A 142,519-nucleotide genomic window follows, 5' to 3' on the forward strand; every position below is an offset into this window, starting at 1 on the left:
TGTAAACAGCTATGACTGCAGTGGCTTGGATTCACCATTTTGAGACTATCATTTAATGTAGAATATGGATCCATGGAAAATCTTTACACCAACATTTCTCTGTAATCAAAACACTGAGTTCTTTCACTGATAGGATTTTGGGAACAAACTATAGATGTAAACCCTTTAACCTACAATTAAACCATCAATACATACATTTAAGCAGTATTCCTAATACATCTTATTTGTTTCAAAATACTCATTAGCACTTTAAATATTTTACCTTAAGGTCTTTGTTTTGGTGCCTCTTTGCAGAATAAATAATGTCTTTTTAGAAGCATTACTCTTCAGGTTATGTAACTAGATCTATTAGCTCGTCACACTTCATAATGTCTGTGGATTCATCAATCATTTGATTTAATTATCTTCTAGATTAGTGCTATTTTTATGGCACCTCACATGCCATAAATGCATCTACTTATGGTGCTCTTCAAAAATGACATCTTTTCCTTGCCTTTGCCTTGCTGGTCCCAAACATAGACAACTTTCACAGAGGTTGTTAAACTGAACGATTCTGCAATGGTGCGTGTGTGACTTGGCTTTAGCTATGAAATTGAGCTTATTTTCATAAAGGTATAACTATTTTCATAAAAGAATTTCATTTTTTATTTTGAGCTTGCCGACGCTTTAAGAAGTTTAAATCTTTCTCTCTTCAAGGTCTAAGTTGTGTGGAGTGGAGCTGGCCTGATTCGTTAGGCACTATTGCTTCACTTGATAACTTTTCCATGACAGCAACAACCAAAAAACTGGCTGAGGAGGAAAAGAATTAATGAAGAAGGTAAATGCTAATTGGAGAAAATCCTCCTTATTCTGCATGAAAGTGACTTAAACGTCCTGATTCCTTGGCTTTCTTGTTTAGCCACTTCTGCAGTATTTTTCCCAAGCTTTATTGAGATATAATTGACATATGACATTGTGTAAGTTTAAAGTGTACACTATGATGACTTGATACATGTAGCTATTATAAAATGATTACCACAGTAAGGTTAGTTGATATATCCTTCACCTCATATAGTTAACATTTTGTTGTTGTTGTTGTTATGATGAGACTATTAAAGCTCCATTCTTATAGCAACTTTCAAGTATACAATACAGTATTGTTAACTATAATCACCAGGCTATACTTTACATCCCTGGAATTTATTAATCTTATAATTGAAAGCTTATACCTTTTGATCAACATCTTCCCATTTTCCTAGACCCTTCAGCCCCTGGCAACATCATTCTATTCTGTTTCTATGAGTTCGATGCTTTTAGGTTCCACGTATAAAGTGAAATTATATTGCATTTGTCTTTCTCTGTCTGACTTATTTCACTGAGCATAATGTCCTCAAAGTCCATCCATGTTGGCATAAATGGCAGGAGTCCCTTCTTTTTATGGCTGAATAATCTTCCATTGTACATAGATACACATTTTCTTTATCCATTCATCTGTCAGTGGACATAAGTTGTTTTCACTTCATAGTTATTGTGAATTATGCTCTGCAGTATTGTTTTGAAAGTCATCTCTGAAATATCAGCCTAGAACCTGTTTCTCCAGCCTTTGCAACAATGCTATAAATCTCTAATTCCCTGCTAACTAGAATAGATTTTGTTGTCTGCAATGGGACTTCAAATGACACAGTAATTGAAACTAGAAGTGATTATTGATCTTAGAAGTTCAAAGATGTAAATCTGGGACTGGCTATTTGACCTGATTGAATTTGAAAACTGAATATTTGCTTACTTTGAGAGGATGGCTTATTGGGAGTCACTTGTGGTCTCCTAAAAAGAAGTACCTATTGAAGAGTTCTGACAGAATAAGTGACTACTGCCATAGCACAGTGTGGTGGACAGAAGGGTTACAAGGGATGTGGGGAGGGTGAACTACTTCTAATTATATTTAGTAGTTCTGAGACAGAAAATGACAGTTTTAAGATCCCAGTAGAAGCCATGGCTAGAGAATCAGAGAGTGCCTATGCCTGCCCCACAATGATATCTTATTTGTTATAACCATGGTCTGGATCTGTAGATATCTGGTTTATAATGTGTGCTGAATTCAGAGCTTCACCAGGCTTCTGAGAAGGCCTAGAAGGAATGACCAACCTAGTAGCAATGAGCAACACTAGTGTTTAGATTATGGTCTCTAAATTTCATTTTCCACTGTAATGAACCAGGTCCAAAAATATTTCCAAATTATATATATGATAAATGACCTGATCCAGAATGTATAGCAAATTCTTGCAACTCAGTAATAAGACAAACAGCCCAATTAAAAGTAGGAAAAATATTTGAACAGATGCTTCACAAAAGAAAATGCAGAAATGGTTAACAAGTACAGAGAACCAGCTCATCATGATTAGTCATGAAGGAAATGCAAATTAAAGCCAGAAGGAGATAGCACTACATACCCAATAGGAAGACTAAAATTAAAAGGCCTGACAATATCAAGTGTTGTAGGGCATATAAAGCAACTGGATGTCTGACTCATTGCTGATGGGAATGCAAATATAGTATAGTTCCTTTGGAAAACAGTTTGGCAAGTTCTCATAACATCAAACACACACATGGCATAAGATCCAGAAATTACACTCTTGGGTATTTTCCCAAAGAAGGAGAAACATATGTTCACACAAAAACCTGTGTATAACTGTTTAGAGCAGATTTATTTATAACAGTCCAAAACTGCAAAGAACCCAAATGTCCATCAACCAGTGAATGGATGTTGTACATCCATGGAGTGCAACACTACTCAGCCATAGAGAGAAGAGACAAATTACAAAGATTACCTGGGTCATCCTGGAGAAGATGGACTGAAGCCAGGAGAAAGTTAAAGGATGGGAGACGTGTCAGAAGGCTTGTTTGATGAAATCAAGCAAAGGATGGTGACACTCTGTACCCAGGCTATGGGAATGGAAAAGTGAGAATAAATTCAAGAGACTTTTAAGGGAATCCAAATAACTGCATACGAGGGAGAATAAGTCTAGAATGACTGTCAGACTTCATGCTTGGGTATCTAGGTGGGTGATGGTACCCCCTGATAAACAGAAAAATGTTTATATTGGGAAAATAATGAATTTAGGTGGTGAACACCTGTGGACATCCAGGTGGAGCTTTCCATAAAAAGAAGGATACATGATATAAAATATAGGTAACCAACAAGGACCTACTGTACAGCACAGGGAATTATACTCAATATTTTGTAATAACCTATAAGGGAAAAGAATCTGAAAAACAATACATATGTACATATATGTATATATGTATGTGTATATATATATATATATATATATGAATCTCTTCGCTGTACACCTGAAACTAACACAACATTGTAAATCAGCTATACTTCAATTTTAAAAAAAGAAGGCTATATGAGCCTATAGCACAGTACTGGAGTCTGGTGGGGAGCTATATATATGGCATTTGAAGTCACAAAAATAAGTAAAATCACCCTGAAAAAGCTATAACAAGAGAACCAGGGACAGATCCTTGGGAAATATCAACATTTCAGGCTGTACAGAAAGGACCTTAAATAATGCTTATGAAACTAGGAGGATCAAGGAAACCCAGGAAGGTGTTTCAAGTATGAGGTATCATCAAGAGTGTTATTTGCAGCAGCGATGTCAAAAAAGATGGAGTCTAAGTAACAGACAGTGGATTTGGGTAGTTTTAGTGGTAGGACCAAACCAGATCACTATGGCTTGAAGAGTGAATGTAGGTTAAAAATGTGGAAGTATCAAATGCAAGCTACTTTGGGGGAAATTCATGGCCAAGAAGAGAAAGAGAAAAACAGAATGATAGCTAGAAGGAGCTACAGGTTCAAAGGAGGCTTTTTGTTTTTTGTATGAGGCAAATGAGAGACTTCACAGTATTCATATACTGAAGGGAAGAGAGAGAGAGGCTGAAGATAACAGGAGTGTATTATTCAAGGTCCAATCAGGAGAAGGAAATCACATGTTATTTGACCATACAAAATCTAATATAAAGAACTGTTAAATATGTATAAAGCTGTTTATCAGGTAATTGAAAAGGTAAGAAGAGGACATGAAGGGATAGGAAAGAAGCAAGTGTAAGAAGCATCTAACACTCTCAGGACTGGGAGGCCAACGGAGACAGGTAGCAGATGGAGTTCAAAAAGCCTGAGGGGAATTCAGAAGAGGGAGAGATTTTTTTGCTAAGACCATCAAAGAGTATTTTATGAAGATGGCATTGGAGCTGGGCTTCATTATGCAGAAATGAAAGAATATTCCAGAAGTTGTGCAAGTTGCCCATGACCTGGCAAATGGTGGATGCTTAATAAATATTTGTTGAATAGATGAAATGATGAAGGAATAGAGTGAGCAAAAATCTAAAGGAGAAAAGCATGGAAAAATTTGGGGGAACAGTAAGTTTGGCTGGGGCTTGTGTTTGGGACAGGGGCGGGCTGCACAGACAGAACTGCGTGGGGGGCAGATGGCTTTGAAGAACAGGCTAACGAGCTTAGACTTGACTTTAGGAAGCCGCTCAAGTCTGAGTAGGGGAGTGACATGACTAGGGCAATAATTTCCCGAAGGTTGATCTGTGGTACCAAGAAAGCACTGGAAAGAGAAACCGAAACCATCACTTAGAAGGCAAAAAATGATGACTTAGACTGGGGTGACAGTAAAGATTTAAGAGAGGGAATAGACAGGGGACAAAAAGTGGAAGGCGGATTGCTTGAAGTGCTGATTGGAGTTGGGGGAGGAGGGGGAAGGGAAACTGAAGTTCTAGGCTATTGGGAGAAATGGCAGAAAGAGGAAACAGGTGTAAGAGGAGGAGGTTCTGAAGGGACATGATACGTTCTGTGGGGACAGACTGGACAACCTCGTGAATGGAAAGTTAGCAATGCAGGTCGGCAGCTCGGCGGAGTCCAGGCAGAAGGTGGCGATTTGGAAGTCACCTCACAGAGACTCTGGCCGAGGCCTGTCGCTGGGAGAACGCATCCGCACCTCAGAGTATGTGAATCCATAGCCAGTCCTCTAGCCAGCTACTGAGGCGGCCCTGCCTCCCGATTTACACTTGTCTCTAGGGCTGGCCCTCAACAACTGGAAGGAGAGGATTCCCAGTGTTTATACTGCCCCGAAGCCCGGTACTTAGGTACAGAGGGCCCACACGGTCTCCTCGGGTACTTACCTCTACTCGCGAAGGGGAAAGGAGCGCCTCGGGAAGCCGAGCGCGCGCTTCCACTGACGCGGCGCACGCGGGCGCGGATTGCGCAGGCGCGGCACGCTGTCGCCTAGCAACCAGGCACAACAGTGGACTAGAGTCGCGAGCTGGCTGCAGCCGGTGCAGTTGGCCAGGTCTGAGAAGCCGCTGCCCGGCGGGATCTACCTGCAGGTAAAGGCGGGAGGGCGGCTGCACCGCTACCCCTGCGGTTTGAAGAGAGGCCCAGGGTAGAGGCCCCAGCAGCCTTTGGGGAAGGAGACAGTGCCCCGCGTGTGGGGGGCATCTGGGGAAACTGAGGGAACACCTCGTAAGGACCGCTGGGTCCCTGCCTTACGCCCGCAGTGTTAGACTGTGGTCCCCGTGGATTTCATAAGCGTGCCGGCCGCCTCCTATTTAACAAAGAGGTGACAAAACTGAGGCCCAGAGTGAGGATCTGAGGGTCTAAGATTCCGTTACTTGACTCTGAGCAACTCAAAAAGTGGGCCCCCAATTGTTCTAGCCCTTCTCAAAATAAATCTCGTTAGAAAATGTTTAAGATCGCATAGGCTGAAAGTTCACAAAGAAGATCAATAAATTCGTGAAAAAATGTGACTCCTTTCCAATAACCAAGAAGATGCATATTCAAAGCAGATTTGTTTTCATGTCCAATGCCGTGAAGTTCATACCTTTTCACCTAGTAGTTATTTTACTACTAGGGATTTCTCCTAAAGAAACAGTTGCAGATGTGGATGAAAATTTTATTGTCTAAGGATGTTCATTTGCAGCCTTGTCCATAATTCCAGAAAATTGGAAACAAATGCTCAACAACAGGGGACTGGCTAGATGGTGGATTTTAAAATATTATTTTAAATGACATGCTGATCCACTAATGATGATTGAAGCAATAAATGGAGAATGAGATTTCATGAACTTGTCCATTAGTTTAAGAATTTAGTAAGAAAATGGTCCCAGGAAGGGAAGTTGAGAATAGCAGATAGAAATCCAGGTAAGATGGTAAAATCACTATAGAAAATACACAAAAAATGAGCTATATCCAAATAGTGCTGATCTCCCTGAACTTATTTCTGAGTGATTTTTTTAAAATTCCATATTCCCTTCCTTGTTTTCCAAATTCTCTGTAATGAAATGTTCTACCTTTATAAGTTAACAGTAGACACAGAATTATACACTTAAAAATAGTTAAAATGGTAAATTTTATGTGATGTATATTTTAGCACAATAAAAAAAATCAATGGGCAGGTGGTAAAACAGTCAAGGAAAACAGGTTTAGTTTGCTTCAAAAAGTCACAGATTTATTTTCTTAATTTGACGTCTCTGTAGCCTTAAAGGGAAATGAGTCTTTAAAGAATAAAATAAGGTAATTTAGTTGTATCACGTTGATTACAAATTATAAAAAAACCTTAGGGTCATCTCTGGGGTACACTGCCCCTGGACTATGTCAGCTGTGTATTTTCTCCCCTGTTAACTGTTATATCCAATATGGTAAAAAACAAAAAACAAAAAACAAAACCAGGGGCTTCCCTGGTGGTGCAGTGGTTGAGAGTCCGCCTGCCGATGCAAGGGACACGGGTTCGTGCACCGGTCCGGGAAGATCCCACATGCCACGGAGCGGCTGGGCCCGTGAGCCATGGCTGCTGAGCCTGCGCGTCCGGAGCCTGTGCTCCACAACGGGAGAGGCCACGACAGTGAGAGGCCCGCGTACCGCAAAAAAAACCCCAAAACCCCCCAAAACCCGAAATGCTTCCTACTTCACCATATTGCCGAGGGCCAGTTCTCTGTAATCCTGTATGTTTAGGCTACTCCAGCCTCTGTATTTTTCAGTGTGCAATTACTCTAAACCACTATCCTGAAATGGGAAAAATAAGTTCCTGAGTGAAAATCAGATGACTTCAAGTAACTTTCTATGAGTGTAATTTACTTGCTTCTTGAATGTTATTCATAAGGAATTCTTTTGTAAAGCAAAGGCTGCTATATCTTGGAATTGGTTATAAAGAGCTGTGAAATCTCTTTTTCCTAGAGAAATCATAGGTCAGATTTTCATCTGTCCAGAATAGTCTGTGTGTCTGCCTGAAACATTATAGGCACAAAGTCTGGGATCTGTGTGCTTTTCAAGTAACTGTGAAAGAAAGATATTTGGGGTCTGAAAAAAAGCATTTGGTCTAAAATATGAAAAGAAAATTCAAAAATATTAAGTGTTTTATTAATATTAAAATTACATTTGAAAACAATTTTCTTATTTTGCAAGAATTTCCAGGTGTACAAACTGATGAGTCATTTCAAAGGCAAAATTTCAAATCTTTTTTATGATGAAAATTATATTTAACAGGGGATGTGGGTGTATTTTAATGTTTTAACATATTAGGTATAGCATGAGGTAGTGCACAGCATAAGCTTGCCCAGGCCCTCAAGGATCTTGAAATTTATATGACTTCAAGTTAGGGACCTGGAATAGATGTCTTTCAGAAGTCACCATGAGTTTCTATGAACATGTGGCTTTTTAACTTATGTGATCAATTCTTGGAGTTGCTGTTGTCCCTTGGCAAGCCATCTGAACTAACCCCGACATTGTAGATTCTCTCCAAAGATTTCCTACTTTCCAAAATTTTCTTGAGACTATTGTAATTACCTTGAGACTAGAATATACCATCTGAGATTGCCCTAATACCAAACATAACCCCACAAACTCTCATTGGAGAAAACATGAAAGATTTCTAGGGTTATTTATTTATTTTTTGCGGTACGCGGGCCTCTCACTGTTGTGGCCTCTCCCGTTGTGGAGCACAGGCTCCGGATGCGCAGGCTCAGCGGCCATGGCTCACGGGCCTAGCTGCTCCACGGCATGTGGGATCTTCCCGGACCAGGGCACGAACACGTGTCCCCTGCATCGGCAGGCAGACTCTCAACCACTGCGCCACCAGGGAAGCCCTAGGGTTATTTTAACAGTCACCATCTTGGAAAGTTCTCTGTAGCCAGGTGGAGTTAGTAACCCCAATTTCCCTAGAATACATCTTTTGAGATTCTCAATTACTTTTTTATTGAGCTATGGAATACATTAGAGAAAACATTTTTTTATATGGGAAAATGACACAAATGTTCACTTGGTCTTGGTAGATCTTGGATATCATTCAGAAAACAATTATCCCCAGGAACAACAGAGTTAATAATTTTTATAAATGTCAAATGCCCAGTATGTACCAGACCCTGTTCTAGATGCTTGGGATAGATCAGTGCAAGAAAGCAGACAAAAATCCCTCCTTTTGTGGCAGAACATTCCTGCAGATCTCAAAAGTAATTTAGATTTAGTCTCCCAAGCCCTACACAAGTGAGCTATAAGCATGGCAAACCATTACCTGTTATGTAAGTAATATTTATGTCATTTATGTCATTAATGTATTCTCCTTCTTTCCAAACTGGAAGCCAGGACAAATGCCCAACAATCTTATCAATAAGTTCCTTTAAAATTGTGAAGTCTGGGATGTAGGTAACATATTTGTATATGTATTACACATATTTGTATATGTGCAATAATTTCTACATGTATTGCCTAGTTTCTTTTTAGGTAAAATTTAGAGGACGAAGTACATCTCCTCCTAGGAATGCAGGTAACTGAGAGATTTGTACATATACAATGTACAAATGACATTTTAACTATTTGTGGCATCTTTTTCCAGAATGGGTAAAAAGATAAAGAAGGAATCAGAGCCCCCTCCCAAGGATGTGGTAAGTTTCTGATTTGAATACTAGCAGCATGTTAACAACCAGTTTTAAAAATAAACTGTTGAAACAGTTTGGCATGTACCAGTATATACATGAGTGCACGGTGGCAGAAGTCCAAAGTCTGACTAATGATAAGATTAGTCAGAGAAATCTAACATTATGTAAACAAACATTTACAACATTGTCATTACTTGATTAGCACAATTAGAGAGTAATTATTAGCTTTTCCAGTATGTGGATGGCATGTTTATAAGCCTAGTTAATGAACAAATAGTTTTGGTTTGTTCTTTCAAATACTTTAAATTTACATTTGCCAGTCTCTCATTAATGTTAATTATCCAAATGAATTTTTAAAAATGACTGGAAGTTATGCTATAGCTATTAGGTATGTATGTGAGGTTGTCTTAAGATGACTATTTGGACATTAGAAGTCCTGTATTTTCCAATTCTATGGAGAGAAAAATCTGTGTTCATCACCTTTTTCTCTTTCCAGTGCTTGAATAATGCATTCCCCACAACACAAAACCTTGTCTCTCCCTTTTAAAAGCAGGGTTCAACAATGTCCAATAGGTTGGTCATTTGGGACAAGGTGATCTTAGAAGCTGTAAAATAATTTAAAGTGATCATGGTAAATAAGCATGGATCATACAAAAATTATTTCCATAGCAGTAGTGATTATAGAAGTAACAAAAATGTTTTATAATAAAAACTTAGTTAAATAAATTATTCCATTTTGATAAAATGATGTCACTGAATATTTGATAGCATGGGAATATGATCACAATATTTGAATTAAAAAGCTATGATATAAAGAGGAAAGAAATTGAGTTATTTGTAGTGAGGTGGATGGACCTAGAGTCTGTCATACAGAGTGAGGTAAGTCAGAAAGAGAATAACAAATACCGTATGCTAACGCATATATATGGACTCTAAAAAAATGGCACTGATGAACCTGGGGGTAGGGCAGGAATAAAGACGCAGACGTAGAGAATGCACTTGAGGACACGGGGTGGGGGAAGGGGAAGCTGGGATGAAGTGAGAGAGTAGCGCTGACATATATACACTACCAGATGTAAAATAGATAGCTAATGGGAAGCAGCCGCATAGCACAGGGAGATCAGCTCGGTGCTTTGTGACCACCTAGAGGGGTGGGATAGGGAAGGTGGGAGGGCGATGCAAGAGGGAGGGGATATGGGGATATATGTATACATATAGCTGATTCACCTTTTTGTACAGCAGAAACTAACACAACATTGTAAAGCAATTATACTCCAATAAAGATGTAGAAAAAGAACCCATCTGAAAAAAATGGAAACTCACCAATTTTTGGTTTCTGCTATGCTTACTGGGATACTGAGTTAATCAATTTATAAGAAACTACTATTTTTGAACTGTAGTTCTACAGAAAGTGGAGATACAGAATCTATTCTAATTACAAAAAAAAAAGCTATGATAAAAAATTAAAGCAGGGTTTTATTGTCTCTCTTTAAAGTTTATGAACTACTGATTATGTTAAAAATAGAAAATGTCCTCAATTTTCAATTTAAAAACTTATTTTGAAACAGACATTTGATGTGGTTGTCTTCAAATAAAATGAGAATGGGAAAAAATTGTGTATAGTCAAAAGACTCGCAGGATTTTACTGTTTGACAGAATCTGAAGTTAGTGCAGGAATCTTCCTAACAACACGGGAACATTGTGGTTACAAATGTGACCTCTGTCCCAGCTCTGCCTCTCATAAACTGTTATTTTGGTGAAGTTGCCAAATTTGGCCAAGTTATTTCAGCTTTTTTTTTAATCTCTTAAATGAGAATTGTCATGTCCAAGTCATTTTGGTTGTTCTATCGATTACAATGAGAGTATATGAAGTTCACAGTGCCTGGCACATAGAAAACACTCAATAAATAAGATCTGTTGCCTTTCGAATTCTTTAGATTCTGCTACACACACACACACACACACACACACACACACACACACACACACCTATATAACTTCTGTATGATCCTTCAGTGCAGCTGGAAACAGAGGCTACAGAAGACCTGTCTGCCCAGGTCTAGGAAAGCTTTGCAGAGAAGGTCACTGTGGTCTCCTGATATAGATCATCAGTCTGGCTGCTCTCCTTTGGACATACCCCTAAAATGTTCTAAATTCTCTTAATTTTTCACTGCATCTTATTTGCATTACCCTTCTTTTTGCTGCAAAATAGCATTATTGACATCCTATTACTACCAGAAAGTGGAGTCATGAACACAGTACTTGACGACAAACACTTTCTGATTAAAATTAGAATTAAGGAACTATTAAACAATAGATATATTTGTCTAATACACTCTCCATAATTTTATAATGCCTTGCTGGTGTTGTCCTCTGTACTCCAGTCCTTGAGGAGCACAATCAAGGACTGAGAAACAATTCCGATCCTCAAGTTAACAAAAATCTAGCTTTTGCTTCCTTGGGTCACAGCAGTCTTGAGGGCAGCCAAAGGCATGTGTAACAGTGACCGTTGCTCTCTGACAATCCCAAGGATCCTTCCATCCTTCCCCTACTCTGATTTTATGTTAATAAAGCTGATAGAGTAGTATTAAAGTATCTAACTGCTGTTCTGTCTTATAAATTCTAATACCTCAAAACACTATAGCACAGTTTAAACTATCTGAACTTGGAATTTGTTCCGAGGTATACCTCTTCAAAGTCTGTGAAAGGTTTGTTGTACAAATTAGAAATAAAAACCAGATTTAAAAGAGGGATATATAAGTGCTTGAAAAAATAAACTTTTCTGTGTCAAGTCATGGCAATTTGCTTCTTATATATCTCCTAAAACATTGTTTCCAAAGATTTTTATTTTTATTAGTCTTTCATCTACTGGTTAAAATGGGTAACGGGGACAGAAAAAAAAGAGTTTGGTGATAAGGTTAAAACAAAATGCTCCCTTTGCTTTTGTTAGTATTCTCATTGTCAAAGCATACACTAATGTGTGCATTTATGGTTTATTATTCTCTGTTTCTTCTCATAAAGGAGAACACTAGCTAAGAAGATGCCTAAATGGGGGGAAGCTATGGCTTGAATAACCAACACAACTATACTATGCTTTCCCAAATCATTTCCCAGTCTGGCTGAAAGGCTGTTTGTGATGCTTTAACAAAAGGCAGACTTTTTCTGTGGACTGATTGCACGAAAGAATTATTAACAGAAACAACGTTAGTAGGCAATGTTTGGTATAAGGCATGATATTCGGTAACTGAGTATGGGCTCCAGGGTTATACTGTCAGAGTCTGAATCCTCACCTCATCATCCACCATCTGTGATCTGGAGCAAATCTCCTAACCTTGGTATTCCCCAATGAGGATGTAATCATGTCCACTGCATACCCACTCACAGCAGTGGGGCAAGGTTAGAGAAGTAAAAGATGCTTAGAACAGTGCCAGGCATTAGATAAGAACTTGGTAAATGTAATTATTAATGATGTAGTTGAGGGTGCTGTCCATCATTGTACAAAACTGTTGAAGTTTGCGTGAACTGTCCAAGGAGGCAGGGGTATCAGCTGTGAAAGCCCATCCGGCCACTGAAGTTCCCAGAGGCCTAGAGCACAGCCATCACAATTCATGGCCAGGTCTTCGAGTTTAAGAGCACGGAAATTTTATTCTCTTATGTTTCAGAGGCAGTTGAACTTTAGTGGGTAAATCCACAGTATTTAAACTCACAAGAGACTATGATTTGGCCTTGGAATCTTAGTGGTTAAGTATCAAGTCAACTGAACGTTTATGTTAATGGGTCAACGCCTTCCTGCTAGGTGCATACAGGGAACCAGCATGGTGGCTGTTGAATCAGAGGAACGAGCAATAGTGGAAACTGCTCCCTCACCTGGGCAACCAAACCCAGTTCCCTGGAAGAGTGGGATGTCCCCAGGGTCTTGTTTTTCTGGACCCTTTTCATCAGCCTCAGAACTCAACCTTTAACTCTGTCATAGACTGCCAAAACTGCCATAGACTTTTTTTCTAGAAATGAAGCCTCTTAGGGACTTTATTTTCCTATCTTTCTCCCTCATCACAGATGTATGTATAAATAACGTACATATACAAAACTGTATGAATAAATATCGGCTTGCTCACCTTGCTCTAAAGATTTGCTATTTTGATTCAGGTTGTAAAGCAAATGAAAGGCCATTTTAGCGGTTTTCATTTTAACCTTTACCCTTTTGCAGATTTTAAGTGATGTCTAGAGAGTCTGTACTAAAAGTCCATGCTCGAGTGGTGCAGTCTACTTCTGTTTATCTGTCTCCCTTTTCCTGTGCAATTGGCTTCTCGTGATCGGAGACCACTGACTTGGTAAACACATTCCAACAGAAATCAAAAAGCCTTTTATTTGCACTTACCGGCAGCATAAAAATCACAACTCATGATTCATCTCTTTTCACTGAGTTCAGCTTTATAATTGTATGTTCCTTTAGACTTGTGCTGTCTATGTATACAGTAGCCACTGGCCACATGTGGTTATTTACATTTAAAATAACTAAAATTGTATTAATTAAAATCGACAATAAAAAATAAAAGGAAAAATTCAGTTCCTCAGTCTCATCAGTTACACTCCGAGTGCTCAGGAGCCACATGGGGCCTGTGCCTGCCGCACTGGACAACGCAGGATCGGAACATTTCATCGCAGTTCTGTTGGGCAGCCTTATCCTAAATAGTCTTATTTCCTTAACAGAGGTAGAAAAGCATCTCTACAAGTCTATGGCTTCTCTAATTGACTGGGTTTAAAACTCAAAGCTTAGCCAAAACGCTTCCCCTTTCTTTCATTCTCTTTGTAAATCATTTTAGTTCATCATTTATTCAGTACAGAGCACGAAATTATAATTTCACAACCAGCTTGTTGGTGACTGACTATGAGTTCTTCATGGGAAAGCAGATGGAATCTGTAATTATAGCACAGGATTATATATTTAGTCATGGGGCATTCTGTTATAGCTATCATTTTATTCTCGGCGCCCTTTTCAATAAAAAATTACTATAATGCCGCAGGCTCTGTAGGAGAAACACATGTCATGCCAAGTTTCTCCACTGTCTGCCAAACACTGGTATTTCTCCTCCTTTGACAGCCCTTACAGTGGTAACTCTCACGGTCTCAAAGTTCCTCTTAAGCTTCTTGTAACCCCCATCACCTTTTTCTTAAGGATGACCAGAAGATATGGCAAAATACTGAAGCGTTTTCTGAACCACTGAAGGAGCATTAAAAGATATTTAAATGTATTTCTACCTACCCTGCTCCTTTGAGAATTGTAGCCATTCTATGAAGATCACGAGAAATCTATGCTTCAACATAGTTTTTTCATTCACGTGCTAGTAAAATCAGCTTTAAAAATACTGAAATATCAGACGTCTCTGAAGTGGAAGTTCTAAAATGGAAGGAAAGGTAACCAGCCAGGATGCTAGGGAAACTGACTTAAGTGGAAAAGGTGATCTAAGGCTTTGATTCTCAAGGGTTTGGTGGTGGGTTGGGGGCCTTACAAGGGTAGAATGGTGACTGTGGACTCTCTCCCTGTAGAATGCACACCAAAAGTTCTGCACATAATTTCAGAGAGACAAGCTGTCCCTGGAGCCCACTCATGGCTCCGTGAACCTCAGATTTGGAATCTTCTTTTCTGGCATCAACAGACAGTACAACAGTTAAGGCACTTCAAGGCCACAAATATAAAAAAAGAAGTTTCCAGAGGCACTTTAATATATTTCTTTGTAGACATTTATTGAGGATTTCCATATATTGGGTATTGTTCTAGGTAGTGGAGATAGAGAAATAACATAATCTTTTGTCTGAAGAAAGTCATTCATTTACTGGACAAATATTGAGTACATACCATATGCCAAGTATTCCTTTACATCCTGGGCATACAGATCAGGCCTCAAGGCAACTTACATTCTAGTGGTGGAAACAGTCAATTAACAAATAATGTAATTCAGGTAATGATAAGATCAATGAAATTTTACCTGAGTTTTGTTGAAAAAATCTAGAATTTTAATTCCAAATCATTATTAACTTTTTTTCCTTATTATGTCGTCATTACTTCAGAAATCCCTTCTTAAGAATTACACTGTGATTCAGACCATCATTATCATCCAGTTTAAATATCAATTTATCAATTTATTGATCCACCACTACTGTGTTTATATTTTGTCCTCCCCAATCTTGGCTTAAGTATTTGCCAAGTAATTTGTTTACGTGTACAGTTGATATACTTGTTGAGTTTGTGAATGCCTGAACATGTCTTTTTCACGTATGAATGATAACTTAGCAAGGTATAAATTTCTAGAGTCACAATCCTTTCCTCTGAACTCTGTTGATTATCCTCAATAGAGGGCTGGTGAAGGGAAGGTCTAGGTCACTTGCTGAGGCCTCATCTTTCCTTATTTTTCAGTAATATTCTGCTTCCTATTACATATTTTCTATTCAGTCAAACTCCTATTTTATCCACCATAAATGCAGCATTCATTCCCATTTTAAACCTTCCTGGTGTCATTTTTCCCATTTGAATATCCTTCCTCCTTATCTCAGCCTACCCCATTGTATCCATTCTTCAAATCACATCTAAAATTCTACCACCACCGCAGACCTTTCTCCATTTATCCCAGTTCAAATTAATTCCCCCTTCCGCATCACAACATTTATTGTCTCTGCCATATGTTTTTGTACTTCATAGTATCCTAGAATTTTACATCTAGAAGAGATCTGAGAGATATAATCCAACTCCCTAATTTTTCAGATTAAAAAAGATGCGGTTAGTGAGCTAGTGATGACTCCAAGTGCTCTGGCATTCTGGGGCTACCCTTTAATGCCTATCTAAGATGTTTCTCAAGCCTCAATCACCGGGTACTTTTAATAGTTCTTCCTTAAAATTTCTCTGGATTTCCAGGCCCTTATGCTCTCCTGGTCAGCATTGCAGACAGCATCCTAGCCATTGCTCTAGGCTCTTCTAGAGGCCATTTTTTCTCACTGGTTCATGTCACTGGAACCCGTAAGTGCAGCAAGCCTGGTGCATATGGCAGACTTTTACTGATGATTTGTCTCCCAAAGAGTCTAAGAGGCTTGAGGCTTTGATAACTCTTTCAGCTTCTAGTACAGAGCTAGACATGCACAAACAACAGCTTCAATTTGGATGTTAGATAATGCTGTCCTAAAATCCAACAGCCATTTTCCCTCTAAGAGGTATTTTTATCCCAGCCACGTCCTTTCGGGTCATTGCTTACTGCCATCTTCTCTATCTTTACTCTTTTAACCTCACACAGTTATATCTCCTTATTCAGAATAATCTATCTCTCCATCCTCTACCCAAAACTGAACATCAATTTTTGCTATGTCTCAAAACACATTAAGATGTCCATTTAGAAAGGGCCAACACAAAGAACCAGGTAAAGCTTTGAAATTCAATTTTTTTTTCCTTTAACATAAGCAGAACCTCCTCCTCCATGGTCTCTGGAAATGGAAGAAAAATAGTGTAATAATTTGTTTTCTCCTTGACCAAACAAAACCCACGGGGGTCATGCATTTGTTATTGTTCATTTCAGCTCCACATGAATTCTCAAGATCTCACAGCAAGATACAGGACTTCTTAAGAGTCCTATACTTTTTCTTTATACTATATTACCTTTTCCCCTGTTCCAGATTTTATCCAGTTTTACATTTTGTGATATGCTGTTATCTTTTGCTTTTTAGTTATTTCACATATGTAATTCCTGCTTTTCAAGAGAGAGTGTAGTGGTTAGAAAGCAAGTACTGATCACTGAGACTGTCAGGGCATCGAATACATACAGGTTCTCAAGGATTCTTGTGTATTGGCTAAGAACTATACTAATATATGTTATTTAATGAGCATCTATTATGTGCCAGACAATGTGCTAAGTGCTTTACATACATGATCCCTAATCCGCTCCTTAATCCTTTGCAATAGGTATTATTATACGCGTTATTCAGAGAAGGAAACTGAAATTCTAACAGCTTAAGTAACTAGTTTGGTTCCCCATGGCTAAAATGAGAGACTACACCTGCCGGATTCCAAAATACTTTGCTCTTCCCTCCATACTCCAGGAATTCCAAAGCCGCCAATGTTGACAACTGTGATAGTTTTTAAATAAAAATTTTACAGTGCACTTTGTGGGCAGTGACCACATCCTTTTTGTAAGACTATGCTCTCTTTAAGTTTCAACACACCACTCATGTTTTATGTGCTTTTAAAGCTTGTATGTGGCTCTGATATTTTTCTCTTTGAATTTCAGTTTGATCCCTTAACAATTGAAAGCAAAAAAGCAGCAACCGTGGTGTTAATGCTTAATTCTCCAGAAGAAGAAATTTTGGCTAAAGCATGTGAAGCCATTTATAGATTTGCTTTAAAAGGTTTGGATGTTTTTCAGTTTATCTTTCTATTTCATTAGTTTCTTAAAAATACTTGCTACATAATGGGCACTTTTCTCCCCAGTCTTACTTCCTGTCTGATGAATTCTTTCAGACAATCAGAATATCATTTAATGCATCACCTGAAAGTAATATATCTCCCTACGTGCCTAACCCAGTCTTAAGGAGCAATTTAGTCAATGGGTAGAAGAGTCATTTTGAAGGCTTTATTGCAGTTTAAAAAACTGTAAATGTCACAGGAGCTGAAAGAGCTCCTAAGGATCAAGGCTGGAATAATTTGAGCAACAAAATAAACAAAGTATTGGATTTATAGCCCTATAATTTATATTAAAGAAGAAAATAAATATCCATAAGTCTATACAGACAAATAAATGATTGAATAAGTAAATAAATGGGAGAGAAAAGACAAATCTCCAATGCAGAAGGATCCCAATTTATGCAGATACTCTGCCCTTGAGGAGGTGGGATGCAACTTCTATTCTTTAGGGGCTGTGCATAGTGACATTTTTCCAAAGAGTGCAAGATGGACACAGGGGAAAAGAGTAAGTTTGTAGCAGAGAAACCTGACAAACACTTCCTCTGTCAGGTGATCGAAATCAACATCAACAGAGATAAGTCATTTGATAATAAATGCCCTTGACATGACATAATGAAAATGGCACTTCTATGTTATTTTCCCCAAAACCTATAGCCCCAGTCTAAATATGATTTTTTTAAAAAATAAAACAAATTCCAATTCAGGGACATACTCCAATTACCTAACCAGTACTCTCAAAACTGTCATAGCTATCAAAAACAAGGAAAGTCTGAGAAACTCTCACAGCCAACAGGAGCTAAGGACACACAGTGACTAAATGTCATGGGGGATCCTGGATAGGATGCTGGAACAGAAAAAGAAAAACTAACAGTAAGGAAATCTGAATAAACTGTGGAATTTCATTAGTAATAACATATCATTATTGGTTCATTAACTGCATCAAATGTCCCTACTAATGTAAAATAACAGGGGAAACTGGGTGTGGGACACATGAGAAGTATCTGTATTATCTTTGAAATTTTTCTGTAAAACTAAAACTGTTGTAAAATATAAAGTTTACTAAAATGTTGTAAATGTTACAAATTAGATTCTGTTGAAAACTTGTTCATAGAGGATTTACAAACATAAGAGATAGTTACATTTTAGTTCATTCCAAGTGGTGATAAAATCAGACTTTTATTATACTGTGTAACATTGAAATTGGAAATATTTGAAGAGTTTAGTGTAGCTTGGTATTTTTAACAAAACCTTTTAAAACTAAAATGGGAGCAATTTGATTTTAAAGAAATGGTACTTTAAAACATTGTTTGGACCGCCTGGAGGGGTGGGATAGGGAGGGTGGGAGGGAGGGAGACACAAGAGGGAAGAGATATGGGAACATATGTATATGTATAACTGATTCACTTTGTTATAAAGCAGAAACTAACACACCATTGTAAAGCAATTATACCCCAATAAAGATGTTAAAAAAAAAAAAACATTGTTTGGGGGACTTACATGAGAGAACAACAAATCATTCAATTAGCAAATGGTAAAATACTCACCTGGCTAGTCATCACCATCACCTCACTCTAGTCATCTTGGGAATTCTGACAAAAACCAGAGTGGTTCTGGAAGGTATGGTTCATAAGTAGATTGTGTAGAATACTGGGTCAAATTTCAGGGAGATATTGGATCATGCATCTATAGCACAGAGTCATCGCATGTCATCTCTTTTTATATTGTAAGTCTGATGTTCAGTACTAGCAGTATTTTCTGAAATATTTTCTTAAGTTAAATGATGGGACTTTGCCTTCTTGCCAAGATGAAGTAAGGGGCCAGATTTAACCTCCTTACCAGAACAAGTAAGAAAACAGAAAAATATATGAAATAAGAGTTGGCAACACACTGAATATCAGGCCATTGAGAAACAGGAAACAAAGGAAATTAGCCCTCTGATTGCCCCAGCCTATTGATTTCAGAGAGTTTCCAGGCCATAGCCCAGGAAGGGGTAACCTGTGCAGAGCCTGGTGGACTCTCTGAGTTGAGACGATAGACCTGAAAATCCAGGAAGATGAAGGCAGCAAGTTTTCAGGACAGAGTAACAGAGAGGAAAGAGTTGCACAGAGAGAGAACTCAGGAGGTCTGTAAAGGCTCCCACTCAAGTGTTCAGCTTGATCCACATGTGTATGTGTGGGGACTACTTGAAGTCAGACAAAGCACCCAACAGGATCAGAGGTAACAGTGCCTAGTGCTCACACAGGGTCAGAAGTAGTGCCTGTTCGCATCAGCCAGACTGCAAAACCTCAAGATTCATGGAGAACTGTGCAAGTACACAGAAGGGTCTTGCCTCAATAGTTAGAAACAATTAGGCCTAGATTGAGCCCTGTTCTAGTACTATCAAATAAATATTTTAAAAGCAAACCTGAAAGGATCAAACTTTCTCCAGATAACTGTGTCCCAGAACAAACTTCAAGGTAACAACAATATCCATTGCCCAACTAGGTAAAATTCACTATGTCTGGCACCCAGTAAAAAATTACCACGTGTAAAGCAATTATACCCCAATAAAGATGTTTAAAAAAAAAAAAAAAAAAAAATTACCACGTGTGACAAAAAGCAGGAAAATGCAATGCATAATGAGGATATAATTCAATTTGTAAATCAAAACTGACCCAATGTATGTGTAACTTGAGTCTCTGAATAAAGGAGTGAGGAACAGAATAAGTATTTCAGAAAATAATGGTTAAAATTTCCCCCAATTTGATGAAAACTCGAAGCCCCCAGATCCAAGAAGCTTAACGAAACTGAAGCACAATGAATATGAAGAGAACTACAAGGCACATTATAATCAAATTTCTTGAAAAGACTGATAAAGAGAAAATCTTAAAAGCATCCAGAGGAAAAAAATGTTACATTCAGGGTGACAAAAATAAGGATGACAACAGATTTATTATCACAAATGATGCAAGCAAGAAGTCAGTGGAGCAATATCTTTAAACTGAATCACTTTTCTGTGCACCTGAAACTAACACAACATTGTAAATCAACTATATTACAGTAAAAGTTAAAGAAAAAAAAAGTACCGGAAAAAACCCCAAAACTTTCAACCTAGATTTCTACACCCTTCAAAAATATCTTTCAAAAACATAAGTGAAATAAAGTCTTTTTCAAACATTCAAAAACTGAAATAGTTCGTTGCAAGCAGACCCACAGTACTAATTATATTAAGTAGGTCCTTTAGGCAGAAAGAAAATGGCACCAGATGGAAATATGGATCTACACAAAAGAATAAATATAGAACACTATAAATGGTAACATATAAGGGTTTTTTTGCTTATTATTTAAATCACTTAAAAAGCAAATTGGTTATTTTAAACAAAACTAATAATCATATATTGTGTAGTCTGAAACATGTAAAAGTAAGATATATGACAACAGAACCAAGGTAGAAAGGTGAAAAATGGAAGTATACTATTGTAAGTGTACTATATGTGAAGTAGTATACTACCACTTGAAAGAAGACTGTGCTAAGACATACACTACAGACCCTAATGCAACCACAAAAATAACAAAGCAATGATATCAAATAAGCCAACAAAGGAACAAAATGGAATCATAAAAAATTCAATTCATACAAAGAAGGCAGAAATGAAGAAAAGAAAAACAACAATGAAACACATAAGAAATAAGTAACAAGATGGTATATTTAAACCTAACCACATCAATAATCAAATTAAATGTAAATGGTCTGGATACATCAATTAACAGGGAGAGAGTGTTTTATTAGAAAAAAAGCAAGACCAAACTGCATGATGCCTTCAAGAAATGCACTTAGAATATAATGACACAAATAACTTGAAAGTAAAAGGATGAAAAAGGATATCCTATGCTAGCACTAATCAAAAGAAAGCTGAAGTAGCTATATTAATATCACAAAAATAGACAAAAAAAGGAGTGGTACCAGAGATAAACATGGCCATCTTATAATAATAATAAAGGGGTCAATTAATCAAGGTGCTATGAAAAATCCTAAACAATTAGTGTACTTAATATCAGACTTTCAGATTACATGAAGCTAGAAATGCAAGGAGAAATAGACATCTACAATTATAGCTGAGGATTTTGATACTCTTCTCTCAATAAGTGAAAGAACCAGTAGACAGTAAATCTGTAAGGATATAGAAGATTTGAACAGCAATATAAATTAATTTAACCTAATTTATATTTATAGAACACTCCAAGAACAGCAGCACTTTTCAAGTGCATACATTTATCAAAATGGATTATATTCTGGGCCATAAAACAAGCTTTAATAAATTTAAAAGAATTCCAGTCATACAAAATATATGCTATTCCACATTAGAATTAAATTAAAAATCAATAACACAAAGAACTCTGGGCAATCACTAAATAGTCGGAAAGCAAATAACACACTTCTAAATAACCTGCGAGTCGGGGCTTCCGTGGTGGCGCAGTGGTTGAGAATCCGCCTGCCAATGCAGGGTACATGAGTTCGATCCCTGGTCCGGGAAGATCCCACATGCTGTGGAGCAACTAAGCCTGAGCGCCACAACTACTGAGCCTGTGCTCTAGAGCCCGTGAGCCACAACTACTGAGCCTGCATGCCACAACTACTAAAGCCCGCATGCCTAGAGCCCGTGCTCCACAACGAGAGAAGCCACCGCAATGAGAAGCCCGTGCGCTGCAATGAAGAGTAAACCGCGCTCACTGCGACTAGAGAAAGCCCGCGTGCAGCAACGAAGACCCAACACAGCCAAAAATAAATAAATTTTTAAAAATAATAATAATTAATAAATAACCTGTGAGTGAAAGTAGAAATCAGAAGGAAAATCCAAATTAAAAATGAAAACACAGCATATAAAAACTTGTAGGATGCTACTAAAAGAGTATTTGAGAGAAATTTATTGCACCAAGTGCCTGTTAGAAAACAAGAACATCTCTCAAGTCAATGACCTGAGCTTCCACTTTAAGAAAATAGAAAAACAAGAGCTAATTAAACCCAGGCATCAGTAATAAGGATATAATATATACCTGAGCAAAAATCAATGAAACAGAAAACAGAAAAACAGTGGACAAAAGCAGTGAAATGAAAATGTCTAGCCAGATTGATAAGTAAAAAGAGAGAAGACAAATTATTGATATGAGGAATAAGAGCATCACTATAGCTCCTATAGATATTAAAAGGATAATCTAAATGTTATGAACAATTTAATGCCAATAAATTCTACAACTTAGATGAATTGGGCAAATTCATTTTAAGACACAAACTCTCAAAGCTCATTAAAGAAAAATAGATAGCCTGAATAGCCCCTTATCTATTACAAAAATGGAAATTTGTAATTTAAAAATCTCACAAAGAATATTTTAGGTCCAGATGTTGTCACTGCTGAACTCTGCCATACTATTATGGAAGAAATAATACCAATTATACACAAACTCTTTTAGAAAATTGAAAAAGATGGAATATTTCTCTATTGATTCTATGAAGCCACCATTTATTTAAGTATCCTAAAATTTATCCTTAAATTAAAATTTATTTGGGACTTCCCTGGCGGTCCAGTGGTTAAGACTCCGTTCTTCCAATGTAGGGGGCGAGGGTTCCATCCCTGATCAGGGAACTAAGATCCCACATGCTGCGTGGCGCAGCAAAAAAAAAAAAAAAATTTATTTGACAAAATATTTTCATCTAAGAAATTCACTTTTAGAACCCCAATAAAATGCAAACATTATGGAAGGTTTGAGAAGGACGTTTGTAATAGTCAATAATGCATATTTCAGCATATTCTTATCAAGTGACAGATTTAATCATTTAGATACAGGGCAGTTCCACAGGCTATAGGAAGGTACAAGTCTGTGTTCAGAGAACTGAGTTATCAGAATGAACCTATAACTTCAAGTATAAAATATTTTAATTTTATAAGAAAACTGAGGCAAAAATGTTTAAAAGACTTTATTTTATTCAAATTAATTTTGAAAATGAAATATGCATTTTCATAGCTGGTGAAATTGAAAAGCTGAAGTTAATCAGGACCTAAATATTATTCCAGACTTTGCAGAATGATATCCCACTTATTGGGGTAGGGATAAACTGCTTTTACAGTTAGGCCAGATGCTGGCCTTCACTGACCTTCTGGTTCTGGGGCTTCTTGCCACAGCTAAGGAATCCCAGTAACCCCGGTGGCTCCGCTTTGTGTGTGTGCCTCCATGCTGGCTGCAAGCAAACCCACTGGGTGAAAAATGAGCACCCTAAACTCCACCACACTTGAATTTGAAGAGGGGACTCTGTGTGTTAATTTTTATAATTAATTATGCAAGTAAGTATTATTGAGTTTCCATTACATGCCTGGCACTGTGTTAGGCACGATGTTATAAGAGAACAGAAAGGGTAGCTGTCTTCATGGAAAGTTAAGTAACAGGGGTGTAAGCGAACAATGCACGGAGATCGTTGAGTGGTATGAAGGAAATAAAGCAGCATAAAGAGATATCAGAAAGACTGGGATGTAGTGATGACATTAGGTAGGGTGATCAGAAGAGACCCCTCAGGAGGTTTAGTGTGAGCTAAGAACCAAACGAGGAAGCCAGCTTTGTAAACATCCAGGGAAGGGAGAGTAGCAAGTCCAGGATACCTGAGCTCTAAGGTTTATTCTGAGAGAAATACGGGTGGAAGCAGAGGAATGTGAAAGACAAATAAGATATTGGAATGACACAAAGAACTTTGATGAGATTGCTATCCATGTCTGATTTTATTTTACCTGTGATGTCAGGTGAAGAAAATAAAGCAACCCTCCTTGAACTTGGAGCTGTGGAACCGTTAACTAAGCTGCTCAACCACGAAGACAAAATTGTGAGAAGAAACGCTACTATGATATTTGGAATTCTGGCTTCTAATAGTAAGTATCTGCTTTTAAAACTAATCAAATAATCTCACATGATGCATTATACTTTTAAATTTAACCTTAAGGGACTCGTTTTAATTTTATTTAAGCTGACTTTAATGTCAACAAGAAAGTTAAATAAGTGTAATGTGCAACAAATGTATGATTTCATATTTTAAGTGATATTTTTAAATATAAAAATATGTGCACATATATCCATGGAAAAACTCTCAGAGTTGGTGATGTAGTATATTCCAGTCTTACAAGTTAGAACAATCATTGTCTCTTAAAATTAAAATAGTTTTTTTCTTGAGTTAGGATAATGTAATTTGAATGTCTGCCTGTGTAAGTTACACTTCATGTGTATTTCATTGTAACAAGCCCAGAGTAAAAAGTTTTGATACACTTATTTTTTGAAGCTGCAAGCTATATTTTGCCAAACATAAATTTAGATATGTATTTACTCCTTAAATCAGACCTATTACTTGCTTTACTATTTTCACATATTTAATATGGTGGAATAACAGTATTACTTAAAATATGCTGTCACTTCTATTAGAATATCAGTTTGACTAAAACCATGCAATGCAGGCAGTCCCTGACTAGTGAACAGGACGTGTTTTCCGTTTGTAAGTCATTTTCATGTTATGGTGGTAGATTTTCGAGTTGGACAACAAAACCTTGTTATTTATAATAAAAAATGACTTTCTTGGTGGAGACTGAATTCTGTCATGAAACTTGGGCTCATAGGAATAAACATGTCTCTATCATGGCACGTGGCTAAAATCATCCTACCTTCTCCTTTTTACCATGGTCTCAGCAAACACACAAGCACAGATTCCTCCTTCAGCTTCCTGCACTGTCCCAGCTCACATACCCTGGACCCTCTGTGATGCAATGGGGGCCCCTCATTCCATGGTGTCCAGCAGGGACTGTGGCCTTGGTGTCTTCAGAGACAGTTATGAGTGGAGGAAGGGGGAAGGGAGGGGAAGGAGAGCCTTCTCTGGCATCTGTCCCATCACAGCCTCAGCTGCGGAGACCACGTGAACAGTACCTGCAGTGTTATGGGGTTGGCGGGGGCACTTTGCAGTTAGTGGAAGGGTTTCTGGTGGAAACTCCAGGGGCTCTAGCAGTGGCTATGCTACAAAGCAGGGGCTCTGGGAGTATTTGCGGGAACGACAGCAGGATGAGGACAGTCAGTGGGCAGTGGATATTCCACCAATGTAGATTACGATAACATTAGTCAACACTTACAAAGTACTTACAATGTGCCAGGCACTGTCGTACATAGTATTTATATATTAAATCACTTAATGAGGTTGGTGCTATTATTTCCTTTACATATGAGGTGACTGAGGCACAGAGAAGTTAAAATGAAGTAGTAATCATTCGTATTGTGGAGCCTTCATAAATCTGTCTCTGGGGTTGTCTGTAGACTAATTCTGCCATATTGAATGTGCCATATAGAATTATTTATAACCAAAACAGGGAAAATATTTAAATTTGTTCCGTTTTATTCTGCATGCATACCACAGAGTTTGAAAACCAAAGGTGCTTTGTAACACCCCATGTGCAACTCCTTATTTTATTTATTTTAATTAATTAATTTATTTTTGGCTGTGTTGGGTCTTCGTTGCTGCACGCAGGCTTTCTCTAGTTGTGGCGAGCGTGGGCTATTCTTTGTTGCGGTGCACGTGCTTCTCATTGCGGTGGCTTCTCTTGTTGCAGAGCACGGGCTCTAGGTGCATGGGCTTCAGTAGCTGTGGCATGCGGACTCAGTAGTTGTGGCTCGCAGGCTCTGGAGCGCAGGCTCAGTAGTGGTGGCGCACGGGCTTGGTTGCTCTGCGGCATGTGGGATCTTCCCAGACCAGGGCTCGAACCCGTGTCCCCAGCATGGGCAGGTGGATTCTTAACCACTGCACCACCAGAGAAGTCAAACTCTTTTTTTTTTTTTTTTTTTTTTTTGCGGTACGCGGGCCTCTCACTGTTGTGGCCTCTCCCATTGTAGAGCACAGGCTCCGGACGTGCAGGCTCAGCGGCCATGGCTCACGGGCACAGCAGCTCCGCAGCATGTGGGATCTTCCCGGACCGGGGCACGAACCCGTGTCCCCTGCATCGGCAGGCGGACTCTCAACCACTGTGCCACCAGAGAAGCCCCAACTCCTTAAACATAAGAAAGATCCCTCGAAGGATTGGGTTCCTTGCCCAAAGTAATGCAGGTGGCTAGTAGCAGAACTGAGATGAGAGCTAAATTACAACTTTACTCTCTGACTCATAGTTCAGTAGACGTACTGTTCACTAAATCTTTTACAATCCTTAACACTAGTGTCCATGCTAAGTCAGATTCTCCTTCTAAATGATTTAGAAAGGAGAGTTATAATTTCCTGTTTACATTTGTATTTTCAATTTAATATCTAGGTCTCTGTGGTTTTTTCCCTTTTTATGTTAATTTCTGTTATTCATTTTATTTTGTATTTTCATCTTCTAATATATACGAGTTTATCATCTGTGAAACCCTACAATTTGTTTGCAAATTTTTCTAAGTAGGTTTTTAAGTTGAATTTCATGAGTTTCTAAAGGAGTCTGTGGCCCCCAAATGTAAAGAATACTGTTACATTTGGGTGCTAAGTGAGATGGCTCCCTTAGACCTGTCAAACCACAGTCTGTAAGCTGGCTGGCTGGGCTGTAACCAGCTCTAGAACCAGTGCAGTCTGTAACTGCAAAGCTTAACCATGGAAAGAGCTTTGCTGTCTTCAAGGTCTCCCTTGAGTGCCTGGGTCTCAAGTATACTGCATGAACTTATAAGGACCTTCTTTTGATTCTGTGAAGTGGGTGAAAAAAGTCAAACCATTATTGGGATTAACTTACCTGATTTTCTACTTGAACTATCTGATGACATGGATAAAACACATGGCATCCTCAACTGCTTGCAGAGCTCCTTTTTTGGTAAGAGAGCCAATACAATAGCTAGTGCTTCACTTTTTATACATGTCCGAGGAAACTTGGAATAAAAAATAAGCAACAAGTCTTTTGACCTAAATGCAAAGTCATGTTTCCAGACTAGTATGTAAATAAATGCACCTCTGAACCTGCATGGTTAAATCATCATATTTGGACAGTCTTAAAATAACTGATGCTTCTTCAGAAATTTGTATTTTCATACGGTTTTCCACCACTATGCTCATAGTGGATGAACCAACAGAATGTTCCAACATTCCAGGTGCTAAAGGACTGCTATGAGAACCATCATTTCCCTTTTGCAGTTGCAAATAAATTTTTTTTTTTTCTAGAGTGATTGAGCTATGTGTTTGTGCCATGCCTGGGTCATTCAAGATAGGAATTTAAATTACTTTGTTAAACCTTTTTATCAAACAGGAGCTGCTGGGGCTTCCCTGGTGGCGCAGTGGTTGAGAGTCCGCCTGCCGATGCAGGGGACACGGGTTCGTGTCCCAGTCCGGGAGGATCCCACATGCCGTGGAGCGGCTGGGCTCTCTCAACAGTGAGAGGCCCGTGTACCACACACACACAAAAAAAAACAGAAGCTGCTATCTTCTTTCACCTTCCAGTTTGTATTTAGTTCAATGAGGCCATACAACAGAGACTCATTTAATGAAGAGGGTTCAGCTAAAGAGAGAGTTCATTAGGATCCTCGTGAGGAGAAGTAGCCTTGGAAGCCCAGACATTACATTACTTAAGGCAGCAGTCCCCAACCTTTTGGCACCAGGGACCAGTTTCGTGGAAGACAGTCTTTCCACAGACCGGGTTGGGGGGCTGGCGGGGCGGTCAGGCGATGGTTTGGGGATGATTCAAGTGCATTACATTTACTGTGCACTTTATTTCTATTATTATTACATTGTAATAGATAATGAAATAATCATACAACTCACCATAATGCTGTCAGGAGGCAGAGCTCAGGCGGTAATGTGAATGATGGGAGCGGCCGTAAATACAGATGAAGCTTCGCTCACCCTCCTCTCACCTCCTGCTGTGCAGCCCAGTTCCTAACAGGCCACGGATCAGTACCGTTCTGTGGCCCGGGGATTGGAAACGCCTGATTAAGGCAATCTGAAGAGCTTGCCATCTTAGGAAAAGGTTGATGTAAAAGAGTATACAAGGGCTTCCCTGGTGGCGCAGTGGTTGAGAGTTCGCCTGCCGATGCAGGGGACGTGGGTTCGTGCCCAGGTCCGGGAAGATCCCACATGCCGCGGAGCGGCTGGGCCCGTGAGCCATGGCTGCTGAGCCTGAGCGTCCGGAGCCTGTGCTCTGTAACGGGAGAGGCCACAACAGTGAGAGGCCCGTATACCGCAAAAAAAAAAAAAAAAAAAAAAGAGTATACAAGATCAAGAGTAAATTAGGTGGTCAATATTATGCAACAAAAAAATTGTAAATAAGAATTAATCCAAGAGCATGGGATATCTTTCCTTTTTTTTTTTTTTTTTTTTGCGGTACACGGGCCTCTCACCGCTGTGGCCTCTCCCATTGTGGAGCACAGGCTCCGGACATGCAGGCTCAGCAGCCATGGCTCACAGGCCCTGCCGCTCCACAGTATGTGGGATCTTCCTGGACTGGGGCACGAACCCGCGTCCCCTGCATCGGCAGGCGGACCCTCAACCACTGCACCACCAGGGAAGCCCCATTTCTTTTTTTAAAATTTATTTATTTTATTTATTTTGGGGGTTATCGTTGCTGCACGCAGCCTTTCTCTCTAGTTGCGGCAAGCAGGGGCTACTCTTCGTTGTGCGCAGGCTTTTCTCGTTGCAGTGGCTTCTCTTGTTGTGAAGCATGGGCTCTAGGAGCATGGGCATCAGTAGTTGTGGCATGCAGGCTCAACAGTTGTGGCACACGGGCTTAGTTGCTCCACGGCATGTGGGATCTTCCCGGAGCAGGGATCGAACCCGTGTCCCCTGCATTGGCAGGAGGATTCTTAACCACTGAGCGACCAGGAAAGTCTCTCCATTTCTTTGAATCATCTTCAGTTTCTTTTATTAGTGTTTTATAGTTCTCAGCATATAAGTCTTTCACCTCCTTGGTCAAGTTTATTCCTAAGTACTTTATTTTTTGGATGCGATTTTAAAATGGATTTTTTTTTTACATTCCCTTTCTAATATTTCATTCTTCATGTAAAGAAATGCAACAATTTCTGTATGTTAATCTTGTATCCTGCTACCTTGCTGAATTCACTTATCGCTTAATTCTAGTAGTTTTTTGTGTGGAGTCTTAGAGATTATCATACTAAGGGAAGTAATTCAGAAAGAGAAAGACAAATATCATATGACTCCACTTACATGAGGAATCTAAAATATGACACAAATGAACTTATCTATGAAACAGAAACACACTCCCAGACATAGAGAACAGTCTTGTGGGGACGGGAGTGGGAGAGGGATGGACTGAGAGTTTGGGATTAGCAGACGCAGACTATTATGTATAGAATGGCTAAACAACAAGGTCCAACTGTATAGCACAGGGAACTGTATTCAATATCTTGTAATAAACCATAAACCATAATGGAAAAAAATACGTATGTGTAACTGAATCACTTTGCTGTGCAGCAGAAACAAACATAACGTTGTAAGTCAACTATACTTCAATAAAATAACTTTTTTAAAAAAGGAATGCATTTAAAACAGATGGCATGGGAACTACAATCCTGAAGCTGTGGAACAAAAACCACATTCACAGAAAGATAGACAAGATGAAAAGGCAGAGGGCTATGTACCAGATGAAGGAACAAGATAAAACCCCAGAAAAACATCTAAATGAAGTGGAGATAGGCAACCTTCCAGAAAAAGAATTCAGAATAATGATAGTGAACATGATCCAGGACCTCGGAAAAAGAATGGAGGAAAAGATCGAGAAGATGCAAGAAATGTTTAACACAGACCTAGAGGAATTAAAGAACAAACAGAGATGAACAATACAATAATTGAAATGAAAACTACACTAGAAGGAATCAATAGCAGAATAACTGAGGCAGAAGAACAGATAAGTGACCCGGAAGACAGAATGGTGGAATTCACTGATGCGGAACACAATAAAGAAAAAAGAATGAAAAGAGATGAAGACAGCCTAAAAGACCTCTGGGACAACATTAAATGCAACAACATTCCCATTGTAGGGGTCCCAGAAGGAGAAGAGAGAGAGAAAGGACCCAAGAAAATATTGGAAGAGATTATAGTCGAAAACTTCCCTAACAGGGGAAGGGAAATAGCCACCCAAGTCCAGGAAGCTCAGCGAGTCCCAGACAGGATGAACCCAAGGAGAAACATGCCGAGACATGAATCAAATTGGCAAAAATTAAAGACAAAGTAAAATTATTGAAAGCAGCAAGAGAAAAATGACAACTAACATACAAGGGAACTCCCATCAGGTTAACAGCTGATTTCTCAGCAGAAACTCTACAAGCCAGAAGGGAGTGGCATGATATACTTAAAGTGATGAAAGGGAAGAACCTACAACCAAGATTACTCTACCTGGCAAGGATCTCATTCAGATTCGACGGAGAAATCAAAAGCCTTACAGACAAGCAAAAGCTAAGAGAATTCAGCACCACCAAACCATCTCTACAACAAATGCTAAAAGAACTTCTCTAAGTGGGAAACACAAGAGAAGAAAAGGACCTACAAAAACAAACCCAAAACGATTAAGAAAATGGTCATAGGAACATACATATCCATAACTACCTTAAACGTGAATGGATTAAATGCTCCAACCAAAAGACACAGGCTTGCTGAATGGATACAAAAACAAGACCCATATATATGCTGTCTACAAGAGACCCACTTCAGACCTAGAGACACATACAGACTGAAAGTGAGGGGAAGGAAAAAGATATTCCATGCAAATGGAAATCAAAAGAAAGCTGGAGTAGCAATACTCATATCAGATAAAATAGACTCTAAAATAAAGAATGTTACAAGAGACAAGGAAGGACACTACATAATGATTAAGGGATCAATCCAAGAAGAAGATATAGCAATTATAAATACATATGCACCCAACACAGGAGCACCTCAATACATAAGGCAATGCTAACAGCTATAAAAGAGGAAATCGACAGTAACACAATAATAGTGGGGGACTTTAACAACTCACACGAATGGACAGATCATCCAGACAGAAAATTAATAAGGAAACAGAAGCCTTAAATGACACAATAGACCAGATAGATTTAATTGATATTTATAGGACATTGCATCCAAAAACAGCAGATTACACTTTCTTCTCAAGTGTGTACAGAACATTCTCCAGGATAGATCACATCTTGGGTCACATATCAAGCCTCAGTTAATTTAAGAAAATTGAAATCATATCAAGCATCTTTTCTGACCACAATGCTATGAAAATGAATTACAGGGAAAAAAACATAAAAAACACAAACACATGGAGGCTAAACAATACGTCACTAAATAATCAAGAGATCACTGAAGAAATCAAAGAGGAAATCAAAAAATACCTACAGACAAATGACAATGAAAACACGATGATCCAAAACCTATGGGATGCAGCAAAAGCAGTTCTAAGAGGGAAGTTTATAGCAATACAAGCCAACCTCAAGAAACAAGAAAAATCTAAAATAAACAATCTAAAATTACACCTAAAGGAACTAGAGAAAGAAGAACAAACAAAACCCAAAGTTAGCAGAAAGAAAGGAATCATAAAGATCAGAGCAGAAATAAATAAAATAGAAACAATGAAAACAGTAGCAAAGATCAATAAAACTAAAAGCTGGTTCTTTGAGAAGATAAATAAAATTGATAAACCATTAGCCACACTCATCAAGAAAAAGAGGGAGAGGACTCAAATCAATAAAATTAGAAAAGAAAAAGGAGAAGTTACAACAGACACTGCAGAAATACAAAGCATCCTAAGAGACTACTACAGGCAACTCTATGCCAATAAAATGGACAACCTGGAAGAAATGGACAAATTCTTAAAATGTATAACCTTCCAAGACTGAACCAGGAAGAAATAGAAAATATGAGCAGACCAATCACAAGTAATGAAATTGAAACTATGATCAAAAATCTTCCAACAAACAAAAGTCCAGGACCAGCTGGCTTCACAGGTGAATTCTATCAAACATTTAGAGAAGAGCTAGCACCCACCCTTCTCAAACTCTTCCAAAAAATTGCAGAGGAAGGAACACTCCCAAACTCATTCTATGAGGCCACCATCACCCTGATACCAAAACCAGACAAAGATACTACAAAAAAAAAAAAATCTTAAAATTTTTATGGGACACCAAAGACCCCGAATAGCCAAACAAGTCTTGAGGGAAAAAAACAGAGCTGGAGGAACCAGACTCCCTGACTTCAGACTATACTACAAAGCTACAGTGATCAAGTCAATATGGTACTGGCACAAAAACAGAAATATAGATCAATGGAACAAGATAGAAAGCCCAGAGATAAACCCACACACCTATGGTCAACTAATCTATGACAAAGGAGGCAAGGATATACAATGGAGAAAAGACAGTCTCTTCAATAAGTGGTGCTGGCAAAACTGGACAGCTACATGTAAAAGAATGAAATTAGAACACTGCCTAACACCATACACAAAAATAAACGCAAAATAGATTGGAGACCTAAATGTAAGACCAGACACTATAAAACTCTTAGAGGAAAACATAGGAAGAACACTCTTTGACATAAATCACAGCAAGATCTTTTTTTTTTTTTTGTGGTACGCGGGCCTCTCACTGTTGTGGCCTCTCCCATTGTGGAGCACAGCCTCTGGACGCGCAGGCTCAGCGGCCATGGCTCATGGGCCCAGCCGCTCCGCGGCATGTGGGATCTTCCCGGACTGGGGCACGAACCCGTGTCCCCTGCATCGGCAGGCGGACTCTCAACCACTGCGCCACCAGGGAAGCCCAGCAATATCTTTTTTGATCCACCTCCTAGAGTCATGGAAATAAAAACAAAAATAAACAAAAGGGACCTAATGAAACTTCAAAGCTTTTGCATAGCAAAGGGAACCATAAACAAGACGAAAAGACAACCCTCAGAATGGGAGAAAATATTTGCAAACAAATCAACGGACAAAGGATTAATTTCAAAAATATATTAACAGCTCATGCAGCTCAATATTAAAAATACAAACAACCCAATCCAAAAATGGGCAGAAGATCTAAATAGACATTTCTCCAAAGAAGACCTACAGATGGCCAAGAAGCACATGAAAAGCTGCTCAACATCACTAATTATTAGAGAAATGCAAATCGAAACTACAATGAGGTATCACCTCACACCAATTAGAATGGGAATTATCAGAAAATCTACAAACAACAAATGCTGGAGAGGGTGTGGAGAAAAGGGAACCCTCTTGCACTGTTGGTGGGAATGTAAATTGATACAGCCACTATGGAGAACAGTATGGAGGTTCCTTAAAAAACTAAAAATTGAATTACCATATGATCCAGCAATCTCACTACTGGTCATATACCCAGAGAAAACCATAATCCAAAAAGACACATGCACCCCAATGTTCATTGCAGCACTATTTACAATAGCCAGGTCATGGAAGCAACCTAAATGCCCATCGACAGACAAATGGATAAAGAAGATGTGGTACATATATACAATGGAATATTACTCAGCCATAAAAAGGAATGAAATTGGGTCATTTGTTGAGACGTGGATGGATCTAGATACTGTCATACAGATTGAAGTTAAGTCAGAAAGAGAAAAACAATTATCATATATTAATGCATATATGTGGAACCTAGAAAAATGGTACAGATGAACCGGTTTGCAGGGCAGAAGTTGAGACACAGATGTAGAGAACAAACGTATGGTCACCAAGGGGGGAAAGCGGTGGGTCGGTGGGGATGGTCGTGTGATGAATTGGGCGATTTGGATTGACATGTATACACTGATGTGTATAAAACTGATGACTGAAAAAAAAAAAAAAACCCAGATGGCATGAAGATACTCTGGGAAGGAAGGTGCTGGCAGTTCTGAACCAAGCTAGAATTGTAGGTGTCCCACTGCTTGCCTAGAACGTGTTCATGTGGCCCAACCACAAGTCCAAGTTGCCATATCTGAGAGTATTCTCTGCTGAGAAAGAAGGGGACAGAGATCAATATTATATTTAATGTGACAGAAGTAGCAGCTTACCCATTATTTCTGCTGATTTAACCTCAAGAACAGAAGGACTATTTGAACAATCTGGTGTCAGAAAGTTGAATAACAAGTTAATCAGCTATGCCACCAATTTACAAGAGCTGCCATTGAATCTGAATGATCCATTGAGCCTTAAGAAAGTGGTGTAGTGGATAAACCTCCTAGATCTGTTGTTGAACAGACTTGGGCTAAATTCATATGTAGAAAGGAATTTCGTGGCCCAGAGAATCCTCTGATGAAAACTTTTAACTTGTTTGGGCACAGCAAGGGGGTGGTGGCACATACAGATGCAGCAAGGGGCCCTCTCCCTGTGGGAGCAGATGCTTCCTGCAGGGAAACACAAGGAGCAGAGAGTACACAGGGCCAGAATCTTCCTGACCTCATGGTCAGTGTTGTAGCAGAAACTTTGAAGTAGATGGAAGATTATTTTGTATACTAAGTGGAGAATGTACTTGGAGATCTAAAAGCCCAGAAATGCTTTTCTTCTAGCATGTAAAAATAGGGAACTTTGGTACAACCTTCCAAAAAATCATTGCAAACAACACAGACTGGACTCATAAGAGTGAGAAGAGAATGACAGCATGCTTTTCCAGAGGGGGCACCTCTGCCTAGTTTACCAGGACACTTGGAAGGATCTGACTATTATGCCATGGGTATTATTTCTAGACCTGTGGAGGTAATGCGTTTTTCAGAGGAGTTTCGACTGTAAAATATGAAGTCCTACACTTCCCCAAAACTCAATTATTCTTTTGTGCTGAAAGCCTATCCATGTGCATATACAGCTAGCTGCAAGTTCGCTAGCCCTCTTTGAGCCATTCTGAACAGAACAGAGAGAAAGAAGTTTTGACAGGTTGAGGAACAGCCACATCCCTGAATCACACAGGAAAAGGTGTCCAAGAAAAAGCAAACGTATCCAGTGGTTAATTCCCGAGACCATCTGCTTCAGCTGCTGCAAAGTGAATTTTTCCAAACTTCTGGTAACACTAATTTTGGCTTACAGAAGAGATAATCGACCAAGAAGAGAAATTGCAAAACTGAAGTAGCAGCTATGCCTTATTTCTCAGAAAAAGGGCGTTAAGGATGGCAAGAAAGAAGCAGGGGCATAATTGTCTAGATTTAATTAGGCTCCTGTAAATAATACAAAAGTGAACTTTAAACAATTAATATACTTATCTTTAAGCATCTTTGGCATTTCTGATAAGCAAATGGAACATATACAAGATGTATTTATGGGAAAAGGCTGAGGATAATTCTTATTTGCATTTTATACTAGTTTTATTAAAATCTAAATTTAAAAATATCCTCCCAACAAAACAAAACAAAAAGAATTATTCTTATATCATAAGCAAGTGTAGGGCACAGTAACTCAACTTTACTGATGGTGTTCTAGGCACTTTCGTGCATTTATGGTTATCTTTTCTAGTGTTTTGGAAGGTCGTACAGCTGAGCAATCAAGCAACATGGGCTATAGTCTGTCTGGGGTCAGACAGACCTGGGTGTGAAACCCGTCCCCACCTCTTACTTGCTGTGTGATTGTGAACCTCAATTTCCTTATCTGTAAAATTAGGTAATAATAGAACCTATCTCATAAGGAACTATTCCACAGACATTGCCATTATTATTATAATTAATAAACATTCATATTCTGTTTCTTCTTTTGTAGATGATGTCAAAAAATTGTTAAGGGAGTTAGATGTCATGAATTCTGTGATTGCTCAGCTGGCCGCAGAAGGTAACTCTGCATCCTCCATCTATCAATATTTCAAAAATGGGGAATGATTTATTTTTCACATCTGATTAAAGTACCGATTGAAAGTAGTTTATGAAACACCAATTCTGTATTGTCATTAAACTCTCTCAAACTAAGATGGGCTCCAACCAAGGTAAGATCTGTGGAGCTTTGGTTTTCACAGCGTGGTTTAACATAATGGTTGAATAAGCCTTTACATACTTGTGTTATTTGTTTTTGATACACAGAGGAAGTAGTTATCCATGAGTTTGCTAGTCTTTGCCTAGCAAACATGTCTGCAGAGTATACCAGCAAAGTGCAAATATTTGAACAAGGTGGATTAGAGCCTCTCATCAGACTACTGAGCAGCCCAGACCCGGACGTGAAGAAGAATTCTATCGAGTGCATTTACAACTTGGCCCAGGTGACATTAATTTTTAACCATGAGTTTTGACAAAAGCTGGTTATAGAATTTATTTTCCCATTAAAAAAGGACAAAGCTTTAAAAAAAGGTCCAGTTTTAATTAAAATCACTCCTTCTCAGTACTATTTAGTAGTTATCATTCAGAGGAAAAATAATGGAAGTTTAGAGTCGATACCGTTCAGTTTTCACGTTTTGTAAGTAACTGTCCCCCATAAAAGGGCACTTTAAAAGAATAGAATGGGCTTGCAAATTAAGGCAGGATTATACTAGGTAAGTACTATTTCTTCCAAAATAGGAAATCTAATATTAGTGTTGAACTAGTTTTGACCTAGGCAGTAAACTGTTGATCTAATCTTGGTGATCCAATTGGTTGGTATCATCTGCCTTACGCAATGTACCAAGATTTTGGATTCAGCTTATTTGTTGGTGAAAAGTTGAGTTTTGCTGAACAGAACTCATCATTCACAGTTGCAAGATGCTACCTCGCTGTGATGCTTTCCTTCATAATGGAAGAAACACCCTACCCACCCTCCGCCCACAACCTGTCCTGTCCTCTGGCCCCTCCCCTCCAATCCCCAACCCAGCACACACACCCTCACACCCCCAGCAGGTCAGCTTGCTGCCACTTTGGACAGCCTTCTCTGCTTCTTTTCCTGTTCAGGTTCCTGAACAATTCCCACACACGTTTGATAAGCTTTAGATCAACTGGAAGTACAAGACACCATTTTAAATAGCCGTCAAGAGAATGTGAAAGAAGAGATATGGAAGCAAAGGTGAAGGAGGTTTCATTGAGAAGCAAAGTATCTAGACAAAATATATAGAAAAAGAGGACAAAGGCACTCATGCCAAAAGGCACCCAAAGCATGCAACCCTGGCCCTGGCATGTCCTTGCCACGTAGCTGGGCACCCACTGGTGTTACCTTTCCTCTTCCTGAAGAGCAAGTACAGCCATACCCCTTCTCTGGTGACTTTACTTCATCCTATAGGCCTAAATAATCCTGCAAACGTGTCTGTGTGTTTCATGCCAAGATTCCTCATTAAGTCTATTTCTCTATATTTTTTATCAAGTGGAAATGAAAAGACTTACCTCCACTATTCTTCATAACAGAAGGACTAGCTAATAACAGTGTATTCATTTCCTAAGGCTGCTGTAACAAAGTACAACAAACTGGCTAAAACAACAGGAACCTATTCCCTCACGGTTCTGGAGGCTGGACTTCTGACATCAAGGTGTCATCAGGGCCATGCTCCGTCTGGGACTCTGGGTAGAATCCTCCCTTACCTCTTCCCAGCTTCTGGTGGTGGCTGTGAATCCTTGGTGGTCCCTGGTTTGCAGCCTCATCACTGCAATCTCTCCCTCTGTCAGCTCTCTCGCCTCCTGTTATAAAGACACCAATCTTATATGGACACCAATAATTACCCACCCTACTCCCCCATGACCTTAGCTTAACTAATTACATCTGCAACGATCCCATTTCCAAATAAGGTCACATTTTGAGGTACTGAGGAGTAGGACTTCAAGATATTTTGGGGGGGGTACAATTCAACCCATAGCAAGCAGCAACCTACAGTTTTTATGTCTGAAGGAAGCTGACTATGAGAGGCCAGTTGAAGGATAGACAGAGGGAAGATAAGCTGGAAGTGGGGTCTTTTCTGTCTTTAATTCTATTTTAAGTTTACCCTGTTTTGATTTAAAATGTCATGACTTAGTAGTCAGAGTTTGGGAGCTTTTCATGACTTTTTTGCTTTGTTTTCTCTGTCGCTCACCCCAACAACCCTCCCTCCACCACTCACCCAGGATTACAGGCACACCATGCAGTCCAGACTTATCTGGACTCTAATGACCCCTTGCTCTTGTAAATGTCTTAAATTAAGGTTATGTGTCAGATGTAAATTTGCCTGCACAGGTCCTGCCAACAGCACTGCATGCAGATTAGCATTTTATAAACCATCCATCTGAATGACAATAATAAGGAATTGATACCGTCATTTCATTTTATCGACTACTATTTGAAACAGGGTATAGCGTGTGAAAAGAATTTCATTATGCATAGATTTTATTGTGATGCTGTTTGTAGTAAGAGGAATTTGCTGTATAATAAAAAAACAGTAGCTGCTGAGAAGTCATAGATCATGCCTATTTCCTATTATTGACAAGGTCTGTATAGTTAAAATGAATATTTTGGTGTTGTCAATCCAGGGTTTGCTTATATTTGTTTGTGAGTTATTTTGGAAGCAAATCCAGAATAAAAGATGGGAACATTATAACTTATAATGTTCTTTGTTAGAAAATAGAATCTCTCCATTCTTAAGACTGTATTTTGCTTTAAAAACCACTTATTTGAACATTTATATTTCCTGGCAGGATTTTCAGTGCCAAGCGACACTTCAAGAACTAAATGCAATCCCTCCTATATTAGATCTCTTGAAGTCAGAATATCCAATTATTCAGTTGTTGGCTCTCAAAACCTTAGATGTTATTACAAATGATAAGGAGTGCCGGGCAATGCTAAGAGACAGTCAAGGAGTGGACCACCTTATTAAGATCCTAGAAACTAAGGTACCTGTAACATTCATTCAACTCTCTATGAGGAGATGTATCTCTCCTAAGTGTTGTTATAAAATACAAACTATAGAATATTTTTTAAATGAAATTTTATTATATTTAAGCATGCTGCTAAGTAGAATGGACTAATTTGCTTATTGCTACATAGTTTACCAGCACAATTAAAGCAGACAATTGGTAGAGGGCATTCTAAAATAATTTCATTTTTTAAAATCTTCTGATTTAAGATTTTTAAATTTTTGTTAGTGATCTTATGTTTTCTTGAAACACCTAGAATTAGTCTTTTAACCTTTGTCTGCCCCAGTTTTCTCTAGGGTAATGCAAGAAGAGTCATTTACCACACATGATGGAGGGTAACCTGCTTTACTCAGTCTACTGATTTAAATATTAATTTCACCTAAAAAATGCCTTCACAGAAACATCTAGAATAATGTTTAACTAAATATCTGGATACTGTGGGCTAGCCAAGTTAAAACATAAATATTAACCATCACTAGTCAATCTGGCATATGTACACAGCTCCTAAATCATTAATCTCCAAATAAAGACAAAAACAAGATCATACTTCCACTTAACATGGTCCAGCTGTCCTGTGTACAACAAAACACACTGTCCCCTTCCCCACAGGAGGATGCAAAGTCCTTGGATGATGTTTCCTCTTCTCCTTGACATCCCATAATAAGATGTAAAATTAACCGTACTTAAATACCATATTGTAAAGGCAGTACATCTCATGTTGCCTGAGGGGATAAGAGAGAGAAGAAAAGGATATTTCATACACACACACACGCACACACACACACACACACACGCACATTCCTAACAAAATAAGGAAGCAATACTCATGAAAATTATAGTCCTCTTTTCTGTAACTGATCACATGGTTGTAGTTGGTATTTATAACTACCTTCTTCAGATACCCATTCCATATTCTGCTTGCCCTCAGCAAGCACCTCAGGTCATCTCGATTCTTTTTTTCTTGCGGTATGCGGGCCTCTCACTGTTGTGGCCTCTCCTGTTGCGGAGCACAGGCTCCGGACGCACAGGAGCCCGGCATGTGGGATCTTCCCAGACCGGGGCACGAACCCGTGTCCCCTGCATCGGCAGGTGGACTCTCAACCACTGCGCCACCAGGGAAGCCCCATCTTGATTCTTTACTCGATGTGGTGACCCAAACCTTCATTCCTGAAGAGCCTGGACCATTAGTAGTGGTACCCAGATTGGGTCATTATAGTTTTCCATCAACCTTAATCACAGGGTATGGTATTACTAAGAAATGCCATAAGGGACCCCCTGTATTCCAGGCATAGTCTTCCTCACCTCTGTTGTGGAGTAGCAGTCCAATTTCCCTTGGATAGGTGAGCTCAATCACCCCAATCAGCACGGTAACTCTCTTCTTTGCCTGTTGATTCAGAACCATGAGGCTCCCAAAGAGGCCAGGTGGCAGTCTTAGCTTTTAGTTCTGTGGACTCATTGTTGTGTCTCCTGGTGGAAGTATCGATCCCTTTGGATCTAAGATTTCTAGATCAGCAGAGCATAAGGTTACAGGTACAGGAAACAAAATTTTTGCTACTGAATTGCCATGGGTAATAGTGAGCGGTGCCACTCCCATATCCATTCCTTGGTTCCTGGGAGTAACAGCAACATATATTGGATGCTGTTCCAGAGAATATATAGCCCTGCAAGTTATTGCCACTTAGCTAGCACTGTCACTGTGTCTTGCATAGGCCATTCTATCAAGCCAGCTGCTGCAGGATGGTAGGGAACATGGGACGGCCAGTGATTTCTGTGACCATCTGCCCACTGCTGCATTTCTTTTGCTGTGAAGTGAGTTTCTTGATCAGAACCACTGCTGTGTAGAATACCACGGCAGTGGAGCATCTTTACTGTGATTTCTACCTTAAATTTCTAACTGTTCAGAAAAGGCTTCAGTTTTCCACTGCTATGGGGATTCTGGAGATTCCTCAGGCAAGAAAGCCACACACTCACAATACCTCCCTCTACCAATCGGAGATTTTAAGGAATATACTTTCTTTCAGCTTCTGCTTTTTCAAAAAATATTTTCTTTAGATTTTAAACTTGTCGGTAGAAGGCTGTTTGAGCAGCATCACTTGGATACCATTACTTGATGTTTCCAGCAACTATTTTTTATCTGTAAAACATTTTGGAGTAGGGGAAATGAGAAGAGATGGGACTAATGGTCAGGGAGAGAGATGTCACATTAATAAACAGAACTGTTTCCTTGGGCCTCTGTCACAACAAAATTAATTACATTATGTTCTGACTGATCTGAGTCCCTCTTGTAATAAAATTGGGAAAGTGTGGATTGCTTCTATTACAATTTTCTAAAGTTGTGTTTGCTTTTATTATTAGGAATTGAGTGACCTTCATATAGAAGCGCTTTCCGTGTTGGCCAATTGCCTTGAAGATATGGATACCATGGTGATGATTCAGCAGACAGGGGGTCTTAAGAAGCTCCTATCATTTGCAGAAAACTCTACAATTCCTGATATTCAAAAGAATGCAGCAAGAGCAATTACTAAAGCCGCTTATGATCGTATGTCTCATTTTGTATAAACTAAGCATACCTATTTCCTCCTGTAGTCTTGATTTCAATTAGTACTAACAAATGGTACAGCATTTGTCTGCTTTTAGATGGTCATTTGAGGATAGTGCTATACTTACTATTTAAGATCAAAATTCATCTCAATGCTAGTAAGTAAAAGTAGAAATTGCTTTGTCCAGGATTTAATAAACTCAATATGATTTAATTATAACCTATTTTTAAACAGTTAATTCCTAAATTAAGTTTTAAGCTTTTATTTCTCCTGATTTTGAAATTTTACAGAATGTATGCACTCTCTATAATCCCGAAAACATCATTTCAATAAATCCACATTTGGAATGATATCTATACAGTAATTTCGAGTTGCAGCTGGAGTCTAGCTGTTCCATGTTATATAGCTGTGAAAAATAATATGCTCATACTATACACAAAATACAATTTTCATTTCACTGGCAAGCTATGTTGACATAAATCTGTAAAATATGGGAGATTAATTACATCATGAGCACTGAAGATAAAATTATAGTTTCAATTTATGTATATTTGGAGTATTTTATTTAATAAAAGATGTGATTTTATTTTCCCCCCTCCACATCACCCCTCTTATAAATGATGACAGCTTTGACTACTTTAAGTGATTTATATTCTAAACATATTACTCACATCTGTATATATGTCTATATTATGGGAAACATTTCCTTTTCAACCCATACTGGATTTCTTCAAAGTTTTAATGCAGTATGCCAAATTTCACCTCCCAGTACTAAGTCAATAGAGAGGGGCCTCGTGAGTTACCTCATACAGGCCAAATCTAAAGACAGCCTGTAAAATTAATTTTGACAAAATTGCTTAATTCAGAATTCTCCCAAAAGGAACTTAGGCGTTGTCATTACCTGGTCAGTTCTGTTCTCCATCTATCCCAGGCCTTCTTAGTTATTTGAGACCAGATGAGAGGGCAATGGAAAGACATGAGCAATGTCAAACCTAAAATTTTTACGTATCTCAACTTCTCTTTGGGTTTCGGCCCCTCTTGTGATACAAGTTTTGTGAGTTTATTACCCATCACGCGATACAGTAGTGAAAAGAGCACGGGATGGAGAGCTCTTGCACTCTAGTTCTACTACTAATTACGCTACTGGCACTGCAGTGACCTAGGGTTGTGTCTGTGAGTGAGCTACAGCCTATCTGGATCTGTTTATGAATTCATTTATTAATGTTTATTAAGCCCCCAGTTTGTATGAACAAACCCAGGGCAGGCAAGTAAGCAGGCAGTCGCGATGCCGTGTTAAACGTGCCTGATGATGGGGGAACAGGATCCCCCAGGAGGTTCCACCTAACGCAGACTCGGGTCAGACAAGCCTTCCCGGAACAGGTGATTTACAGGCTCGGACCTAGAGGAGATGAGGGAAACTGGCTAGGCAAAGAAGGTCCTGGTGGGTCGGCGGGGCTCAGCAGTGCTCTGAGGAGAAGGGACAGTGTGTAGTGGCCAGAGAGGGGCAGAGCGTGGTGAGTTCCAGAGCTGAAAGTTTCCAGAATGGCCAGTGAATAGAGTGCAGCAGAAAACAGAGTCCAGGCCGGAGAAGTCGTGAGGCGCCACGTGCTAATGGGCATCACGGGCCAAGTTTAGGGGCTTTGGACTTTATTTTCATGGCAACAAAGCACCCCTCAAGTGACTTAGGGAGGGGAGGGAACCCTACAGATGTTCACTTTTTAGAGAAAGAGCACTCTTGCTGCAAAGTGGAGAAGAGATTAGACATGCACAGGACCAGCTGCAGGAAGACCGGGAAGGGGACTGCTGCGGTGATCGAGGTGAGAGGGGGGTCGTGAAGCAGAGCCGAGGTGGTCGTGATGGACTCAGAGGCGTCTGCAAGGAGACCCAGCAGCACGGTGCTTGAGGGTCCATATGGGTTTGTTGAATGACTCTGTGGGTTGGGGAAAGAAGAAGGTAATGCCAAGGACAAGGCCTTCTGGCTTGGACAGCCGGACGTAGGATGGTGCCACTCACAGAAATGGGGAACTCAAGAAGAAGGGCAGGTTTTGACTGAAGGAAAGGAGATGAGGTCTGTTCTTTTTTGAAAAATTGTAAAATACACATAGTATAAAATTCACCGACTTCACCATTTCTAAGCGTACAGTTCAGTGGTATTAAATACATTCATGTTGTGCTACCATCACCACCATCCAGCTGCAGGCCTCTTCGTCTCACAAGCCTAACCTCCTGTACCCATGAATAAATAACTCCCCCCTTCTCCCTCCCTGCAGTCCTTGGAAACCATTCTTTCTGTCTGTGTGAGTTTGACTACAAGTACTTATATAAGTGGAATCATACAATATTTGTCCTTTTGTGATTGGCTTATTTCACTGAACATAATGTCCTCAAGGTTCATTCATGTTGTAGCATGTGTCAGGATGTCCTTCCTTTTCGACTCTGAAAAATATGCCATTGTATAATTATATCACATTTGTTGATCCTTTCATCTGCTAATAGACACCTGGATTGCTTCCACCTTTTGGGTACAGTGAATAATGCTGCTATGAACACAGATGTACAAATATCTCTTTGGGCCCCCGCTTCCAATTCTTTTTTTGTGTGTGTGCTGTACGCGGGCCTCTCACTGCTGTGGCCTCTCCCGTTGTGGAGCACAGGCTCCGGACGCGCAGGCTCAGCAGCCACGGCTCACGGGCCCAGCCGCTCCGCGGCATGTGGGATCTTCCTGGACCGGGGCACGAACCCGTGTCCCCTGCACTGGCAGGCAGACTCCCAACCACTGCGCCACCAGGGAAGCCCCCACTTCCAATTCTTTAGGGTATACATCCAGAATTGGAATTGCTGAATCATACGGTAATTCTACGTTTACTAATTTGAGGAACTGCCATACTGTTTTCCATAGCAGCTACACCATTTTACATTCCCGTCAACAGGGCACAAGGGTTCCAATTTCTCCACATTCTTGCCAACACTTGGTATATTCTGTCTTTTTCTCTTTTTTTTTAATAGTAGCCATCCTAATGGGTGTGAAGTGGTATCTCTTTGTGTTTTGATTTGCATTTCCTTCATGGTTAGTGATGTTGAGCATCTTTTTCATGTGCTAAATAGCCATTTAAAAAATCTTCTTTGGAGAAATGCCTATTCAAATCCTTTGCCCATTTTTAAACTGGGTTTAAAATTTTTTTGTTATTGAATTGTAGGAGTTTTTATATTTTCTAGATATTCACTCCTTATCCGATATATGACTTGCAAATATTTTCTCCCATTCTGTGGGTTGCCTTTTTAACTCTATTGATTGTGTCTTTTGATGCACAGACATTTTAAACTTTGATGTAGTCCAGTTTATATTTTCTTAACTCCATTCATAAGTAGGTTTTAACAAATGTTGCTCCTTATACTGTTCCATATTCATTTATAACATTCTCTTTCTACTTTCCATCATCATAAAAGTTTTTTGTAGGCTAGGATTAGGGTTAGCATTGTCATTGCATGTCAAAAACACAGTTTTTGTGTTTTTGACATGCAATGAAAACACAATATTTGTCCTTTTGTGATTGGCTTATTTCACTGAACATCATGTCCTCAAGGTTCATTCATGTTGTAGCATGTGTCAGGATGTCCTTCCTTTTCGACTCTGAAAAATATGCCATTGTATAATTATATCACATTTGTTGATCCTTTCATCTGCTAATAGACACCTGGATTGCTTCCACCTTTTGTTTGAAACAAAACCACATAATATACACTCTTTAAGTTTTGTTTGCTGAGTAAAGTTTTAATATGCACCCCTAAATTAGTATGCCTTTGACCTGGCACCAGGAGGAGGAAGGTGTTAACTACCATATTGCCATGAGGTTTATGAACTGCATTAACATCTCAGCAGGAGCACAGGTGGCCCACTAGCAACTTCTGAGAATGGGTAAAGAAAAGCATCACTACATACAGATTTATTTTCAGATACAAAACCTCATGCTTTTAAATTTAGTGATACTGAACAAATGTTATTTTTAAAGGACATTATTCTATTAGCAGCATAATTACCTTGCCATCTTTACTTTCTGTGTAATTAACATGTAAATACTTCTCAGTGTAGCAATTCAATGAAGGTACTTGGTTAATATGTTAATTCATCTTTTAAATCCATTATAGCCATGCTGCAGTCAGCACTTTTGAGGTTTGGTGAACACAGCTGGATTTTGAGAACACTCCCAGCAGGGTTGAGAAACTAATTGCCCACAGTATTTAAATTAGTTTTTAAAAATTGTTCCAATAATTGTGTATACACTGTTTATTGTAACCATCACATACTCCAAAGTTAGTCTTTTCAAATTAATTCTTTTGGTCGATTTTCTTGATAGAATCCACTCAGAGTGTTCTGTTTAGTGAAGTTGATTGAGCATCATCTCGGAAGTCTTTTTTTTTTTTTTTTTTTGCGGTACGCAGGCCTCTCACTGTTGTGGCCTCTCCCGTTGCGAAGCACAGGCTCCGGATGCGCAGGCTCAGCGGCCATGGCCCACGGGCCCAGCCGCTCTGCGGCATGTGGGATCTTCCCGGACCGGGGCACGAACCCGTGTCCCCTGCACCGGCAGGCGCACTCTCAACCACTGCGCCACCAGGGAAGCCCATCTTGGAAGTCTTAATTATAAATCTGAGGATTTTAAGTCAGAGATTCTGGAAAAGTTTGAGATCTTGTTTATTCAGGGAAAACTAATAAGGACTACATATATTTTAAAACATTTTAGGGGCCATATACTTGAGATTTAAGTATTAATCGCAGCTTGTTAATGAAACAGTTATGGCCTGACTGAATTCCAGTTTTAAGTGAAACGAGCAGGGATTAAAATGATAGGATTATAGGACATGGTTCATGATTGCTTTAAGACGAATGAACAGAAGTGTTAGTGACTTAGCTTGTGCCAGTGATGGCCAGATTGCTCCGGCATACATCTGTGTATCAGAGGAACAAAGGCCAAAACAGTATTTGCAAAGGTGGTGACATCTGACCGTGATACCGCTTCTGTGAAAAAGGTAATTTTTAAAAATCATTGTTGAAAGAAGACAAAAATCAATAAAAGTGGAAACCTAGTTGCTATAATTTCTGAAGATATCTCTGGGAAAAAAAGTTAATTAAAATATGTACAAGTAGTGAATTATTTCCACATGTTGATGTAATCTAAGGTAGTATAAGCATTTTTTGCAGAGATCTTTATTCTAACAAAATATTCTTCTCTTGTATATCAACATCCTAAGAGCACATATCACATATTCTTCCATTTTAATCATTAACATTGACTTTATAAAGGTTAATTAATGAGAACCAAACCTATGACAAAATTTTCTTAGGAACTGTAAATAAATTAGCAAGGAATTATCTGTAAGCTGCTTCTTTTCCAACTTGTCTCTGGTTCTGTTATAGCATTAAAACTGAGTTCGGTTTAATATATATTTTTTCTAGTACATGCTTTTAATAAATAGTAATTTATTTAGAATTAACTGTAGAACACAAAACAAAAATTGTTTACTGTTCTAATTTAATTCAATGCAGTATTTGCTTTTGTATAGTGATGAGATTGTCATTTATTAAAAAATCAAACTGAATAGAGGAACATCGGGAACAAAAAGAACATTAAAAATACTTTGGTTTTGGTTTTAATTTAGTGTTTTATAGTGGGGTTAATATCATGGTATGTACTCAGAGTCATAACTTTGTTTTCAAACGGAACTGTGCTATGTTTATGTTATGTTTATGGCAACTTAGCAATTAAGTAATTATTATAGTTTTTGCTATGTCAGCATGTATTGTAACAAGATAAAAGATGATCATAAATTCCTTAAGACTTGGGATCATATCAATACTTTATTACTCATTTTGACTTTCTCCTCCTCTTTGCTCTGCTCTTGAGCATCCAGCTCACAGGTTTGTGCGTCTTAGGCATTCTTCAAATATAGGGCTTTGTATTTAAAACAAACAGGTTTTTGTATTCAGTGAGAAGACAGCGCATGTGAACACAGCACCATAACAGGCACATGACTGATGTTAAATAAGTTCCTGCTAAGTCTGAAGCTTGCCTCTTTCTTATTACAGAATTTTCTCTGCCATAGTATTGATATCATGAGGGAATATGAAAAAAATGCAATGCCCATAATTCATTTTGCATAATCACTGTGTTCCAAAGGATAAATAGGTATATATTTTAGACTGACTAAAGCTAACAAATAGTTTGAATTCCTATCATATTTTGGATGCGGAAGTCTTTACACTTGCACAGTTTTTGCAGCAAAATTCTGACTTTTTTTTTTTCTCCCTTTTGGTTTATGACAGCTGAAAACAGAAAACTTTTTCACGAACAAGAAGTTGAAAAATGCCTTGTAACCCTTTTGGGTTCTGAAAACGATGGAACTAAAATTGCCGCTTCCCAAGCTATTTCGGCAATGTGTGAGAATTCGGGCAGCAAAGAATTTTTCAATAATCAGGGTAAGCAAACTGGAAAAGGCCACTTTGAACATTTTTAGGTTGCCATATTCTAGTTCACATGGATGTCTGTAAAGTCACATTTTACCTTTCTTTTTCTGTAGGGATCCCACAGTTAATTCAGTTACTAAAAAGTGACAATGAAGAGGTAAGGGAAGCTTCGGCCTTTGCCCTGGCGAATCTGACCACTTGTAATCCCGCTAATGCAAAGTAAGTAAAAAAGACTCATTCAACGGGGACTTGTTTATGGGATATTTAACAGTCCAAGATGTGCTCATCGTAATCTCCTGGCTTTCAAGGCAGTTTACATATTCTTTCAGGTGCTTCTATGTTGAGTTATTTATTCCTCAGGAACGCTTATGAAAATAAGAGTCAGCAGATAAGCCTGTTTTCCAAAGACATCACAAAATCTTGAGGGTTTCTGGTCTTGCTGGGAAAATGTGCAGGCCATTCGATGCAGGTAACAGGCTAAATCTTGTAGAAGGTTCCAGAACAGAGAAAACTGGCTAATGTTGGAAATATTAAAGCCAGTCTACAAATATTGGTAAATCAAGAAAAAAATTTTAAAGAACCAATTTTAAAAGGACATAAACATTAGATAAATCGAGAAACATTTTAAAAGTCCATTGAAAACAACATATATGGGTATATACTTATGGAGAAGGGTTGAAAAGGAATGTCCTCCGTATTCCAAACACTGTGAAATGTAATTTATATTCATTTAAAAGTTTAATTGTCTAGATACTCCATCTACTAATGAGGAAACTGAAGCTCTGCAAGTTTCCCTAATTTTCCTGGGTACACATATTCATTCAACTAGATGAGCTAGAAATTAAAGCCAGATCTGTTAGACCCCAAAGCCTTACTATTTCCTCTACAGAAGATACAGTTGCCTTATAAAACAGAATTTTCAGAAGGCAACTTTCATAAATAAAATGATTATTGCCATTTGCGATAACATGGATGGGCCCTGAAGATATACTGAGTGAAGTAAGTCAGATGAAGAAAGACAAATATTCTATGATTTCACTCTTATGTGGAATATAAAAAACAAACCAACAAAATAAACGAACAAGCCCAATCAAACAAAAACAAATGTATCAATACAAAGAACAGAGTAGTGATTACCACAGGGGAAGGGGTGGGGTGGTGGGGCGTGGGAGTGGGAAATGGGTAAAGGGGATCAACTGTATGGTAACGGATGGAAACTAAATTTTTGGTGGTGAGCACACCATAGTGTATACAGAAGTAGAAATATAATGTACATATGAACTTACATAATGTTATAGGCCAATGTAAGCTCAATAAAAAGTAAATCTAAATAAATAAAGAAGAGTAAAAAAAATTTTATTTACCTTCCCTAAATATGGTATGAGTATTAGTCAGGGTTCTCTAGAGAAACACAACCAATAGGAGATATATATATGAGATTTATTATAGGGATTGGCTCATGAGCTTATGAAGGCTGAGAAGTCCCACGATCTGCTGTCTGTGACGTGGAGAACAAGGTTGTAAAGGTCAGTCCCAGTGTGAGAACCTGGGGCACTGATGTCCAAGGAAAGGAGAAGATGGCTGTCCCGTCTCAAGCAGAGAGCAAATTTACCCTTCCTCCTCTGTTCTGTACAGTTCCTCAGTGGATTGGATGATGCCCACCCACGTTGATAAGAGGGATCTTTATTCAGTCTGCGGATTCAAATGCTGACCTCTTCCAGAAACACCCTCACAGACACACTCGTAAATAATGTTTCATCATTATTGACTGGGCATCCCTTAGCCCAGTCAAGGTGACACATAAAATTAACCATCTCAGTACGTTAGTTTTTAACACTCATTTATTATTGTTTTGTAGCATTGTGCCTAAAATTACCCCTTTCTTACTTGAAATAAATCCTCCTCCATCCCCATCATATAGTTCATCTGTCTCTTACCCTTTCTTTTTCTATACTCCCACACAAATATTTTATAAGACCTTAATGGAATGACTAAAAATCTAACAATGTCCAATAAAAACGCAGCTGAAATGCATAAGCATCAAAACAAAATTATGTTCCTTTAACAGCTACAACCTTTGACATGATAATTTCCTAAATTCAGGGCCATCATCATCTGTATGAAAGCACACACATTTCTAGAATATTGGGTCACAGTAAGTAGCAATTTGAAAACAACATATTCAGTGATTTTTACAGTGTAGTCATGCCAGTGAAAAAATCTTATGACACAAAAACACTTCTATCTCCAGTGCATTTAGATTTATATATTACCTAACACACTCTAAAAGGCCTCCAGTGTACACAGCCCTCTTGATTTGATGTGAGTTTGCCTGGCTTATGTCGTTTTATATAAAATCATAGAAAATTAGGATGGCAAGTAGTTCTAAAAGAAGCTGCCTTCAGATCTTTTCTCTCAATTACCTATTTATGAGATTTTTGTCTTCTGCCAGTATAGTTCCATTTTGTCAACACAGGGAGGCCAATTAGGGCTAAATGTTGCCTGACTTTTCCTCTATGACAATCAACCTTATTTTTGTAATTCAATTTTTTATAAATTTTAATTGCTGTTATTTCTTTAACCTATTATGTACCCGTACATTGTGATTTCTTTTTTCCAACTTACGTTTGGTGAGGGAAGTGGGACATGAATAAAAGTGTTCTATGGATTTTTTTTGAGGTCTGTATAGCTTTTACTTTGGAATTTTTGAGCTAAAAGATACTGAAAATTAATGGTTTTGAGAAGGAAATGGAGTCAGATTTGACCTGTTTGTGCCAAATGCTGAAAACTGGGGTTGAAAAAGATTTTATAGTCAATCAAAAGGAATGAACACAAACAAGCCCCATTGTCGATCCTTCTAGGGTGGTACTTACTGAAGCCAACCACAGCAGAAGAGACAACAAAGATGACTGGTTATTTGTAGTAAAAAAATGTTTCCTACTCAGATCATTTTTAAAAGATTATCTTAAACTCGGCACTGGTGAGTGTTTCCAGCATCGATTTTTAGAAGCAGTCCATTTCATCAGCTTTCCTAGCAAAGTGCTAGCTGTAGGAGCAAGGCTGAGTCCCTGCCTCTGCTGCTGGGGGGCTGGAGCTGAGGGTTAGAAATAGTTAGAAAGTTGCTTTTCCACCACACCTAAGTAGTAAGAGAAGAAGGCAAAAACCCAGAGCTATTGTCTTCCAGGTGCATTTGGTAGCTGTTTGGATACCTGATAACTGCTAGCCTTTTTCTTTTTTTTTTTTTTATTAATGCAGTTAAGCCCTGAGAATTCTAATTTTGTTTGTTCAAATGTAACCCCTTCCCCTATACTTCTATCTCAAGTGCCTAAAATGGATTTCTAATTCTTACACTCAGGGTACCTTCTGGAGCTGGAGACTCATTTCATGAACTGAGTAATAACTGGCATGTTATGACAACATATAATGCTGGTATAATTTCCTTTGTGTAACTGAGTTTTGCTTGGAAAGTTGTGGGTAAATCAGGATATTCTGAAGTAAAGAAAGTAATCAACCAGAGGAAAGAGGAACATACTTTGCTGTGACTCTCTTTGCAAAACTGGCAAATGCTTTTTTAAGTCAAAGTATTTTTATAATCTAAAAACAGAATTTTATAATATACATAAAATAATTTATAATCTAAAATACATGGATTCAGATTTGCACTCTTGCAAGAGAAAACACACCCAAATGTAATAAAATAGAATGATGAGAAATTTGGTAGCAATGATAAATAAATAACCAGGTCATCCATACCCCTTTGTGGAAGATTTTCAACTTGAATTATGAGTATCTCTTTAATTGGTACCAAAAGATCTTGCCTAATTGTTATTTTCTGCGAATGAGGCTTCCTAGATAAAGTCTTCTAGACACTTGAAAATTTACTTCTATAATCAACAAAGCTTTTAAAAATTTGTAATGAGTTTGAATCAAAACTTTGGGGGGGTGGGGTATGGTTATCATTTTGAGTAAGTGGCTATCGTACGCTCCACAGTGGCGTCGTCAGGGCCCCTTAGGGAAGGTGGGTGCTTGCCTCCTCTCTGAGGATAGCCTCTAGGTGGGGTGCCTTTGGGGTTGGTGCATTTTATTGACTCCTACTGGCGGGCTGTCAGTGTTAATATTCACTGCTGTCTGTAGATCTGATTGGCAGGCACAACCCTGCCGAGGCTCTCTTCGGATCCCTTCCTTTCAGTCAGTGAACAGCTTGGATACCAGGTAACCAAGCTTTATCAAAGTTTACATAAAAGCAGTAAGGGAGGACCCGAGGCCACTGCTCTAAGGGGTGTTTTGGTCTTCACAGGCCATTTCTTTCTTCCTTTCTTTTTTTTCTGATAGTTCTCACGTGTGTTCTGGATATGTGAAGTCTCCAGGTATTGAGTTATGGATAAGTGAAATTGTAGTTTAAAAAATAATTTAACAAACACAAATCCCTTTACTTACAAACAAGCCAATGTCAGAGAGTAAAATGACGAAGCGTAAAATAGATATATTCTGAGTGTACATTCACCTCCCAGAAGTGTTTTGCTTTAGGCCTTTTGTATGACCATCCTCTCTGCGTGGAATGTTCTTCTACTCCAGGATGCCCACCGCTCAGTCCCTCACCCCCTCAGGTCTGCCCAAATGTGGTGACCACCGTGGTTACAACTGTACCACCCACACACATACTCCATCCTCCTTTCCTACTGCCCTTTTCTCATAACTCTTATCATTTTCTTACATACCATACAGCTCACTCATTATGTTCTCTGACCAGCACCCAACACCTTTGTCTGTTTAATTCACTGACACACACCAAGCATCTAGAATTGTGCCCATCCCATAGCAGGCTTTCGGGGGGAAATACAACCAAAAGGAAAAGGACAGTGAAAAACAGAAGGTCTATCTGACAATGCCCATAACTTGAAACAGAAAGTGATCATCTGTATTGTGGTGTTTGTTTGTTTTCACATAATTTGGATCACAAAGTGGAGAGCAACTTAGCTCTAAGAGTCTTCTAGCCATACTTTTCGTTCTTTATTATCTGCAGAAAAACGTTACTCAAAGTGGACAAAAGGCAATGAATAAGAATAAAAATAACTATTTGAGGGTATAGGAAAAGAGGACAAGAATAGCCAGATTCACTTATTTAAAGTGACTGGGAGAAAACAAGTAATATCATTTTTAAGTGAATAAGTAAAAAGTGAGGTTAAAACAACCCCCATAGAAAGAGATAAAAAAGGAAACCAAGAAGCAATAATGAATCTTAAATAAAAATGTACTCCACTTAGTTAATTTGGACACCATTATCTTTTTTGGTTCACTGTTAATCTTTCTGACAGTTCTCAATTTATAATACTTTTTGGAAAGGAGAAAGTTGTTCGCTTTTGAAAGAAGTACTATTTCAGCTAAATTTCATGTTATATTTACTTTGTACTCTTTTATCCAAGTAGTCATATCAAAGTTTTATATTATTTATGCAAGTACTGAGAGAATTTATTCTTGGTTCACATTTTCTGAGGGGCAGAGTCTACATATTATAAGAATATTTTACACTATTAATTTATAACATCACTGCCATCTGTTGGATCTGATCAGAATTAGAGTTTTTAAGTTATTCCAAGAATGAAAAGAGTTCAATGCTTTTCATTTCCCAATGTGAACACTAAATTTTGGCTATTGGTAAACAATGAAAAGATTAGAAAATAGTACGATTGTTGACTAGGTATTTTTCAAAACATACAATTATTTTAAGAAATAAAACACAGTGAATAAAATTAAATTATAAAAAGTAATAACTACAATTGATATGTATACACTACTATATATAAAATAGATAACTAATGAGAACCTACTGTATAGCACAGAGAACTCTACTCAATGCTTTGTGGTGACCTAAATGGGAAGGAAATCCAAAAAAGAGTGGATATCTGTATACGTATAACTGATTCACTTTGCTGAACAACAGAAACTAACACAACATTGTAAAGCAACTATACACCAATAAAAATTAATAAAGAAAAAAGAAGTGGTATATATATATATAATGGAATACTACTCAGCCATAAAAAAGAATGAAATTTTGCCATTTGCAGCAACATGCATGGACTTGGAGGGCATTATGCTAAGTGAAATAAGTCAGAGAGAGAAAGACAAATACTGTATGAGATCACTCATATGTGGAATCTAAAAAATACAACAGGCTAGTGAATAAAACAGAAAAGAAGCAGAGTTAAGCAGATTGAGGGAGGAACCAAGATGGCGGAGTAGAAGGACGTGCTCTCACCCCCTCTTGTGAGAACACCAGAATCACAACTAGCTGCTGGACAATCATCAACAGGAAGACACTGGAACTCACCACAAAAGATACCCCACATCCAAAGACAAAGGAGAAGCCGCAATGAGATGGTAGGAGGGGCACAATCACAGTAAAATCAAATCCCGTAACTGCTGGATGGTTAACTCACAAACTGGAGAATACTTATACAACAAAAGTCCACCCACTGGAGTGAAGGTTCTGAGCCCCATGTCAGGCTTCCCAACCTGGGGGTCCAGCAACGGGAGAAGAATTACTAGAGAATCAGAGTTTGAAGCCTAGTAGGATTTGACTGCAGGACTTCGACAGGACCTGGAAAAACAGAGACTCCACACTTGGAGGGCACACACAAAGTAGTATGCGTATCGGGACCCAGGGGAAGGAGCAGTGACCCCAAAGGAGACTGAACCAGACCTACCTGCTAGTGTTGGAGGGACTCCTGCAGAGGCAGGGGGTGGCTGTGGCTCACAGTGGGGACAAGGACACTGGCAGCAGAAGTTCTGGTAAGTACTCCTTGCCATGAGCCCTCCCAGAGTCTGTCATTAGCTCCACCAAAGTGTCCAGGTAGGCTCCAGTGTTGGGTCGCCTCAGGCCAAACAACCAACAGGGAGGGAACCCAGGCCCACCCATCAGGAGACAAGTGGATTATAGTTTTATTGAGCTCTTCCCACCAGAGCAACAGTCAGCTCTACCCACCACCAGGCCCTCCCATCAGGAAACTTACACAAGCCTCTTAGGTAGCCTCATCCACCAGAAGGCAGACAGCAGAAGCACGAAGAACTACAATCCTGCAGCCTGTGGAACAAAAACCACATTCACAGAAAGACAGACAAGATGAAAAGGAACAGAGCTATGTACCAGATGAAGGAACAAGATAAAACCCCAAAAAAACAACTAAATGAAGTGGAGATAGGCAGCCTTCCAGAAAAAGAATTCAGAATAATGATAGTGAAAATGATCCAGGACCTCGGAAAAAGAATGGAGGCAAAGATTGAGAAGATGCAAGAAATGTTTAACAAAGACCTAGAAGAATAAAAGGACAAACAAACAGAGATGAACAATATAATAACTGAAATGAAAACTACACTAGAAGGAATCAATAGCAGAATAACTGAGGCAGAAGAACTGATAAGTGACCTGGAAGACAGAATGGTGGAATTCACTGCTGTGGAAAAGAATAAAGAAAAAAGAATGCAAAGAAATGAATACAGCCTAAGAGACCTCTGGGACAACATTAAACGCAACAACATTCACATTGTAGGGGTCCCAGAAGGAGAAGAGAGAGAGAAAGGACCCGAGAAAATATTTGAAGAGATTACAGTCGAATATTTCCCTAACATGGGAAAGGAAATAGCCACCCAAGTCCAGGAAGCGCAGCGAGTCCCATACAGGATACACCCAAGGAGAAACACACCAAGACACATAGTAAACAAATTGGCAAAAATTAAAGACACACAAAAATTATTGAAAGCAGCAAGGGAAAAATGACAAATAACATACAAGGGAACTCCCATCAGGTTAACAGCTGATTTCTCAGCAGAAACTCTACAAGCCAGAAGGGAGTGGCATGATATACTTAAAGTGATGAAAGGGAAGAACCTACAACCAAGATTACTCTACCTGGCAAGGATCTCATTCAGATTTGACGGAGAAATCAAAAGCCTTACAGACAAGCAAAAGCTAAGAGAATTCAGCACCACCAAACCATCTCTACAACAAATGCTAAAGGAACTTCTCTAAGTGGGAAACACAAGAGAAGAAAAGGACCTACAAAAACAAACCCAAAACGATTAAGAATATGGTCATAGGAACATACATATCTATAATTACCTTAAACGTGAATGGATTAAATGCTCCAACCAAAAGACACAGGCTTGCTGAATGGATACAAAAACAAGTCCCATATATATGCTGTCTACAAGAGACCCACTTCAGACCTAGAGACACATACAGACTGAAAGTGAGAGGATGGAAAAAGATATTCCATGCAAATGGAAATCAAAAGAAACCTGGAGCAGCAATACTCATATCAGATAAAATAGACTTGAAAATAAAGAATGTTACAAGAGGGCCTCCCTGGTGGCGCAGTGGTTGAGAGTCCGCCTGCCGATGCAGGGCACGTGGGTTCGTGCCCCGATCTGGGAGGATCGCACATGCCGCGGAGGGGCTGGGCCCGTGAGCCATAGCCGCTGAACCTGCGCGTCCGGAGCCTGTGCTCTGCAACGGTAGAGGCCACAACACTGAGAGGACCACGTACCGCAAAAAAAAAAAAAAAAAAAAAATGTTACAAGAGACAAGGAAGGACACTACATAATGATTAAGGGATCAATCCAAGAAGAAGATATGGCAATTATAAATACATATGCACCCAACACAGGAGCACCTCAATACATAAGGCAATGCTAACAGCTATAAAAGAGGAAATCGACAGTAACACAATAATAGTGGGGGACTTCAACACCTCACTTACACCAACAGACAGATCATCCAAAATGAAAAAAAATAAGGAAACAGAAGCTTTAAATGACACAATAGACCAGATAGATTTAATTGATATTTATAGGACATTGCATCCAAAAACAGCAGATTACACTTTCTTCTCAAGTGTGTACAGAACATTCTCCAGGATAGATCACATCTTGGGTCACATATCAAGCCTCAGTAAATTTAAGAAAAGTGAAATCATATCAAGCATCTTTTCTGACCGCAACACTATGAGATGAGAAATGAATTACAGGGAAAAAAACATAAAATACACAAACACATGGAGGCTAAACAATACGTTACTAAATAACCAAGAGATCACTGAAGAAATCAAAGAGGAAATCAAAAAATACCTAGAGACAAATGACAATGAAAACACGATGATCCAAAACCTATGGGATGCAGCAAAAGCAGTTCTAAGAGGGAAGTTTATAGCTATACAAGCCTACCTCAAGAAACAAGAAATATCTCAAATAAACAATCTAACCTTACACCTGAAGGACCTAGAGAAAGAAGAATAAACAAACCCCAAAGTTAGCAGAAGGAAAGGAATCATAAAGATCAGAGCAGAAATAAATAAAATAGAAACAAAGAAAACAATAGCAAAGATCAATAAAACTAAAAGCTGGTTCTTTGAGAAGATAAATAAAATTGATAAACCATTAGCCAGACTCATCAAGAAAAAGAGGGAGAGGACTCAAATCAATAAAATTAGAAAAGAAAAAGGAGAAGTTACAACAGACACTGCAGAAATACAAAGCATCCTAAGAGACTACTACAAGCAACTCTATGCCAATAAAATGGACAACCTGGAAGAAATGGACAAAATCTTAGAAAGGTATAACCTTCCAAGACTGAACCAGGAAGAAATAGAAAATATGAACAGACCAATCACAAGCACTGAAATTGAAACTGTGATTAAAAATCTTCCAACAGGGCTTCCCTGGTGGCGCAGTGGTTGAGAGTCCGCCGCCGATGCAGGGGACACTGGTTCATGCCCCGGTCCAGGAATATCCCACATGCCGCAGCGCGGCTGGGGGCCCGTGAGCCATGGCTGCTGAGCCTGTGTGTCCAGAGCCTGTGCTCCTCAACGGGAGAGGCCACAACAGTGAGAGGCCTGCATACCGCAAAAAAAAAAAAAGAAAAAGAAAAACTCTTCCAACAAACAAAAGCCCAGGACCAGATGGCTTCACAGGTGAATTCTATCAAACTTTTAGAGAAGAATGAACACCCATCCTTCTCAAAGTCTTCCAAAAAATTGCAGAAGAAGGAACACTCCCAAACTCATTCTATGAGGCCACCATCACCCTGATACCAAAACCAGACAAAGATACAACAAAAAAAGAAAATTACAGACAAATATCACTGATGAATATAGATGCAAAAATCCTCAACAAAATACTAGCAAACAGAACCAACGACACATTAAAAGGATCATACACCATGATCAAGTAGGATTTATCCCAGGGATGCAAGGATTCTTCAATTTACGCAAAGTAATCAATGTGATACACCATATTAACAAACTGAAGAATAATAACCATATGATCATCTCAATAGATGCAGGAAAAGCTTTTGACAAAATTCAACACCCATTTATGATAAAAACTCTCCAGAAAGTGGGCACAGGGGGAACCTACCTCAACATAATAAAGGCCATATATGACAAACCCACCGCAAACATTATTCTCAATAGTGAATAAATGAAAGCATTTCCTCTACGATCAGGAACAAGACAAGGATGTCCACTCTCACCACTATTATTCAACATAGCTTTGGAAGTCCTAGCCATGGCAATCAGAGAAGAAAAAGAAATAAAAGGAATACAAATTGGAAAAGAAGAAGTAAAACTGTCACTGTTTGCAGATGACATGATATTATACATAGAGAATCCTAAAAATGCCACCAGAAAACAGAGTTAATCAATGAACTTGGTAAAGTTGCAGGATATGAAATTAATGCACAGAAATCTCTTGCATTCCTATATACTAATGATGAAAAATCTGAAAGAGAAATTAAGAAAACACTCCCATTTACCATTGCAACAAAAAGAATAAAATACCTAGGAATAAACCTACTTAAGGAGACAAAAGACCTGTATGCAGAAGACCATAAGACACTGATGAAAGAAGTTAAAGATGATACCAACAGATGGAGAGATATACCATGTTCTTGGATTGGAAGAATCAATATTGTGAAAATGACTATACTACCCAAAGCAATCTACAGATTCAATGCAATCCCTATCAAATAACTAATGGCATTTTTTACGGAACTAGAACAAATAATCTTAAAATTTTATGGAGACACAAAAGACCCTGAATAGCAAAAGCAGTCTTGAGGGAAAAAAACGGAGCTGGAGGAATCAGACTCCCTGACTTCAAACTACACTACAAAGCTACAGTAATCAAGACAATATGGTACTGGCATAAAAACAGAAACATAGATCAATGGAACAAGACAGAAAGCCCAGAGATAAACCCACGTACCTATGGTCAACTAATCTATGACAAAGGAGGCAAGGATATACAATGGAGAAAAGACAGTGTCTTCAATATGTGGTGCTGGCAAAACTGGACAGCTACATGTAAAAGAATGAAATTAGAACACTCCCTAACACCATATACAAAAATAAACTCAAAATGGACTTGAGACCTAAATGTAAGACTGGATACTATAAAACTCTTAGAGGAAAACATAGCGAGAACACCCTTTGACATAAATCACAGCAAGATCTTTTTTGATAAACCTCCTAGAGTAATGGAAATAAAAACAAAAATAAACAAATGGAACCTAATGAAACTTCAAAGCTTTTGCACAGCAAAGGAAACCATAAACAAGACGAAAAGACAACCCTCAGAATGGGAGAAAATATTTGCAAACGAATCAATGGAGAAAGGATTAATCTCTAAAATATATAAACAGCTCATGCAGCTCAATATTAAAGAAACAAACAACCCAATCCAAAAATGGGCAGAAGACGTAAATAGACATTTCTCCAAAGAAGACATACAGATGGCCAAGAAGCACATGAAAAGCTGCTCACATCACTAATTATTAGAGGAATGCAAATCAAAACTACAATGAGGTATCACCTCACACCAGTTAAAATGGGCATCATCAGAAAATCTACAAACAACAAATGCTGGAGAGGGTGTGGATAAAAGGGAACCCTCTTGCACTGTTGGTGGGAATGTAAATTGATACAGCCACTATGGAGAACAGTATGGAGGTTCCTTAAAAAACTAAAAATAGAATTACCATATGATCCAGCAATCCCACTACTGGTCATATACCCAGAGAAAACCATAATTCAGAAAGACACATGCACCCCAATGCTCATTGCAGCAGTACTTACAATAGCCAGGTCATGGAAGCAACCTCAATGCCCATCAACAGACAAATGGATAAAGAAGATGTGGCACATATATACAATGGAATATTAGCCATAAAAAGGAACGAAATTGAGTCATTCATTGAGATGTGGATGAATCTAGAGACTGTCATACAGAGTGAAGTAAATCAGAAAAACAAATATCGTATATTAACGCATGTATGTGGAACCTAGAAAAATGGTACAGATGAACCGGTTTGCAGGGCAGAAGTTGAGACACAGATGTGGAGAACAAACGTATGGACACCAAGGGAGGAAAGCCGCAGCGGGGTGGGGATGGTGGTGTGCTGAACTGGGCGACTGGGATTGACATGTATCCACTGATGTGTATAAAATTGATGACTAATAAGAACCTGCTGTATAAAAAAATAAATAAAATTTAAAAATTTTTTTAAATACAAAAAATATTAAGAAAAAAAAGCAGACTCACAGATAAAAAGAACAAACTAGTGGTTACCACTTGTGGGCGTGGGCAATATAGGGGTGGAGAAAAAAGGGTTATCATGGGTTTATATGAAGTCACGTGTGTGAAACTTTGGGAAATTGTAAAGCACTATATAAAGTTTTTTAAATCTTTCATTCAATAAATAATTATTTACAATACAATTATTTTAATACCTTTAGAGAAGTCAAAACTGTGATTTTGATATAGAAAGTAATCAGGTCTCTGTTGTCTACACATGGATCATACTAACTAACTCTGATTCTTCATACTTACTTCATGTTCTCTCCATAAAGAACTGGGCAATTTCCTTAAATCTGAGAGACCTTGTTATCTCCTCTTTCTTATTTTTTTTGCGGTACTCGGGCCTCTCACTGTTGCGGCCTCTCCCGCTGCGGAGCACAGGCTCTGGACGCGCAGGCTCAGCGGCCATGGCTCACAGGCCCAGCCGCTCCGCGGCATGTCGGATCCTCCCGGACCGGGGCACGAACCCGTGTCCCCTGCATCGGCAGGCGGACTCCCAACCACTGCGCCACCAGGGAAGCCCTTACTTTTTGTTTTTAATACCCCTTCTTGACTTCCCACAACAGCAGTGACTCAAGGAAGTTTTAAATGGCAGCACATATAGTGGTTACTTAAAAAAAAATTTTTTTTTGATTGATTGCTGGGCCACCGCTTGCTTCCACAATACCAGAGACAAAGAACTCTTCCCTGGGGACCATCCTGCCATCATGTAACCTACAGTCAGGACCACAATAAAGGAAATGAGGGAGATGAGTAAGGATTATGCCCCAAGGGGACTCCAGAAAGAGACAGAATGCTGCTAAATTATATGGATGTGCATTTTGAGTGCTTTGGGAACTTTTCAGCGTCCTCATTCTACATGGATGACGTGTCATTTTGTATTATCAGTATTAATATTTCTCTTCACTAACATAGAAATAAAGCAATTAGTGAATAATTTTAATACCTAGTAGAATTATTCATGGGGTACTATGCCTAAGAAAGCCATGTAATGTGTAGAGAAAATTTTTGAAAGATATTCCACATACAGAACTTCAAGAAAAGACAGCACTTCATTTATTCACAGTGACCCAACTCCCTATCCATTCAGTATTGTTAGGGAAGGGCCTGACCTTGAGTGACTTCTTGGAATGTTAAATCTCTCTAGTGTGCATACAAAGCACTTTTCAAAGCTTTTTTAAATTCCCACCCCATTAAATAGAGTTAGTGGAAGTTAGTATACATGTATATTTATTTTTACAAATATTTTAATTCCTTTTATTCTGTAGACTTAAGTATAGACTAGTGCTGTTCCTTAAAATTGCCTATATTTTCTTGTGTACTTGAGGCTGTAGTGCAGTGAATGATGATGGTCATTTTGAAGGAGGGAAAAAACCACCTCTCAAAGCTGGCAAAACATCACAAGATTCACTTCCACATCTCCATTCCTCTACAGGAAGAGATGGGATACATACCTCCCAGATGGCTAGAGATGTGTACCATCACCATTTGAGAATAAACTTTAACATCCGTTCTAGATCATACTTCTTGGCCAATATGCACAGATTCACTTAGAATAAGTGATCTTGTCGCTTACAGTACTTTAGTTTTATCAAAGAAACATTGACCATAGAAATAATCCACTGTGATTTACAACATTAAAATGCAGTCTCGGGAAAAATGAAAACTCATGTTACAGACGTGGTGTATGGGTTGGACTTGATAATGCTAAAGTTCTGCGGTTATTGTCTTTGTTAGGGTTTTTCACAGGGAAAATGTTTTCAGAGTTCCATATTCCTTCTAACAGTGGAGGAACTGTGTCTTCATACTGACCCCTAGTGGCAGTTTAGGAAGAAGTTGGGGGAGGGGCAAAAAAGGTAATAGAAGGTTTGTTCTGTATTTTAGTGAAAAGGCACACTAATTTAATTTGAAATACTCTTCAATGTGTCTAAAATAATATTTTAAAATATTACTGAAAGATTGTGATCTGGAAAGCATACCATTGTGGTGCTTTTAAAGAGATAGTATTCTACTGCTAACTGTGTGTTAATAGATGCTTGTCTTCGTCTCTTTTTAAGGTGAAGTCATTTCAGAATATTTTGACACACTAATTGTCCTGGTGACTGAATATCGACTGTGCTATGTAACCATATAGGATAAATATAATACACTTAACCGACATAAATTAATCTTGTTGTTAGGTACTTACTCTAGAGTTGAATTTTTGCTCTTGACTTTATATAACAGAAAAGATTATTTTGTTTTAAAATTCTGACATATCACTTTGTTGTCAGATGCTACCTCCTTTGAATTAGAATGCTCACAATATGAGAATTCTGCAAGAAAACTTGAGTTAGTTTCCTTTTAGAAAGTTCAGTTTTGTAGTAAGGATGTTTCAAACTTTTGTATTCAGTATGATACCTCAAAGAACTTTATTTAAAGTGTTCTTCACTATTTTAAAAGCCTTCTGAGTTAATAGATAAAATAGATGGGAAGCATCTTCATGGTAAATTTAAGTATTATTCTTGCCTTATTTCCATCCAGGTTTACTGAGTGGATACTTTCCATTTCTACCCCACTTCAGTGCCTAGATTCTTCTCTGCTGTGTGTTGATAGATGCCTCTGATTTGAAGGAATATACAGAATGAAAAGCTGGATTTTGCAATAAAAACAAGTTGATTCCATACCCCCATTTTGTGTCAGCCTAGTCGACCTTCACAAACAGTATGAATTTTGTCGGCTACAAGTTTTGTAAGGCTAGGTGAATCCCATGAAATGTTCATTTAGAAACTTATCTATGCTGCTTTTATTACCTAGAGAGCAGAGACTAACATTTGCATAAACTTATTTTAAATTTGCTGCTACATCCTTCAGGTTTAATTTCCACTGTTACTGATTTTAAGAGGAAATTATCAAACAGTTTGGATACCTTTATATTGTGTGATTTTTCTCTTAAAATTTGAAGCAGTGCTTAAAACCTACATAAATTCCACTTTTACTCGTCTTTGACTTTTCAATATTAATCCTTTTCCTTGATTTTTCTTCCCTCTGAAAATGGCCTTTATTACTCATTTGTTGCCTAAACAAAGAGACTTGGGTGGGATGCTTGAGGAAACTGCTTCTGCTCTAGCCCTGCAGGGGTTGGAGATTTGACCGTCTAGCTGAAGAGTTGTCTGAAAATGAAAATTTCATACACACATGCAAATTTGGATATAGGATCCTATTTTCCCATGATCCAAGAAATGGGAGACAGGATATAGGAAAATCTCTGCCCCTGTGGCTCACTGAGTATGCGTGGATGATGGTGATGATGATGTTGATAGTGATGGTGAAGGTGATGATGATGACAGTGATGATGATGGTGATGATACCTGGCCTGTGTGGCCAGGCGTTGGGCTAAGTACTCCAAACGGAATGTATCACTAAATCCTTGAAGCAGTCCTGTGAGGTAGGGAATATTATCATCACATCCATTCTGCAGATGAGGAAATATAGGCACTGTCTTTGCTCAAGTTCACAGAGGTGGGATGCACACTTCACACCGAGGCAGTCAGCTATGTATATCCAGAGGGAGCTCGTGACTCTTCTCTCTCTCTGCCTCTTGCTCACTATCTCTGCGACTTTGAACTTCTCCAAATCTTCCAACCAAATGTTTCCCTTTGCCTTCCTGGTCTTTTTGGATTCTTCCAGACTGCAGGCACCTTTGGAGAATTGAATTTCGATCCCCTCCTTTCCTTCCTTCCTCCTTTCTTCCAGGTTCCTTTCCCTGTTTTCCCTTCTCTTCCTCCTCTTCCTTATATTCTCTTTATAAGAGAATGAGAAAGAGGAAAAAATGTATCCAATGGTTAGTAAGAATTTCCCACTATGCTATACATCAAAATGGTCTCCCTTATTTCTCATTCCCTGAGGAATGATGAAGTGAACCAAATAGATTCTGGTTCTTTTTTTTCTAGAAAATACAGTACTTTTTAAAGCTTAAGAGACTGATAATTGTAAAAAAGATAGTCAGATCATCATGGTTTAATTCTGTGTCTGTTGACTGACTTGCTTCCTGAGCAAGTCTTACTCTCACTAAATATTATCTTTCTTAACTCTAAAAATAGTGAATCTGGATTATCTATTATATTTTGTGTGTCTAAGCGATTACCCTTGACCCAGGATCACAGGGAGCCTGGAACATACCTTTCACTAGGAACTAGATGGGGTCACTCTTTACCACTTTTGTCATTTTATCCCAGAGGCTAAGGAAGTTATTATCTGTGAATTTCGGTTTCTTTTGTAACTATTTCACAGTTACTTGGGTGTTCTTTATGTGCCAGGTACTGCTCTAGGCTGTAGGGATCATGACAATGGTTCCATGAAACTGCTTTCATGAAGTCTACAGTTTGGACAGGGAGACAGACAACACATGAGTAATTTTAAGGTAATTTCAGAAGTGATAACAGTATAGATGAAATAAAACAGCACGAAGTCATAGAGAGGGACATGCATGACACCAGCGTTGTGAAAGGGGTCACAGGAATGACACAGCTCGTCAATGACTGTCTCTCTGACATTAGAGCTGATGAGATGAGGGTAGTCCTGGCAAGGGCCAGGGGGTTTTATGTGCCATCACACTAGAGATTTCAGCGTCCTTATTTTTTTCAGTTAAGAAAATCAACAACGTGGTATCTCTAATTACTTTGGGATTGTGGCCCTTGTCATATCCAGTTATGTAAATAGACTGCTTTCCAGGCTAAACAGAAACATTTGGTAACTGCAGAAGCCATTTATTATGAATGTTCTAACACCTTGACCATTATTCCTATTTTATCAGGAGACAAGTCAGCCATGTAAAATGAAGACAGTTGTTCTTTCCTGATGGCAGCTAGTTAATTATTGGCAGGCATTCCAGCATTTTGAAACAGAAGGTGGCATGTATGGAAGTGAAGTATCGTGACTGAACAGATAGGTCAGTAAGGATTCCACGTCACTTGTAAGAAAATTACATTTGATTTCCCTGCACCTTGACTGACTGCCTCGTAATTGGTAACAAAAGCCCGCATGCTCTCTGTGGAGGTGCTGGGTTGGCGTGTGCTCATCTCTTTGCAATTAGCAGTTTTCTCTTGAAAAATCATGATGTCACAGCAACTGTAGCATAAAAGCATGTTCTGGAAGTTCCCAAATCATACCTGCTAGGACACATTGATATGATGGAAACAATTTGGTTTCACATACTTTTAAATTTTTTTTTTTGCATTTTTTTCTTATTTTGCTATAGGATGCAAAACTTCCCACATCCGTTTCTATGTCTGGGTTTCACTTTAATAATAGTGTTACTTTACACTCTTCATTTTAAGCTTTTTGCCTGCAGCTAATTGTGATTCTCTCCCTTACTATGGATAAGGCATCTTTAAATAATACTTTTTTCAAAGGAGACAATACTCTTGGATACTTTTGTCAATCCTGGGGTTCAGCCAGAGTTGGGGGGCACATATATTAGTCTTCTGCAACTGTGGGGCTGCTGCGGGGTGATGGTTCTTTGGGACTCAGAAACTGATCAATTTAACACTCTCGACTTCTCGGGTCATTACCTTTGAAAAACTGGCTGGGATGAGAGTCAGGAATCCTGTTCACAGCATTCCAGATCCGGCTGTGATAACCAGGAGATCTGCTTATCATAACGGCCAGCACCCCACCCCCCTCGCACCTGTATAGACTCGCTGGGAGCCTGCAATTAAACTCGCCAACACTGAGTCACTGCTGCATATGCACCTCTCTTCACCACTTGCAGCGTGTCTGCCACCAATATGTCTTCCTTGGTGTGACAAACCTCATGGAGACATATGAAAAGCCGTGCTGGTGGGAATGGTTGTAATCACTGTTAACAAACAAGGTTCTGATTGCCAATATTACCATCTGTTCCAGCGGGTTCCACATATCCCCCTGTATATGGGCTCTGTTAAACAGATTTTCTATGCGGCCCAAGGTCACCCTTGATTCATGTAACCAGCCTTTGCAGATGAGTTAAATGTAAGTCTCCAAACAGCAGCAAGGATCAAAATCTGAGAGGTACCAAATCGTGTCCTCTGATGACACAACCCAAACAAACTGTGTTTGCAGAGAAAGAATATCCACATCCCTTGATACATGAGAGGGACGGATCACAAAGACATTGTTTAAAGTGCAAGATTTCATCTATTAAACTTCATATAAAAATGACTTCGTGGGGGGACTTCCTTGGTGGCGCAGTGGTTAAGAATCCGCCTGCCAATGCAGGAGACACGGGTTCCAGCCCTGGCCTGGGAAGATCCCACATGCCACGGAGCAACTAAGCCCGTGCACCACAACTACTGAAGCCCGCGCGCCTAGAGTCCGTGCTCCGCAACAAGAGAAGCCACCACAATGAGAAACCCACGCACCGCAATGAAGAGTAACCCCTGTTCGCTGCAACTAGAGAAATCCCGCGCACAGCAATGAAGACCCAATGCAGCCAAATAAATAAATAAATAAAATAGTTAAAAAGAAAATGACTTCACTATATAATCCGAGAAGCCTAGGCGTGAGGAGGAAATCAACTGCTTTTAAGAACAGCTATAAGTGATACAAGTGGAGATCCCCATATTGTTGGATCCCACCCCTTCTTGCAAACTTCACACTGAGCTAAGTACTTTTCCCTCTCCGCTTCTGGACGCCAGCAGAGGTTTTCATCACTCCCCTTGAGTTGATTCAAGTCAATTAAAATACATCGATCTTCTCGGCACTGGGGATATAAAAAGACTCACATGCTGCCTAAGAAGTAGGCACCAGGCGTAGACATGGCAGAGGAGGGGGTGATTAATAAGGAGGGGCAGTGATGGACGTGGGTAACCTCACCCAGGAAGCGGTGAGTGAGCTGGCCTTGCGGGGTCCTCAGGTAGAGGTTCGGGAGGGATCTGGGGGCAAAGGAAGCACGAGTGCAAAGGCACACCGACATGAAATAGCAGTGTACTTTCCGGGAAGCATAATAGCCGCTACTTGTGCAATTGAGCTTTTCCTTAGTGCTCTTAGTGCCCATGCTGTAACTGTGGGGCTTGGGGACTTAATATGAAAAACTATGTGCTGAATTCCTTTCCGTAACAGGCGCCGTAAAATAATATTTCGAGATTGTGACTCTTCTCTGACTGTGAACACTTGTGCCCAAACCTCATTTTTTAAAACAAAAGGAAATGTATATATACGTTTAGCAAATGAATGCTCTGAGGACATGTGAAAAAGAGACCTAACCTAGTTTTGGGGGTCAAGAAATGCTTCCTTGAGGAAGAGACATTTGTGCCAAACTTGGCAAGATGAATGGGAATTATCCGGGGGAAGGGACGGCTGGGAGTGAGACCAGAGCGTGGGCACACACCGAGGTGAGACGGAGCCTGGCGTATGGCAGGTTGCCAGAAAGGCCTAAGACACGACAACAGGAAGAGGTGGCGGGGTGCACGGGCTGGTGAGGGAGGTGGGGCCAGCTCATGCTTGGCCTCAGAGGCCACGTAAGAAATTTGGGGCTTTATCCTGAACAATGGCAAACCGTGGAAGTTTTAAGTAGGGGAGAAATAAAATTATTTTTTAAAAATCACTTAAGCTGTAAGATGGAGAAAGGATTGGAGGGGATGAGGGGAAACCTGTTAGGAGAGTACTTATATCAATCCACAAGATACAGGATGTTGAATTGGATTCAGTGAGAGAGATGGAGATGGAGAAAAGGAAGCGTTCTGAGAAATATGGAGGAGAGAAATAGTCAGGACTTGGTAATAGATTGGATACACATGACATGTCGAACTTCACTTCTATTTACATATGTCAAATGACATAAACAGATGTTTTTATACATTCCCATATTTGGTTTGTAGTTTGGTTAATTTCTGTTTCAATTTACATTTTAAACTCTTAATTGATTAAACTCCTAATTGATTAAACTCCAGCCGGATGCAGACTAATGATAGTAAATATCAGGAAATAGTTTCAGATTGCTGTGATGATATATGGCCCTGTAATTCTGGATTTTGTAACAAAGCAGTCTGACTTCTGTCCTATTCATTTGGATAATGCTCTACCATCTAGGAGACTAAAATGTGTCTTAAAAATAGGATGGGAAAAAAAATAGGATAGGCTTTAGCTTGTGTATATGTTAGACTTGGGGAAAAATAAGACAGAATGTCTTAGGTTTGAAAGCACAAAATTAATGCAATTCTTTTTTTTAAAAAAAGTACAAATTTTGCACTCTATTTCTATGACTGAAATTAGTTTTTTTTTTTAAGTAAGACTAACAGCTTGATTTTTCATATCATAAGTTAATCTCAATTATGCTTTTTGCACTTAGAGCTGCACGTAGCAAATTATGGGCAGCTATGCACATACAATATACGTTGCTCTCCCAGCTGTGCCCGTATGATTTGTCTTTTGGTGCTGGCAGTTATGTTCAATTTAGTAAAAGCTATATTCCACTGTGTACTAGAATCTTTGGTTTTTTTAAACAGCTAGGTTTTTATGTACTTCCCTTTACTGCCTCCATAAAGAGCAAAGAAAAAGCAGAAGGTAGAGTATAAATGAACCAGGGCCAGACATGCCTTCATACAGGAGAAAGGGAGAAGCAAAATCCAAGCAGAAAAGCTGACAGCAGAGACACACTTGATGAAAATCCCTGTGTCTCCATGACCCAGGTTTGTTTGTTCGTTTTTACATAAACTAGAGAAACTAAAACTATGGAGTATGATCCTGCATACTTACTTAAATTTTCCCTAAACTCCCTGATACACACAAAAGATAAAGCCTTTCAGAATTTACTAGTATGCATTTACCTAAAGCATTTCTGGCTTCTATCATGGATGCCGTTGAAATACCTCCATTGTGTGCTCTTTCTTTACTCTCCAAGATGTGTTAAAAAATGAACATTGTCAAAGATAAAAACCACTAAGTGACAAAGGAATCGTGCATTTTAGCCAAGGTGTGTTTATAATGATTTAAAAAACACAGAGTATTTGATTTAAGGAACTGATTGCATCAAGTGCATGAAAAATAATTCAAAGGAAACAATTTTCTTTGAGAAGGTTTAAGCTTACGTTAATTAATTAGAATATATGCATAATTAAAAATTCTTCTTGGCATTTTTTTAAATTCAGTGTTGAGTATGAGAAGTTCCTGGTGAACTAATATATTAGAGCCTTCAAATTTTCCCTTATTCATAAAATCAAATGACCACCATGTCAGTTAATAATAGGAGAGAGACATAAATGTGAGATTATCTTAAGAGTGTTTATTTTATCCTCTAGGAAAGGAAATTAAATGCTGTTCCTCAGGCTGCCATAGTGAGATGCAGGGCCTTCCTTCCTCTCAATATTTTTCTTGGGCTTCCTCCCAAATTTTGGTCACATGTCATCTAACCAAATTTTAGTTTTAAGGGACGCCACCCCAGAGAAAGACTAGGAGATGCCACAGAGGGTTAAACAGACACCAGGAACTGGAGGAGGGGAAACACGGAACTGAGTGCTGACTTTAACTTGGTATCAATCAGTAGGGTGTGTTTTCTGGATGGATTTATATAAACCGGGGGTAGGAGGTGCGTTCAAGGTCAACACCAAGGAGCCCTTCATTCTCCAGTGATGTTGCCTCTAGCCATTCCGTTCCTGCCCAGTGGCTGCTGTTCAGTCTCCTTCAGAGCTGGTTTGTGCCTGATTCACAGCTTCCTTTCACCTAAAGCTAGCAGTCTCCTTATTGAGGTTGTGTGTGTATTCTGCTCTCTGATGAATAATTGTGATACCTTCTGTTCTTGACACTGTCAGTTCTCCTTCACAACCAGAAAATTCACAACCAGAAAATTCAGGAGAACTGTCAGTTCTCCTTCACAACCAGAAAATTCAAGTGACAGAACCAAACTGAACTCATAAGAATACAGAGTGATGGGCTAAACTACATAGCCTCACTTCTTTTTTTCAGTGTTGGTTACTACTGTGATCCTAAATTTTTTTAAAAGTGGCAAATATAAACTGGAAAAAGATGTTCGTATTATTGAAGACTCAAGTGTATTTTTATTGTCTTGATTAACTCTATTTCTATGATGATTTAGATGGATTTTTAACATAATTTGGGGTTTTCCTTTAAAACCAGGATGCTCTATATATCTTACTGCTTGAAACATCTCTTATTTGAAGCAATTCCAAACATTAAAGAACATAATTAAATCAACTTCCACTCTTTAAAATGACCTTTTTAAAAAAATTTTATGAGCTTTTTGAGTGATTACAAAGCAAGTACTATAGAAAGTATAGTGTTTTTAAAAGGTTTAGGATTTCTAATTGTGGGAAAACGTTTTTATACTAGAAATAGGAAATTTAACAACTGAATATGCCTACATTACTAAAATTATTCTTGTCAATATCATGACTTTGATATTGATATGTAATTTGTAAAAGCAACATCCACCCCCAAAATGATTTGCTGCCTTCAAACGTGTTAACGTCTGCCTACAGTTAACAGCCTCACTTAAAAAGAGGGAAGATGAGCTGAAAATTTTTTAATTCCCATGCTCACGCATTCCTCCCATTTAAACCTTTGTTTTCTTACTGGTTAGGAATATTTTAATAGACTTTCTTTGAATAGAATTTCCTGGTCTTGTAAGTATCACTGAGTTAAAAGATGAATAGCTGTAGTAGGGTTTCTAAGAAGCAGTCATGCATTTTCCTATAACCCAAAGCTGCAGACGTAGGGAAAGGATTATTTATATTCATTTATAACCCCCCAGACTCCATTTAAATCCCCAGAGCCTCAATTCCGGGTTCATCGCCCAGATAAATTAATTTCTTTCTGAAATTGTCTTTAGGCACTCGTTTGTTTTATAAGCTTAGTTGTATGCTCCAAACATCATTTCCTGAACAGGGGTGAACGGCATTCATTTCTCCTTCATTGACCCAGCGCTGCTGCCGAAGGTGATGGTATCGATGCGTTAATCAACGCCCTGTCCAGCAAACGAGATGGAGCCATAGCCAACGCCGCCACGGTGCTGACGAACATGGCCATGCAGGAGTCTCTGCGTCTGAGCATCCAGAGCCATGACGTCATGCACGCCCTGCTCAGCCCGCTGCACTCTGCCAACACTGTCGTGCAGAGCAAAGCCGCTCTCACCGTTGCTGCAACTGCGTGTGATGTCGAGGCCCGGACAGAGGTGAGCATTTGCATCACTTTCCTTTTCTCTTTCTTCTGGTCCGTACCTACTGGTGCATTAATTTGAAACATTTTCAAGTATTTGAATCTACCCATCATTTAAGTCCCTCAAAATTGGTGCAACACATTGGAAAACAAATTAGCATCACCCAGCAAAGAAGGTGAGCGTACCCTATAATGTGGCAATTCTAGGTATAAAACTAGGTATATACCTAAGACACTCTCTTGTCTCTGTGCACCAGGAAGCATTGTTTATAACATCTCAACAGCTGGAAACAAACCAACTGTCCAGCTGTTAAGAGAATGGATACGTAAATTTGTGGTATATTCATAAAACAGAATCTTGCATCAGTGAAAATGGATGAACTGTAGCTACAGACATCAACAGAGAAGAATCTCAACCAGCGTAATGCTGAGCAAAGTCAAGTTCAGAAGAAAACAGATGTGTGAATTCTATTTATATAATGTTCCAAAATATGCAAAGCAAAGCAATATGTTGTTTAAGCACATACATATAAAACTATAAAGAAAAGTGAGAAAATTATTGACCCCAAATTTAAGAAACCGGTTGCCTCTTGGGGGATCAAGGGGGTGGATGTGTTTGAAGAGGAGCACACGGGGGTTCAAGGTCATTGAAATGCACCATTTCTTAAGCTGAGTGGGGGACACTCAGGTGTGCCTTTTGCTATGTTGCTTGAAATTATAAATATGGGTTACTCACACTCTTCCATTTCTCTTGTATTTCAAAAATTTTAAACATGGAATTGTAGTTTTTACAAGTCCATCATATAAAAGTGCGTTTGGCCCATTTCATAAAGACTTGATATAAACCTACAAATGTACCTTTTTCTCTTGCTTTTTTCCTGTTTGCGTGTCGCGTGGCACTCATTCAAACAGCCTAGGACTCTGTTCCTCTCGCCCCAGTAAAAATAACAATATGGAGCACTTACTATGCACAGCCAGTGTGCTAAGCACTTAACATGCATTTAAGCCTCACTTGAAATAGGTATGTTTGTCACTACTTCGAAAAGATACATGCATCTCAACGTACACAGCAGCATTAGTCACAATAGCCAAGACATGGAAGCAACCTAAATGCCCATTGATGGATGAATGGATAAAGAAGATGTGGTGTTTATACACAATGGAATACTACTCAGCCAGAAACAGAATGAAATTCTGCCATTTGCAACAATGTGGTTGAACCTAGCGGTTATTATGCTTAGTGAAATAAGTCAGACACAGAAAGACGAATACTCTGTTATCATTTACATGCGGAATTTTAAAAATAAAACAAACGAATGAATATAACAAAGCAAACAGACTCACAGATATAGAGAACAAACCAGTGGTTACCAGGGAGAGGGAAGAAGGGAGGGGCAAGACAGGGGCAGGGGAGTAAGAGGTACAAACTACTAGGCATAAAACAAACAAGCAATAAGGACATACTGCACAGCACAGGGAAATATAGCCATTATTTTGTAATAACTTTAAAGGGAGTATAATCTATAAAAATATTGAATCACTATGTTGTACACCTGAAACTAATATAATAAACCAACTATATGTAATCTATGTAGCATGTAAACCAGCTATACTTCAATTTTACAAAAAGAAAAGAAATAGGTACATTTGCAATCCCTATTTTATAGAGGAGGAAAATGAGGCTTAAAGAAATAATGTGCTGAAAGCAGAGTTGACGGGTCGGGAAATCAGGGACCGCGAACACACCTTTCTGCGTCCAGAGCCCCCGTCCTCACACTGTGCTGTCTGCTCAGACAACTAACAAATCTCTTCTCTCTCTTAGATATTTTTTCTATCCCCTTCTTTGTTCCCGTTGACTCAGTTCATTTGTATTCATCCATTAAGGTAGTAAGATACTCACCAAATATTTTTTTTTACCAGCTACCATGTGCCAGGCGCTGCAGTAGGCAGCAGCAACACAGTGATAAACAACACTGTGTTAGTTGGTCATTCCTCCATGCGGCTCACTGAGCAGTTCATCCATTTCCTGGAATATTGCAACTGACTCTACGGCCCTCCCTACCCCTGCCACCTCCTATTCCTCAAACTGCCTCCAGACTGATCTTTCAAATTTATGACCCTCATCACATCATTGCAAGTCCCCAGGGGTGTGCCACTGCCCCATGGGAACAGCTGAGCTGCTTAGAGTGCTATGCAAGGGCTCGCAATGATCCACCCCTACCTGCCTAAGCCTGAACTCGCTTCCCAGGTGTAACTCTACACTCCAGAAACACCATACGATTTGAATTCTAAAATTCTCTTATTTATACCTCCTTGATTTCCCTGCTTGGAAAGCTAGTCTCATCTTTGTTCACCTGATAAGTGCCTGTTTCTCCTTCAACACCCAGCTCAGCCATCCTGTCCTCCATGACGGCTTTCTTTAGTCTTCAAACGCGGACTCCAACGTCCTGCTCTGTGCTCACACCACCCCCTATGCATGCTTCCCTTGAACTCAGTTTTGCACTAGTTTTTGTATGAAAGACCATAAGCTCCCTGAGGCTTTAGGGAAGGGAACTGAGGTTTTCCTTCCCTGCGTCCATGTCATTGATCTATACCTGGCACACAGTATATGCTTAATAAACAGTTGTTGAATGAATGAGTGAATGCATGAATGGAGGAATGAGTGGTGAAATTAATAAATGAATTAGATATTTGCCGAAAGAACACGTGGAGTCAGATTGCTATCTTATACTCAGATATAAAGATGTTCAGAAATTTGGCTTGCTAAGCATCAGATGCTTCAAGTAAACTTTTCAAAGCTTGCCCAGGTTACGTGTGCTAATGTGTAATCCCTGTTAGAGTCCCTGTGTTTGAGAAGAACATGATTGGAAGTGGATCGTATCTCACAAGGGCTCCTGTCTTCAGATACTACACAGAGAGACCTGTAGAATATTCTTTTTAGTCCTCCGGGCTCAGATAATACTGTATTACATTTCAAACAGTGAGACAAGAGCTCTGTTGAATCTTCTTTTTTTTTCCCCTGATTGGAACAATTTTATACATGTGTGACTTCTTTTAATAGTGTAATTAATGTAGTTCTCCCCGATTCTCTTCTTGTTCTTTTTCTTCTCTTTTTCACTCCTTGAAGCAATATGAGTGATAACAAAATGGATCTCCTTCTGGTGAACTGCTTCAGCATTGCTTCGTCCACACTGCTGACGTCATGGCACTGTCCAGTGACACAGGTGGCACTAGCCTGCATTGGTTACTTCTGCCTAGCTTTGGAGACTGTGTCCGTTTCCTATTGCTGCTGAAACAAATGACCACAACTTAGTGGCTTAAAGCAATAAAAATCTATTATCTCATGGTTTGGGAGGTCAGAAGTCTGAAAATGGGTCTTGCGGGTTAAAGTCAGGATATCAACAGAGCTGTGATCCTTCTGGAGACTTGAGGGGGAAATCTGTTTCCGGGTCCTTTCTAGCTTTTACTGTCCACCTGCATTCCTTGGCTGTGGCCCCTTCCTCTGTCTTCAAAGCAGATTACTGCAATCTCTGTTTCTACAAGTCTCCTTTCTCTGCTTCTCACACTCTTATCTCCCTCTTGTAAGGACCCCTGTAATTAAGTTGGGCCAACCTGACAATCCAGGACCATCTCCCTATCCCCAGATCCTTAACCACATCTACCAAATCCCTCCCAGGGACAAGGGCATCTTTAGGGGCCCGTGATTCTGTCCTCCACAGGCCAGATGGACACGCAGTGGTGAGCAGCAGAGTGAATGAACGTGGGACATCCCGCTTGTAGAGGGAAGAGGACAGGCTCTTTGCCCTGCACCCACCCCATGTAAACTCACAATGACCTCCCTCAGTAACTTTACTGCAGCCTCTTCTTAACTTTGAACAGAACACCACGCTCCTGTCTGTAAGGTTTTTGCAATTGATTCTTTCCCCCTGAATTTAATAAATCTAAACATGGACACATCCTAAAATGTTTTTACATAGTCAAAACCCTTTCAACAGTCAAAAAATGAGATTTTTTTTTTAAAGCATGAATGTTTATGTTCTGTACTCTTAATGTGTAAAATTTTGGCTTCCATTTCTAGTTGAGAAATTCAGGTGGGCTGGAGCCACTGGTAAAGCTCCTGCATTCCAAGAACGACGAGGTACGACGGCACGCCAGCTGGGCCATAATGGTCTGTGCCAGCGATGAGCCCACGGCCGCTGAGTTGTGCAGGCTTGGGTGAGTGGAGCGGTCTGGAGGGTCTGGCTCAGATGAAGGACACACAGTCTTCAGGCCCGAGGAAGGTCGAGCAGAGTCTCCACGCCTACTCTCAGGCCGCAGGGCGTTCAGAAGCTCTGCGGGTCACAGTCCCTCTGAAGGGACCGCCTGCAGAAGCGGGATCCTCCCCGTTCCTCCCCTGAGAGATCTCCCCCCCCACCTCCACAAAATCATCTTCAATGTTTCCTTTTCCACTTTTTCATTCTGATAAACGCCTCTTTCACCTTCCTCTGCTTTGCTAAACACAATCTTATTTGTCGCTCAGCTTTCAAGGCTAAATTAAAACAGGCAAGCCATGAGTGCCACCTTTGTTTTCTCCCCCACAAACCACTCCACCACAATGACGCCTTTAACCAACCTCACCACGTCGGTTCCCTTACCAACAGCCTGTGAGTCAGCTGCCTTTAGCAACTCAGCCAAGAGGGTTTCAAGGTTCCACAGACAGATTTACCCTGTTTCTAGCCATTTTTGTTCTTCGTATATGTCACCTGGTTAGCTGAAAAAATTGGAGTCCGATACTAATTTTGCTTTAAATGAAGAACTTTTTCTTCCTAAAGTGTCCTTTTCAACTGTTTGATTATGAGTTTCCACATGGCATGTATGTTCTCAAAAAGGGCTGATTTGTCTTCATAATTCTGTCAGGATTAGTTTACCTAAAAGGGTGGAATGGTTTTAACCTTTCCATCTCAATCCTTCATTCAGGATCTTAGTGAGGTGTATGAATGGGAACTTACTATTGGATTGTTTATATAAGGCAAATAATGTCTTTTTTACTTTTATTGACAGGGCTTTAGATATCCTTGAAGAAATTAATCTATCAGTAAGTCGAAAAAATAAATTCAGTGAGGCAGCTCATAACAAATTGCTCAACCACCACCTGTCTCTGAAATACAGCCAGACTGGCTATTTGTCATCAAGTAACATAATTACTGATGGAGTCTATGATTATGGTCGGGTAAGTGGCAGCACTAATTTGTATTTTAGTATGTGTGATCAGTTCTTCTTGCATCGTGATGCCATTACGTTGCAATTTTATAACCGCCTAACATAATTTATATTTTTATAGGCAGAAACTTGGGAATCAGAACTTCATCCTTAAACTTTGTCTGGCTATAAGATTTTGCATTTGTGTACAGTTTTAACTAGAATCTGATGACCTGAACTTAAATTAGTTTGCTGCTGCTAGTCTCAAGTTTCAGAGAAGATATAAAGCAATCGGCTTTTATATTACTTCTAGGGCTCAGTGTTAATGATAATGTCAATAACCGAAGTATAAGTTTTTATTCTATTAATTATAATCTAATTGAAATTAACCAAATTGTAATACTGAATTTTTTTTTGTAATACTGAATTTTAAAATGTAATGTAGAAGAATATTATTTTACTTAGCTGCGTTTGTGATTTTAAAACAATACAGTGTAATTCAGTGTTAATGTTAAGAGAAATGGGAAGCTAAACATTAGAGTCTTTTTTTTTTTTTTTAACATTAGAGTCTTGAGGGCTTTTTGACATTACTGTCTAAATCAGCATGTTCTACTTCTGGAAACCAAAAGCAATAAGGAGAATAGGGAAATTTTTAAAAAACCTACAAATCCCATTTTAGGCAGAAGTAGGAAATTGGTATGATCTACAGACTTCAAAAATATTTAAAAGTCCCTGGGATCAGGCAGAAGTTACACAGGAGGAAGAATGGAAAAGGGAAAAAAAGCACAGAGAGGGACAAGAGTGGTAGCAGATCTCAGAAAGCACCATCAAAAGTCTATACTTTCCGAGGGCATGGAGAACTCAGACATACAAAAGGTATATGCTTGGTTCGCAAGGGGGTGGGTGGGCAGGACCTCAGGAACCGGGGTGAGCAGGGCTGGTAGCAGAAACCCTCTTGGACAAATTTGGTTCAAAGAAGCAGAGGAGACAGGGCCATAAAAGAATCACAGCTAAGCTGTATTTGCAGGAAACACTGTATCGTGGTAACAGAATTAGAGACATGTTGAATAACCAAAACTGCTAGCCTAAAACTTTTTCTCTCCCTTCTGCTTCTGCCAGCCACTGCCACCACCATACCCTCCATAACTGATACACACAAACCACCGAGAAATTACTGCTCTCGTTCAATGATGAGTAATTTTAAAAGAACAGGTGCCACATTATTAGCATAAAGATGATTTAAGAAAAATGAGGAAAAGAGCAGAAAAACCACCAGAGGGCACTTACCAGAGCACTTATCTGTTGCCATGGAACAGATAAAACTGTGACAAAATATATTTGTTCATGAGTTTTTTTTTTTTAAAAAAGTAATGAGACAATGTCCTTATGAAGGAGAACTCGCTGATTCACTCTAAATATTAAGTTTCTAATACTTCAGGCTTTAAATGTGTCAGTGAACAAAAGAGACAAAGATCTCTACTCCCATGGTACCAGTGAGAGGAAACAGACAATAAACAATAAATCTCACCAATACATTCTATCACGTGATAGAAATGATAAGCGCTGCAGTGGGTGGGGAGAAGGATAAAGGGGCTTAGGACACTGGAGTTGATGTGGTCAGGTAGCCCCACTAAAAGGGTAATATCTGAGCAAAAAATTTGAAGGAGGTGAAGGACTTCTTAGCCTTGGGGATAGTGGGGAAGGAGCTTTCTAGATGGAGGAAAGAGCTAGTGCAGAAACCGTGAGTGGTTGGCACACTCAAGGAACAGCAAAGTCGGTGTAGCTAGAACTGAGTCAACTAAAGGTGGAATAACAGACCAAATCAGAGCAGGTAAGAGCAAGCAGCTCATGGAAGTCTTGTAGACCATTGGAAGGATTTGGGCCTTTACTCTGAATGAAGTGGGAAAACACATCAGGGTTCTGGGCAGAAGAATGACACGCTCTGTCTTACTTTAAAAGAACCATGAAAAGTATCTTGGATGAGAGAAGGATCTATTACTTGATTGGAAAAAGACCTCACAGGGTGATCTGGTCTAACCCTCTTCACCCGGCTGATAAAATTGCTAGTATAGGGCTTTGTCTAGCTTGTTGTTAGTTATCCTCACAACATTTTTAGTGATCTGTTTAGTAATTAGTTACTCTTACAGATGATAAGCTCTTCCTCATGTATATGGATAGATTTTCAAACTCAAATACTTCCAGGGCCAAGCTGATAATTATGGTATGAAACAGTTGAGTATCAAGTTACAGAGACTGGGGGGGGGGGGGGGGGGTAGGGGGAATTGGAGGGTGTATCTTGCCCAAAGATATCCACAAGCTTCAGTTTCCTGTTTTTAAGTGTGTGTGTGTGAAATTAGATACCTCAAACAGTTAAGAACCAGTATTCATTAAAAATATATATAATGCATGCAGATATTACTTTTCAATTCTTAAATTATCTACAGATAAATCCTGGCACCAAACTTTTGCCTTTGAAGGATCTCTGCTTACAAGAACCAAGTGACCAACGTGCTATACTCTTAGTTAACAGTAAATCTGATGCGTGAGTCTTTGCGGGGAGGAGGAATGAAGGGAAGCAAATAATTTTTTTTGTTTGTCCATCATCATGTGAATACGTAAAGGTTCCCAGTATGGTATCTTTTCTTACTTCCTGTATCTAGCAGCACCATGAAAGTAAACACTGGCCCATAAACTCATAGCCTGACATAGTAAAGAACACAGAATAGTCACCACTGTGGTTTTTCCTTTGATTCCATGTTACCAGTCAATTCCATGGGTATTTCTGCAATCAGGGCTTCTTACCCTTCCGGCAACATGAAGTAACTGAAGAAAGTATAAACAGATAGGAGCAAACCAAGATGAATTATGTTTACAAATCTCCAGAACTAAATCCAGGAATACCACTGCTGCCCAATATTTTTAATAAAATAAGGAGAAAATAGTAGAGCTAAAAATGAAAGCTTCAACAGCCATTAAAATGGTCTTGTATTCCTATATATCTATATAATACATTTTATGTGACACATTTTATAAAACTATTTCTAGTTATAGCTCATGAAAAGGTTTATAATATTCATTTTATCTTATTTTAAACTCTCCTTTTTGCTTTTAAAATAATGTGTCACTGTTAAAAGTCAGCTCTAAATATGATTTTTCAGAAAAAAATCTATTTTGTAGGACAAAGTCAATATTGACAAATTATTTTAATTTGTACATAATTTCAAATATGTAAAATTTTAGTTCTCCAACTCCATCTACAGAAGATAAGTCATCAGACGTTGGTTATGGACGAAGTATTTCTTCTTCATCTTCTTTAAGAAGAGCAAGTAAAGACAAGACCAAGTAAGAAAATGATGTTTTGTCTACACTCAAATAATTCTCTCCCTTAATTTGGGAGTAAAAAAGAAATTCAGATTTTAGGTTTTGGCAACTTAAATTTTAGTCTTCTCACAGTCACACAATTTCAGGATGAAAGCCAGGAAACCTGGTTTGACATTCTGTCTTCTGTGAACCCAGAGTGAGATCTTGAGCCCCTGACTCAGTGTCCATGATCAGGCTTAGCGTCCTTATCTGTAGATGGAACAATGCCTGGAGCCCTGCTTCTTCTCGGAGACTGGGATCAAAACATACAATGGAAGTGAAAATGCCTTATAAATTATAAAATGCCTTGCAAATGTAGTGCATTGCTATTTTCTGTATGATTGAAATTGGTTGTGGTGTTTTTCAAATGACAAGAGAAAACAGTTATCATTTTAGTGCTGGATTTGGATCTCCCACCGAAGAGAAATCAGAACCTACTTCGGGACGCAATACTGCTCTTAGCAAAAGTGCCACTAAAGAGAAAGGATCCAGGTAGAAACCTTACTGTATTCTTCTCCTAACTGTAATCCTGTCAAGTTTTAATTACCCACAGAGTTGGTGAAAGGGAGGGGTGGCTTTTAACTAGGAAGCTCTTCTTATGGAATCAGATGTAGGACTAAACAGGACTCATGAAGTATAATTAAAATTACTTTTATTTGTGTCTCTTGTTGTTAAGAGTTAAAACTTACCCAGAGGGAATTTCTTCTCCTGCCTCTGGGTGAGAACTCAGGGTACTCTGCTCACTGTAAAGTCCTACAGTCACTTTAATGCAGAGACAACAACGGAAACAGCAGTCTCCAGTCAGCCCTTTAAAAGTCCAACCATGTGTAGGAATCAACTTAAAATGAACTTTTCTGCCCCCCACCCCCACCCCGTGGCTGCCTCGGCAGCTGATGAGCAGCGCTGGCTGCACTGTAAGCCTCCCTCGCCCATGCCTCTTGCTTCCACGTCCCCTCCCCATCTCCCCCACGGAAACCCCTGACCCTTCAGGAAGCAATGAGAAGAGGAAAGGGAAACGGGACCACATTCTGAATTTGGCTGGAACCATTATTATGTGGTTCCACGCTTTTTAGGCCTGGCATATTTTAAAACACTGTCTACATGTTTACATATTTTTAAACATATTGTTTCTCTTGTCAGCACTTTCCTGGATTCTTCAAAAAACCACTCAGACCTCCTGCCCCACTCCATGACCTGTCAATTATTGTTGACTTAAGCCCTCCTTGCTGGAGGCTATTTGGCACACATGTATATAATTGAGCATCTACCTTCTAAACCAAGACTGTCTCCTAAGGTCTCCTAAGGAGTGGTCTGCCCTCCTCCGCAGACCTCGGAACTGTGTATGTTCTATTTCTGACTTTATTTTCTCCTGTCAGTCTCTGTTGCTCACTGTTCTGATCTCTGCTTCTGATCATCCCTCATCCTCTCTGCCCTCCTGCCCCTCCTCACCTCTTCCCTTCCCTTCCTCTCCTCACTTGGCTTCTCTTGTTTCTCCTCCCCTGGACTGAGAGTGCCTTGAGGACAAGAACATGTTCGGACTCGAATAATTTCTCTTTTCATCGCCAGCATTTAGCACAGCGCTTGGCTGGCATACATAAGGCATTTGTGTTTATTCAAGAGAATAGAAATCTCAACTTTTTGCAGGAAAAGGTTCGTTTCAACAAGATCCACACTTAAAAACTGTGTCTCTTGAGCAAATAGGTTACCTTCTCTTTGGCTGAGTTCACTTATCAGTAAAATGCAAAACAAAACAAAACTGTAGTTTGGGGCTTCCCTGGTGGCGCAGTGGTTGAGAGTCCGCCTGCCGATGCAGGGGACACGGGTTCGTGCCCTGGTCCGGGAAGATCCCACATGCGGCGGAGCGGCTGGGCCCATGAGCCATGGCCGCTGAGCCTGCGCGTCCGGAGCCTGTGCTCCACAACAGGAGAGGCCGCAACAGTGAGAGGCCCGTGTACCACAAAAAAACAAACAAACAAAAAACCTGTAGTCTGTTCCTCACAGTGTCTTGAGAAGATTAAATAAGTTAATGAATGAAAAGGGCTTAGAGCAGGGCCTGGCCCAGAGTAAACATTCAACAAATGTTAGCACTATTGGATGAAACAGTTGCAGGGAGCCCAAACCCACTCCAGCCTTGCAGGGATGCAGAAGAATCCCCAGAATCCAGCGCACGACAGGAGCTGGGAGTAAAGTAGATAAACCATTAGTCTGCTTGTCTCTCTCCCTCTCTCTTTTTCTCTCTCCACCTGCACAGTGTCTGTTTACAATTGCTTTGTTACCTTCCTTGACTTTCTTTTGGTTGCTGCCTCACCCATAACTGTAGTTTATATGTGACTTTGACTTGCCATGGGACCAAATCTGGGCCCAATTCCAAGGCAGTCTTTCAGTTCTAAAGCCCAACAATAATCAAGTACAATCTGTGTCTCTTGTATTTGTGGGGGAGACCATCTTATCTTCACATGCTTGACAGGACAAGGCTGGCTCCAAGGCAGGTGTCTCCATGTGGTCTCCTGAACTCCTCAGCTTCCTGGGGAAGAATCCACCTGGCTTATTTAAGTGATCAGTGTGTCCAGGCTCTTTCCCCTTCTCAGCCCTTGGTCCACTGGGGGATAGATTGGTCATGATCTCGTTGTCCTGTTGTTTATCTTTTGGTCAACCTTTCTTGTCTTGTGGCTGTTAGAGACCCCTGGACATAGAGTAAAATATTTTAACTCTACTCATCTGAAAATGTCATAGAGAATGTTTAATGTTGACCAAAAAGATACTGAGCAATACTGACAAAGAATAATGAGACATCTAGAACCACAAAGCAGCTGAATTTTTGAAAGGGAGAGGAGAGATGGGAGACAAGTCAGTCAGCTGTGTATGAGGTACCAGACAAGGAAAGTGAAAGTGTGGACTTCTTTTTCCTGATGAATATTATTACCATATACCATGTAAATTAAAATCATTGAGCAACAGGCTCTCATTAGGTGACCAGCCACCATCTTATTTCTGTTTTCGAAGGTTCTAATTGCACTTTCTTTTATGGCATAGCACTCAAAGGAGAGGTGATTAATTTATATTTTGTTTATCCAGACACCTTCTTGATACTTCCCTAGCCTTCACAGAAACCAACATGTGTAATGCTCTCTAAAGCTTTTCCTTGTAAATACCATTCTCCTTACAATAAACACTTACTATACCCATTCGTGAAAGGAATTACAAGTTCTATCTATACCATATTTTTTATTGAGACTAGTTTTCATAAATATTTAAGTTGATTGCACATGAGTTTATTACACACACTTAAAAGTGTGTTTTTCTGTCCCCAAATAGGAGGATATGAAATACATATCCTTCTAGTCTGTTCATCTTTGGAGACTTTTAGATCTTTACAACATATACTTTAACATTTCTGCTACTTAGGTCATCTTGATCCCATCACAATGACTTCCTAAAACATTTTTGTTTTTAAAATGATTTTCCTCAGAAAAATGGACAGCCACATGTGTAAGAATGAAACTAGACCACTATCTTATACCATAAACAAAAATTAACTCAAAATATGAGACCTGAAGCCATAAAACTCCTAGAAGAAAACTTAGATGATAAGCTGTTTACTTCAGTCTTGGCAATTGATTTTTGGATCTGACTCCAAAAGCAAAGACAACAAAAGCAAAAAATAAATAACTGGGACTACATCAAACTAAAAAGCTTCTGCACAGCAAAGGAAACCACCAACAAAATGAAAAGACGACCTACTGAATGGGAGAAAATATTTGCAAATCATATATCTAATAAAAGGTTAATATCCAAAATATAAGAATTCATAAAACTCAGTAGCAAAACAAAGCAATCTGATTTTTAAAGGGCAGAGGATCTGAATAGACATTTTTTCAAAAAAAGACATGCAGATGGCTAACAGGCACATAAAAAGATGCTCAACATCACTAATCACCAGGGAAATGCAAATCAATACCACAATGAGATATCACCTCACACCTGGTAAATTGGCTATCAGGAAGACAAGAGATAGCAAGTGTCGGCCAGCATGTGGAGAAAAGAGAACCCTCGTGCACTGTCGATGGGAATGTAAATTGGTGCAGGCTTTATGGAAAACAGTATGGAGGTTCCTCAAAAAATTAAAACTTAAAATGATCCAGCAATTCCCCCTCTGGGTATTTATCTGATGAAAATGAAAGCACTAATTTGAAAATTTTCTACACCCCCACATTCATTGCAGCATTATTTAACACAGCCAAGATATGGAAACAACCTAAGTGTCCATCAATGGATGACTGGATAAAGAAGTGGTATATGTATACGATAGAATACCACCAGCCATAAAAAAGAATGAAATCTTGCCATCTGAGACAACATGGATGGACCTTGAAGGAATTATGCTAAGCAAAGTATCAGACAGAGAAAGACAAATATTGTACAATTTCACTTATATGTGGAATCTAAAAAACAAAACAAATGAACAAACAAAACAAAATCATAGATAAAGAGAATAGAATGTGGTTGCCAGAGGGAAGGGGGGCTGAGTGGGCGAAATGGGTCAAGAGGTCAAACTTCCAGTTATAAAATAAAGTCATGGGAATGTAATGTACAGCATGGTGACTACAGTCAATAATATAGAGCATATTTAAATGTTGCCAAGAGAGTGAATCCTAAAAGTTCACTTTGTATGGTGATGGATGGTAACTAGACTTACTCTGGCGATCCTTTCACAATGTATAGAAATATCGAATCATTGTGTTGTACACCTGAAACCAATATAATGTTACATGTTAATTATACCTCTATTTAAAATTTTAATTAAAATTTAAAAAATAAAAGAATTTCTCTCAAACCCTCTTTTTACCCATACCTTACCTTTTTTTTTCCCTTCCCTTAAATCTTGACTTCAAAAGTCTTCCAAAAACACATATTGTCCCTTAGTAACATTTAAATACCTTCTGACCTTCTTTTCTTGAATTTATTCATTCATTCAACAAATATTTACTGAGCACTTAGATGCCAGGAATTATTCTAGTATTGGAAGTATAGCAGTGAACAAATACCTCTGCCCTAATAGAACTTACATCCTAGTGGAACAAACAAAATAAACGACACACACACACACACACACACACACACACACACACACACAATGTACCTTCCTAAGACCAGAATAAATCATATCTCCACTTTGTACAATACTCCCTTCTCATCCTTTTGGAATAGATTGGGTAGAACAGGACACCTAACTGGAATAGATTTTGTCCAGTGTTGAACTGCTTGAGTTTCTAATTTTTATTCCTTGTGGAATTTATTGAATGCTACATGGTATTGTGATTATTTTTCACATACCAAAATCTTCTCACCTAAATTGAAACAAGTGGGCCGGATTCATGACTTACATCTCTCCCACCAGCTCTGCCCTATAATTTATATATTCAAATAGTTGGCACTTCCCTGGTGGTGCAGTGGTTAAGAATCTGCCTGCCAATGCAAGGGACATGGGTTTGAGCCCTGGTCTGGGAAGATCCCACATGCCGTGAAGCAACTAAGCCCATGTGCCACAACTACTGAGCCTGCACTCCAGAGCCTGTGAGCCACAACTACTGAAGCCCACGGGCCTAGAGCCCATGCTCCACAACAAAGAGAAGCCACCACAATGAGAAGCCCGTGCACTGCAACGAAGAGTAGCCCCCGCTCACCACAACTAGAGAAAGCCCGTGTACAGCAACAACCAACCAATGCAGCCATAAATAAATAAATAAATTTATTTAAAAAAATAGTTGATGGGATCAAGAAGGAGCAAGTGGTTAAACTTTGATAATGTCAATACACAATTTTGAGCCAATTATCTCTCTCTACTTGCCTATCTACCTACTCATCCACCTGTGAACATAGAAAATATCCTTATTGTTTTGGGTTCTCACAGTAAATCTCTGTTCTCAGGTAGTTTTGCTAAAGTTTCTGCAAGAAAGCTAGAATTTCTTATATCTTTAATCATAAATTGATGTTCTTTCTGGAGATTAATTTTACAGGAGTTAATTTTGTAATTTCCAAGCTCTTGTTTCCATGTTTATCTAGAAATGAAATTCATTTAAGTACTGAAGCCCTTATTTACACCACTTGGCAGCCTTCATGGGAAAGAAGTCCAAGTGAAATACTTCTATTTATAGCAGCAGGAAATTACAATTCAGGGGTTCCCATAAATTATCTCTTTTTAATCACTCAGTCAGCTTCCCTCTCTGATGCGCTTAGCCCAGGGTACTGGACGTCATCTTCTCACACCAAATGATTCTTCTCACTTCAGGCAGCATGCTCAGGGAGAACTACACCTGCTTTGTTTCATAGGTGGCTCTGAGTAATTACAGGGTCGAGATCTCCAATCTTACAAAGCTACCCTGTAATTTTAGAAAACAGGTAAACCTATTTATGCTTTCTTGCCACTCTAATTGACCTTCCCAGGATTAGTTCCTAAGTTACTAACATCTGACTATGCATTGTAAGGTGTTCAGTTTATTTATCTTACAAAAAAGGAAAAGGGTTAAGATGATATAGCTGGAAAGTAGTCATTTTTGCTTGGAGATTTTATCACAATATATCATGAGTGTATTTAACGCATGATTAGACTCTTTCCTTGGCTGTAGTAAATAGAATATTGGATTAGAAAATATAAAACTTTTTTTTTTAGTATTTGTTATGATTATAGAGTTTTGTGTAATTCTCCAATAGCAGCTGATTGGATTATTTTTGTATTTTTTTCTCTAAATTAAAGGGAAAACTCAAATGGACTTTAGTTGATCCTCCTCCCACACCATGCTTCAAATAATACTTAAAGATAATTCCCACCCCTAATTTACTGTTAGTGGAACAGAATGCTCCATACTTGTAAATACATAATTTAGGAGATTTACCTGCCTACACCAGCCTAGTCCCATTTTGGGGCTTTCAAATATATAATCACAGCTAAGATTTATTATAGCAAAAGATACAATGCAAGATCAGCAGGCAAAAGATACACATAAGAAAAGGCTGAAAGAAGTCACACACAGGCTTCCTAGTCCTCCCTCTGTCTCTGCTAGCATAGCATAGGATGCTTCTCATAAGAGATTGCTCCACCCAAGAAAGCCCACCTGAGTCATGGGATCCAGACTTCATAACGGTGTAAATTCCAATTACCTATAGGGAAACACCAATTTGAATGACAGTAGATTTCTCTCAGACCAGAAGGAAACGGCACACCATTTTTCAAGTGCTAAAAGAATCAACCATGTGTTCTCTATCTGATGAATCTATCCTTCAGCAATAAAGAGGGAGAAATAAAAACATTCCCAGATGAGGGAAAACAATTTACTGCTAACTGGCCTACACTTACAGATTGGCTAGCTAAAGGAAGTTCTTCCAACAAAAAGAAAATAATGAAAGAATCTGGAAGGATCAGGAAGAAAGAAGGAAGAGCTGAAATATGGGTATATACAATAGACTATTTCCTCATGAGCTTTATACATCATATTTGATGATTGAAACAAAAATTATAAAAACATCTGACACTCAAGACGATGGTATTTAAAACTGGAGACAGTAAAGAGACCTCCATGGGTGTGAGGTTTCCGTATTTCCCTCAAAGTGGTAAAACGTGGATACCAGCAGACTGTGATAAGCAATATATGTATATTATAATACCTACAGTAACCACTACAAACCAATACAAAGAGCTACACTCAAAAGCAATGTAAATAAATCAAGATGGATAAATAAAAAATGTTCAAGTAACCCACAGGAAGGCAAGAAAAGAAAAACAAAGGAAAAGAGCCAATCAAAAGGCAGAGATTGGCAGAGTGGATTAAAAAGTTATGATTCAACTATATGCTGTTTAAAGAAACTCAAATGTACTGATATAGGTGGGTTGGAAATGAAAGGATGGAAGAAGATACCATGTAAACATTAATTTTTTAAAAAACAGGAATGGTTTTTAAAATATGTATTAAGGTAGACTTCAGAGCAAAGAAAAACTCTAGAGACAAAGAGGGACATTACATATGATAAAATGAATCAATCCATGAATAAGATATAATGATCCAATGTATATGCACCAAACAACAGAGCCTCAAAATACATGAGGCAAAAACTGATAGAGCAGAAAGGAGAAATAGAGAAATCCAAAATTATAGCTGGGGACTTCGACATGCCCCTCCGAGCAACTGACAGAACTACTTGACCTAAAATCAGCAAGGATATAAACGAGTTGAACAACACCAGAAATAAATAGGATTTAATTGACATATTATGGAACATTCCATCACCAGCAACAGGATACACATTTTTTTCAGCTGCACCTGGAACATTTACAATACCCTGGGTCATAAAACAAGGCTCAGCAAATTTAAAATAATTGAAATCATACAGATTATATTCTCTGACCATAATAGAATCAAACTAGAAATTAATGACAGAAAGACAAGAAGAAAATCTTTAAGCATATGGAAATTGAATAATACACTTCTAAATAATCTCTGGGACAAAAGGAAGCCTCAAAGGACTTAAAATATACAAAGAACTGAAGGAAAATGAAAATACAACTCTCAAAATTTGTGGGATGCAGCCAAAGCAATGCTGAGAGGGAGATTTATTTTACTAAAATGTATTAGATAGAGAGGTCATAAATCAATAATCTAACCTCAAGAATCTAGAAAAATAAACTTAATAAAATTAGAAGGAAGAAAATAATAAAAACAAATCAATGAAATTTGAAACAGAAAAACAGCAGACAAAGTCAATGAAATCAAAAGCTGGTCCTTTAAAAATGTCAATAACTATGTCAACAGTACTATGAGAACTTTAATTCAGCACCTTAAATGAAATGGACCAATTCATCAAAAACTGCAAACTATCAAAACTCACCAAAGATGGAACAGATGCCAAAATCATCATTTAACTATTAAAGAAGTTGATTTCATAAAACCCTTCCAAAAGAGAAATCTCCTGACCCAGATGATTTCATTAGTGAATTCTGCCAAATATTTCTAGAATTAACACCAACTCTGAACAATCTTTTCAAGAAAATAGAAAAGAGAATGTTTCCCAACTCATGTTATGATACCAGCATTATCCTAATGTCAATACCAGAAAAGGACATTATAAGAAAATTACAGCTCAAAATCCATCATGAAAAAAAAAAATCCATCATGAACATAGATGAAAAAAAACCTTTCTGAAATATTACAACATCAAAGCAATATATAAAGAGAATAAATAATTCATCTCAGAGGAGTTTATCCCAGGAATGCAAGGCTGGTTCAATATTTGAAAATCAATCAATGTAATCCATATTAACAGTATAAAGAAGAAAAAGCACATAATCATATTAATTGATGCAGAAAATCAGTTGACAAAATTCAACATCTATTCATGATAAAAAATAAAACTGTCAGCAAAATAGGAAGAATATAAGGGAACTTCCTCAGCCTGATAAAAGGCATCCACAAAAATTACCATACTTAATGGTGAAAGACTGGATGCTTTCCTGCAAAGATCATGAACAAGACAAGTGAGGAGAGAAAAACTGTTCCTATTTGCAGACAACATGATTGTCTAAATCGAAAATCCTTAAGGAATCCACTTAAAAACAAACAAAACTCTTAGAACTAATAGGTGAGTTTAGCAACATGTCAGGATATAAGTTCAACACAGAAAAATCAATTATATTTTTATATACCAGCAATGAAAAATTGAAAACCAAAAACTTTTAATACCATTTTAATAGGGCTGAAAAATGAAATATGAAATTAAAGTGAAAGAGAAAATGAAACAAAACATGTATAGAACTTATATATTGAGAACTGTAAAACACAAAGGAAATCAAAGAATCCCTAAATATGTGAAGGGATATACCATGTTCATATGTTGGAAAACTCAACATAGTGAAAATGTCAGTTTTCCCTGAGTCGATCTAGACTTGATACAATTCTATCAAAATTCCAGCAGCATTTTTGGTAGATTAGCGATATGCTAATTCTAAAACTTTTATGGAAAGGTAAACAAATTATAATAGTGAAAAATCATTTTGAAAAAGAATAAAATTGAATCATTCTACCTAATTTTATGACTTACTGTAAAGCTACAGTAACCAAAATAGTTTGGTATTGATGAAGGGATAGACCGGGACATGAATGAACAGAATAGAGTCCAATAATAGATGACAGAAGCATGGTCAATGGATTTTTTAATTGAAAATATTATGATATAATTGTAAATTCACATGATATTGTAAGAAATAACATAGAGTGAACCCATATACCCCTAACCCAGTTTCCCCCAATGATAACATTTTCAAAACTATAGTACAATAATCACAACCAGGATAATGACAAATACAATCCAATGATTTTATTCAGGTTCCCCCAGTTTTACTCCTACGTGTGTGTGTTTGTGTGTGTATTAACTTCTATACAATTTTCTCACCTGGGTAGGTTCATGTTAAGATAATCAATAGTTCTATCACCACAAGGATCATTCATGTCTAACTGCTCAGCACCATTTGTTGAAAAGTCTATACTTCTCCCATTGAATTGCTTTTGCACCTTTGTTAAAAATAATTGAGCATATTTGTGTGGGTCTGGGTCTTCTGTTACATTAATCTGTGTGTCTGTCCCTCCACCAGTATCATTCCATCTGGATTACTGTAGCTACACATAAGATCTGATATCAAGCAAAGTGATTCTTCCCACTTTATCCTTCTTTGTCAAGTTTGATTTAGCTATTCTAGCACCTGTGCCTTTCCATATAAATCTTAGAATAAGATATTCTATTCTACAAAAAAACTTTGCTTGGATTTTGATAGGAATTACATTAAACCTAGAGATCATTTGGGGAGAATTACATCTTTAATATGTTGCATCTTTAAATCTATGGACACAGGATGTCTCATCATGTATTTACGCCTTCTTTGATTGCTTTTGACAGCACTTTTTAATATTCAGCACACAAATCCTACACGTTTTTTAGAAGCTTATACCTAAGGATTTAATTTTCTTGGCATAATTGTAAGTGCTCCAAATTTTTTTTTGGTTTTTAATTTTGGTTTCCACCTGTTCATTGTAACTATATAGAAACATAATTGATTTTGTATGTTGTTCTTATATCTTCAGATCTTGATGAACTCAATTCTTAGTTCTGGGAGTTTTTTCAGTAGATTCCTTGGGATTTTCTACATAGGCAATCACATCATCTGCTTTGTCTTTAGTTTTCAATAACTTGATTTCAACGTGGAGTGGATTTCTTTGGGTGTACCTTATGGATTTCTTTGGGTGTACCTTATGGACATTCACTGAAATTCTTTTTCTTTTTTTTAATAAATATTTATTTATTTATTTATTTTTGGCTGTGTTGGGTCTTCGTTGCTGCACGTTGGCTTTCTCTAGTTGCAGTGAGCGGGGGCTAGTCTTCGTTGCAGTGTGTGGGCTTCTTGCGGTGGCTTCTGTTGTTGCGGAGCATGGGCTCTAGGCATGCAGGCTTCAGTAGTTGTGGCACATGGACTCAGTAGTTGTGGCTCAAGGGCTCTAGAGCACAGGCTCAGTAGTTGTGGTGCACGGGCTTAGTTGCTCCGCGGCATGTGGGATCTTCCCGGACCAGGGCTCGAATCTGTGTCCCCTGCATTAGCAGGCAGATTCTTTTTATTTTTTTTTGGTGCACGGGCCGGGAAACGAACCCACAGGCAGATTCTTAACCACTGTGCCACCAGGGAAGTCCCTGAAATTCTAGACTATGTAGATTTATGTCTTTAACCAAATTGAGGAAACTATTTCAGTCTTATTCAATTTTTTTTTCTGTGCTTCATTCTTTCTCCTCTTCTTCTGAGTCTACGATGACACCAATATTAGCTCTTATTTATTGCATCACAAGTCCCTGAGACTGTCAGTTGCTTTTTCAATCTTTTGCTGTCCAGATTGGATCATTTTTATTGATTTATCTTCAAGTTCATAGACTGTTTCTTCTGTTATCTCCATTCTGCTATTAAACCTATTCAGGGAATTGTGTTTTTTAAGTTTTGGTTATTGTATTTTTCAGCTGCAAATTCTATTTTTTTATCTTCTATTTCTTTCTAAGACTTTCTAACTCCCTGGTCATTTCAAGAGTGTTTGACCTACTTGTTGGAACAGTTTACAGCTGAGGCATCTCAGCACTGATGTGTTTTGATTGTCTTTTCCCATACGAGGTGAGATTTTCCTGGTTCTTCATATGTTGAGTAATTATATAGATTGTGATATTATGTTATGAGTCCTTCAGTTCTTATTTATGGGTCTTACACTTATGCTAAGAAGAATGTTTCTTTTGTGTGTGTGTTTTAGCAGTCAATTGGCCCAGATGCTTTCAGTCTTCAAATTTCAACCAGTGTTTTGTGGGTTGTCATTCCACCATTAGTCCCATTTTCAAAGGCTTTGTGGTGCTATTTGGATCAGCCCTGCACGTGTACCAAATAGTGTCCAGTATGGGACTTGGGCGGTAGTTTATACCATAGTTCCATCTTCAAAATCTACGTATGTGCCATTTAGGATCAGAACTATGCACACACAGCTTGGAAGTAAGCCTAGGAATATATAAACAATTTTATAGGGTTGCTTTCCTGAGCTCCTCCCTATCCATGATCTCCCTTGTCTTTTTTGGTTCCTTGGAGCTTCCCTTTTGGTCCTCAAACCAAAAAACCCTTTATTTACCCTGCGCTGCTACACTCCTGCCATGACTGCATCCATGTCCACAGCCAAACAGCAGGAGGACTGAGCAAGTATAAGGCAGTTTTAGACTCTTAGGGTGACACCACCGTCACAAGCTTCCTTAGAAGATGGGGTACAAGATAATGGATAAAAATAAGAAAAAAAATCAAAAAAAGGGTTTTCCTCCACTGTGTCTCTTTCCTGTTTCTCAATCGGGCTTCTCCTTGGGCTCTCTCTGTGCTGATGCCCACTTCCAGACTTGGGACTATGTTTAGTTCTGCTTGGAGAATAGTGGAGGAAAATTAAAATATAAGCTCACCGTCAGTTCCGTAGTCATTCAAATGTCAGCCTTCTCTGATCTTCCTGCTGTGCATTATTTTTCAGAGTTTTCAAATAGCTATTGCATGCACCCTGTCCAGGTTTTATGACTGTATTCAGTAGGAGACACAGGGTGAAGTGTGTTTACTCCCTGTTACCTGGAATGAGAACCCCTGTCATTGTTTTGTTCCACTCATGAGAGAATTAGTAAGATATTAATACTGGTTCAAAGATCATTTGAGAATATATGCATTTATATCCAATTTAATTAAGGAATGTTAGAAAAAGATTTTAACCTTTGGGAGTATCTTTTCCATTGAACAGAAATAATTTGCATCTCTACTAAACAAAAATCTATATGTTAACTAGTAACTTCTCTAAGTCTGGAACTTTTCATTAAGAGTATCTTTTAATTAAACAGTATCTTTACTGTTTACTAAGTACATTCTATTTTCCCTAAGTACAGAACTAAACACGTTTCCCTAGATAAACTTTGCATGAATCTTTGCCCCTGCATGACATGGAAATTCCATGCCATCCTTATTTTGTTTTTGTCTTTTTCCATGTTTTGGATAATTGTTCTTAAAAGTGGGATCCAAATTCTTCTTGCAGAAGGTCTCAACTGAAGCAAGAGATGATATAAGACTGGCATAGACTCTCTGAGGAGGCAACCTATTTTTTCCCAATTCCATAAATATTTATTACATACCTACAATGTACCAAATATCTTGATAAGCAATGGTACAGAAAAGCAATGATTTTCATAATATATATCAGTCGTGTAGTAATCTCTTGAAAAATAATTTCTCCGGCAAAATATAGAGACTATAAAGCTCTATCTTTGTCGTGGAAAATTTGACAACTCTGTATGGTATTGTTGCTGAGGTATATATAAAATACTATATTTCTGCAATGCTCTTCAGATCAACTCAGAGCACAGTTAGTGCTTATTCACTCTGTGATATTGATTGCTATTGTTTACTCTCTAAGGAAAGGCAGAGTAAAAAAAGAAGAGGAAAAAGTGAAGGAGGAGGAAGAGGTTGCAGTAGCACCAAAACTGACTGGAGAAGGAAGTCCTGATAAAGAATGGCTCCCTCCCTCTGATCCTGACTTCTGTGTTTATGTGTATGAAGTGACCAGATCCATACTTCCCATCACCAGTATAAAGGAACAGGTTGAGGTTCTTGCAAAGTAAGTGTCTATATATACATACACATTTTCAATTTCTGAAAAATGTTTTTGATGTTACTGATTTGCACTTTTTAGCCAATTTTCAAACAACTACACCATAATAAAACCAAACTTGTATAGCACCCTGCCTCTGATTCTGAAGCAGAAACACAATGAATTGGATATAAATCCTCCATTTCTATTTTAGATCATATTTCTGCCAAGAATCAGAGCTAGGAGCTGGAAATTACTTAAAGAAAAACGCCTAGGTCATTTTCTCCAGCTAAACCAGGAAAAGCACCTTTCAGGGTGATCCTAAAGAAGTTATGAATGAAGGAATCCTATTTTGAATTATTTGTAAACTCACAAGTTGTTTTCTAATACAAATAGCCATCCCTTATTTTTATGTTATATGTCTGATATTTTGTGTTTCATGTTGCTCCAAAGTGGGATTGTGGGTATTCTAAGAGATGGTTCGGCATGCTGTATAAGCTAAGTGAGGTCGCCTCCTAAATGAGAGCATTTAATCTGATTCCGCTAAGAGAAGGCTGAGAACCTGACTTTATGACTGACAGGAAATCTCTAGAAAGGGAGGCTCGCCTTCATGACTGACACCAGCCAGTCGTGAGCTCCTGGCTTGTGCAACAGCTGCAATCTCCGTGGGAGCTTGTACCTTCTCCAAATAGAAGTGAATTGCAGGCACCAAACCTGGATGTGACAACTGCAAGAAACACAGCCGCCAGATCACTGACTTCTTGTCAGGTGACTCTGGAAGAGAGCGTTTTTGGCTACCGAAGTTTTCCTTGGTGTCCTTGAGAAATGATGACTCAAGCAGAACTCTGACTTAGCTCATTTCAACACTTGTCAAATTTCCTCATGCTCTGTTGCTATCAGAAATAGTTCTCATCATTCCCAAATAATTGTTTTCTTAACCTGCACCCACACCAAGAGAGCAATACAGAGATGTGTCCCCATGCCTTTGGCTCCTAGAGGCTGTTACAGGACATCTGGCTGGCACTGAGGGTCAGTTTTCTGCCTAATCCTTTCTCTTGGTTTTCACCATTGTTCTTCTTCACTTGGTTCCACGTACAGCAAGAGGAAATTCTTTCTTTACAATGGGCAATCCTGCCTTTACTCCATGATGTAGCAGCCTCAGCTGACAGAGGATTTTTGCAGGTGTGCTTACTGACATCTTCAGTGAGAGCCTAATCTTAGGAGAAACTCACAGGCAAAGTACACCCCTGCACCTCACCTCCGAGGAGCCTAACTGTTAGTAATTTTTCCCTTTTTGCCTCTTCCTGTCTCCTCTAACCTCAGTGTTACGTAAATGCCATGTCTTTCTCGAAACTAAAAAAAAATGATAAAATTTTAAAAAAAAGGATGATAAAACTTGAAAAGATTTGTGAACCTCAGGGTTCACAATGGTCCTATATGTTTGTCTTGGTCTCTGAGTTTAAATTCCTTAAAAGAAGGACCACATGTCAAGACAATGCCTTGGATTTCAGATTCAAACATTTGAAAATACTTTCCAAGATTAAGATAACATTTAAAAACTGTGTTGATACAAATGTAGTGTGATATTGATTTGTATCTTGCTATACATATTGGGAAAATTAGCATTCATTTCCTTCTTCCTGCTGAATGAAATGTTAGAATTTCAGTTTATGTAAGATAGTTTAAATATAGTAAGCATAATGTTAACTTATAGTAAATACATTTTTTAAAGTAAAGCAAACAAAAATCAGACGGAAAGTATCTTTTACAAGTATAATTACACAGATATTTATACTCAAAGCATCCAAAGTGAGATATTAAACTTGATTGATTAAATCTCACTGTAATTGACACAGGTACGTGGCAGAAAAAATGGGCGGTAAAATTCCAAAAGAAAAACTACATGATTTCAGCTGGGAACTTCATATAAGTGAACTAAAGTTTCAACTTAAATCCAATGTTGTACCAATTGGACTGATCAAAAAAGGAATCTTCTACCATCGAGCTTTGCTTTTCAAGGTATTTAAGATGTTTTGCTCATTTCCCACTAGGTAAAAATGTTTTGTCTGTATCATTGTGGAGTAAGCCAGTTGCTAACAATTAACTGGATGATATTAATCCTATCATTTAGATGTACTTATATTTGGCATGTATATGTATGTGTATATATACATACACATACGTATATTCACCAGACTATTGGAAACATATTCATTCAACATTTATCATACACCTACTCTAGGCCAGGGCCTCTTCCAAGGTCTGGGAATATACGGATACTAAAGTGACAGTCTCGGGACTTCCCTGGTGGTGCAGTGGTTAAGAATCTGCCTGCCAATGCAGGGGACACGGGTTCGAGCCCTGGTCTGGGAAGATCCCACATGCCCTAGAGCAACTAAGCCTGTGTGCCACAACTACCGAGCCTACGCTCTAGAGCCCACGAGCCACAACTACTGAGCCCAAGTGCCACAACTATTGAAGCCCATGCACCACAGCTACTGAAGCCCATGCACCCAGAGACCCTGGTCTGCAACAAGAGAAGCCACCGCAGCGAGAAGCCCACGCACCACTATGAAGACCCAAGGCAGCCAAAAATAAATAAATAATTTTTTTTAAAAAATTAAAAAAAAAAATAAATAAGTGACAGTCTCTGCATTCAAGGGGGACCTAAGCTAGACTTGCGGGTTCTCAGGTGACGTCAGGGAAAGTTTCAAGGGAGGAAGTGATATGTGGCCTCAGAATTAGAGGTTACATAGGATTTCAGCAGGTAAAGAAGGAAGACAAGGGTGTTCTAAACAATACAAATATTTTATTTAAAATAACATGTATGAGAGTCAGTGGTCCATTTGAGGGATGTAGAGTAGTTGGTCTGGATCCAGAAAAGCGGGGAGGGGTTGGATAAGGCTAAAGCACCAGACAGTAAAGCACCATGTGAGTTTGTACTTGATCTTAAAATCTGTGAGTAACCACTGAAAGTTAAGGGGAAAGTGATTTTGAAAGACCACTCAGGCAACAGAATGTGGAATGAACTAGAACGGGGGAAAGACTGGAGATGGGAAGACCAACTGGAAGGTCACTGGAGCAAGAAGTACAGGTGCCTGATACTAAAGCCATGGTGGAGGCTGTGAACGAGAGGTGAGTTTGGCAGGAGATGTAGGAGATAAAACTGAAAGGAGCTGTTGACTGCCTAGCGGTGGTGTGAGAGACTGCATGAGAAGAAGAAAATGATTTCCAGGATCTGGGCAGGGTAACTGGAAATGATGGCATCATTCACAGAGATGTGGACACTGGGGCATGATTAGGTTTAAGGGAGGGGGTGATCTTCTTTTTTCCTCCATTGTGTCCAGTGTCTGGAGTATAAAAGGAGCTGAGAAAATTGTTTCAGAGCCGTAGACTTAAATGTATAAACTTCCTACCCTCTCCTGAATACCTATAAACCTCATTGCATCTTACCTCCAGTTTCAAGCCAATTCTGTTTATAATCCAAATGCCAGTCTTTCCTATTTCCTTGGATTTCTTGCTCTATCAATTCCTCTCTCCCATCTTAAATCTCTTTCTCTCTACTAGCTGTTTTACCTTTAAAATCTAAACTTAAGTCCAAAACATTTAAAGAGAAAACATAAATCTTTTCTCATTATATCTACAACTACTCCTATAAGTGCCTATCACCATGACCACCATCATTTTGAACTTATGTGCCAGGCACTTAATAAATATAATTGTGAAGAGTCTCAGATGTGCCAAACGTTGAAATTACTACCTTTGTTTTAAAGATAAGAAAATTGATACTTAGAGAAGGAATTTACCCAAGGACAACCAGAGATACAGCTGGAATTTGAACCCATGCCTATCTGAGCCAAAACCTACCATACTGCTTCTATCTGAAGATAATTCTCATTCCCGGCCAAAATTCTGAGTCATCTCAACTCCTAGTCATTCCTTGACCTCAGTTTCATCCTCAACTCCCTGCAGTCTGGCCCTTGTTCCCTCCCAAGAAGGATCACAGTGATCTGTTTTCTGTCTTGCTTGATACATCAAAGAATCTGTCACTGATCCTTCTCTTTCTTTAACACCACTTTCTTTAGTAACTTCTGTCCTCTCTTGCCATTTCATCTCAGTCTCCTTTGGAGACCTCTTTTCCTCCACCCTTGTCTTAAATGTTGGCGTCCTGACCCAGAACTCAAGGTTCTGTCCCAGGCTCTTCTCTTTTCTCCCTTTACATACTTCGTTTGGTGAGGTCATCCTCCTACATCACCTTAAATACGACTTACATGTCTCAGGTTTCTAGATCATTTCCTCTCTCCCACAAGCCGCTCCTGATTCCAGGTCTATCTGTCTGTTTACCCTGTAGCTAGCTGCCCTTGTGTGTCTTGTAGGAACTGCATTAGTCTTCTCAGGCCACTATAACCAAGTACCACAGACGGGGTGGCTTAAACAATAAACAGTTATTTCTCACAGTTCTGGAGGCTGAGAAGTCCAAGATCAAGGTGTCAGGAGATTCAGTGTCTGGTGAGAGCCCACTTCTTGGTCGGCAGTTGCAGCTTTTGTACCGTTATCCTTATATTTCAGAGTGGGGGGAGGGCCCTTCCTCCTCTTACAAGGGCACAATTCCCCTCGTGGGGGCTTCACCCTCATGACTCCTGTTAAGGGACCCACCTTCAGAAAGACAACAGGAATCTCAAGGGGAAACATTTCAGTTCATAACGTTACAGCAGACTGAATTCATCACCCTCACACCTCACCTGAGTCATGCAGTTAATCACCCAGGTCTTGCCTACCACTGAATCCTGAACACCAACACTCACTGGTAAAACGTGTTATCCTTCTATTCCTCCCAAAAGCATTCACTCCCCCTACATATACTCTTCATCTCCCCGTTTTCTTCCGGCTCCTTTCCTCCATGGAAGCCTAGATAAATCGTCCACAGACCGTGTAAACTGCTCACTGATTTCCTTCGTCTTCATGCCCCCATCCTTCCGCCCCTCCGCCTTGCCTGCCCACACTGGACCAATCCGACTGCCTGCCCTTCCCACAATGACACTTGGGCTGCAGAACGCGACAGTGGGATGTGCCACAGCCAATTCAGGATCCAAGGTAGTGGATGTACGTGCTGCCTGGCCATCTTTTCCAGCTCCTGGCCACAGGCTTTTCCTGTTTTCCTCAGCAGCTGTGCCCCACATCTGCCTTCTTTCCTAAGCCTTTTCATCTTCACCTCTTCCTATACGCAGATGACCTTGTTTCCCACTTCACAAAGAAAATAGATACTTCCAGATTCAACTCAGCTGAGGTTAAGAACTCAGACTCTGGGAACTCCCTGGTGGTCCAGTGGTTAGGACTTGGCGTGCTCACTGCTGGAGCCCTGGGTTCAATCCCTGGTCGGGGAACTGAGGTCCCACAAGCCAGCTCTCTTATCCACTATGATGTGGCTAGGAAGTTTCCAGATTATTTAAAAAGTGCTTTTAAAATCAGGACAAATTGAAGAGACAGCTTCCGAGGAACATATGCAACCCCTGAGGACAGGGCATCAGGCAGCCCAAGAAGGACCAACCGCTCACAGTTCTGCCCCCCCAGCTCCAAAACACCTGTCTACACCACACAGAACAAATGGGCTAGAAACAGGTCCCTGCCATTCCAGTCCTGCCATTCAATCCCACTGCATATCACACCCAAGGAGCAGCCCAGGAGCATGGAAAGATTGATAGATGCACTAGAGCTGAAAGCCTGTGGAACAGCTTTTCTCCAATTACGTTATCAATCTTGTGCTGATACAACGCAGCGCAACTGCCTGAAAAATGTCCCTTCCCAGCAGGACCTACACAGAGATTTTGAGCCCACAGAATCTTGAGCAACAGGGGAACTTATCACATTTTACCGACTCCTATCGCAACACTCCACCTTTTTTCCAGCCTCCTTTCTAAGCACTTTGTTGTTCTGCAAGAGTGTATATTTCACCTTCGACCAAGGTGGGTCTTTCAACCAAGGCTTTTTCTCCGCCCCTCCCCCTCCTCCCTCTTGGTTGATCTCGCGTTTTCTCCCCACAGGCTCTGGCTGACAGAATTGGCATCGGCTGCTCTCTGGTTCGCGGGGAGTACGGCAGAGCCTGGAATGAAGTCAAGCTGATGAATGAATCCCGAAAGGGGGTGACTGGGGCTCTCCCTCCCCAGGAAACTTACATAGTTGACCTCATGTTCCATCCAGGGGCACTGATAAAGTTAAGAAGCCAAGAGGCAGATCTTTACAGATTTCTCTAAACTTCCAAATGAACACAAAAGGTGTTCAAACAAGAAATCCATTATATACTCTTTCTATGAAGTTCACTGGTAGATTTTATCAGTATTTCTTTAAATAAAAATATTAGAAATGCTCTCCCTGTGTAGAAATGAGGTCACTAGGATTGGACTTGATCGTGCTTCTGAGTTCAGGCTTTTGGCAAGCATTCAGTCTGATGAGATCAGATTACACTTGTGTAAAGCTTATTATTCTCGAAATTAATCCACCCCGCTGTTTCCTAAGGAGCATCTCTGCCCTTTGGGAATCATGTGTAAAAGCACTCAGCTACTGTTCCCAGCACAGTGCCCTATGACTGTCATTCTTCATGTTCCGGATGCTCCAGGAAGACTTGGTTAAATCAAGTCCATGGTTTGTTGTGTCTTCAGTCGCCTTGTCTCACTCCCATAAAGTAAGATTATTGATATTTTGAATATTTGTAGATCTATTTTAGTATCACAAATTCCTTTCTAAAATTTTTTGTTCATATTTTCCCAAATTTATCATTAAGAACACTGTTTAGTATACTTCACTGAACTAAAAATATTTCTAAAAACTATTTCCATACACTGCACTTGTCTATATTGACTTGGAAACATACCTTCATTTAAAAACAATTCTGATTTGCTTTTTACACATTTGAATGCTGGGTCACAAAAATGTGACTTCAAATTTACATGACTTAAAAGTTCTTTTCTGGAAAATTCTGAAATCTAAGTATAAAGTAAATCTTTGCTGAGGAATTGTGTTTTCAGTATTGAGCACAAAATGGGGAGCAAGCACCCATTTCAAATGGCAAGAGGAAATGAATCTCATGAAGTATACATTTTCTTAGCCAGGCTTTAAGTCTAAAGTTGACCCATCTCATCATTTTGCTAGAAGGTTTTCAAAAGTGAGTTTGATTTTAGAAATTAAGGTGAAGATTATTCTGTATGAACCAATGTGTAATTTCAAAGAATGTGTAATTATTTCAATATAAAGTTCCTTACATCAAATGGTGTGGTAATTATATTTATCACCCAGTTTCATGAAGAGAGCACAGATTATAGGATACATATCCGTCTAAGCATTTCCAAGTCTCTCTTGATCCAGAAAGCATTCAAAGTGGATTAAAAAGATATATAAGATGTAACAAGATAAAAATAAATGAAAAACAGGCATAAGTGTAGGAAAGAAAGTTTGACAAGGCCAGGAACAAGCTTAGAATTCAAAACGCAGTCCATGAAAATCCTGCGTATTTGTTAGAGGTAAGTGAAAATTTGACTCAAAACTTTCTAGCAGCCAGTGCAGAGGGGAATGCTATCAGTTTACATGATTGGTAATAGGGTCCACTAGATAAAAGCACAAAATGGCTTCCCAAGAGGAACAAAGACCAGGGGAATTCTTTGGGAGCTTCATACAGATGACAAATGCAATACAGAAAATAACATCTTTGAAAAACAACCTCCTGGCAAGTTCTGGAAATAGTTTTCATAGGCCAATGGCCAAAACATCAAAATGGAATGAGGGAAAAGTTCCATGCAGAGCCACTAAGATGTTGTTCAGGTAGACACCACATTTTTTAGTCTGGTGCAGACCAAAGAGACATTTTTTCTTTCATCTTAGAGATGATTTTTTGTATAGTGTCTCTCTCGCTTAGGTTCTAGGTAATAACTGCCCTCCACTTTTAGTAAGTACACATCAGATTGCACATGTATTATTTCCTTGTCAAAGAATCAGCATTGTCAGTCATGGAAAATATTTTCTAGAAGCTCAAAATACTATGTCAAGTCAAATGGATATTGACTTTTCCTTTTTGTTGACATGAAGTTCTTTAAATAGTCACGTTTCTCAGCAAGATTTCCCCATACTATCCCTCCGCCAAAGGCAGTAATCTGGAGATAAGAGATAGGGGGTTCAGGAGACAGTACATTTTCCCTTAGAACCATTCCCAGAAAGGCTATAAACCAATTACTGGTGTTTTGTGTTTTTGTTTTTGTTTTTGTTTGTTTTTTAGCTCAGTTGAATAATAAGGGTAAGATAAACTGACAATATGAAAACTATATAGAACATATCATCAGTTTGGGTATATTTTTAGAGCAATACAATAGTATCAAATCACTTATCTAGAGTGTAGTATTTAAAAGTACTATTCTTAATTTAAAATTACCTTATTATTATATAGATCACTAGCAAAACCTTTGCCTAGGCATATGCTTTTAAAGCCAGAAACATCATTATTTTAATAATAAAAGTAGACTTGACTTTAAAGGACAACTATCGAGGGTCAGGCATGAATATATTAATATAGTGAATTCAAGTAAGACCCTTGTGGAACTCACGCAGTACAAAAGACCTGTAGGATATGCCAATAAGCCACAAATCACAATTTGAAAAATAGGAAGCATTGTTGGAAAAGGTAAAGAAATTTTATTATGGTGATTTTACTTATAAATTTAATAAGCCTTTATTATTGACAAGCAATATAATAACAGTGGCAAAAAGCCCAGATTTGTGAGTCAGAGCTGAGATTAAGTTCTGCATCTACCTTTTTCTACTTATGTGATTTTGAGAAAATTACTCAACCTCTCTGTCCCTCAATTTACTCATCTGGAAAATGGAGATAAATGATAACAAATAGTTACATGTTGTTTACTATGTGTCAGAGGCTATATTCTACACCTTCATTTAATCCTTCCAGTAACCCTATGATGTATAGGTGATATTACCCATGTTTAGCAAGTGAGGCACAGAGAAGTTAAGTAACTTACCCCAAAGTCACTCAGCTAGTAATTGGCAAATCTTTAAATTTAAACCTAGTTTTTCTGTAGAGGTGATGCTCCTAATCTATATGCCTAATAAAGGTGCTGCAAGGATGAAGTAAGACCATGCATGTAAATGACAGGTGTGGGTGTACATGGAGGGGCGGGGTTGTACATGCCTATATGTGAGTACATGTGTGTGTTTATAGCTTTCTTTTCTTTTCTCAGATAATGTTCTGTTCATACCTTGGCCTCTAGCATGTTTATTCTTCAAGTATCTGTCTCTTCTTTTAGATCAGAGGTTAGCAAATATTTTCCTTAAAGAGTCAGACAGGGCTTCCCTGGTGGCGCAGTGGTTGGGAGTCCGCCTGCCGATGCAGGGGACACGGGTTCGTGCCCCGGTCTGGGAGGATCCCACATGCCGCGGAGCGGCTGGGCCCGTGGGCCATGGCCGCTGAGCCTGCGCGTCCGGAGCCTGTCCTCCGCAACGGGAGAGGCCACAACAGTGAGAGGCCCGCGTAACGCATAAAAAAAAAAAAAAAAAAAAAAAAAAAAAAAAAGAGTCAGACAGTAGGGGCTTCCTTGGTGGTCCAGACTCCACGCTCCTAATGCAGGGGGCCCGGGTTCAATCCCTCGTCAGGGAACTAGATCCTGCATGCCACAACTAAGAGCCCACATGCCGCAACTAAGACCTGGCGCAGCCAAATAAATAGATAAATAAATAAATTAAATATTTTTTTAAAAATACTCTAAAAAAAGAGTCAGATAGTAAATAGTTTAGGCTTTGCAAGCCATACAGTCTCTACTGTGACCACTCAACTCTGCTACTGCAGCACAGAAGCAGCAGTAGATGCTGCTAGACAATAACTTTAATAAAACAGGTGTGGGCCAGATTTGGCTCACAGGCCAGTTTGCCAACCCTTGCTTTAGATGAGGAGCACTCTGAGGGTATGGCCATGGAGAGGCTGTACTGAGCCTAGTCCCTGGGCACCCTGACTAAGCGTCGAAGGGAGACTCTCACAAGGGCATTTTGTCTTCCTTGGTTTCTCTGGGTTCTAAGATCAATCTACTTGGTATTAATCCAATGGATGCCAAAGGAGATGCATTATTTTTCAGTAAGGATGAGGACAAATTTGACCTCTCTAAAAAAGAAAATTTTCCTATCTTCTGAAGCGTGCAGGGTCTGAGATTTCACCCCAGTTGCAAGCTAACTGCCACTGTTTCATGGTTGCTGGCATAAGACACAAGATACCTGGGTCAGAGACAAAGGACTTTACTCCTCACTGCACAGCAAGCAGCATGAGACAGCATATTGTGTCAGGTCCCCTTGCTCCCAAGTCTCATGGGGGCAATGTGGACAGACCCAGATGGATGCCTGCAAGCATGGTGGGTTGTGCTCCAGGAGAGGAACACTGAGCTCAGAGAACCTAGCTTTTACAATACATAGGCAGGAAGCATCTGCCCTTTTCACTATATCTTCCTGGGCTGTTCACTAACATCCTTGAAGAGATAGTCTAGAGCAAAGGGCAGTCAGGAAGCCTTTGTTTATAAAACATGCAGAAAAGAGGGAGATCCATGGAGAATTATCTCCCAATAGCTTCATCAATTCTTACAGTATATGAGGCTTTATGGAATTTCTCATCTATAAAATAGAGATGATTGATATATTTTGATACAAAATTTATAAAATGTTAAAAATATATATATATAATTAATTATAATTATATAAGAAAGGTGACAGTAGATCAACTCAGTGATTCATGAGGCCAATTTTCGTTCTCTGGCAGCACCAAAGGAGCTTTAGTGAGAAAGTATGGTAGTTATCCTCAATATCATCCTACTAATATTTGGTCTACAAGTTCAAATCCAAATTCAGGTTAAGCCTCACCTTCTTCCCTGAGCTTCCTCAGTATGCGTTTTGCTCTTCTGGTGACCTTCCACGACACTGCCTTGGACACTCATCTCAACATTTCCCCACGTGCTTACTGCCTGGCACTGCCCCTTTCCTCATGAACATGGACACCATGTAGTAGTGCAGACCAGGCATGGTCCTTGGGGTCAGAGAGACTTGGGTGTGAGAATCCTGCTTCTGCTATTCTTAACGGTGAGATGTTGAGCAAATAGCTTGGTGCCCTTGTCTCTAAAATGGGCATTTAGCTATAATAATGACCTCATAAGGCTGCTCTGAGGAACAAATAAGATAGTGGGTGTACACGCTCCGTACAGTGCTAAAATAGTAAGCATCTGACAACTGTTAGCAATTATGCTCTGATCTCTCCCAGTGAGACGGAAAGCTATTTCAGGTCTGGCATCCACCTTACCGGCAGAGTGACCAGCACAGGGAAAGCCTGAACAATATTTGTTGACTGTCTTTGTGCCATAAATGAACTGACCTTAAAGACTACAATGGGATTCTCATTTTCATGTGGATCCTTTTGAAAGTAGTTGTATGGTAAAGAAAATCATTCCCATCTCTGACTTCCTTTTGCCTTTCAGTGTAGAGGGTACGATGATGGCACAGCTACTTTTGAACTTGCTCTACAGGAAGTGAAAACACAGAAATGCTCAATGTCTTTGAAGCTCATAGTTGAAATCATTCCCCATTTTGCTTCTCTTTTCTTTTGATTCCATAGTCTTTACTTTGAGAAGAACTTTGAAAAACCCAGATGAATCCATTTATATCTGTACTATCAAGTCATTTATCTGCTAAATCATGATCCTGCATACACAATTTTCTAATTGTGAAGTCATGCCCCCATCACCAACACCTTGCCTACACCCAGGGTGTGACCTGTGTGTGGTCGCTTCATTGGGAAAGGACATAGTATTACTTCCATGGTTTGATGATTTCTTATTGCTGCTTGGTCCAGCTTGTCTGTGATTTTGAAAGACTCATCTTGTATATTTACCTTTGAAGGTACTATCAGTTCGTATGGTTAAGACTACTTAGGTTCTTTTTAACTTGCTAACCAGGCATAAGGCTCCCGATTGGCTCAGACTTTTCCACCAAGCAGAACCTGCACGTGGGGCAGGCCCTTGATTACAAGCCCCCAGTAACAAGCATCTGTTTAGGAATATATTTCAGTCACAGGAGTCTGGGTCTGATCTCATCAGGATCAGCTAAGAGCCATCCATTTCCTTTTCTAACTCGCAGGTATCAGCTCTCAAACCCTGCAGACAGTCCCACTCTGATTATCTTGAGAAAAGTCCCAGTTTGTTTTACACAAGAACAGCTGGCACACAAATGGAATCAAGCACTTTAAAGTAGTCATTAATCATACTGATGAGAACAGCTGAAACAAACATTGTTCTCTCAGTACTTACATATCTGACATACAAATCAAGTGATAGCCCAATTAGTTTATTTATAGGTTCCTTTCTTTGAAAAGTCTGAGTTAGTGCCTTTCTTTTCTTGCCATGGTCTTTACTTTTAGAAAAACTTTGAAAACACAGATGAATGTATTTGTATCTCTATTATCAAGTCATGTATCTGCCAAATCATTGATAGTCATTATCCTGCATACAGAATTGTCTAGCTGTGTGATTTCATTTATTTGGCTTTCTAGAAAAAAATTTTTTAATATCTTTTTATTAATACAAATCAAAGAGGTACAGACAGAAAGAAAGATAAATATGCTGGTCCCTTAGACTCACAGAATAGAAAGCTTGGCTTGTATCCTTTGTATGCAATTATTTACTTCTTTGAGAATTAGGATGAAAGGGAAAAAATGAACTGCTGCATGAGATGGGGAGATTTTCCTTGTGCAGTTTTTATTTTCCCTAGCTAATAGGAGAATAAAAAAATAAAAAGGAAGATAAGAATTGCTAGAAATGGACTTTAGTCCCCCACTCAGAAGTAATAATATTATTACTTTAAGGAATGGCACAAAATTTCACAACAGGAAAACCATCTCCATGCCCAGGATCCATGACTGATGCATAAACGTTACTGGTGAGTTAAAAACATTTACAGGATAACTCAAATGCTCCCTTCTGATGCATGTTCTTCATGAAATGAGTGCCCTGAGACTCAGGATTGCTGAGTCTAACACTGCTACACCATCATATTCAGAGGATATGCTCACAAATATGAAATCCCACAGAAAGGAAATGAAATGAGGAAGGTCATGGAAAATCTCTTAATACAGACCATCTGCTTCCTTTTAGGCTTAGTTTCAGGCTCACCACTGAGTTACTGGCACAGTCCCGAAGGCCTGGGCTGGGCAGGGGGATGGCGTCTGTCTGGGAACCTAGTCCAGAGCCTTAATGTAAGTCACTCCAGGAGAGAAGCCAAATCTCGCTTCAGCCTGCCACTGGCTGAACTTCAGAGCCCTTGGAGTCAGAGGTCTTGAAAAGTGGCTCCTCCAAGGACATGTCCTGTTATCATTTTTCATGTACAGTTGGCATCATTGTCAAAGACACCGTGTAGGAAGGATGCAAAAGCACACAGAGTTCAACTATGAACCAGAAACTTCCACAGAGAAGGTCAGAGTCAATCTTTGGTGAGTACTCCAAAGTGTTCCTTCAGCTCACATTTTCACATTCATGGTTAAGTGTGGTTATTAAGACCTTAATCCAAGCAGAGATTTGCAAATAACTGTTCTTCAAAATTAAAGAAAAAAAAATTGGAACCAAACTTTTGTTTTAATGTGTGTTCATGTCTATAAAAAGCCAATTAAAAAATACATGAAATAAACTGTCTAGGAAATTTGAGACCCATGTTGTATTGAATGTCTTGGTTGCGAATGCCTTCAGCTTTACAAAGTTTTCTTATTTCACCTTCATTGTTTGCTGATGGCAGGGCTGAGAACACACTACTCCAAAATATGGCAACTTGGAAAACTGAATATTTTTTGCTGAAGGAATTTGAGAAACGGCAGATGCAGGCGGGTCTCCCTGAACCGGGTCGAGAGACCCCCATGTGAGAGGCAACCTCCTTATACCAGGAGGAAAGGAACGTCCTTATCTCCGAAGACCAAGGGGCTCTGAGGGGCATCTGAACAAACAGGCCTTGCTAACTTTTCCTCAATTTACTACAATTAACACATATCCTTTTGCCCCATCACGTTTTTTCCCACAACTTTCCACTCTTCATCAAACCTAGTATAAAGACCCTAAGGTTTTACCGGCCTTGGTGGGATATTCATTTCCTTACGAAGGCTCCTGTGTCATGTAAATCTTATATTAAATAAACGTGTAGGAAAAATTAAAAACTAACTATGCCACAAGTTCCATACTTTAGGCCAGGGGTTGACAACATTTATCTCAAATTTGAGAAAACAGGAAACCAAATATTAATTGGGGAGCGTCTCTTAGATTTCCCAAGGCATTAAAAGCTGAAAAAAATTCCTTACAATTTTTCAATTTTGTATTAACTGCTCTTTCATGTTGTTAGAAAGGTCTTGTAGACTATGGACGATTGTTTGCTGGCTTAATTGAAAATCTCCCACTTTTGGTAAAATATCACTTACAGTAGTTTCCTCATACGTTTCTTTAAAACATTCATAAGCAAAATAATAATTCATTTTATTATCCATCAAAAAATGGTCCTGTATATGTGTGTGTAAGAATCTAAGTCATTTCATAGCTGGCCAAAATTACAAGCTCAGATTCTGTTAAAAATCTTTAAAATTTTTATTGATCGATGTTTAATTCCAATATCAGGTGACTTATTTAGTCGATTATTTTTTTGAATTTTTGAATTTTATTTTATTTATATTTTTATACAGCAGGTTCTTATTAGTTATCCATTTCATACATACTAGTGTATATACGTCAATCCCAATCTCCCAATTCATCACACCACCACCTTCCCCCCCACTTTCTCCCCTTGGTGTCCATACGTTTGTTCTCTACATCTGTGTCTCTATTTCTGCCCTGAAAACTGGTTCATCTGTACCATTTTTCTAGGTTCCACATACATGCGTTAATATACGATATTTGTTTTTCTCTCTCTGACTTACTTCACTCTGTATGACAGTCTCTAGATCCAACCACATCTCTACAAATGACCCAGTTTCATTCCTCTTTATGGCTGAGTAATATTCCATTGCATGTATGTACCACTTCTTCTTTATCCATTCGTCTGTCAATAGGCATTTAGGTTGCTTCCATGTTCTGGCTACTGTAAATAGTGCTGCAATGAACATTGCAGTGCATGTGTCTTCTTCAATTATGGTTTTCTCTGGGTATATGCCCAGTAGTGGGATTGCTGGGTAATATGGTAATTCTATTTTTAGTTTTTTAAGGAACCTCCATACTGTTCTCCATAGTGGCTGTATCAATTTACATTCCCACCAACAGTGCAAGACGGTTCACTTTTCTCCATAACCTCTCAAGCATTCGTTGTTTGTAGATTTTCTGATGATGCCCATTCTAATTGGTGTGAGGTGATACCTCATTGTAGTTTTGATTTGCATTTCTCTAATAACGTTGAGCAGCTTTTCATGTGCTTCTTGGCCATCTGTATGCCTTCTTTGGAAAAATGTCTATTTAGGTCTTCTGCCCATTTTTGGATTGGGTTGTTTGTTTAATATTGAGCTGCATGAGCTGTTTATATATTTTGGAGATTAATCCTTTGTCCGTTGATTCAATTGCAAATATTTTCTCCCATTCTGAGGGTTGTCTTTTCGTCTTGTTTGTAGTTTCCTTTGCTGTGCAAAAGCTTTGAAGTTTCATTAGGTCCCTTTTTGTTTGTTTTTATTTCCATTACTCTAGGAGGTGGATCAAAAGAGATCTTGCTGTGATTTATGTCAAAGAGTGTTCTGCCTATGTTCTCCTCTAAGAGTTTTATAACGTCCGGTCTTACATTTAGGTCTCTAATCCTTTTTGAATTTATTTTTGTGTATGGTGTTAGGGAGTGTTCTAATTTCATTCTTTTATATGTAGCTGGCCAGTTTTCCCAGCACCACTTATTGAAGAGACTGTCTTCTCTCCATTGTATATCTTTGCCTCCTTCATCATAGATTAGTCGACCATGGGTGCGTGGGTTTGCCATATATTAGTCGACCATAGGTGCGTGGGTTTACCTCTGGGCTTTCTATCCTGTTCCACTGATCTATGTTTCTGTTTTTCTGCCAGTACCATATTGTCTTGATTATTGTAGCTTTGTAGTATAGTCTGAAGTCAGGGAGTCTGATTCCTCCAGCTCCGTTTTTTTCCCTCAAGACCACTTTCGCTATTTGGAGTCTTTTGTGTCTCCATACAAATTTTAAGATTATTTGTTCTAGTTCTGTAAAAAATGCCATTGGTAATTTGATAGGGATTGCATTGAATCTGTAGATTGCTTTGGGTAGTAGAGTCATTTTCACAATATTGATTCTTCCAATCCAAGAACATGGTGTATCTCTCCATCTGTTGGTATCATCTTTAACTTCTTTCATCAGTGTCTTATAGTTTCCTGCATACAGGTCTTTTGTCTCCCTAGGTAGGTTTATTCCTAGGTATTTTATTCTTTTTGTTGAAATGGTAAATGGGAGTGTTTCCTTAATTTCTCTTTCAGATTTTTCATCATTAGTGTATAGGAATGCAAGAGATTTCTGTGCATTAATTTTGTATCCTGCAACTTTACCAAATTCATTGATTAGCTCTAGTAGTTTTCTGGTGGCATCTTTAGGATTCTCTATGTATAGTATCATGTCATCTGCAAACACTGACAGTTTTACTTCATCTTTTCCAATTTGGGTTCCTTTTATTTCTTTTTCTTCTCTGATTGCCATGGCTAGGACTTCCAAAACTATGTTGAATAACAGTGGTGAGAGTTTACACCCTTGTCTTGTTCCTGATCTTAGAGGAAATGCTTTCAGTTTTTACCACTGAGAATGAAGTTTGCTGTGGGTTTGTCATATATGGCCTTTATCATGTTGAGGTAGGTTCCCTCTATGCCCAATTTCTGGAGAGTTTTTATCATAAATGGGTGTTGAATTTTGTCAAAAGCTTTTTCTGCATCTATTGACATCATCATATGGTTTTTATTCTTCAATTCGTTAATATGGTGTATCACATTGATTAATTTCCATATATTGAAAAATCCTTGCATCACTGGGATAAACCCCACTTGATCATGGTGCATGATGTTTTTAATGTGTTGTTGGATTCGGTTTGCTAGATTTAGTTGAGGATTTTTGCATCTATATTCATCAGTGAAATTGGTGTGTAATTTTCTTTTTTTGTAGTATCTTTGTCTGGTTTTGGTATCAGGGTGATGGTGGCCTCATAGAATGAGTTTGGGAGTGTTCCTTCTTCTGCAATTTTTTGGAAGAGTTTGAGACGGATGGGTGTAGCTCTTCTCTAAACGTCTGATAGAATTCACCTGTGAAGCCATCTGGTCCTGGACTTTTGTTTGTTGGAAGATTTTTAATCACAGTTTCAGTTTCATTACTTGTGATTGGTCTGTTCATATTTTCTATTTCTTCCTGGTTCAGTATGGAAGGTTATACCTTTCTAAGAATTTGTCCATTTCTTCCAGGTTGTCCATTTTATTGGAATACAGTTGCTTGTAGTAGTCTCTTAGGATGCTTTGTACATCTGTGGTGTCTGTTGTAACTTCTCCTTTTTCATTTCTAATTTTATTGATTTGAGTCCTCTCCTTCGTTTTCTTGATGAGTCTGGCTAATGGTTTATCAATTTCATTTACCTTCTCAAAGAACCAGCTTTTAGTTTTATTGATCTTTGCTATTGTTTTCTTTGTTTCTATTTTATTTATTTCTGCTCTGATCTTTATGATTTCTTTCCTTCGACTAAATTTGGGTTTTGTTTGTTCTTCCTTCTCAAGTTCCTTTAGGTGTAAGGTTAGATTGTTTATTTGAGATTTTTCTTGTTTCTTGAGGTAGCCTTGTATAGCTATAAACTTCCCTTAGAACTGCTTCTGCTGCATCCCATAGGTTTTGGATCATCATGTTTTCATTGTCATTTGTATTTTTTGATTTCCTCTTTGATTTCTTCAGTGATCTCTTAGTTATATAGTAACGTATTGTTTAGCCTCCATGTGTTTGTGTTTTTTACGTTATCTTCCCTATAACTGATTTCTAATCTCATAGCATTGTGGTCAGAAAAGATGCTTGATATGCTTTCAATTTTCTTAAATTTACTGAGGCTTGATTTGTGACCCAAAATGTGATCTATCCTGGAGAATGTTCCGTGCAAACTTGAGAAGAAGCTGTAATCTGCTGTTTTGGGATTGAATGTCCTATAAATACCAATTAAATCTACCTGGACTATTGTGTCATTTAAAGCTTCTCTTTTCTTATTAATTTTCTATTTGGATGATCTGTCCATTGGTGTGAGGTGTTAAAGTCCCCCACTATTACTGTGTTACTGTCAATTTCCTCTTTTGTAGCTGTTAGCTGTTGCCTTATGTGCTCCTATGCTGGGTGCATATATATTTATAATTGTTATATCTTCTTCTTAGGTTGATCCCTTGATCATTATGTAGTCCTTCCTTGTCTCTTGTAACATTCTTTATTTTCAAGTCTATTTTATCTGATATGAGTATTGCTACTCCATCTTTCTTTTGATTCCCATTTGCATGGAATGTCTTTCTCCATCCCCTCACTTTCAGTCTGTATGTGTCCCTAGGTCTGAAGTGGGTCTCTTGTAGACAGCATATATACGGGTCTTGTTTGTGTATCTACTCAGCGAGCCTGTGTCTTTTGGTTGGCGCATTGAATCCATTCACGTTTAAGGTAATTATAGATATGTATGTTCCTATGACCATTTTCTTAATTGTTATGGGTTTGCTTTTGTAGGTCTTTTTCTTCTCTTGTGTTTACCACTTAGAGTAGTTCCTTTAGCACTATTGTAGAGCTGGTTTGGTGGTGCTGAATTCTCTTAGCTTTTGCTTGTCTGTAAGGCTTTTGATTTCTCGTCGAATCTGAATGAGATCCTTGATGGGTAGAGTAATCTTGGTTGTAGGTTCTTCCCTTTCATCACTTTAAATATACCATGCCACTCCCTTCTGGCTTGTAGAGGTTCTGCTGTGAAATCAGCTGTTACCCTATGGGAATTCCCTTGTATGTTATTTGTCGTTTTTCCCTTGCTGCTTTCAATAATTTTTCTTTGCCTTTAATTTTTGCCATTTTGATTACTATGTGTCTTGGCATGTTTCTCCTTGGCTTCATCCTGTATGGGACTCTCTGCACTTCCTGGACTTGGGTGGCTATTTCCTCTCCCATGTTAGGGAAGTTTTTGACTATAATCTCTTCAAATATTTTCTCAGCTCCTTTCTGTCTCTCTTCTCCTTCTGAGGCCCCTATAATGTGAATGTTGTTGTGTTTAATGTTGTCCCAGAGGTCTCTTAGGCTGTCTTCATTCCTTTTCATTCTTTTTTCTTTATTTTGTTCCACAGCAATGAATTCCACCATTCTGTCTTCCAGGTCACTTATCCGTTCTTCTGCCTCAGTTATTCTGCTACTGATTCCTTCTAGTGTAGTTTTCATTTCAGTTATTGTATTGTTCATCTCTGTTTGTTTGTTCTTTAATTCTTCTGGGTCTTTGTTAAACATTTCTTGCATCTTCTCGATCTTTGCCTCCATTCTTTTTCCGAGGTCCTGGATCATCTTCACTATCATTATTCTGAATTCTTTTTCTGGAAGGCTGCCTATCTCCACTTCATTTAGTTGTTTTTCTGGGGCTTTATCTTGTTCCTTTTTCTGGTACATAGCCCTCTGCCTTTTCATCTTGTCTATATTTCTGTGAATGTGGTTTTTTGTTCCACAGTCTGCAGGATTGTAGTTCTTCTTGCTTCTGCTGTCTGCCTTCTGGTGGATGAGGCTATCTAAGAGGCTTGTGCAAGTTTCCTGATGGGAGGGCCTGGTTATGGGTAGAGCTGGTTGTTGCTCTGGTGGGCAGAGCTCAGTAAAACTTTAATCCACTTGCCTGCTGATGGGTGGGGATGTGTCCCACCTCTGTTGGTTGTTTGGCCTGAGGCGACCCAACACTGGAGCCTACCTGGGCTCTTTCGTGGGGCTAATGGCGGACTCTGGGAGGGCTCACGCCAAGGAGTACTTCCCAGAACTTCTGCTGCCAGTGTCCTTGTCCTCACGGTGAGACACAGCCACCCCCTGCCTCTGCAGGAGACCCCCCAACACTACCAGGTAGGTCTGGTTCAGTCTCTATGGGGTCACTGCTCCTTTCCCTGGGTCCCCATGCACACACTACTTTGTGTGTGCCCTCCAAGAGTGGAGACTCTGTTTCCCCCAGTCCTGTCGAAGTCCTGCAATCAAATCCCACTAGCCTTTAAAGTCTGATTCTCTAGGAATTCCTCCTCCTGTTGCCGGACCCACAGGTTCTGAAGCCTGATGTGGGGCTCAGAACCTTCACTCCAGTGGGTGGACTTCTGTGGTATAAGTGTTCTCCAGTTTGTGAGTCACCCATCCAGTAGTTATGGTATTTGATTTTATTGTGATTGCACCCCTCCTACCATCTCATTGTGGCTTCTCCTTTGTCTTTGGATGTGGGGTAGCTTTTTTGGTGTGTTCCAGTGTCTTTCTTTTGATGATTGTTCAGCAGTTAGTTGTGATTCCAGTGCTGTCACAAGACGGAGTGAGAGCACGTCCTTCTACTCTGCCATCTGGAACCAATCTCCTAGTCCATTATTTTTTGACTGTTGAGAAGGAACTTCTTATCAAATTCATCATATTTGCTATAAATGTCTCTAATGTTTGTGTTTTTTTTTTAACAAAACAGAAATCTTCTCTGTTTTATTCTGTGGTAAATTGCAATTGTCATTCACAGTAAAGTTTAAAATATTTTTCTTCCAGTCTCTTCTTTTCTATTCTGATCATAGTATTAGTTTTGCCATCTCCACTCAATTCTGCATCAGTAGTCTGCTTTTGTTTTAAATTTAAAAAATTTGTCCATACTTATTTTTGTACTAAAATATAATTTCATTGTATTAGAATTAAAATATTAGCAAGTATTTCAATGTAATTATCAATTAAGATTTACATAGTTGTCACAGTAACTGGAGGTGTCAGAATAAAGTACTGCAAGAAACACAAAAAATAAATAAATAAATAAAAAACAAAATAAATAAGTTAATAAATAAATGTGTATGTCTTTCCTTTGTTAATCTGAATTTTGTCAGTCCAATTTATAGGGTCCCAGCCAGAAAACCTAGGAAGGTAGTGAAAAACACTTTTTCCTCCCTTGCGCTGAATTGGGCTGACTTAAGTGGGTTTGCCCACTTTCTTGTCTTTATAGATTCATGCCATTGGGATATTTAATCACTAAAATCCTTAGACGCTGAAAGTATTTAGATGACGGGCTTCCATTGGGCACCAGTATTCATTGGTATGCTATTTTTATTCTTGCAATTTGGGAATATAGTTTCCACAGGGAGTCATATTTGTACCTTACCTTCTCAAGCAACAGAATCCCTCACTCCCCAGTCTCCTAATTACAGACGTAAATTGTTAGCACATTATAATTAGCATAATGCCTGGAAAGGTATTCCATTACAATTATTTTTTAAGACTTCTACACACAGATGTAAGCAAAATTTGAAATGACCACCTGCAGACACCATGGTGGGAGACATTGTATGTCGTGGTCATAACTGAAGGCCATCAGCAAACACCCAGGTTTGTATCCTGGCCCTGCTACCCACTGACTTAGTGGTCTCAGGCAAGTGACTTCCTGGCCCCCAGTTTCTTTGCCTGGAAAATGGCAATGACAATGGCTCCCTTCTCACTGGGTTGCAGAGAGAATTAAATGGATGAATAAACGTAAAGCAGTTAAAAGAGTGCCTGGCACAGAGGAAGCACCTGATAAACGTTAACCCTCCTCGGCTCATTTGTGCCATGCCCTGGGACCCAGATTTTCAGACATAAACAAACAACATAAAGGGGAATGTGTGGATAGAAACAATTCACAGCCTCCTTTCATCCAGTGAGGGCTGCCCTGGATATAACGAGAACAGTCCATCAAACCACCTCCCAGACCAACCGGAAATCCTCCTTCCTCTCCTCAAGGAGGGTTGTAAGGGTGAGTTGGGGTGAGGACAGGTATGCCCTCTTGCTTTTGCATCTAAAAACGAGACTAGCAAAACCTGCTCAGATGGTTTCTGACAGCCTCAAGAGTACGACAAAAGGTGTCTTTATTCTTAAAAGAAAAATCACTTTTAATCAGGGTCAGGAGCTGGGACTCTCTGTTGTCAAACACCTGGAGACTCTGGCTTCCTTTTTTCCCCCCCTGCAGAGTAAGGACAGGAGAGGGTGAGAACCTTGACAGAACCCTTGAAGCTCGAGGGCAAGGGGGGTTGGCCAGAAAGTCCAGTGTTTCCTGATCTCTAGGGCTCCAGACAACAGCCGGGCTTCCCAGGATTTCAGCCCTGCAAAAGGGGGCGTGTCCTCACATTTGTACTTCAGATTCCCAGGTGCACCCCTGGGAAACCCTGTGGTGGGCAAAGCTGGTTTCCTTCCACTCTTTTCTCCTAGCCCCCCACCCCTCACCCCTCAACAGAGCTTGCCCATCAATTCCAAAGCCTTCTTTCTAGAAGAATGAACTCCTCAGCCAGGCTGTAAAAGACATCTTCTAGAGAATCTGCATTTTAAAAGCATAAAAAACTTGAAGCTAAATGAATGGCTCTTTAATTGTGGAATTTCAAGTATCGGTGAATACATACAAAATGTATCTTTTTTTTTTTTTTTTTTTTTTTTTTTTTTTTTTTTTTTGCAGTACGCGGGCCTCTCATTGCTGTGGCCTCTTCCGTTGCGGAGCACAGGCTTCGGATGGATGCGCAGGCTCAGCAGCCATGGCTCACAGGCCCAGCCGCTTCGCGGCATGTGGGATCCTCCCGGACCGGGGCACGAACCCATGTCCCCTGAATTGGCAGGTGGACTCTCAACCACTGCGCCACCAGGGAGGCCCATCATTTTGTTTTTAAGAGATATGCGCTCGGGGCTTCCCTGGTGGCACAGTGGTTGAGAATCTGCCTGTCAATGCAGGGGACATGGGTTTGAGCCCTGGTCCAGGAAGATCCCACATGCCGCGGGGCAACTAAGCCCATGTACCACAACCACTGAGCCTGCACCCTAGAGCCGACTAGCCACAACTACTGAGACTGCGCACCACAACTACTGAAGCCCACTCACCTAGAGCCCATGTTCTACAACAAGAGAAGCCACCACAATGAGAAGCCCGCACACCGCAACAAAGAGTAGACCCTGCTCACCGCAACTGGAGAAAGCCCGCGTGCAGCAAGGAAGACCCAACACAGCCAAAAATCAATAAATACATTTTTTAAGTGATATGCGCTCATTCTAGACAGTATGGAAACTATTGCAAAGAAGAAAGCATTTTTTTAAATCAACCAGAGTATTTGTGCTTTGATATATTTCTTTCCAGTCTATGCAGATTTTGTTCCTACTCCCCCAACACAGAACACACTTATTTAGGAAGGATATTGGGGAGCAGGGCAGGGACAAGAGAGATCCTCCCAGCAGCAGGCAGTGTGGCATCCAGAAGTCCCACTAGGATCTGCAGCTCCCTGCCCTGGATGCAGCCGCTGTCCCTCCCCCTGTTCAAGGGAGCGCTGAGCAGGAAGAAGCAAAGTGGGGAGAAAAGAACTTGAAAGTGTTACATTTCCTAAGTCCTCTTCCTGTGCTTTGAGTCACTGGCCCCTTCTCAAAGGCCTTGGCTTTATGGAATAGCAGCCACAACCTGTGACAAGCTGGGTGATAAATAGGATATTGATGGGCAATTACCTGACACCAAATAGCTCTATAAATCAATGTGCTAGAAGCTGGTACCCCAGTCAAGGGCAGCTCTCAGAAAAGGAGGGCCCCGCAGCCCTGTGAGGTGAGGCTGGGGAGCAGAGGTGGCCTTCTGACCACCTTGCAGAGGATGGGAGATTTGCTTGGTGGGGAGCAGACGGCCCCATCCCTGGATGCTGCAGTGTCAGTGTGTGGGGAGTCAAGGGCAGGGTCCAGCCCAAACGGGGCTGCACTCCTGCCTTGGTGCCTTCCTGCAATTACCAGCTCCATCATACCTCCTGACCTCCTCCAGGATGGGGAGCTTTAAAAATAATTACTGTTTTAGGATTCTGAGAGCAATACCTTCTCATTGTAGAGAACTTTTAAAATGTGGACAAATATATAAAGAAGCAACTGTCAGCCACAGTCCCACAACCAGAGGTAACTAATCACTCTTAGCAGGTTGTCCCCTTATAGGCTTTTTAAAAAATGATGTACCTGTCATCCTGGATGCTAAGAAGAGGTACATTTTCATCCTCTTCCCCCCCAACCCCCGCCAAGGATACCCACTCAAGGACAAAGCCTGTCCCCCGACCTGGAGCCAATGCAGCTTTCCCTTGCTCCAAAGGCAGGGAGCTCAATTTCAGGCAGCCACTTTCTTGCTAAAAGAGGGCCCAGAAGCTTCTAGCTTCTACCGTGATGCCTAAGAGGCTAAATCCTCCCTATTCAGTCTTATTCAGGTACGACAGGATGTGTCATCCCAGCCACAGAATATCCCCCCGACAGGAAATATATCTTCCCACAAACAAAAACCAAACAGCTTGGAAATCTGGTCTTAAAGATATACATTTTAGAAGCTCCAAGCAGAACTGTTTACAGAAGAGAATGTTGCCAGAGAAAACCTAGACAGACCTGTCTCCAGTGAACCTCCTTCCAGGTACGAAAAGAAGACAGAACAAAGGCCTGATTCCCTCGCTCCCGTGGGAACCATATTTAGAAATAATAAATGAAGTAAGATTGTATGATTTAATAAAGTCCCCTAGTACAGTTATTTTGCAGATAATCACTGAAGGTTTTTAAAAATTCCTTTACAACAATATTTTAAACACATGAAAAGCAGGAAATGCCCCAGACAAACATTCCTTGAGAAGCCCACATCTTCCAGCCAGTCTATGTTAGACCAATACAGAGCACAGATATTTTGACTTGCTGTGGGGCAAGAGCTCATTTCTCATAAGGTTCCCTCCCAATTACAGCCGAGATGGAATTTACCCCTTGCGTTGATAGTCACGCATGTCTTAATGAAAAACACACCTTCTTGGGCCCTCTAACAAAATCAGTCCCTCAGCAGGAGAGTGAGAGCTTGTCTCCAATCCTGCATGGAAATGCACATTTGCATGCTAATTACCCAAAAAGCTCCTCCAATTCACTGAGGTGTTATAGAAATGCTAGGTCAGAATTCTAGAAGTCCCCACTTTGCCGTCCACGTCCACGGAGAGGAACAGGAACTGAGGATGGTTTAGGTGGAAGCAACTGGGACACAGTTTATTTTTAGCCATTTAAAAAAATCCACATTAGCTGAATTAATCATGTCCAGATTAAGCAGAGAACCCTCTCTTGGAGTTACTCTGATTGTGGATCAGAGCAATCAGCTTATTTTTCTCCCATCATTTACAGCTTAAGGAGGCCCTTTCACTCTGAGCCCGAATACAAGAAAATACAATTGTCAAAACTGGCAGACCGCTCCACAGAACCACTTGATCACGGCTCCAAAAGCTCTGTTCAATGGCTAAAAATACGTTGTTTTCAAATAGGGTTATAACTGAAAAGAATTATTTTTCGAAGGAATAAAATGAAGCTGCATCTCTGCAGCAAAGTCAATCTGTGAATACAATTTGGAAACTGCCTTCTTTCGAGGAAAAGGTGGGAGACCTACTTTTACTCACACATATAAATGAGAAGTAAAAGGCTCTTTGATCTTCTTTTCTTCATCCTCTATGTTTGCAGGTGTTGGGCAACATTTTTTCCTTTTCAGAAAGACGCTGTTTCTTTTGTTCAGCCATTTTTCTGTTTTGCTTCCAGAAGGCTTTGCAACCCTGAGAATGCCGCAGGGAAATGGACATTTTTCATAATGTTTCTTAGACTTTGACCATTGGTGATTTGTGTTCTGACTTCTTTCCATTTGTGCCAACCTTTCTTCTGTTCTAAATGCTCTTTCACCCACTTGTGAGCCCCATGATTCGGTGCCTCTCAGAGCAGTGTTCCCATATTAAACAGAAATTCCTGGAAGGCAGAGCCAGTGTGCCTGCCTTCTCATCCTTATTGAATCCCAAACCAGCCCGACCCAAGCCCCTGGGGCCAGAGGCCTGGATGGAGGGAACAGGAAATAACAGATATCTGCTTTACTGACCCCTAAGTTCAAAATCTTTCTCACGAAATTGTCTGCATTTTCAAATCTTGAATTAAAGTAGTGGGGCTTCCCTGGTGACGCAGTGGTTGAGAGTCCGCCTGCCGGTGCAGGGGACGCAGGTTTGTGCCCCGGTCCAGGAAGATCCCACATGCCGCAGAGCAGCTGGGCCCGTGAGCCATGGCCGCTGAGCCTGTGCGTCCGGAGCCTATGCTCCACAACGGGAGAGGCCACAACAGTGAGAAGCCCGCGTACCACGAAAAATAATAATAATAATAAAATAAAATAAAATAGTGGATTAAAGTCCAAGAAAACATGTTCGCCTTTTTGAACTGTTTCATAGGCAGTTATCACTGAACTCCCAAAACCAAGGATCCTAAGTATACATGGGGATGGAGCAGTAATGAAGAGAGCAGGGTTTAGAAGCATGCAGTGTAGACAGTGTGATATGTGTCTATACTGTGATATTCACTTAGCACTTTCTGAACACCAGTCAACATTTCACAGGGTTATTCAAACTTTTTTCCCCTCCAAAACAGTGGAATCGTGAGCAAAACAATAAATATTCTGGCAGTTATCTTTACATAGTAAACATTATGTAATGGCAGCTATTTTTCATAGAAGTGTAGGGTTTGGCCTGGTCTAGGGGGTTGATTCAGATGTAGTTTCACCCCAAGTCATATAATCCAAGATTCCAAGCCACCTGCAAATATGAGTGCTCATCAAACTGGTGATCTGAGGATTGTGTCTCATTAACCAAAGAGGAACCTATCCTTCCACTAAACCCTCGTCCCCTCCTCCATCATTTAATTTGTTTGTAAAACAACTATGGAGAACTTATTATTCGATAATTATATGAAAAATTCACCTAAAAAAAGATAATGCTGTCCTAGAAATTAGATTATTTCTTCCCACTGACAAAGATTCTTTCCTTGTCCAAACTTGAGCCTAGTCTAGTTGTAGCAAAAGTCCTAAGTAAGTTTAGCAAAAACCCCCCCACCCTTGATTCATATCCTCTCAAGTGATCCACTGACCCACTCAATCTGCTACTTAACTGTAACTCCCCAGCAGTCTTTACTGTATTGGGAGTTAAGCCCAATCCTTCTCCTCTATTGCAATAGTCCTGAATAAAGTCTTCCTTACCCCTTTAACAGCTGTCAAAATAATTTTTTCCTAGCATCTCCCAAATACTCTTAGAGCACATCTTTATGAATTATCCATTGATATTTCAGTGTTTTTACTTTTTCAGAAAGAATTTTTACATATTATCTTCCTCATTGCACATAAACCACCATTAAAGATAGAAATGACATCCATAATATGCTTAATCAAAGGGTCCCAGAGCAAATGTGTGTTTCAGATCTACAGTTACTAAATCAAAGACTGTTGCCCTAATTAAGTTCAATAAGATTATAACAAGAGTTTTAAAGTTTGAAGAATTCCTAGAGACCACCTTGTTCAAACTTCTCATTTGACAGCAGAGAATAACTGAGGACCAGGGAAGCAAAGTGATTTGCCCTAAGTTTTTAATAAGTTCCTGGCAATGTTGATTTTGAAGACAGGTCTCAGTAACGCTGTAATCATAAACAGCGTCTTCTTTTTGGTGGCCTCCACCAGAGCCTGTTCCTCTACACACGAAGCCCCCTCCCCCAGGAGTCAGCACCATTCTGGGTGCTGTGAGAGTGTCTGCTACATCCTGAGTGAGGTGGTGAGACCTGGGACCAAGTGCAAGAGTGAGGCTCTCGTCTGAGCACTGCAGGGGACTGACTGCCTCACCGATGTTATCAAAGGGCTGGCACACGCGCCTGCAAGTGCTTTCTGGTTTACCAAGCCCTGTCACCTTGGGATTCACGGGATGCTTACAGAGACCTGGGGGGCAGGGCAGATGCTGCTCATCCCCATCCACACCTAAGAGAAGCGGGGCTCAGCGAGTTTGTCACCCGCCCTGCTTTCCATAACCACTGGGTGCCAGGAGCACAACAGCCCGTGACTCCAAATCATTTGTTCTTTCCTTTCTCCCATGTGGATACCACTCCAAGGTCTTCTAGTGCTAGAGACAGAAGATAGAGGAGGACGAGGGGTAGGGGGAAGACGAGGAAAGAAAAGGGGATCGAATCTACGGCTTTGTGTGCGCACGTAACTTTCTACATCTCCTTACTAAGATGATTTATGAGAAACCCTCCTTATTTCATCACTGGCACAGTTGAAAGAAAATAATTTACAGTGATCCTAGTCAGGCTCACGGCACTATGTCTACATATTTCCCCAAAGAGTTCAAATAATCCGGAAATCATGGCAGACGACTGGCCTTGAGCAGTAACCACAGTGGCTGGCCTCCTCTACTGAGCAGAGTATCATGGGGCGTGTCCTGGGGCCCAGCTCCTCTTCCTTGGTACATTCATAGAAATTCTCCCACAGTCCAGCCAAATCAGAAACTGGCTGGTGTGAGGGAACTCTCTTAAGCCAGGGAGAGCACAATTTCTCTCTGCCTGGAGTGTGTAAAACATGAACAACATAGCATACAGCAGCTCTTAAATCACTTATATTTCCCCTTTTTATGATGCCACTGCAAATTAGCTATTCCCTGCGTTTGTAATTAGAGGCTAGAACAGATGGGGAGGCCGCAGTTCAGGGAGAAAAATCTGCAGGCGCGCAATGGCTGTGCAGGACCTCCTCCCTGCAATTCACCCAGTGCTGCCTCTGGAGAATCCCTTGCAGCCCCACCCCTCCCAGTCGGGGAGAGTCCTGCCTGCCAATGAGAGCACCTTCCCAGCTGCCCAGGGGGAGCCTCCAAAGCAGACGCTGCATTTCTCACAAAGCCCTTCCCCTCTCAACTTGATTTGGAGCAAGTCCCAAGAACTCTATCCATCACACGTAAACCCAAAACTAAGCATTTTCGAACAAGAGCTGATCATAAGTCAAGAAGCACTGGGGAAGGAAGCAAGGATCACTGCTCTTGTCTCCAACGTCTGGCTTTGCCTGGAAAACAAATTCCAAGGAAATAATGCAAACAGCTCCTGAGTGTCTTGTGTGGCTTGGTGTCTGCCACACAAGGGCGTCCTTAATAAATACTTGTGAAAGGGTGCTTGGCTGGGGAGATAAAATATATAGGAGCTGAAAGGTCCTTTTGTTGTGCAAGGCTCTTCCTGGAGAATCCAATCAGCCCAGGGATTCCTCCCCGTCTTGGGCTGAGACCTGGGCCCCGTGACCTACCCCAGAGCTGGGAGCCAGGCAGGGGCACACTATCCCGGGAAGGCTCCCACTCCCACTGCCCCCAGCTGGACTGGCCACCCTTTTTCTTTCCCAGGCTATCTCCTCTGCCCTGAGAGCTCATCCAGCTGCGACCAAGAAATTGGAAAGCCTCAGAAAATGAAAGGTAAACTTTCCAAAAGCCTCAGCCCCTTTTTCAACCCCGCAGGAAGCGGTTTACGTCTGGGATATTGGATAGCACTTCGGGCCCAGTTAACACATCTCTCCCACCACAAATCACCCGGCCGCATTCTCAGATGACACTGGCCAAATAAACTCTGGGATCATAAGGCGCTGCTGCCTTTTGTTGAAATGTAAAACGAGGGAGGGGAAACTGGATATAGGGCATTGGCTTGAGAATCAGGAACTGATTCGAAATCCACTTGGAATCCCTTTCCTGTTCTCTCTGCCGTGAAAATGCAATTTTGGTTACACAGCATATGGGTGATACCACTCAGCCCTCCATTACAATCGGTCCTGTCCAACTTAAACCAGCCTGCAAAGAGTTGCTGACGGCCAACAGCTGAAGGGAGATGTTTCAACTGGTAGCGGTGAGCAAATGTTTGCATGCCGAAGTCTTGGATGGGTTATGGCATTTTAGGCTTGCTTCGCAAACTAAAACCCTCCATGTGTTACCATTTGGAGGAAACAGTATTATAAGGAAGGGAGTTCTAAGGAAGAATAAACTACGCTCAGGAATTGGTTTAAACTTTTTTTTTTCTTTTCGTTTTTTTTTTTTTTTTTTTTTTTTTTGCGGTACGCGGGCCTCTCACCGCTGCGGCCCCTCCCGCTGCGGAGCACAGGCTCCGGACACGCAGGCCCAGCGGCCATGGCTCACGGGCCCAGCCGCTCCGCGGCACGTGGGATCCTCCCGGACCGGGGCACGAACCCGCATCCCCTGCCTTGGCAGGCGGACTCTCAACCACTGCGCCACCAGGGAAGCCCTCTTTTCGTTTTTAAATTGAAATATAGTTCACGTATGGCTTAAACTTTTTTTTTTTTTTTTTGGCCGCCCTCACGCCTTGTGGAACCTCAGTTCCCCGATCAGGGATCGAACTTGAGCCCTCAGCAGTGAAAGCACGGACCTTAACCACTGGACTGACAGGGAATTCCCTGACTTAAAGTTCTTAAGAGCACTCTCCACAATACCCAGAGTAGCAAGGAGAAAACAAGATTTGCCACTGTGGTTTGATATTTCTTTGAGGGTGATCCAGCATCTTTAGGATCATCTTTTGGAATCTTTCAGGCTCAAGGTGGCAAATTTCTCCCCTGCATTGCCTCCCACCCCATTTCTCCCCAAGATAACATCTGAGTGGTCACAGGTCTGCAGAGCCACTGGGTCCTCTGAGGGGACCACTGTTGGGGAGCTACTGGCATCTAGCTTTATTTTAAGGAGGGAGGGAATACTAGCACCATGGTCCCAGCTATTTGACTCTGGTCACAAATTCCACATGTTCTCTGGTTTCTCTGTTCTAACCTGTCTTCCATCAGCCCACTGACCTCTTCAGCCCCTTGCTGGGGCATGCAGTTAAGTTCCAGATTCCTGTCGAACACTTATGAAGACTGGGAGAGCCAGGAGCACCACGTGCCATGGCCACTGGCCCAGACACCTCCCTCTGCCAAAGCTGGATGATGGCTCCCTGGTGTCCTGTATGACAGACTCCTTCATGCTATACCCAGGAAAATTGGCCACTGAGTCCTGATGTTCTCAGGTTTTCCAAAACCCACAGGATGTTCCTTGCCTTTCCAAACCCTGATACTCAAGAACAAGGAGAAAATAAGAAGCTTGACATTGACCTCCCCATCTTACTTCCCTGACTCCCCACATTTAACCAATGGAGGGAACAGGCTTTTCTCTTACTATCATACCTGCCTGCTTCCTTACTCCAGCCTCATGATGGGTGAGTGTATCAGTTAGCTACTGCTACGTAACAAACAACTGTGTGTCTTAGGGGCATCTAACTTGTGAGCATTTATTTAGCTCACATGTTTGTGGGCATGCTGGATGTTGGCTGATCTATGTGTCTCTCACTCTCCTTCTCAGACCAGAGGGCCTGCCTGAGCCATGTTCTCATGGAAATGGTCGAATCACAAGAGAGCAAGTGAAAACACCCAAGTCTTCTTAAGACCTAGGTACAGAACTTGCACCCTTTTACTTGCACCTTATTCTTTTGCCCAAGGCAAGTCATGTGGCTAAACACAAGGTCATAGGTTTGGGAAATACACTCTGCCCCTTTGGTGGGAGAAACTGCAAAGCCACAGGGCAAAAGGAGTGAACAGAGAGAGGAGAAAAGTTCTGGGGGCAATGATAGACTCTACCACGGTGCAGTAAGGGGGAGAAACTGGCTTGCTAACAATGGAATATAATTTGGGAATTCTTTCAAAATTATTAGATCCATTACATTCATCTGTACAATGGTGCCAAAAATACATGGTTACTTGACCTACTAGGTAGATTAATTTATCCTTGGGAAACATTTTTGCTTTTTCCTCATCTTGCTGGCAGGTTACAAGTGGGAATCTTCACCAGCCTGTCAAGGCGTACAATTGTTTATGAAAAGTGGTCCACTCCCCCAGCATTGTCCATTACAAAGAGAAGACTGCTTCTCCACAGTGGTGTCCTCCTGGCCTCTGCCTCTTGTTGCCCACCCTTAGAGGATTTCCAGCCTCCAGACTGTGAAGGAGGCTGCTCGTAAAGCTAGACTGTGCACCATTAACTTGTCCATTTAACGGACATGGAGTAATAAGTACCCACCCCTTCCTCACACAGAGATCATGTATTCTAACCTCACCTCTATATAATAGATTACTTACAGGAGAAACACAGGTCTTTTTCTGCCTAAGCTGGGGATCCACAACATCTATGTCTTTATCAGAGACTCTGGTATGGAAAGAAAACTGCAAATGATAATACTTAGAATAGACATCATGATCTTCTGGAATTACATATTATACCAGGATGGGTATTATCTCTGTCTCCAGAATTGCCTTATTATTTAAGATTAAACATACCAACATACAACAAATATTAAAGCCAAAATGAGCATATGATTTAATAGGGAATATACAGGGTGCCAGGAATCATTTAACATGGTGATAATACTAACATTTTGAATACTTACATTCCAGATACTATTCTAGGCATTTGTATTCATTCCTCATTTAATCATCACTATAATTCTTTGAAGGTACTATTATTATCTCCCCTGTAGAAATGAAACCTGAGGCTGGAAATTTAGGTAACCTGCCCAATTCCAGGGTCACTTGAATAGTCAATGGTGGGGCTATGATTCCAACCTGTATATACAGAAATATGAGGTCAAAAGTCACTCACTTTCCCCTCTAGGTCTTAGCTCAGCCTTGAGATATCCTACTCTGATTTTGTATAAATTCTTTAACTGTTGCGATTTAAGTTTACTATTTTTAGTGTCCGGAAGACACAATGTCTGGAATTCATAGTCTTTCCAGGAGGCTAGAACAACATACAAAAAATATTCAGAGTGGTTCTCTTTTAGGTGGTGGGATTTCAAGGGATTTTTGTTTTTTTCTTTTCTCTGTGCTTTTCTGTATTAAGTTTTCTATATCAAATAATATTACATTTACATTGGGTAGAAAACTGAAATTTTCTTCTCACGATTTTTTTAATATAAATATAACTGGCATGGAACTTTATATTAGTTTTAGGTGTACAACATAATGACTTGAGATATCTATATATATCAAAATGCTCACCACAATAAGTTTAGTTAACATCCATCACCTCACATAGTTACAAATTTTTTATTATTATTTAAAATTATTTCTAATTTTTAAATTACTTTGGAAACTAGTTATTTTTGGTAAAAATGTGTTATTTACACACATGAATGGGTTTATTACTGTTATTTTTTAATGAACCAATAAATAATTGAATTTCTGTTGTAATTTCTAGTACAGTAAATGATGATTAATATAACCTACAGAAACAATTACTCTTTAAAATCTTCAGTAATTAGAGTGTAAAGGGGTTCTGAAGCCAAAACATTGGAGGAATGGTGATGGATACAGTACAACAGGATTTGAAGATGAAGGTTCTAAATTCAAATTCCAGTTCCATCAGTGAACTGACTTTGATTTTCAATAAGTTACTTAAGGGTAGGCTCCAAAGTCAGACTGTCTGGGGTCATAATTTTGGCTCCACTGCCTGCTGGTAGTGTCACTCTGAGTGAGTCACTTTACCTTTGTAAATAGGAATGACTAGTAATACTCCTTCATCTGGTTGCTGCAACGATTAAATGGCATTATCCTTCTTAAATGCTAACAACTGTTCCTACCACAGAGTAAGAGCAATTATTATGAGTCTCAAACATTTTCAAATAGAAAAAATTTCCTTCTTTTTTCTTCATCTTGTGGCTCAAAATTGTCCATCATAACTACGTGTGATTCTCAAGGGCTGGAAGCTATAAAAAGAGTGACCTTCTCCATCTTCACCTCCGTTGGGCAGGTACGGAAGTCAAAACGGGTCATTGTTATTTTCCAGAAGGAGGACGTGAGCAAGGCAAGTTGTGACTCTAAAGCAACAGAAAAATGATGGAGGTTGCAGGTTGACACAGGAGCTTGGAAGGACCCTGGGGAGACCCAGACAGCCAGGCCCCCAGGATGTCTGAGACCTCCTGTACCTGGAACATCCTGGTCCCCTAATTCAGCCCAAAGCTGGTTCTTTCCCTGTTCCCCCACCACACCATATGGTCCACAAAAACACCATATCCCAATGTCTCTGGAGCTCCCCAGTCCTACAAAAAGCATCCTTCCCACCCCTCCTCCCTTCCCTTCTCCCTGACCCCCCTCCACACCCTCCCACCTGGAAGCTGGCAGCCCTCTTCTCTGTCAAATCCATTAATAGACAGATGAAGGCCTTCCCAGAACAGTTCCAGAGCCTCTGGAGTTAGAAGCCTCCCAGCACCAGGGCCGGCAGCCCGCCTTCTCTTTGCACAGAGGTGAACTATTCTGAGGCTCTCAGCGCCCCCTAGCGGGCCCTTCCTTTTACCAAATCCCACAGACACAGCAACCTCTTTATCCACAGGGGAGGATGCCTTTCGTTAGGAGCAAGAAGGTTAAAAAATAATGATTCTATTCTAATAATACAACAAAACCCTAGAAACCTTCTCTGCTCCCTCACTCTCCAAATTATTCTTCTAAGAAGGTAGACAGAGGAGAAAGAAAGTTGTTAAGCCAAGAGACACCTCACTCTACAACAATGTTCAATTTGTCTAGAAGTCCTAGTAAGATTCCCTAACACAGAAACAGAGTAAAACAGACTATGGAGTAAACAGGGATGCAGAGATGGGACCGGAAAAAATAAAGGCAGGAGAGATGTGGATTCAGCAACAGCTGAGGCTTGACCCAGCTCTGATACTTTGAGCTGCTGGTTTATATCCGAATTGTAAGTTCAAGTGTCTGTAAGTTCAATACCAATGAATGGAAGTTCAAGAGCATTAAGAATGCCCTTTGGGGAGACTCACAAGCAGGACGTCAGTGTCTGCTTTTCTGCAGTTGCCCTACCCAGGCAGTAAAGCTATGAACCCCAGATTAGGAGAGAAAATTTCTCTGAGTATAACACCCTGTCTCTGAAAAGCCACACTTTTCCAGGCTACAGCTGCCTCAGGAGGCCCCGAAGGAGTCCCAGCCAAAGAGTCTGACCCCCTCCACTGTCAGAGACCCCACCCTCTTTAAATGGAAGATTGTTCCAATGGAAAACCTCTTCTGTACATTCAGCTCAGGATGAGAGCAGATTGCTTTCACTTGTAACTTTCAAGGTCAGGCTGTTATAACCTAGAACTCTGGGAAACAGCGTCATGAAATCGTAAGAGCTGTGTTTAGCCAAAGTGGTATGTTCTTATATCAATCATTCACGCAACCCTGTACAAATGCAATTTTAACAGATGTTAGTACATACATGAGCTGGGAGAGCATCTCCATTAATAACTGTCTGCTTGTTCTGGGAGACTGAGGAGACCTTTTCTCAGCTACAGGCTCAAGTTCGGGGTAGGCTGGGAATAGTATCTCCATTTAGACATTCTTAAAGTAACATTAGTAGAGGCTTGAAAGTCCCTGACAAATGGCAGGACATAAATATGTGACCAGTGTGACGGTTTTTTAACCCGTTCATGCAGGGAGTAATTACTCCTTGGTCTTATTTGATGCATGCTAATTGCTACCTTTTTCAAATTGATTTGATTTGAGGTCCCTGGTCTCTTAGTGACAATAGGGAAATTAAGAGGAAAGGTGACATTTCCTGAGAAAGAACAGCAATTCCCACATGAAGAGGCTGCCATTGGGGCCAGGTGGTGGCAGCTGTGCCCCCAGCACAGGGAGAGACCAAGGGCAGGTGGGCAGGGGCTGAATATCCTGGAGCCAACCTTTTCCTTGGCAATTGCCCGCCTCACTAATAAAAGAAAGCTCATGAAGGGGGAAAGACTCTTTTCTGGTCAGGCTGGGTATAAACACTCTTCTGACTCTTCCTCAAGTGAAGGCCCAGGAAGATCTGTAAAGTAGCTGATGCCAGCACTTATCTTTTTGATGCAAAGTTCTTGTCATAATGTTATAGGAACCACTGTAAAATTTTAGCATGGACATATGTTTAAAGCGAGAGCCAGGGAGACTGTGTCAGAAAAATATAGAAAGGACAGAGATTGGTTGATTCAAGAGCTAAACTACTTCTATCTGCAGTATCGAGTTTACTGCAGTTCAAGAAATAATTTGTGGGACTTCCCTGGTGGCAGAGCAGTTAAGAATCCACCTGCCAATGCAAAGGACACGGGTTCAAGCCCTGGTCCAGGAAGATCCCACGTGCTGCAGAGCAACTAAGCCCATGCGCCACAACTACTGAGCCTGCACTCTAGAGCCCGTGAGCCACAACTACTGAGCTCGTGTGCCACAACTACTGAAGCCCGCGCGCCTAGAGCCCATGCTCCGTAACAGGAGAAGCCACCACGATGAGAAGCCCGCACTCAGCAACGAAGAGTAGCCCCTGCTCGCCGCAACTAGAGAAAGCCCATGCGCATCAACGAAGACCGAACGCAGCCATAAATAAATAAATAAATAATTTGCAAGAAAAAAATATATTATTAAATTTAAAAAAAAAAAGAAAGAGGGACTTCCCTGGTGGCACAGTGGTTAAGACTCTGCGTTCCCAATGCTGGGAGCCTGGGTTCAATCCCTGGTCCGGGAACTAGACCCCACATGCGTGCTGCAACTAAGAGTTCGCATGCCATAACTAAGGAGCTGGCGAGCTGCAACTAAGGAGGCCATGTGCCGCAACTAAGGAGCTGGCAAGCCACAACTAAGACCTGATGCAACCAAATAAATAAATATTTTTTTTAAAAAAAGAAAGAAGTAATTTGCCAGACAAGATCTGGTTGTTTGTCACCTGTCAGAATGGCTATCATCAAAAAGAACAGAAATAACACATGTTGGTGAGGAGGTGGAGAAAAGGGAACCCTCGCACACTGTTAGTGGGAATGTAAATTGGTGCAACTACTGTGGAAAACAGTATGGAGGTTTCTTAAAAACCTAAGACTAGAACTATGATATGACTCAGCAATTCCACTTCTGAAAAAAACAAAAACACTATTTCAAAAAGATACATGCACCCCAGTGTTGTAACAGCATTATTTACAGTAGCCAAGGTATGGAAGCAACCTAAGTGTCCATCAACAGAACACATGAATGGATAAAAAAAGATGTGATAGATAGATAGATAGATACACACAATAGAATACTACTCAGTCATAAAAAAAAATGAAATGTTGCCATTTGCAGCAACATGGATGGACGTGGAGGGCATTATGCTAAGTGAAATAAGTCGGACAGAGAAAGACAAATACTGTATGGTATCACTTATATGTGGAATCTAAAAAATACAACAAAGTAGTGAATATAACAAAAAAGAAGCAGACTCACAGATATAAAGAACAAACTAGTGGTCACCAGTGGGGAGGGGGGAGGGGAGAGGGGGGAGGGGCAATATAGGGGTAGGGGATTAGGAGGCACAAACTATTATGTATAAAATAAGCTACAAATAAAATAAGGATATATTGTACAACACAGGGAATATAGCCATATTTTATAATGACTATAAATGGAGTATAACCTCTAAAAATTGCGAACCACTATATAGTACACCTGTAACTTACAAAATACTGTACAGCAACCATACTTCAATTAAAAAAAAAAGATTTTGTTCTTTATCGCTGATGTGCCCTTGGTCATGCTTGGGGAATTAGCTGTGGGATGTGCCCACATTTAGGCATCTTTCCAGAATACTGGCTACAAACCACTTTAAAAGAAAAGTAATCCTTTATGTTCCATTCATTAACTACTACTACTTTGCATTGGCCAAACCTGGACATACTCCAGTGCACGAAGGGAAAGTGAGTTCACTGCTCTCATAGCAGGATTCGATTACAAGCACTTGTTCTCACTCTAGACTCAGAGCAGTGGTCTCAAACTTCAGTGGCATCAGAATCACCTGTGATCTGGCGATTACTGGGCCTCACTCTCAAAGTTCCTCATTCAGTAGTTTTTGGGTAAAACGTGAGCATCTGCATTTGCAACAGACTCCAGGTTGTACTGATTCTGCTGGTCTGGGGCCACCCTTTGGAAACCACTGACCTAGAACCAGAAGAAATCTCCCACTTAGGCTAGGCTGACTCTCTCCGAATATATGGAAACACAGCAGATGCTACTCACTTCTGAAAAGTTAACTACCATTTTGACTTATAAATGAAGGAGACAGGCAGTTTTGAGAATTTCTAAATTAAAGTCTTTTCGTTAATAACCCATGGGGATTTCAATTTTAATCTTCTTCATGCCCTGGAAAGATTGTCATTAGAAACAAGGAAAACACTACATTCAGAAATGGGTCACAGCTGCCACCACACTGAGGGCATCTGAGCCAAATAAAGGTACACAACTACTTTTTCCCCTATTCTTCACATCAAATATATCCGAAGAATACTGATATATTCTATAGCAGTAGAATCTCTAAGATGTCTAGGACTAAGAAGGAAAAGTAAAGAGTTAAGATCTAAATGCAACAATTCAAGAGCAAGGAAAGAGATTCAGAAGCACCCAACAGCTTTATCATTTTTTAAACTGCCCATTTTAGCACAGGATTTTTAAATTGGAAAAGAGATAGCAAATTCTACCTATAACTGCATCACAATGACTCTTCATTCACTCCTTGGCCCTCAGCTTTGCAGATTTGTAGGTTGATGATGCAAATGGGCTATTGTTTAATTATATGCATAACTAATGAGTAACTATATGCTCAGGGTGCAGCTTTAGCTGAGTCCTTTGTATCAGGAAGATGCGTTCAACCATGAACTCTGCAGTCAGGGTTCTGAAGGTTTGGCAACCTCAGCAAAGAGCTTAGCCCCAATCCATGTTCATTCATTGATAATTTCCATTGGCATAGTTAATGATGGTGACAATATACCAAAGACCACCTCTATAACTGCCTAGATGGGACTCGGTGATTGGATTGTTTTAAAAAAATGACAGAATGAACACATCCAAATTCAGCTGGAGGCGTAAGTTCCAGTGTGTTAAAAATTCTGTCAAACTATTCAATACTTCACAGTGAAACGTTATATTGTTTCACATATTTAATTACATCGTTGCTATATTCACATGGTGAGACTGGGTTTTTAGGGAGGAATGGCCATGTTTGCCTTGAGTTTCAAGACTGTATGTCATGGGCTAGTGAGATTATGAAGTCTGGGGTCCTGCTCTTCAGAACTGAGAGGAGGAAGAGGAAAGAAGAAACCGTAAGAGCATGGCGCTCCGAGCTGGGCGTTTTCACAGGTGCAGGCAGGAACTGGGAGCAGAAGATGGAAGGGCATGGAAATCCACAGATGAAACAACTCTGGGTGTTCCTTCCCCACGTAAGGTGGTTATTTGGAAAGGCCAGACTTACACCTCTTCCCAGCAGGAATTTTCTCAGTATTGAAGGGAACAATGCTTCCTGTCTGAACCCAAGGAACATGAGCCCATCTCTAGGCACCCCCAGCAGTTTATATAGCACTCAATAAAAAGCAGTTGTTATAATGAAACTTTTGCCAGGAACTGATGCTCCAGTGCTTTGCAACATAGCTGAATACAGCTGGATATTCATCCAAGTTCAATAGATGGGGTAGATGTTATTTTCCAGGACTCAGAATGATGGCGCTGGGGCTTCCCTGGTGGCGCAGTGGTTAAGAATCCGCCTGCCAATGCAGGCGACACGGGTTCAAGCCCTGGTCCGGGAAGATCCCACATGCCACGGAGCAACTAAACCTGTGTGCCACAACTACTGAGCCTGTGCTCTAGAGCCTGTGAGCCACAACTGCTGAGCCCATGTGCCACAACTACTGAGCCCGCACTCTAGAACCTGTGCTCCACAACAAGAGAAGCCACCACAATGAGAAGCCTGCGCACCGCAACGAAGAGTAGCCCCCGCTCGCCACAACTAGAGAAAGCCTGTGCACAGCAACGAAGACCCAATGCAGCCAAAAATAAATTAATCAAAAAAAAAAAAGAACGATGGCTCTGCCTCCAGAAACCTAAAGCTGTCAAATGCCACAAATTTGCTTTTTGTTGTTGTTGATATATTTATATCCTACCTTGTTCCACAAATAATTTGAAGAGGCATATGCATGCCACCTTAAAATACGAAAGTGTGAATAAAAAAGGTGAGGAATAATATAGATAGAATGGAAAGACATGATCAGAAGGCCTCATGCAATCTCCAAAATTGAAGACTAGGCCAGAAATTGGGCTCTGAGCTTTTCAGCAGCCAAAATAATTACAATAATAATAGAAATGCAAAATTCATATTGTCTATCAAAAGGAAACATAACAATTCATCCGAAGAAAGGCTTTTTCCCAATTCTTGGGTTGAAAGTACATTCCTATGGGAGAGGGCCTGGTCATGGTGCATTAACCTCACCCTTCCAGTCAAGCCCATCAGGGAAAGGACACTGGAACTGATGTCAGAAAACCTGCGTCTGAGTGGCTGTTCCAGTTGATCTTGGGTTAGTCACTTGCCTCTTATAAAGCAGCAAAACATACTCCACAGCTGGCATGAGAATTAAGATCTTGAGATAAACAAAAATCACAAAGTGCTGTTCAAGAAGAAAACATTTTAAAATCATGTTTTCTTTATTACTCTTTTAGTTTCCCTTGCCATACGGTCAAGCATACCCCACACACATCCTCCTGGGTCTCTGAGGTCCACAGGTGCATCTCTGGATTCAAAACCAGCCTACATCCTGGAGAGCTGATTTACTTCGGGGGCTTGCTCTCCATAATCAGTAACTGTGAACAGTCCCTGATTTATTACAGCCCTTCTCAAGTTCAATCTCTTGACCAGCAAGTCAGAGATTAATCTGAAAAAACTGTTCTGTGTTCATTTGTCACAATTTCTACTTTTTGCCCAGCTCACTCCATCGTCCTTTCTCACCATTCGTTCTTCACGGTGAAGAACTAACACACATCCCAGGAAGCCTCTGCACTTACATAAAATCTAAGGCAGAACATTGGCAATGACTACAATTTTATTTTGTATATTCATTTCTTTAAAAGTCATTACCCTTTGTTCCTAAAGTCACAAAAGAGATGACATCAATTGCTTAATTTGAAAGGTTCAATATAATGAAAGATTGTCTTTAATCCCAAATTCTCAAATACCAAAGATAAAATACAAACTATAGAAAAAGTGTTACAAAGCCAAGATGAAAATTTTACCAAATGACCATTAAAACAGAGGCTCAGACTTGTAACTAGTATGCTAACATTATGGGAATTTGTCTATTTTTACTTTGGTATTGATGGTGGTGACTGGACCTCTTAAGATGATAAAATCTCTTTACTCAAAGCAAAGGAACTCATACAAAAGGAGAATGGTTATCCATTTCTTGTTATGTAATTTTTTAACAGTTCTGCTTCCTCTTTCTCATGACATATGGGGACAGGTCCTCCAGGTGAGAGAGATTCAATGGCTCAAATTTGTAAGATGCATGAGTGCATTTTATCTATGAGGTCACCAGGGGGAAAACTGCTGTTTCAAGGCACTAATCACAGGTGAATGAATAAAAGTGGTACTTTCTTCATACTTAAAGAGATAAGATGTCTTCTAATTAAGGAATTTATTTCATTTATGACAATATCCATCCCAGAGTCCAGTAATTTCCCTGTATTTTATTTTTTAAGACAAGGGATGAAATAAGAAGTATATTAATACTTTATCCAAAAAAAATGTTGGTAACTCATAAATTAATTTTCTAGATAGAGTAACCTTGCTTCTTTAAAATCCCAAACTTAGGAAAAAATCTGCCACCTTGGATGGCAATCTTTCTAAAATGAATTATATATGTAAATGATTTACTAAGGAATTTCAATTCTTTGAGAATGTAAAGGCAGCATTTTCCCCTCAGTCCCGACTTTCAGTGGTGCTATGTCAAATGAGTTTTTCCATTCTCCTAATGATGTCTTAGGCAGAATCTATAATTTCTGGTTACTATCAGTTATTAGAACCTAGCTAAATTCAAAGCTCCCTCTGTACCTGACACAGGCTAGGTCTGGGGGCCAAGAGCCAGGAGTGGGGTCTGGGCCATGGTTTGCTTATTCATTCTTTCTCCCACCCTAGCATGTTGATTTGGTAGATGATGGAGGGGGATGCTGGGTCCAGCTGCTCTCCGGTGGGAAGGTAGAGGAAGGACAAAGGAAGTACCATTGAAACACTGTGCTCACAGCACTTAATAAGCAGCAGTTGTTATGATAATAAAATGTTTTTCAGGAACTGATGTTTGAATGTATACAGCTGGATATTTATCCAAGTGCTAGTGAACAGATGGGTTTGACATGCTGTTTTATAGAACTCAGAACGGCGGCCCTCTGGCTTGCCTTTGGTTTGGTCTAATAGTTGGTGACTTAGACTGATGGGGTAGACTCCTCATAGGTGGCTTCTCCCCTTTAGTTGGGTGGTGTTCAGCTCCATCTCAGCCCCCTCTGTCACTGAAGACCACTCAGAGCAATAGTCTAAGCTCCCTCTCTGCCTCTCTAGTAGTCCACACGTCCAACCCTTTCTCAGGATGGACCACACCATCATTTGACTTGGGGGTCTCCTGGGAAGCCCCACAGCTCTTACCCTTTCTCTGGGTTCCATACTCCTTCATGTGGAGCCATGGGTATGACTAGGATACTTTTCCCTTCTCTCAGGGGGCAGAGAGAGTTTGGTTGGGGTGGAGCTGTATCCTACTTCTTCCAGGCCACTACCACGGTTCAAGACTTGCTGGTACAGAGTACTCCACTGGGCACTCCTGACCAAAAACTGACGACAGCTCCCTTGTGCTTGTATGCCCCCAATTCCAGAGAATTCACATCAAGTACTCTTAAGCATTCTCTCACCACCCTCTGCTCTAACTTGTTAAGCCTCCAGCCAGGGGATCAGAAGCAAGTCTCTTGCAAGTACTGCAATTTCTTTAAGTAATTATCCTGGGGAAAAGGAGAGAATTAAGTTAAAGAAAAGATAAAGGAGTCAGAGTTTGCTTAAGTCCTCTTCTGGAATACATTTGACTGGATCAAGAAGTGGGATAGAACTACAGTCCTCAGGGAAAGAACTAGAATGTTGTTTCACTTCTCTTAGAAAGAGTAACTCCTAAAAAGTTCACTATACAGAAGAAAAAGAGACACTTGTGATCTTCAGATTTCCACTATTTATCATAAGGTATGTGCTGTGGTTTTCTCTTTCATTGTCTCTTAGCCCTAGAGAAAAGTTCTTTATGCATCATGTCGTATGACACAGGAAAATATTGCCTAATGGCCCAAAGAGAACCTTCAACTACCTTGACTTGTCAGGCATTAGTATGTCAGGATTGATGGAGTGTTCCTCATGGGGAAATTAATGAATATGCATTCGTGACTAAAGCTGTTCATTAGTGCCCTCTCTCTCTCTCTCTCTCTCTCTCTCTCTCTCTCTCTCTCTCTGTGTGGTGGTGGTGGTTTAAAAACTCTGACTTATACATTTTGGTCAATGACTCAAGTCAAGTTAGAAAGCTAAATAACAGAACTTTCCATTGAAGAGATGGCCCAACAAACCAAAGTTAATGCAAGCATTTTATATCAACTACTAAATATATATACCTCTCTCAGTATAGGGTGGCACCCCAAAAATGTTGCTGACATTATTAGTCCACATGGATACTCTTGTCTTATACTTTCTTAAAGAAAAAGGCTTTTTACTCTTGTATGTATGTACTAGGAAAATTTTACTTCCATGAGTAAATATCCATAACTTTGGTGGATTAAAGTATTAACCAATGTATTGCCTTTTGGAGATTAATTAAATACTAGTATGCGGATATTATTTGCTGGCAATCTCATTAACCTCAGATATCCCATCTGAAAGCTTAATGTTCTTTGTTTATATGTAATGTGACACATCTGCAGAATACAGGTAGAAATTCAGATGTGATCATATCTCAGGTTTTATTCTTTATCGTAACAATAGAATTCTGTAGAATTCTGCTGAAGCCAAACTTTGGCTGCAAAGGACTTCTGACCACCTAATCAGAAGATATGATTTCCAACACATATTAACCTAGATGTAAATTTGTACAGTAAACTAGAAATCTAATGCCAGCAAAAGGATTTTTCGTGCAGCAGGTCCAACCAATGGTTTTTCTTTTTTATCGAAGTACAGGTGATTTACAATATTATAATAGTTTCAGGTGTACAACATAGTAATTCAATATTTTTACAACTAGTGGGGTTTGATGAGGGTTTTCCTTCATGCCTGTAATGCTCATTACTCCTTCAACTTGACTTCTTCAAGACCTGTTTCAAGTCTCACCTCTTTTACGAAATGGAAATTAGAAATTCAAAATTGGAAGCTGTAATAATCATGGTTATGATAAAACTTTATCCACAACTAAACAGTAATCTTAAAATAATGCAGGGCAGAGGGCAGAGCTAAGGCTGGAAACTGGAGTGAAGCTGAATTTAAGGCACTTCCCGTTGAGTGGAAACTGAAATATACTATTAAATGGGTGTAAATCTTCACAACCTTCTGGTTTGCAAGGCAGGTGAAAGCATACAGGGTTAGTGTTGTTTGCAAAATCCTAAATCAGAATCAGTCCCACACTCTCACACAGTTAACAAGAATAGATACTTGACTGCTATTATATCCAATCCCCCTTGTGGAAGCAGTATGAGAGCACAATGGTTAAGAAGAGCACAGGAAGTAGAGCCAGGCATTCAGACCATCAAATTCCCACACCCCTCCCCACCCCCCCACTGGCTATAGAGCCTGCAGCACATCACTTCTATCTGTGAACTTCAATTTCTTCATCTATGAAAGAGGGGCAGGAATGATATCCATCTCCTACAGAAGTCAGTTAACGACTAATGCCTCATCCTTGGGGAAGTTAAACGAGATAGCATGTACAGGGACGGGTAGAGTGCTTGGTTCTGTGTCTGTTTGCTGTGCTACTCTTGCTTTGAATGTTTTCCTTCCAGCTTCCAAATTCTCTCTCCATACCTACTTCAATCTCACTGCTATAAAACTATCCCTGACTTTCCCAGCTTCTCCACAAGGATGTTTCCATTCATGTGGGTTGGTTGACTGCCCAGTTTGGTTAGAGGCATCATGAAGACAGAAATACTATCAAGTCCTTTATTTTATGACTTTTCACAAGCACTTACTAAAGACTTGTTGACTTAAGTCCTTAAACAAGGTAGCAGTTATAGTATTGAGCGTCTACACACGATGCCTCTTAAATCATAACGTGAACACATAAAGTTCTAGAAAATTATAAATACTAAGGAATCAAGAAGTAAATGATTTTTATTCAAGGGAAGATTATTTATTTACAAAGGCATAAAAATAGATGACACCCTGTGTGGATAATTATGAGATTTGTGTGAACTTGGCTTTCAGAGAAATGGCGTGTGATGTTCTGCTTTTTAATTTGCAATTCAGTTATCCGAAAGCCCAGACAGATCTGGGTAAGCAGAGAGAAGCAAGATAAAATGTAGTGAAAATAGCCTGCAATGGCCTGCTTATTCAGCTGTGAAGATATGCAGTAAAATGGATACTTTAAATAAAATGTATGCATTCATTATAACAAAAATGAGTATGTTCAATTAAAACATGGGCCTTTAAAACACTACACCAAGAATTAAGAAGGTTAAAAAGCATCAAGATAGTCAAGACAAAATAGATATGATCATCTGAGTCATTTCTATTTCATCATGGCTGTCTACAGAGTTCTCCAGTGAATAGAACTTATTGAAAATCAGATCTACCTCTGATAAGACAAGGGAACCAGAATAGGTCAATCTTTCATTTGCACAGTGAAACATAAAAGAGTCTACACTATAAGTCAGAAAACACAATCTGTCAGTCTGCTTTTGATCCCACAGAAGAGGAAAGAAGGAGACTGAGGCAGAAAAAAACATTAGAAGACATAATGGCTGAAAAATGTGGAAAACTTTCAACCCAATGGTTCAAGAATCTCAACAAACATCAAGTAGAATAAACATAGCGATAACTACATCTAGGCACATCACTGTGAAATGCTGAACGCCAAACCTTAACATCAGCTGGTCGGGATGGCAGGAGGATTACATTAGAGGTAGGAGAATAACAATTACCGCTCACTTCTCATAAGACCCAATGAAGCCAGAGTAAACAGGATGACATTTTTACTGTGCTGGTGTTTAGTGAGGGGGGCTGGAGGGACGGTCAACCTAAAATTCTATAACTAGCAGAAATATCTTTCAAAAATGAAGGGGGGGAGGGATAAATTAGGAGTCTGGGATTAGCAGATACAATTACTATATATAAAATATTTAGATAAACAACAAGGTCCTCCTGTATAGCACAGGGAACTATATTCAATATCTTGTAATAAACTATAATGGAAAAGAATATGAAAATATATATACGTATAACCAGATCACTTTGCTTTACACTAGAAACTAACACAACATTGTAAATTATACTTCAACTTTTTTAAATTCTTAAAAAAAAAAGAAATCTAATTCTTCAAAAAAAATGAAGGTGAAAAAAGATTTAAAAAAGAAAAAGTGATTTTGTTGCCAGCAGGTCTGTACTACAATAAATATTAAAGAATGTTCTTCAGGCTTAGGGAACTAATATCAGTTGGAAACTCAAATCTACACAAAGGAATGAAGAACACCAGAAATGATACATTTAGAAACTTTTTTTGGTTGTTTTTAAAATTTTTACTTACAGGTTAATTGACCATTTAGAGCAAAAATAAAACAATGTGCTGTGGAGTTTATAGTTTATGCTGAAGATGTATAACATCAATAGCACAAAGTGAGAGGGTAGTAAGTGGATGTGTATGGTTTAAGATTTTATCTGGGAGGGACTTCCCTGGTGGTGCAGTGATTAAGAATCTGCCTGCCAATACAGGGGACATGGGTTCAAGCCCTGGTCTGGGAAGATCCCACATACCGCGGAGCAACTAAGCCTGTGCACCACAACTACTGAGCCTGCGCTCTAGAGTCCGTGAGCCACAGCAACAAAGACCCAATGCAGCCAAAAATAAATAAATTTATTTTTTTTAAAAAAGATTTTATCTGGGAATTGGTATAATGGGCTGTGATAAGTTAAGGATGTATATGGTAATCCCTAGGGCAACCATTAAAAAAATAAATAAAACAGAGGTATAACTTAAAAAGCCAACAGAAAGGGGAAAATGGAATACCAAAAAACTCAATCCAAAAAAATTCACGGACAAAAACAGATGGAGCAATTAGAAAACAAAAGCAAATAATGCCCCAGGCCAAGTGTAATGGTTCTTGGGAGTAGCTCAGTTCCTGTGGGAAAAGACCTTACAAATCTGTTATATTCACTAAATCACATAAGCATAGCTGCACACAAAATCAATCGTGATATCTATGATTACTTATACATATTAAATTAGTATGAATGGGTCCTTAATAATTCCCACTGACTATATTGCACTCAAGAGAAATTTTTAGGACCTTGTTTCCTAGCAGTTTCAACAAGAAGCTTGGAAATCTGCCTTGTGTCAGATAATACATCTTAGAACTAAGAACAATTTCCCCAATCATCGAGGTATTTCTGATTCTATGACTGGGAGTTCCAGTGGTTGCTTGAGACAAAAGGCTTTGGGTATCACCTTTTATTTAAGCTGCCAGGCTTAGCGATTCTGATGTTCCAGCCTCCTCAAGGGAGCAGAGGAAGACATTAAACTTGGGAGCCAAACAGACCTGCAGCTAGGGTGTTGAACAGTTTGCCTGCATGAACTCAGGTCACCCAGCAGTGGGGCTGGAAAGACAGACAATGGGCCAGGTGCAAATGTCCTCAGTGAATGTGGGAGAGTGACCTGAAGGTTGACAGATGGCAGGACTGAGGACCAGGTCACGGGTGTTGTAGACATAAGTAACGTGAGCCTCACAGCAGGGGCTTGTTTATGGTAGAAAGAGTTCCAGAGGGCACACTGGAAGAGCTTATGTGGAAGGGGAGCCAGGGGAGGGAGGGGGAGTCTGGGTACAGTGAAATCAGATTGTGGGA

General features: G+C 39.7%; 1 protein-coding gene across 3 annotated transcripts; it reads left to right on the forward strand.

The window, feature by feature from the left end:
- The first annotated feature begins 5,305 nt into the window (after positions 1 to 5,305).
- On the forward strand, positions 5,306 to 100,824 carry ARMC3 (armadillo repeat containing 3). Of its 3 annotated transcripts, none has more exons than XM_065871186.1 (18): positions 8,875 to 8,922; positions 17,187 to 17,304; positions 24,127 to 24,252; positions 36,028 to 36,096; positions 36,342 to 36,517; positions 38,883 to 39,077; positions 41,457 to 41,640; positions 47,961 to 48,113; positions 48,215 to 48,320; positions 71,631 to 71,880; positions 75,943 to 76,079; positions 76,905 to 77,073; positions 79,487 to 79,584; positions 80,283 to 80,384; positions 80,778 to 80,894; positions 94,400 to 94,600; positions 96,430 to 96,592; positions 100,615 to 100,824. In XM_065871186.1, the coding sequence occupies exons 1-18, from the start codon at positions 8,875 to 8,877 to the stop codon at positions 100,822 to 100,824; spliced, it is 2,622 nt and encodes an 873-aa protein (XP_065727258.1). The 3 variants fall into 3 exon arrangements, with proteins under 3 accessions (XP_065727260.1, XP_065727258.1, XP_065727259.1); XM_065871187.1 differs by having other exon boundaries at positions 80,799 to 80,894; XM_065871188.1 differs by lacking the exons at positions 79,487 to 79,584; positions 80,283 to 80,384; positions 80,778 to 80,894; ... (1 more) ...; positions 96,430 to 96,592; positions 100,615 to 100,824 and adding exons at positions 5,306 to 5,373; positions 77,185 to 77,340 and having other exon boundaries at positions 8,874 to 8,922.
- The last annotated feature ends 41,695 nt before the right edge of the window (positions 100,825 to 142,519 follow it).

This window comes from Phocoena phocoena, chromosome 2 (assembly GCF_963924675.1).
Source record: "Phocoena phocoena chromosome 2, mPhoPho1.1, whole genome shotgun sequence".
In the NCBI taxonomy this organism is placed as follows: Eukaryota; Metazoa; Chordata; class Mammalia; order Artiodactyla; family Phocoenidae; genus Phocoena; species Phocoena phocoena.

Excerpts from the sequence above, each read along its gene's own strand:
- ARMC3 (XM_065871186.1), top strand. The coding sequence starts at position 8,875 with ATGGGTAAAAAGATAAAGAAGGAATCAGAGCCCCCTCCCAAGGATGTG. Across the intron at positions 36,518-38,882 it reads GCATTTACAACTTGGCCCAG|GATTTTCAGTGCCAAGCGAC; the intron begins GTGACATTAATT and ends ATTTCCTGGCAG. Across the intron at positions 79,585-80,282 it reads GTTAACAGTAAATCTGATGC|TTCTCCAACTCCATCTACAG; the intron begins GTGAGTCTTTGC and ends GTAAAATTTTAG.